Genomic DNA, 144,179 nt, shown 5'->3' with positions numbered 1-144,179 from the left:
CAATGACTTCAAGTTGACTGTCCGAGACAGTTCGCAATACATGATTACCACCGTAATCCATGCAAGTAATTGTCCTTAGCAACCCCCGTGTGAACGGGTGCTGAGTCCAAACTATAGTACTACGTTGCTAAAGCAGGCAGATAGCACTCCACGTGTAAACATAATAAACAGCAATCATTTAGTCAAGTGATACATGCAAGTAGGTTAGCGTTCAAATAGTTTGCGTTGTTTGTGAATTTGATAGATTACGTATGTAACACCCAAAAGTGCTGAAAGCAAAAAGGGATCGAGTATACTCACAGTGGTTGGTTGTGGATTGAGAGGAGCACTGAGAATAGGTTAGCCTGAATAGTTCGATAACACAACGATGAGTAACGCGGAAAAAGTAAACAATGTACTTGGATCGAGTAGGCCATTCGATCGGACAGCAGTTCGATCGAGTGGGCTGTTCGATTGGTTTGAAAGTCCGTTCGAACATCCATTCGATCGGCCGGCTGGCTCGATCGGCTGGTTCCTTCAAGTGGATTGTTTCTTCCTTTGATGTGAAGGATGTGTTTGTGTATGATGGTTTGTACTACCTTTCAAGTTGGCCGATCGAACAGCTGTTCGATCGGTTAGCCCAACCGATCGGCTAGCACTTCATTGTTTTCAAATATGTCACTCGATCGGTTGGCATGCTCGATCGGGTGACATTCCACTGTTTCGAAAAGTCTAAGTGTTTTGAAGTATAGTATCTCATGATTCGAGCAGTAATGTTTACAATCGAGTGGCTCGATCGATCGAACAGAACCCTTGTCAATACTACACTTCATGAGTTTGTGGGACTAAGTGCTAGTCGATCGGTTAGCCTAGCCGATCGGCTGGCGTAGTCGTTCGGTTGGGCTGTTCGATCGAACAGCCTAGCCGTTCGGCCAGCTTCTCGATTCGGTTAACCTATCACTTAACACTTGGTTATTCCCGTTAATTGTTGATGTTTTAGAGATATTTTGACTACGAGTTGAACCACAAAGCTGAAGTCCCTACTTAGTCTACTGACTCGAGCAGGAATCACCCAAGCTCGGCCAGAGGCGGTTTGGAACTTAAGTTTAACGTTTATCCCGAAATCGGTATATCTCTCGGTAGAACCCGAATCTTGAACCATGTGTTTGTTTAGATTGATTTGTAAATCGGCTCAAGTCTCGTTTTCACCTTTTTGAGTGTAAAAGGGTTGAAAGATAGATGAAAACCCATCTTCCAATCCTTTTCCACCGTGAAATGTTAAGATCTTTGGTAGATTTTAAGTTATTGATGTGGAAATCGGTTAGATCTAGCTTATTCATGGTTGAATGAAGTCAAGAACATGAAGTTCTTGATGAACACCAAGAACACCATGATGACATCACTCAAGAACACCTAGATCTTGGTGATTTCATGGTTGAAATTCAAGTTTTGAAAGATAGAAAGATGTAGAATCGATTAATGAACAAAAACGTACAAGGATTAGAGCAAAATACTTACTGGTTTGAGAGAAATCTGAGATTTAGTGAGAAGAAGAGGCTTGTCGGTCAGAGCTTTTCCAAAAGTGGAAAGTTTGACAAGGACAGCCCTATTTATAGGCTTCCAAAAGAGGAAAGGGTCAGCTGATCGAACAGCATCCCTGATCGAGCAGCTGCCCGATCGAACAGCCTGTTCGATCGGCTAGCCTGTTCGATCAGGTCGCCCTGTTCGATCGGCTAGCCTGTTCGATCAGGTTGCCCTGTTCGATCGGCTAGCCTGTTCGATCAGGTTGCCCTGTTCGATCGGCTTGCCTGGTTTGGAGTGTTTCGCGACGATTTTTGATATTTCGACTTCGATGAACGATGATTTGAGAATGATAGAATTCCTAATCAAATTACTTTTAGTCTCAACTACTATATCTAACATACGAGCATCCTTACAACCATTTCGGGTTCGATTTCCATTGAGTTTGATTCACCTTTGAGTCTTGATTGATTTGATTGATTCACCACACACTTTAACACAAAAGTAAACATGCACAAGTAACACATAAGGCACACACACGCGTATAAAAAGTACTAAAATCCCCACACTAGAGTTTGATGATTGATTTGATTAGCTTGATTATTGATTGACTAGCTTTATTGCATTGTTACTTCCTATCATTCGCAGTCGGTCGTTGATTCACAGTTCGATTATCGGTCGATTAGTTTGATTACACAACACTTACTCCAAATAATATGAAAATCAAAATGAAACTAAAATGAAATTAATCTTTATTGATCTTTAATTCCAATAACAGTCAACTCTTGACTTTGACTTTGACTTTTTGGAAAACACGGGGTGTTACAGTCTCCCTTCCTTTAGGGAATTTCGTCCCGAAATTAGGCCGAGAACCGTACATCGCCGTGTGATTTTTACCAATTTGATGCTTCAGATCTATCTGAACAACTGCGGGTACTTGGCCTTCATGTCACTTTCGAGTTCCCAAGTGAACTCCGCGCCTCGTTTGCCTTCCCATCGTACTTTTACAATAGGAATGCGAGAGCGTCTGAGTTGCTTGGTCTGTCGATCCATGATCTCGACAGGCTTTTCCACGAAGTGTAGCGTCTCATTGACCTGAAGATCGTCGAGTGGTACTATTGCGTCGTGGTCGGCAACGCATTTTCGAAGGTTTGAAATATGGAAAGTCGGGTGGACATTGCTGAGTTCCTCCGGTAATTCGAGTTTGTAGGCAACTTTACCGATCCTTTCCAGAATCTTAAAAGGTCCAACAAATCGAGGCGCAAGTTTCCCTCTTTTGCCGAATCGGACTACTCCCTTCCAAGGCGATACCTTTAGGAGCACGTAGTCGCCAACTGCAAATTCGCGGGGCCTGCGTCGTTTATCGGCGTACATCTTTTGTCTGTCCCGGGCCTTCACCAAATTTTCCCTTATCTGGTGGATCTTGTCAGTCGTTTCTTGCAGAATCTCGGGCCCAGTCAATTGTGAATGACCGACCTCGTGCCATACAATAGGCGAGCGACATCTCCTACCATACAAGGCTTCGAAAGGTGCCATTTCGATGCTGGAGTGATAGCTATTATTGTACGAGAATTCGACTAATGGTAGGTGTTTGCTCCAACTACCACCAAAATCGATAACACACGCACGGAGCATGTCTTCAATAGTACGAATCGTTCTTTCAGTCTGCCCGTCGGTTTGCGGGTGGAATGCGGTACTCAAATTCAGCGTCGTACCAAGAGCTGCTTGAAAAGTTTCCCACAATCTCGATGTAAACCGAGCATCGCGATCAGAAATGATGTCTCGAGGCGTACCATGATTCTTAATGATCTCGTCGGTGTAGATTTGGGCTAGCTTGGCCACCTTATAGTCTTCTCGTATTGGCAGAAAGTGGGCTGATTTGGTTAGACGGTCGACTATAACCCAAATACTGTCGTGACCTGATGGCGTGGTCGGAAGCTTAGTTATGAAATCCATAGCTATGCTTTCCCACTTCCATACGGGTATCGGCGGTTGTTCGAGTAAGCCTGAAGGTCTTTGGTGTTCAGCCTTGACTCTTGCACAAGTTAAACAGCTACCAACATATAGAGCAATATCCCTTTTCATCCCAGGCCACCAGTACTTGTAGCGAAGGTCCTGGTACATTTTGTCCGCACCGGGATGAATGGAATATCGGGATTTGTGGGCTTCGTTCATGATGATCTTTCGCAAATCTGTCCTCCTCGGAACCCAGATTCGGTCCAGATAGTAGAATATCCCGTTGGCTTTGCTCACGAGCTGAGTTCCATCGTGATAGATTCGTTCTTTCTTCAACGTACGCTCGTTAAAGCAAGCGTGTTGTGCTTCGCGGATGAGAGCTTCGAGGTTATACTGAGCCTGGATGTTTCGAACACCTATCACGTAATTCTTTCTGCTGAGGGCGTCTGCAACTACATTCGCCTTGCCTGGGTGATAACGGATCTCACAATCGTAATCGTTGAGAAGTTCTACCCATCGGCGTTGACGCATATTGAGTTCTCTCTGGTTAAAGATATGTTGTAGGCTCTTGTGATCGGTGAAGATCGTACACTTTGTACCATACAGGTAGTGTCGCCAAATCTTTAAGGCAAAGACAACTGCGCCTAGCTCAAGGTCATGGGTTGTATAGTTCTTCTCGTGAATTTTGAGCTGTCGAGATGCGTAAGCTATAACCTTGTCTCGTTGCATGAGAACACAGCCAAGTCCAAGGTTTGAAGCATCACAATAGACAACGAAGTCATCGCTTCCGTCTGGCAGTGTAAGAACTGGTGCATGGCACAGCATGTGTTTGAGGGTTTGGAAAGCAGTCTCCTGCGCGGTTCCCCACACAAAAGGCTTGTCTTTATGAGTAAGGGAGGTAAGTGGTACAGCAATCTTTGAGAACCCTTCGATGAATCGCCGGTAGTAACCAGCTAATCCGAGAAAAGAGCGAACTTCTGACGGATTCTTTGGCGTAACCCATCCCTTGACTGCCTCAATCTTTGCAGGATCAACGTGTATACCCCGACTATTCACAATGTGACCCAGAAATTGAACTTCCTCCAACCAGAACTCACACTTGGAGAACTTGGCGTAGAGTTGGTTTCCCTGAAGCAACTCGAGAACCAATCGCAAATGCTGCGCATGTTCGGCCCTCGATCTGGAATAGATCAGGACATCGTCGATAAATACAATGACGAAACGGTCTAAGAACGGTTTACACACGCGATTCATCAGATCCATGAAGACCGCGGGTGCGTTGGTCAAACCAAAAGGCATGACAACAAATTCGTAGTGGCCGTATCGGGTTCGAAAAGCGGTTTTGGGTATGTCTTCCTCTTGAATCCGCAACTGATGGTAGCCTGAACGTAGATCAATCTTGGAGAAACACTGAGCACCTTGTAATTGGTCAAACAGATCATCGATTCTTGGTAAGGGGTATCGGTTCTTGATGGTCAGCTTGTTCAATTCCCGGTAATCGATGCACATTCGGAACGACCCGTCCTTCTTTTTGACGAAAAGGACTGGTGCGCCCCATGGAGAAGTGCTCGGGCGAATGAAGCCTTTTTCAAGTAACTCTTGGAGTTGGTTTGAGAGTTCTCGCATCTCAGATGGAGCGAGTCGATACGGAGCTTTGGCCACTGGGTTGGCTCCTGGAATAAGGTCGATTCGAAAGTCGATATCACGACTTGGAGGTAATCCAGGAAGATCATCAGGGAACACCTGAGGAAATTCTCGGACAACAGGAACATCCTTGACTTCAACTTTCTTTTTCTTGTCCGTCTCTGCTACAACAATGTTGGCCAAGAAGGCTCGATATTCCTTGCGGAGATATTTGCGAGCTTGAAGACAGGACATGAGCTTGAGATCTTTTGCAGTAGTTTCACCATAAACACATAGAATATCACCACTAGCTAGCACAAAACGAATTATCTTATCGGAACACACAACTTCAGCATGGTTTTCACGAAGAAAGTCCATGCCTACTATGACATCGAAACTTCCGAGCTGCATTGGAATGAGATTAATCGGGAATATATGATTGTTGAGCTCGAGAGTACAATCACGGAGCACAGAATTGACAGCAATGGTTCTTCCGGTAGCGATTTCTACTTCGAAGGGTGACGAAAGATAAGAGCGCTTACGTCTAAGAAGTTTCTCAAACTCAAATGACACAAAGCAGTTATCGGCTCCAGTATCAAACAAACATGATGCATATATACCATTCACAAGGAACGTACCATTGACCACGTTGTTATCAGCTTGAGCCTGGCGTGCATTGATGTTGAAAGTTCTGGCATGAGCGGCTTGTTGTTGAGGCTGCTGTTGTTGTTGCTCGGGTTGTTGAGCTTCTTGTTTCACCACTCTGTTCGGGCACCGGTTTGCGAAGTGGTTAGGGTCACCACATGCAAAGCAGGTCCGAACATTGTTTGCCGGGGCCTGTGCAGCTTGATGAGCTTGAGGAGCTTGAGGAGCAGGTAGCAAGGCTTGGTTAACAGCGGCTTGAGCTTGCGTTTGACGAGGACCATAGCGGCAATTCGCAGTGAAATGCCCGTAAACGTTGCAGTGGACACAGAAACGGCAGGCCACACCCACCGGGTGATGATAAGAACACGTAGCACAGAGTGGGTGGGGGCCGGTGTACGCACGCTTAGCCGGCGGCGCATTGATCACTGGCGCAGTGCGCTGTGGTTGTTGCTGTTGTGGCGGTACTGACTGAAGAGGAGCAGCATTGGTTGCGGCGGCGCAATTCTTGTTCTTCTTTCTTCTTCTCGAGGACTTGGAGGCTTGAGCAGTAGGGTTGTCGGTTGATGCGGCAGTAACTTGATGCAACGACTTGGATGGCTTATCCCAGACACCAGCCTTAACTCGCTTGTCGTTAATCTCGGCAGCGAGTAGGTAGGTTTCCTCGATTGATGCGGGTTTGGCGGCGAACACATAATCTGCAACACAATCCGGAAGAGCACGGATGTATTTCTTGATGGTCATCTCGGGAGTCTTGACCTGGTCTGGACAGATAATGCTCAGTTGTTTGAAACGGGCGGTGAGACCAGCATTGTCGCCCTCCTTCTGCTTGATGGTCCAGAACTCATCCTCCAACTTTTGGCGTTCGTGGGGAGGACAGAACTCGTCCAGCATGATAGCCTTCAGTTCCTCCCACGTCAGCTCGTAGGCAGCGTCGTTCCCGCGCTTATTCCTTTCGGCTGTCCACCAGTCCAATGCCCGCGACTGGAAGACACCGGTAGCATTGAGAGTTCGAAGATGATCCGGGCATCCGCTTTGTCGAAGGGTAACTTCCACTGAGTCAAACCAGTGAAATAAGCCTGTAGGGCCTTCTTCACCGGTGAACTCCTTCGGTCCACATGCCTTAAATTGCTTGAAACTGAACGAAGCTTTGCTGGGTTCAGTGAGGGTTCGGGATTCTTCCGACGACTTGCTGGTGTTTTCGTACACCTCACTGACAGCTTTTGCTACAGACCTCGAGATGAGCTTGGCGAGACGTCGGTCTCTCTTTTCCTGACGGGAAAGGTTTTGGCGAATTCTTGCTGATGACGACATGGTCTGCAATAGACATCGCCATAGGGCTCAACACAACGAATTCGAATCTCGCACGTCTTAGTTTACTAAAGCTTAGAATCACGTCGCATCTCACGTCACGTAACACATATAAACACATAAGCACATAATCATAGAGGCACATAAGCACAGAAGCAATTAGGGCACATAAGCAACTAAGCAAATAGAGCACTTAATTCCCTAAACACGTACGAAATTTTATCACAGAGGCAATTAATGTCACGTAATTCCTCCTAACAGTACGTAGTAGCACACTTAGTTTCCTAACCGCCTCTAAGTTTTGAATATAGCGGTCACGTTCAATACGTCGAGCAGCATAGTATGGTGTAGTGTAGCATAGTATATTGGTTTCGTTTAGATCACATCAACAGGGATTCGAATCGCAGTAGGATAACGACAAAGGTCACGCAGATTGATAACAAATGGAGTAACCAACAATTCTTAAAATACGTAAACAGGTAAATCATATAAAATCAACAAAGCAACACTCAAAATCGGAAAATGGATTGTCTGCGGCTACTAGACTTTGACTAACCATGGCAATTTAACTATTCACAGTTGACTTGTCGTCACTTTCGACTCTAGGGGACATGTTTCTGCCTCGATTCTTGGGCATTATGCATGCGCATTCTAGGCCATACTCGTGAGTTCAGGTCGTTGGAGTCCGTCAATTGCCTTGGCGAGATGAAATAAAGTTGGAATAACTGCCAAGGTTAGGGTTTCACCCCTAGCTCAGCAATTTCTTCCTTGTTTTAAGAAAATTTAGAGGAAAATTTTCATCAAATTGCGGGTTTCAGCCCTGATTTGGTATAATTCTCCCCCGTTTGTTGTTAGAAAATCGCACAAAATATTTGGCAAAAATTTGTAATTTAGGCAGGAATTCGCGGGTTTCACTCCTAATCCCGTCCAAATTACAAAATTTGGCTCGGAGTTCGGATGTAATGATAGGATAGAAGGAAACAACATAAAATAAGCACATAAACTTGGTCTCTTGGTTCCTAACTATAGTCTAGGTCTCTAAGACAGCGATCCGGACTAGATCGTGTCTAACCTAATTCCCTATAGTTATGGCTCTGATACCAATCTGTCACACCCCAACCGATGGCGGAATCATCGGGGCGCGGCACTGAGCGAAACAGATTGTTCAGAAGTTTCCACAACAACTATCATACAATTCAGTTATATAACACGTCCCATACCGTGTCCCAAATAATAACAAGTTATCATAGAAATCAACTAAACAATATGGGAACTGTTCCGACAACTCAAGTTCTTAATTATTACAGACCGAATTTAAATATTGTTTTAAGACTTCTAGACGGCTAACTATAGATCTTACTGACTACAGGTGCCAGTACAAGATCTACAGATAATTATGGCCCTGGAGCAGGTATATGGACACTGTCCTAAGGTCACTGGCTCCTAGAAGCTTATTATTGCCTCGCTTCCCTAGCACGCTAGTAGCTTAAACACCTGTCACATACGTTAAAATAAAAGTCAATACATATAATGTAAAGGTGAGTACACAAGTTTGATATAGCATATAAGGTTCGAAAAGTTTACGCATAACCAAGCACGTACACAAGGGCAAACGATGCATGTAAATTATCAACATGGGACCATCGATACCAATGACTTCAAGTTGACTGTCCGAGACAGTTCGCAATACATGATTACCACCGTAATCCATGCAAGTAATTGTCCTTAGCAACCCCCGTGTGAACGGGTGCTGAGTCCAAACTATAGTACTACGTTGCTAAAGCAGGCAGATAGCACTCCACGTGTAAACATAATAAACAGCAATCATTTAGTCAAGTGATACATGCAAGTAGGTTAGCGTTCAAATAGTTTGCGTTGTTTGTGAATTTGATAGATTACGTATGTAACACCCAAAAGTGCTGAAAGCAAAAAGGGATCGAGTATACTCACAGTGGTTGGTTGTGGATTGAGAGGAGCACTGAGAATAGGTTAGCCTGAATAGTTCGATAACACAACGATGAGTAACGCGGAAAAAGTAAACAATGTACTTGGATCGAGTAGGCCATTCGATCGGACAGCAGTTCGATCGAGTGGGCTGTTCGATTGGTTTGAAAGTCCGTTCGAACATCCATTCGATCGGCCGGCTGGCTCGATCGGCTGGTTCCTTCAAGTGGATTGTTTCTTCCTTTGATGTGAAGGATGTGTTTGTGTATGATGGTTTGTACTACCTTTCAAGTTGGCCGATCGAACAGCTGTTCGATCGGTTAGCCCAACCGATCGGCTAGCACTTCATTGTTTTCAAATATGTCACTCGATCGGTTGGCATGCTCGATCGGGTGACATTCCACTGTTTCGAAAAGTCTAAGTGTTTTGAAGTATAGTATCTCATGATTCGAGCAGTAATGTTTACAATCGAGTGGCTCGATCGATCGAACAGAACCCTTGTCAATACTACACTTCATGAGTTTGTGGGACTAAGTGCTAGTCGATCGGTTAGCCTAGCCGATCGGCTGGCGTAGTCGTTCGGTTGGGCTGTTCGATCGAACAGCCTAGCCGTTCGGCCAGCTTCTCGATTCGGTTAACCTATCACTTAACACTTGGTTATTCCCGTTAATTGTTGATGTTTTAGAGATATTTTGACTACGAGTTGAACCACAAAGCTGAAGTCCCTACTTAGTCTACTGACTCGAGCAGGAATCACCCAAGCTCGGCCAGAGGCGGTTTGGAACTTAAGTTTAACGTTTATCCCGAAATCGGTATATCTCTCGGTAGAACCCGAATCTTGAACCATGTGTTTGTTTAGATTGATTTGTAAATCGGCTCAAGTCTCGTTTTCACCTTTTTGAGTGTAAAAGGGTTGAAAGATAGATGAAAACCCATCTTCCAATCCTTTTCCACCGTGAAATGTTAAGATCTTTGGTAGATTTTAAGTTATTGATGTGGAAATCGGTTAGATCTAGCTTATTCATGGTTGAATGAAGTCAAGAACATGAAGTTCTTGATGAACACCAAGAACACCATGATGACATCACTCAAGAACACCTAGATCTTGGTGATTTCATGGTTGAAATTCAAGTTTTGAAAGATAGAAAGATGTAGAATCGATTAATGAACAAAAACGTACAAGGATTAGAGCAAAATACTTACTGGTTTGAGAGAAATCTGAGATTTAGTGAGAAGAAGAGGCTGGTCGGTCAGAGCTTTTCCAAAAGTGGAAAGTTTGACAAGGACAGCCCTATTTATAGGCTTCCAAAAGAGGAAAGGGTCAGCTGATCGAACAGCATCCCTGATCGAGCAGCTGCCCGATCGAACAGCCTGTTCGATCGGCTAGCCTGTTCGATCAGGTCGCCCTGTTCGATCGGCTAGCCTGTTCGATCAGGTTGCCCTGTTCGATCGGCTAGCCTGTTCGATCAGGTTGCCCTGTTCGATCGGCTTGCCTGGTTTGGAGTGTTTCGCGACGATTTTTGATATTTCGACTTCGATGAACGATGATTTGAGAATGATAGAATTCCTAATCAAATTACTTTTAGTCTCAACTACTATATCTAACATACGAGCATCCTTACAACCATTTCGGGTTCGATTTCCATTGAGTTTGATTCACCTTTGAGTCTTGATTGATTTGATTGATTCACCACACACTTTAACACAAAAGTAAACATGCACAAGTAACACATAAGGCACACACACGCGTATAAAAAGTACTAAAATCCCCACACTAGAGTTTGATGATTGATTTGATTAGCTTGATTATTGATTGACTAGCTTTATTGCATTGTTACTTCCTATCATTCGCAGTCGGTCGTTGATTCACAGTTCGATTATCGGTCGATTAGTTTGATTACACAACACTTACTCCAAATAATATGAAAATCAAAATGAAACTAAAATGAAATTAATCTTTATTGATCTTTAATTCCAATAACAGTCAACTCTTGACTTTGACTTTGACTTTTTGGAAAACACGGGGTGTTACACCGTGGGTTTTAACCCACTAGGACCCGAAGATCGTTTTTCGGGTAATGACGACATGGATGAAGATACGGATCCCGTGGAGCTTGCAACCGGGACCCCGAACCACCCAATCAAAATCTCCGATGGGTCATCTTTTCATGGTTCACCTTACCGTGGTCCTGACAGCTAACAGGCGAGGTTCAACCAGTGGGACTGGTATTTTACCCCATCCGAACACTCGTCCCCATACCAGCAGCAGCAGCAGCAGTAGCAACAGCAGCAGGATCCTTCCGGGGATTCCTGATCTGTGGCAGTCACTCTGCCACCACCACCACCAGTGGAACAACAACCGCCTCCGGAGCCACCGAGGCGGAGAAGGTCAAACGCGCGGATGTCCGTGCGAGGAGGAGTCCGCATCAGCACTCCTCAGCCCTCAGTGGCAGCCACTATCCGCCACTTCAAGAAGAAGAACCGCAAATGGGAGGGCCATCAAACCCCGTCCCAGAGATCAAATCTGCGCCTATGGCGCCACCATTGGGTTTTGATAACCCAATCCCTGCCTACGCCGGTTCAGCGGCGTATAACCCTTTTGAGCAGTCGGCCCATACCCATTACGATTATGCCAATGTGGACCCATACCAGGAGGCATGGGACTACAATGCTCGTCACCCAGAGGGACCCTATGGTGGTCTTTGGACTACTGGTTACCTAACTTATGGGTACCAGCGTCTGCCACCTCCTCAACCTCTGTATCAGCCGCCGCAACCGCAACTGATCCCGCCGGAGCGCCAACAAGAAGTCCTTGAAAGATTGGACCGATGTGAACAGGAAATTCAAACGGAGCGCAGTAACACTCGAGGCTTCTTCAAGGGGTTGTCAGACCTGATCAAAGGGAAGTCCAAGAGAAGGGGTCATTGAAGACCTTTTGTTATTTATTTTATTTAGTTGTAATCAAGTCCCTGCGTGGACTTTTGCTTCAGTACTCAGCCCCTGCGTGGGCTTGTCTTTTTGTACTCTGCCCCTGCGTGGGCATGTCGTTTGTTAACCCCTGCGTGGGTTTGTTGTTTGTTTCGCCCCTGCGTGGGCATGTTATTTGGTAGAAGTCCCGTTTAGAGCAAAAGATGTACTTGTTTAATTTATTAATGAGATGTTTTAATTAAAATTTTCATTTTGTTGTTATCTATTATGTGAATGAATCATAAAATAAATGAAAATAAAATTTCCTATTAAAGATCTACCATTATATTAAAATGGCAAAATCTAAAAAGGGACAAGACCTAGCCATGTGTTATCATAAGATAGGGCCAAGATGGTAGTTCCATAATTAGGTTCAGATCCATATTAACATCTCAATTTAGGACTGTTCTGCGTTAATTATTAAAATAATCTTAAAGGTAAAACCTAGTCTATATATCATTGCAGACGTAGGCCAAGATAGTAGAACCTACACAAAAGATTCCAATTCTTGTTAACATCTGAAAGCATGTTAACATTCATGACAAACTGTGATGCGATAAAATCACATAGGTCATCTTTTATTTGGGTTATTTAAATCCCTTTAATTATAAAACCATCCCTTAAGGATGAAGTGCCTACGGGCTATAACTGATGTCCTTTTTGGACTAAAGACAGTAGTAGCTTATAACTCCCTGTCTAGAATCAGGCAATAAACTTTGATTAAAGCCTTAATACCTTGACTCCGTAAAAGTCTTGGTTTATATATTAAATTTGTCTCTGTGACTATGCCCTTTTATGCTATTATTAAATTAAAATATAGGATTGTTATAAAAGTCCTGAACATATAATTAATTAACAAATTAACCAAAAATGGCTATTAAAACCATGGTTAATAAATCATAAAATATTGTAAAAATTTCTAAATAAAACCTTGCCTATTATTTTCTATATGTAGCAATTGAAGCTACATGGCTGGGTCGGATGAAGTGAATAGTCAGCCGGTAGAAAACCACGATAATGCTAGGATACAGCTGACTGGTGCAGAGCTGCAAGCACTGGTTGATAATGTTGTTACAAGGGCTTTGGATCGGCAAAACAGTGAGTCTTCTGGGACTCGAAGTAGGACCCTATCTACACCCCATTCTAAACCCAAGACTCATTCTGAGGCTCACAGCAAGCCACCCTCTATCCAACCTAAGCCTAAGAAAGAGTTCCCTAAGAAAGATGATGATCGACATTCCTCAAACGAAAACAATATTCCATCCAAAAAGATTGTATTTGATGATAAGCCTCGTGCCAAGGGTTGCACATACAAGTACTTTGTTTCATGTAAGCCCCGAGATTTCACTAGGGAGAAAGGGGCTGTGGATTGCATGACTTGGTTGGATGAGATGGACACTGTGGTAGATATAAGTGGATGTGCTGAAAGGGATATCATGAAGTTTGTATCCCAGTCTTTCAAGGGTAAGGCCCTAGCCTGGTGGAGATCGTTGATTCAAGCTACCGGGAAGATTCCACTGTACAATATGACATGGGATCAACTTGTCGCTCTTATCAAGGAGAACTACTGCCCTCAGCATGAGGTGGAAAAGATCGAGTCTGATTTTCTGTCATTGGTGATGAAGAACCTGGATTGCCAAGCTTACCTCACGAGCTTTAATACTATGTCAAGGTTGGTTCCTTACCTTGTGACCCCGGAACCCAAAAGAATAGCTCGTTTCATAGGGGGTTTAGCCCCGGAGATTAAGGCAAGTGTAAAGGCCTCTCGGCCAACTACATTCAGGTCTGTAGCTGATATATCTCTGTCCCTCACTTTGGACGCGGTCCGGCAGAGATCGCTGAGGAACACGGATGCCGAGAAGAGAAAGCGTGATGATGACAATTCACGTCGGTCAAACAAAAAGCACAAGGGAAACCATGACCACAAGAAGGGGTCTGAATCTTGGAAGGATGGGCATCAATCTGGCGATAAGCCCAAGTGTAAGGTTTGTAAGAAGCATCATTTTGGGAAGTGCAGGTTTGAGTCAAAATCCCAATCTCAGCCAAAGATATGTGGGATTTGCAAGTCTTCGGAGCACAAGACCCTAGATTGTAAGAAGATCAAAGATGCAACATGCTACAGTTGCAATGAAAAAGGGCATATTAAGACGAATTGCCTAAAATTTGCAAAGAAAGCTGAGGAAGGAAAGAAGACCAATGCAAGGGTCTTCCGCATGGATGCGAAGGAAGTCGTTCAGGACGACAATGTGATAACAGGTACCTTCCTAATTAATGACGTCTACGCAAAAGTACTTTTTGATTCAGGAGCTGATAAATCGTTTGTAGATAATGAGTTTTGTGAGTTGTTGAAAATGCCTGTTAAAGCCTTAAGTGTGAAGTATGAAGTGGAATTAGCTGATGGAACCATAGAAACCGCTTCGACTGTTTTAGATGGATGTGTCATATCCATTAGGAACCACTCTTTTCCTTTGTCCTTACTTCCGTTTAAGTTAGCTGGTTTCAATATAGTGATACGCATGGATTGGTTAATAACCAAGTCTAGATCGTCTGCAACAAGAAGCAAGTGGTGATCAAGACTCCGTCTGGTGAGTCACTTACCATCCAAGGAGACACCCAGTACGGGTTACCCGAGCAGGTGTCTATGCTCAAAGCATCTAAATGCTTAAAGAAGGGTTGTGTCATTTATATGGCACAAGTGACTATCGATGAGCAGAAGCCCAAGCTTGAAGATATCCCAGTCATCTTTGAATACCCTGAAGTTTTCCCGAAAGAACTACCTGGTTTGCCACCAGATAGACAAGTAGAGTTCAGAATCGACATCATTCCAGGAGCAGCACTGCAAGAGCACCTTATAGGTTGGCACCAACAGAGATGAAGGAATTGAGGACGCAGTTAGATGATTTGCTAGCCAAAGGTTTCATTAGACCTAGCTCGTCTCCATGGGGAGCACCAATCTTGTTTGTCAAAAAGAAAGATGGGTCGATGCGTTTGTGCATCGATTACCATGAGCTTAATAAGGTCACTATCAAGAATAGGTATCATTTGCCCAGGATCGACGATATGTTCGATCAGCTTCAAGGAGCAAGCTACTTTTCCAAGATTGATCTGAGGTCAGGCTATCATCAGTTAAAGGTTAAAGATGAAGATGTACACAAGACTGCATTTAGGAATCGTTATGGTCATTACGAGTTCCTAGTGATGCCTTTTGGGCTCACTAATGCACCTGCCGCATTCATGGATCTCATGAATCGTGTCTGCAAGCCTTATCTGGATAAATTTGTCATCGTCTTTATTGACGACATTCTCATCTACTCGAAGAACCAAGCTGACCACGAGAAGCATCTCCGTTGCATTATGAAACTGCTTCATCAAGAAAAGCTCTACGCCAAGTTTTCGAAATGTGAATTCTGGCTTCGTGAAGTCCAATTCCTTGGACATGTTGTTAGCGAGCGTGGTATCCAAGTAGATCCCGCTAAGGTTGAAGCTGTCATGAATTGGCAGGAGCCAAAGACGCCTACGGAGATCCGCAGTTTCTTAGGACTAGCAGGATACTACAGGCGATTCATCGAAAACTTCTCAAGAATTGCAGCACCCCTGACTCTTCTCACTCGCAAGAATAGCAAGTTCAATTGGGGGCCTAAGCAGCAAGAATCCTTCGATATTTTGAAGCAGAAGCTGAGCAACGCTCCAGTGCTGACGTTACCTGAGGGAATTGATGAGTTTGTGGTTTATTGTGATGCATCACACACCGGTATGGGATGTGTGCTTATGCAGAAAGGCAAAGTCATTGCCTACGCTTCACGCCAGTTAAAAGTGCATGAAAAGAATTACACCACCCATGAGTTGGAGTTGGGTGCCGTTGTATTTGCACTAAAACTATGGAGGCATTACTTGTATGGAACCAAGTGTGTGATCTATTCTGATCACAAAAGCCTTCAGCATCTGTTCAATAAGAAGGATTTAAATATGAGACAGCGACGTTGGATGGAAACTTTGAATGATTATGATTGTGAGATAAGATACCATCCAGGCAAGGCGAATGTAGTCGCAGATGCCTTGAGTAGAAAAGAAAGAGTGAAGCCGATAAGAATCAATGCCAAAAGCATTGAAATCAAGAATAGTTTGAATGAAAGGTTGTTAGCTGCACAGAATGAAGCTGTGTTGGAAGCTAACTATCCTGATGAAAAGCTAGGAGTGACTGAAGAACAGTTATCCTATGGCAAGGACGGAATCCTAAGATTCAATGGAAGAATATGGGTTCCTGTTTATGGAGGACTTCGGGACGTCATCCTTCAGGAAGCCCACAGTTCCAAATATTCCGTTCATCCTGGAGCTGATAAGATGTACCAGGATTTGAGGGCAAACTATTGGTGGATAAGCTTAAAGAAGTCTACAGCTGCCTATGTAGCTAAATGTTTGACGTGCGCACAAGTCAAAGCTGAACATCAAAAGCCGTCAGGTTTACTACAACTGCCTGAAATTCCCACTTGGAAATGGGAAATGGTGACGATGGATTTCATCACCAAATTGCCAAAGACAAAGAAAGGAAATGATACTATATGGGTGATAGTAGATAGACTGACTAAGTCAGCACATTTCCTACCCATTAAGGAAATTTACAATTTTGATATGTTAGCCCAATTATACGTTGATAAGATTGTATCTCTGCATGGAGTACCAGTGGCTATTATCTCTGACAGGGATACCAGATACACCTCGCACTTTTGGAAAAGTTTCCAACAGTCTTTGGGCACACGCTTAAATTTCAACACGGCTTACCATCCTCAGACGGACGGGCAGAGTGAGCGTACCATTCAAACCCTGGAAGACATGCTTCGTGCATGTGTGATTGATTTAGGTGGTAGTTGGGATAAACATCTACCCTTGGTCGAGTTCTCCTATAATAATAGCTATCATACCAGCATTCAGGCTGCGCCTTTTGAGGCATTATATGGTAGGAAGTGCAGGACGCCTATTTGTTGGGCAGAAGTAGGAGAAGCTCAGTTATCAGGTCCTGACCTAGTCTTCGAAACGACGGGCAAGGTTGTCCAAATTCACGACCGCCTGAAAGCTGTCAGGGATAGGCAGAAGAGCTATGCTGATAAAAGGCGAAAACCTCTCATGTTTGAGGTTGGTGATAAAGTTCTGCTTAAAGTATCACCCTGGAAGGGGGTGATGCGATTTGGTAAGAAAGGTAAGTTAAGCCCGAGATATATAGGACCATTCGAGATCATCGAATGTGTAGGGTCAGTGGCTTATAAGTTGAACTTACCAGAAGAGCTCAGTGGTATTCACAACGTATTCCACATCTGCAATCTGAAGAAATGTCTAGCTGATGAATCACTAGTCATACCACACACAGATGTGCACATAGATGAGAGCTTGAAATTTGTGGAAAAACCTGTATCGATTGAGGATCGACAGGTAAAGAAGCTTCAAAGGAAGCATGTGTCTATTGTGAAGATCAAATGGGATGCCCGCAGAGGTCCCGAATATACGTGGGAGTTAGAGTCCACTATGAAAGAAAAGTACCCTCAATTGTTTCAGTAAATCTCGAGGTCGAGATTTCTTTTAAGGTGGTGAGGATGTAACACCTCGAAAATTTATGTCCAATAATGTATTGACACGTGTCATAAGCTTTGAACGTGTGAAAGAATACTTTAAGAGGGACTAAAGTTGACAAACAAGGAAACTATGTGAATATAAGGGTTCAAGTGTCAACAATGGATATATATATTTTAAAATAGCCCTACAAGATGTTTATACCTTCAAACGAATAAATCATGGATCATACGAAGCTATAAATGAAAGAGAGTGAGAGATTACAAACTACAGGGGTTAAATGTGTCAACATGTTTAAAGTGTACCTCTGAGTGACCTTTTAGCAAACCCGAAGCTTTGTAATGATTAATCATGCTCACTAGAATGTGTGATAAAAATTTCATAAAGTTTCGTTATCGTATGAGAAAGTTATGATGAAATTCGTATACAAGGGATTAAAAGCGTCAACGTTGGAATTTATGACCTTAGGGGTGACCACAAAGTTAACCGATGACTTAACGATGTTTGGTTATGTCTTGAAGCCCTTAAAAGTTATCTATAGGGGGCCAAAATGCAATAAATGAAAGTTAAATAAAGGTTTTATGGACCAGGGACCAAAACAGCAAACATTAAAAGTTGAAAATCCGGTCAGTAGGGGCGTCGTGCTACGCGTGGGCTCCTTAGGAGACCTACACGTGACGCGAGGGGTCATCTGACGCAGAAAAGCATGCACAGCTGCCAGTTCAGGTCTGTAACCGACTTAAAATGGTTGTTTTCTGATACCAGAGATCTCTCCAATGGTTTTTCATGCAATAGGGGCACTTGGACTTATCTTATAACATTTGTAGACTATGTTGGCACCATCTTGTGCAATCAAAATTGATATATATATATAGAGCTTCAAGGTTGCAACATTAAGCATTCATTTTGCAAACCTTCACAAGTTTACTTCTGGAGCTCTCTGTTCATCAAGCAAGCTTCCTAGTGATCCCTAGTCGTAATTAGGATGTAAGTACCCTTAACCCTTCCTAATCCAGTTCAGCTTAGTTAATTAGCTAAAAGTCAAACCGTCGTAATTAAAGTTTGACTTCGAGATTACTCATAATTTATTCTGTCAAATCTCGAATTAAAAATACCTATGAGTGGGTAATTATGTGGGTAATTAACCCTTAAAAGGGTACTCTCAGATTCCCACTCCAACTATGTCAATTGTCGGGTCAAAGCTTACTTTAAAAAGTCAACAGAATGCTTATTTTCAAATTAATACATAATTAGCAATGTAGGATCCATGCAACCTGTTTTATCATTAATATAACATGGTAAATAATGTAAGAACATGTCTAAACATATTCACCCCGACAATTTTTAGTTTAGGCTCGGTTCGGGACCGAAAGTCGCATAGTTTGACTTTTGCTTTGACTTTCAGTTCTGACCCGTTTAAGCCAAGTTTAGGATTGCCTTAGAGCTTCTTTTGGACCTAGTTACATGTTAGTATAACCCTCTGTGGTTATACGGCTTGGTTCACTAGTTGTCTAATTATCATGCAAGTTTCCGCTAAATGCTCGTATGTTGACCATTATGCCCAAATGACCTTAAAATGTGATTTTTGAAAATGTAAAAGAGTAGACATCTTAGTTACTGATTTATAAACTTGTATTTAAAATTTTACATCAGTTTGAGGTCTAGATTTAGAGTTAAGCTCATTAGCGTAATTAGAAGCATTCTTAGTAATTAATTGGCATAATTAGCATATAGCATATCTAAACCCAAATTTTTATACAAAACTTATTACCTACGGATATAAAATAATATTTTGGGATTTTTGGAGATTTTTATTTATTTTTAGGCTGAGCATAACTTAGAGTTGTAAGCTTAATTCGGTTATTGTCGGTTTTGCCCTTTTGGGCTATAAAATGAGTTTTATAAATCCTTTTGACCTCAAACCTTTTTCTACTGATTTATTATGTTAAATAAATTATTTTGAGCCTTTTGGAATATTAAAAATATCAACTTTCTATACAAAACCCAGAAATGGCTCCAAATCGCCTTTTTAAGCATTTTTACGACATAGTATGTATCAAAACTAGTTTATATATAAAAGGTTTGATACCTACTGATATATTCAATAAATTTTTATATTATAGCAGAAAACAAAGGTTTTAAACTCAGATTTCCAGTTTTGACCTTTTAGGCTTATGTGAAATTACCAAAATGCCCCTTTGGTGCATAGTATGGTTATAATTAATAAATTTCACATATATATGATACCCTACTGTTATAACTTATTAAATTAAGTATATTTACTAAATAAATCAGACCTGTAACTCAGATTACAAATTAATCTCTTTTATACCCTTTAAAATGACCAAAATGCCCTTATGAGGCATAGTTTGAGTTTAAAATTATTTTGGGCATAATAGGAGATATCTTAGTGATAGCACAACATATTTAGTGCATATTAACTTGGGGAACTTGTATATGATTCATATGGTTACTCGTTACGCACTTTACGCGTTCGGATCGGCTTATGTAACTAGTTTGCATATATTAGCCGAAACGGGCCAAACCATATCATTATTGTCTCAAAATCCAGAATGTGTTTAGTTTACCCATGTTATGAAAGTCTCCAAACTTGTCGGGTCAAAAATCACATTCTAATCCGGTCTTCGCCTTCCATGCGATTGAACCGTATTCTTTCTTTAAAACTAACCGGTCTAAGCTTAGGCTAAATTAAAGACCCGTTAGGATTCTAATAGGTTATTATAACCCTTCGTTCCAGAATAGGAGATCCAGTAAAAGATATTTGCACTTGCTTATTGTGACTGTACTTGCTCAGGTAAATACTTTTAACTTATTTTCCCTATACGGGCTTGGGGTACGGTATATAAAAATACCGCTTGGTCGGGCATTTGACCTTAATCGATTAGTGGTTAAGTATTATCAAGATGACCCGTTTAAAAATTTGTTTTGTTTGCTTAATGCCTTTGGGAGTTTAATGACCATGTCCCGGATATCCTTGGCATCATTCAAAGTATGGCCACGACCTTAGCACACGGGTGTAGGCATACACCCGTCAGTGCATTTAAAATTATCAAGGTATAACCGCTGGTTTCCCGCCGCGGGACTATACTATGTGGTGTGTCTATTAATCTTTAACCCGACATGAAACTGGCTACTAAACGCAAAATAAACATGTAATTCTTTACAAGTATTATATTCAAATAATTATCCCAAGTTATAAAAATCTTTTGTGCCATGTGCATTCAAATCAATTTTCAAACCTTTTCAAAATGAGTCAGTTAAATTGTATTTACCAGTGTAAACTGACGTTTTTTTCCAAAAAGATTAAGTGCAGGTACTACGCGTAATAGGCTGGCCTCTCCTTAGCATCGCTTAGAGTCTCGCAAGCTTGGATGCAAATAAATCTGTTGAACATGTTTCCTTTTTCTTTTGATCCGCCTGTGGATCTATTTCAACTGTTTGTGATACTTAATATTACAATAATTATTCGGTTGAAATAAATCTATCTTTTGCTTCCGTTGTGCATATTAAATTTGTGTTGTTTGACTATGATGATATCAACTACGTCACGATACTCCCCACCGGGCCCACCGGTAACACGTGGAAATTAGGGGTGTGACTGTAGTTCTGGTATGTTCTCCCTTTTCTTAAACTCTTGTTTACTAAAGATTGGTTCTCATCCTTTGCCTTTGTTACAGATCGCCAACTCGATCTTAAATGCTGGAGAACTGGATGGCGCTGTTGCTACTCTCATAGATGCCTCACGCGCGGTAGGTCATCGTGGAGGCTATCTTGAGTGTGCGCAACATGCTGAAGAGGTGTTTGGGCAAGAGTTTGACACTAGTCACTGCTCAGCGATTGATCAGGCTGACGCTGAGTTAGCCCAGGCGGAAAAGGCTTATGACCACCTATCACTACCTGTGATGGATCTGGTCGCAGATGCGCTGAAGCATGATGATTGGTGTCTCCGGCTAAAGTCCCTCCTTGACCCACCAGAAATATCGAGCTATCCGATGAAGAAGAGCCAGCAGGTGATGACGATGGTGGTGATAAACATGATGGTGATGATGATGATGGTGGTGATGAGTAGGTAGTATTGATAGGCTTTGTGCCTTGTAATTTTATTTTTGGATGTTACATACAGCTGTTTGCACGGTCGCGCTTGTTTTGTTTTGGCCCGATGATATTATGTTAATTTTGCCATGTAATCGTTGCGCGGTTGTGCTTGTTTAATATAATCTTTATGTTTGCTTTTCCTTTGTCCAGTTACAATTATTGCATTGTTGTTAGAAACTTTGGTTTAGTTAGCGTGAATAAATGTAAGTGTGGTGTCACACCCCGATTTCCACGTGTCTCACCGGTGGGCCTGGTGGGGGATTACCGTGACGATGTTGGCAACAATATAGTCAAACCACACAATTATGTAATGCACAGCGGAAGCTTAAAGATAAATATATAAACTTCAACCTCTGGTTGTAATATCAAATGTATTACAGAAGTTGAATATATCCACAGCGGATTAAAAGTAATAAATATTGTTCATTCAGATGCAGCATCGAGTTTGCGAGACTATGTACGATGCTTAGGACGCCTATACCAGCCCATTACGTATAGTACCTGCATTTAATCTTTTTGGGGAAAATACGTCAGTTTACACTGGTAAATACATTCAACTAACACATTTGAAAATGTTTATTTAAAATTGATTTGAATGCACAAGGCACAAACTCTTTTATAACTTGGGAAAATTATAATAAAATCTTGTGAACGTTTTACATGTTCTTTTATGCGTTCAGTAGCCCGGGTCGTGCCGGGTTAAAGATTTATAGACACACCACATTGCGTAAAACCGTAGTATAAAAACCAACGGCTACGTCTTTTAATTTAATGTCGACAATATATATCGGGTGTACGCCTACACCGGGATGTCGATGGTCGTGGCCATTTCGTAAAATGATGCCAAGGATATCCGGGACAACGGTCATTAAACCCCCAAAGGCTTTTAAGCAACAAAACTGTTTAAATGAGCCGATCATATTATTTAATTAACCACCTAAGCGATGGAAGAATATAATGCTCAATCAAGCGGTATTAATATACCGTAACCCAAGCCCATATAGGGGAAATAAGTTAAAGTATTTACCTTTGCAAGTATATTTCCTTAATTTGGATTAAATCACCGATAGCTTTTACTGGGGCTCCTAATCTGGAACGAAGGTTTTAATTAACCTCTTAGAATCCTAACGAGTCGTTATAATGGCCGTAGCCTAGACCGGTTGGTTCCGATATATATATAGATATGGTTTAATTGCGCGAAAAGGCGAAAACCGAGAATGGAGTGCGATTCTGACCCAACAAGTTCAGAGACTTGTTTTATATGGGTTTATGGTTCACACTCTGGATTTTGGGGTTCAAATAATATAATTTGACCCGTATCGGCTAATTTATGAAAACTAGTTTCATAAGCCGAACCGTGCGCGCAATAGGCGAAACGGTTAACCATGAGAGTCGTACGCTTATTTCCTAAGTCAATATGCCTTAAATAGGTTGTGGTATCGGTATGATACCTTCCGTGACGCCCGTAACGAGTTTAAGTTAATATTATGCCCCGTAGGGGCTTTTCGGTCATTTTAAAGACTTTTTAAAGAGCTTTTCGAGTTTCTACAGGAAATCTGAGTTTCCCGAACAGCTTATAAAGCTTAAAATACTTTATTTATTATTAAAAATCAGTAGTAACTGGAATCGGGTCAAAAGACCTTGTAGAACTCATGTTTTGGCCGAAAAGGGCATATTCGGTATTTACCGAACCGTAGCCATAACCGCAGGTTATGAGCGAGGTAAAAATTATTAAAAATCTTTAAAATTCCCAAAATATTATTTTAACACAGTGGGTAAAAGTTTTGGTGACGAAATCTTGGTTTAGATAGGTGTTATGCTAATTGCGCCGTTAATTACTAAAGTTTACTTTAAATGCGCCATTTAGCATAACTCTCATTCTAGACCTCGGATTGACGTGAAACTTTAAGGACATGCTTATAATTTAATAAGCAAGGTTCTGGTCCGTTCACGCGTCCGAATTACTCGTTTTAATTTCAAAAGGACGTTACGGTCAACTTTTAGGCGAATGACGGAAATGCGCAAAAGACTCGGATAACTCATGAACCGATCACAGAGGTTTATACCGACATGTGACCTGGTCCTAAGAGAGTCCTAAGGCATATCTATACCTCACTAAAACGGGTCAGAACCGAAGTTAAAGCAAAAGTCAAACTTTTGCGACTTTCGGCTCCGAACCGGTTCATTATAGCAAATGGTCGATTCAAACGAGCGCAAACAAGTTTATATACTTATTATTATGTTTTATGATCATCAAAACAGGTTCCATAACATATACATTACAGATTATGCATAACTCGCTAAAATAGCTTTCTGTTGACTTTTTATCCGCACGTTTGACTCGACATTTTACATAGTTCGAGTGGTGATCAGGGGGAACCCTTTTAGAGGTTTATTACCCACATAAATACCAACTCAAAACTACTTTTGATCCGACAATTCACTGGATCATTTGTGAGTTATCGCTATAACAACCGTTAGTTACGACGGTTGAGTTTATAAGCTATAACTATGGAAATGTAGGACCAAAATGAGTATGAACGACTTACAGGAGTGGTATCTTGCTTAGAGAGCAGAAGAGAATGTTAGAGAGCTTCTTAGAATGATCAGATAGTGTGTTTTGTGTTGTGTGAATGTTATGAGCTCAAGGTGGCTATTTATAGTGAAGTAAAGCTCTCTAGATCACTACACAACAACCTACACTGATCATGATGATGGGTAGATGTCTCCTGAGTGATATGGGTCGAGTAGGGGGCGCCCATGCCTCATTTATTGGAGATTGATCGTTCATAATGCTCAAAAGTCAAGAAAACACCAACTTTCTGCATCTGGGCGTCTCACGCGACCCGCATGGGAGTTCCCATGCACTTTTACGCGGGTCGCCTGAGTTTAAGAAATCAGACGCGTAATTGAGGTGGCTCGCGGCCCGCCTCAACTTAAGCTTAAACTTCACGCGGGTCGCGAGAGGTTTGTTTTTCATATTTTTAAAATCTTTTGTAATGATTATCAGAATCCGGTAATTAATAACGAAATCTTTCGTAATGATTTACCTGACCTTTCGGGTTTGAAGGGGTAACTTTGCGGTTTGGCCCTCGGTTATTTACCGACAGGGGCCTCGTGTTATTTACCCGCATTATAAAGTCCCTGGTTAGTTTATTAATTATTTGGAAAGCCTTAACTTTCACTGTTGACGCTTTTAACCCTTCTCATACGAATTCGAGTATAACTTTCTCGTTTTAAGACGGAACTTCGCGGAATTTATACAGTATATTCTAGTGAGCGTATAATACTGTTACGAAGCCTTGGGAACGTTAAAGGGTCACTCAGAGGTATAATTAAACATGTTGACACAGTTAACCCCTGTAGTTCGTAATCTCTCACTTTCTTCCGTGTTTCGCTTCCGTACGATCTATGATTTATTCGTTTGAAGGTACAAGCATTATTTAGGGTTACTATACAGTATATTTACCTTTGTTGACATTTATAACCCTCGAATTTATATACTTTCGAGGTTTGTCAAAATTAGTCCTTTATTTAATATCAATGCCACGTGTAAACAAATGACACGTGTTAACACATTATTGGACACAAAAATTCGAGGTGTTACATGTGGCTCTTGTGCGAGTGTAACTGCCCGGTCTCGCGCTGTGTTCGCGGAGGACCTTGGAGGCGTGACTCAAGAGCTCGTAATTTACTGAAGTGTTTTCGTGCTAATCAAAAGTTTAACATGCATTTGTAACGTAGAAGTCATCATGATAAAAGAAAACATAAGGCATATGCTTTCATTCATTCAGAAAATAGGCGCTTAGGCCGACATACATTGCGTACAAGTAGGGCGTTTAGCCAACATAGGAAAATAAAAAAGGCGCGTGGCCAATCATGAGAAAGTAAGGGCGCAAGGCCAAGAGTAGTCACATATAGCATTTGCGCAGTTGTTGCGCGTTCCATGTGCGTGGGATGATGTATCCGTCTAGGTTGCGCAACTTGTAAGCCCCCTTCCCCAGCACCTCGTGTATTAAGGATGGGCCTTCCCATTTCGGTGCTAGCTTTCCTGGGCGTTCAGCGTTCAAAGCTTCATTGCTCTGAAGACATATTCTCCTAGAGTGAAGATACAAATGCACTCTACCCAGCCTCTTCTCTTAGTGCCCAGGCGGGCTTTTATCCCCTCAACGATACTCTTGTTCACACTTTCGACTTGTCCGTTGCCTTGAGGGTGCGCAACAGATGAGAAAGTGTGTTCGATATTCATTTCTTTCATCTACTCTTGGAGGTCTTCAGAAGCAAAGTTGGTGCCGTTGTCAGTTACAATTTTGAGTGGGAGGCCAAACCTGCAAATGATGTGTTCCCAGATGAACTTGTGCACCATCATTGCAGTAGTTGAGGCTAGAGCTTTGGCCTCCACCCATTTTGTGAAATAATCGACGGCAACGATTATGAACTTAATAGCTCCAGGAGCATCCGGGAAGGGTCCCACCATATCGATTCCCCACTGCTGGAAAGGCCAGGCAATGGATACTGGGATAAGATCGTTTTTTGGGCGCAGGGTTTTTGGAGAATGTCACTGACAGGAGTCACATTTGCGCAGCTCCTTCAGGGCATCGACGTGCATCCCTGGCCAATAGTACCCAGCGTTCATAATCTTCGCGACAACCATGCGTGGGCCTGCATGGATGCCACAGATTCCTTCATGGATCTCCCTAATCAGGTAGCTCGCGTCTTGGGGGTCCACGTAACGCAACAATGGCCCCAAGAAGGACTTTCGGTATAAGATATCACCATTCATTTCATAATGCAGGGCCTTGTTTTGAATCTTCCTTGCCTCTGCTTTGCTTTCCGGGAGTACTCCTTCTTGCAGATATTGAATTATAGGGGTCATCCAAGATGGCTGCCCTACTTCGATCACATTTACCTGGCGCAACAGAACTGATGGATTTTTGAGTACTTCAATCCTTACATCTTTGGCGAGATGTTGAAAGGAAGTTGAAGCAAGCTTGCTTAAAGTGTCTGCTGGTTTGTTCTCGGAGCGATTGATGTGAATTACCTTGTAAGATTTGAACTGTTGAAGCAACTCTTTTGCTTGATCTAAATACAGGGCCATAACTTCACCCTTTTCATCGTATAGACCGTTGATTTGGCTGGCGATCAAGAGTGAATCAACAGGCGCTTGCAGATTTTTAGCTCCCATTTTTATGGCGAGGCGCAAACCTGCCAAGAATGCCTCGTACTTTGCCTCATTGTTGGTGTTCTTGAAAATCCAACTTGATGGCGTAAGTAAATTCATGCTTCTCGGGACTCACGAGGCGCAACCCAGCTCCTGCGCCATCCTCGTTTGAGGCCCCATCCGTGTACAGCAACCATAACTCATTAGCCGTGTCCTTCACGGGCGTCTCAACAATCTCGCAATCCTTGATTTTTTCCACTGGGACTTCTGTGATAAAGTCCGCAAGGACTTGACCCTTAATGGTTGGGTGCGGCCTGTCAAGATGTTGTGGCCCCCCAACTCGATCGCCCACTTCGCTAACCGCCCTGATGTTTCTGGCTTCTGTAAAATAGTGCCGATGTGAAAGTTGGTGAGTACTGTTATCACATGCCCTGTAAAGTATCTGCGCAGTCTTCTAGAGGCATGTAGCAGTGCAAGTACCAATTTTTCCATTGTTGAATTTCTCGTTTCTAGATCGGTAAGCACCCTACTGACATAATAAATATGAGTCAGTACTCCGTTTCTCTCCACAAGTAATACCGACCCTACCGCCTTATCCGAAGAAGATAAGTATAGTATGAGTGGTTCTTTTTCGAACGACGCGGTCAGAGTAGGGAGCTTTATGAAACATTCTTTCATCTGCTGGAATGCGGTCTCTGCTTTGGGCGTCCATTTGAATTCTTGTTTCTTTGCGCAGTTGCGCAAGGTGCTGATAAAAGGATATAACTTTACAACGTGGTTTGATAGGAAACGGTTGAGCGCAGCTAAACGGCCGGCCAATCGTTGCATTTCTTTGATTGTTCGAGGTGACGACATCCGCTCTATGGCTTGAACTTTTCTGGATTAACCTTAAAGCCGCCATTTGTGACTATGAAGCCCAAGAATTTCCCTTCTTCCATACCAAAAGAACATTTGGCAGGATTCAACTTCATGTTCACACTTCTCAATGAGTTGAACGTTTTCTCAATGTCTTTTAACATTTGGTCCTCCTCGGGACTCTTGATTACCAGATCATCGATGTAAACCTCGATGTGTCTTCCGATATCTTCAACGAAGATTTTATCCATCAGGCGCTGATATGTTGCGCCGGCATTCTTGAGGCCGAACGACATCTTTGTGTAACAGAAGATGTCGAGATCAGTTCTGAAAGCTGTCTTGTCTTCGTCCTCGAGCTTCATTTGAACCTGATGATAACCCTTGTAACAATCTAAGAAGCATTTCCATCTGTATGGTGCGAGAGAATCTATCTTTTTGTCGATCTCGGGCAAAGAGTAACAGTTTTTAGGGCATGCCTTGTTGAGATCAGTATAATCGACGCACATTCTCCATCCTCCATTTGACTTCTCCACCATTACGGGGTTTGCCACCCAACTCTGATAGCGCACCTTTCTCAAGATTCCTGCTTTTAGCAGTTCACACACTTGCTCATTCATCGCTTTAGTCTTATCCGCCCCTAAGCTGCGTCTTCTTTGCACTTTTGGTTCGACGGAGGGATAAGTGTTCAAACAATGTTCAGTGACATCGCGCGGGACACCGGTCATGTCTGCCGGAGTCCAGGCGAAAACGTCCATGTTCCTGAACAAGAGTTGTTTGAGATGCGTTCTGATGTTTGGTGAGATTGCGTGGCCTATCGTCACCGTTTGCTCTGGGTACTTTCGGTTTAAAACCCACTTTTCTGGTTCAGTTGTTGAAACCTTCACCGCTTTTGTTGGGCGTATCTCTTCTGCAGACATTATTTCCTTCTTTGCATAGATAATTGCCACCCCCGTCTCAGTTGGGAACCCGATGGTTGAGTGGGGTGTGGAAGTTACCATGTTTAATTTTCCTTGGGTTTCTCTCCCAATCAACACATCATGCCTTGATTTGACAGGCATTACCATGAAATTCACATTTGTTGTTCTTGAATGCTTTCCGTCAGAGAATGTGACGGGCAAGCTGATTTGCCTAGTGGGAAGACCATTTCGTTACAGAAGCCTCACAGAGGGTAGTCGACTGGCTCGAGTATCGCTTTATCTTCATCGTCGAACTGGTTAAAGCATTGCTCATAGATGATGTCTGCTGTACTTCCTGGATCAATAAAAATGTACTCTGTTTCATAATGACCAACAACACCGGTAATAACAACGGAGCGTGTTGCGCGAGGGCCCCCGCGTACTACCGGGAAAATGACTTGCTGTTCTTGCCAGGATGGCTCATACAGGCGCTTGCCTTTTTCTCTCGCGCTATATCTCGGTCCGTTGACCATATGTGTATCCAGGTACCGGACTTTCTTGTGATTCCCATCGTCATGGCGCTGGATCTGGCGCGTTTCTTTGCGCACGTTTTTCACCAGGTGGCCTAACTTTCCACTTTTTAGCGCTTTCTCGATTTCTTGACGTAAGCTGATACAGTCATCTGTGAGATGGCCTGTATCCTTGTGGAAGTCGCAGTACAGGTTCGGGTCTTGCCCTTTCTTGTTCGTCATAGGCCTTGGAGCCTTGAAGTCATGGTTCTCCGTCATTAGCACCTCTGTTGGTGTTTTTATGAGCGGAGTCCAGTGTTTTTCTCGGTTATCATCCTTGACTGCTTTTCGATACCCAACTCTGTCAATTGTCTCTCGCACGTCTTCTCTGTAGCGCGGTCTATCGTCGTAACCTCTTGCTTTTCCGGATTTCCAATCTTGACTTTTGTTTTTGTTGCGCTTGTTGTTGTCTCGTGAGCTTCCTTTGGAGAAGCAATCTTCAGTGTAAGAGTTCTTATTACCGGCCAACGACTCTTCAGTTTGCGCAACTATTTTCGCAGCTTCCATGAGCTTATCCCATTCTTTGGGCATTCCATCTTTTCTGGTGATAGTTCTGATGAGACTATCACAGCAGATGGCCTTCTTAAAATGAGCGCGCATGAGTTGCTCACTTACACCGCCAATCTCCAAACATTCTTTGTTAAAGCGAGTGATGAAGTCTTCCAATCCCTCGTTCTCTCTTCGCCAGATGTCTGTTACCTCGGCTGTGTCGTGCTGGTAACGTCTTTGTTGGCATCAACCCATGAGCTGATTTTTCCAGGCGGAAGGCTGTCGAACCAGGCGCGAGCAGCCCCCATAAACGTCTGGATAAACAAGTGACACCACATTGGCATATTCCAACCTCCCATAACGCCAACACTTGTGAATACTCTAACGTGATCGTCTGGATCAGTTAGGCCGTTGAATTTCCCGACTGTTGGAGGCAACTTTTCTTTTGTCAATGGTGCTAGAGCGATCTTCAGAATGAACTTTGAGTGTTCTGCACCTTCAGCCGGCCTGTAGGTGAGGATGAAGTCTCGTTCTGCTTCTTCGCTGTATGCGATGCGCTGTCTTGGCTTGTAATACTCATGATTCCTCTGTAAACAATTGAAAACTGAGGAACCTTCGTCGTCTTGCCATGTTGGGTCGTATGGGTCTGTGTCGTCCCATTCATTGTTCAAGTTGCGCGCTCCAAGTCTGGTGTGAACTGGTCCTCTTTGGACGTTTGATGGGTAGTCATAATAGCTTTCTGTCTCTCCCCGTGTATCGCGCGTGTCGTGCACGCTTGGTCTTTGTAGGGGAGGAGGCCTGGTCATTCTTCCTTGTAGGATTTGCTGCGGGGGTATCTGGCGCGCCCCCTGACTTGGACCCGTGGGTGTAACCAAAGATGGCTCTGCTTGTAAAACTGCTTGCTGTGCGCTCAAAGATTGATACGCGGCATTGATGGTTGCAATTTGTTTGGCGTACCAAGAGGCTGGAGTTTCGCCTTCAGGTAGCCCTAATAGCGCCGAGATGTTCTAAGGTGGAGCTGGATTTGAGGGTCCAGCACCATTGTTTCCCGGGGTTACCGTTTGGGTGATGCGAGTGATGCTCGCGTGGGGTCCCCCGTTGTTGGTTACTTCGATTTCACCATTTTCTTCTACATGTTGGACTTGGACGTTTTGATTGTCCTCCCCCAACACTGCATTAGAGTTTGTTCCAAAGCCAAAATCAGGAACGATTCCTTGACCAGCCATGATCGAAGGAACAACAAGTTAAGAAACTCAGAAAAAGAAGATGAGAGTGATTTGCAAAAAACCGGTGGGCGCCAATGAAGAAACACGTAACTAATTTTTAATGTGGATTAGTTGGGTTTATGTTCCTACCATAAGGGTTAATCTTCTTTGGATTTATAAGCTCCTTAATGATCGGCTAATCCTGCAAAACAGAACACCGTTAGCTCGTTAATAGGGGAATATGAGGGTTTCCCTCTTAACCAGACTCCGACGTGAGAATAAGAGACTGCTTTGAGGAGATAATTAAGTATTAAGAGTGGGAGTAGAGGGAATAGAATGTTTAACCTGTGAACCAAGGTCTCTATTTATAGCCGGAGAGGTGTAACACCTCGAAATTTTGAGTCCAATAATGTATTGACACGTGTCTTGAGTTTACACGTGGCATTTAATATTTAATAAAAGACTAATATTGACAAACCTTGAAAGTATGTAAATTCGAGGGTTATAAATGTCAAACAAGGGTAAGTATATTGTATAGTAACCCTAAAAGATGCTCGCACCTTAAAACGAATAAATCACGGATCGTACGGAAGCGAAACGCGGAAGAAAGTGAGAGATTACAAGCTGCGGGGGTTAACTGTGTCAACATGTTTAATTATACCTCTGAGTGACCCTTTGACGTACCCGAAGCCTTGTAATAGTATAATACGCTCACTAGAATATAATATATAAATTCCGCGAAGTTCCGTTTTAAAACGAGAAACTTATGACCAAATTCGTACGAGGGGGGGGGGGTTAAAAGCGTCAACTATATAAATTAAGGCTTCTCGGATAATAAGTAAACTATCCGGGGGCTTAACAACACAGGTAAATAACGCGAGGTCCTTATTTGTAATTAACCGAGGGCCATATCGCAAAGTTGCCCCTTCAAACCTGAAAGGTCAGGTTATTAATTACCAAGATTTTGGTAATCATTGTAAAAAGATTTAAAAAGATTGGTTCTTAACCCCTTACGGACCGTAAAGGTCATGCCTTACGGACCGTAAGGGAGTGAATGATTAACTGAGATCCGCCACAGGCTTACGGACCGCAAGGCCTAAGCCATACGGTCCGTAAGCGATGCCCAGCGACAGGAAGTTGGCTGTTGGCTGTTTAAAGCGGTAAAACAATTAAGGATGGGTTTCCCAGAGGCATGGGCGCCCCCTACTCGACCCATAACACCTAGAGACACATGCCATGCATCCATGATCACTTGTAGGCTATTGTGTAATGATCTAAGAGCCATTTGAACACTATAAATAGACACATTGTGTGCATATGTTCACCACACCTCAAACACACTCTTCTGATCATACTTGGAGCTCTCAAAGATTTCTCTTAGCATCCTATTCGTGTCAAGCTTCTGTAAGTCATTCAAATCCTTTGTGGTTAAGTTTTTCCTAGTTTAATAGCTAAAAATCAAACCGTCGTAACTACGGTTTGACTTCAAGATAAATCCTTAATGGCTCAGTCGCTTGTCGAATCAAAAGTGGTTATGTGTTGGTATTTATGTGGGTAATAAACCTCTGAAAGGGTTCCCCATGATCACCACTCTAACTAGTTCAAATGTCGAGTCAAACGTGTACTTAAAAAGTCAACAGAAAGCTATTTTTGCGATTTATGCATAATCTGTAATATAAACAATATGCAACCTGTTTAGACACTCATAAAACATGATAATAAGTATATAAACTTGTTTACGCTCGTTTGATTCGGCCATTTGCTATATAGACCCGGTTCGGAACCGAATATCGCAAATGTTTGAATTTTGCTTTGACTTCAGTTCTGACCCGTTTTAGTGCAATATAGATATGCCTTAGGACTCTCTTAGGACCAGGTTACATGATGGCATAAGCCTCTGTGACCGGTTCGATGTTGTCCGAGTCTTTTACGCGTTTCCGTTAATTACTTAAAAAGTTGACCGTAACGCCCTTTTTAAAATAAAACGAGTATTTCGGACACGTGAAGGGACCATAACCTTGCTTACTAAATTCTAAGCATGTCCCGAAGGTTTCACGCTAATCCGAGGTCTAGAATGGGAGTTATGCTAAATAGCGCATTTATAAGAAACTTTTATAATAAGCGGCGCAATTAGCATAACGCCTACCTAAACCAAGATTCCATCACCAAACCTTTTACCCACTGTATTAAAATAATATTTTGGAATTTTTAAAGATTTTAATTAAATTTTAACCTGCTCATAACCTGCGGTTATGGCTACGGTTCGGTAAATACCGAATAGGCCCTTTTCGGCCAAAACTTGAGTTCTAAAAGGTCTTTTGACCCGATTCCAATTGCTACTGATTTTAAATGATAAATAAGATATTTTAGACTTATTAAACTGATCGGGAAACTCAGGTTTCCTGTAGAACTCAGAAATCCCTTTAAAAGTCTTTAAAATGACCGGAAAACCCCTACGGGGCGTATAATGAACTAAAACTCGTTACGGGCATTATGGAAAGTATCCTACTGATACCACAACCTCTTTAAAGTATATTGACTTAGGAAAACAGTGTAGGACTCCTACGGTTACCCGTTGCGCCTATTGCGCGCACGGTTCGGCTTATGTAACTAGTTTACATAAATTAGCCGATACGGGTCAAACCATATCATTTTGACCCCAAGATCCAGAGTGTGAATATTAAACCCATATAAAACAAGTCTCCGAACTTGTTGGGTCAGAATCACATTCCATTCTCGGTTTTCGCCTTTCACGCGATTAAACCGTATCTATCCCTCGAAACTAACCGGTCTAGGCTACGGCTAATATAAAGACCCGTTAGGATTCTAATAGGTTATTTTAACCTTCGTTCCAGAATAGGAGCCCATGTAAAAGATATCGGTGATTTAATTGATTAAGGAATATACATTGCAAAGGTAAATACTTTTAACTTATTTTCCCTTATACGGGCTTGGGATACGGTATATAAAATACCGCTTGATTGAGCATCAAATAATTCCATCGCTTAGGTGGTTAATTGAATAGTTTGATCGGCTCATTTAAACAGTCTTGTTACTTAAAAGCCTTTGGGGGGTTAATGACCATGTCCCGGATATCCTTGGCATCATTCGAAGAAATGGCCACGACCTCGACACCCGGGAGTAGGCGTACACCCGGTTGATGTCTATACTATTAAAAGACGTAGCCGATGGTTACCCGCCTCGGTTTTACGCAAATGTGGTGTGTCTATTGATCTTTAACCCGGACATGATCCCGGCTACTGAACGCAAAGAAGGAACATGTAATTCGTTCACAAGATTATATTATTAAATAATTTTCCCAAGTTAAACAAACATGTTTATGCCTCGTGCATCTAAACCAATTTTCAATCATTTACAAAATGAGTCAGTTGAATGTATTTACCAGTGTAAACTGACGTATTTTCCCAAAAAGATTAAGTGCAGGTACTACACGTAATTGGCTGGCATTAGCTCCATAGCATCGTTAAGAAGTCTCGCAAGCTTGATGTCTTATCTGTTGAACAATATTTTTATTTTTGATCCATCCTGTGGGTATTATTCAACTACTTGTGATACATTTGATATTACAGTAAATGGTTGAATTATATTTATTGCTTCCGCTGTGCATTTATATATTGTGGTTTGACTATATTATTGCCAACTACGTCACGGTAATTCCCCCACCGGGCCCACCGGTGATACACGTGGAAATCGGGGTGTGACAGGTTGGTATCAGAGCCAACATTGAGTGAATTAAACACTATCCTAATGTGTTTAATCTCAGTGACACAACTGCACATACTTGAGTCTAGACAAGAACATAGGACAAATTCGAATTGTTATTCCAATTTTGTCTTTTCCTTTATTATTGGTATTTAAAGTTTTATAAAGCAGGAAATATGCCGCCAGTGATTTTCCGAGGAAGAGGAAGGGGAAGAAGAGGCAGAGGAGAGATCGTTACTCATCACGATCACGAAGCCGGGCCTTCAGGTACGCGAGCTCCTTCGACTACAAGGAGTGAAGAACCGCAAAGGAGAAGAGACCTTTATGAACCTGCGAGGCATTCTACCTCGCACAGCTCGACGCCATCATACCGGCACTCATTCGGGCCAAATTCAGAAAATGATCCCAACAACCCACAACCTTCCTTCATACCTCTACAACGTTCGGTATCACACCGAAATTTTGACGACCCTACTCCATACTTCAGAGGTCAGTATAATCCAGCTGACTACATCCAGGAACCTTCAGGTTTTGTTCAGGGCCACAAGATCATTTCTCCGAAGATCATATGGACGAGGATACTGATCCTACAGAACCTGCTCGTGGTACGCCCACGCATCCGATAGAAGTCTCTAATGGGTCATCCTTCCATGGCACACCCTATCAGGGACCATATAGTTTCCAAGCGTTGTTCGACCGACATGAGTGGTACTACACACCACCTCAGCAGACATCACAACAACCGCGACATCCGCAAGATCCCTCCGAGGATTCACGCTTCGTGGCAGTTACGCCACCACCTCCGCCACCGGTACAGCCAGTAATGCCTGATCCGCCAAGGCGTAGGAGGACAAATGCTCGTATGTCCACATGAGGAGGAGGGGATTTCCACTTCAGCACCCCTCGACACTCTAGTAGTAGCCACTACCCGCCGCTACAAGAAGAAGGACCTTCAAGTCCTGTACAGGAGGCGAACTCCGCACCAGCTGCACAAAATTCGCCACCATTTGGGTATGACCAACCCATACCTGCTTACACGGGTCCAACGGCTTACAACCCGTTCGAACCGTCATCACAAGCGCATTACAACTACAATTATGAGCGTGACCCATATGTGGTGTCGGCTAGGTATAATGCACGCTATCCTGACGGAGCTCATGGGAACATGGGAGCACCGGACTACTCAGTACATGGGTATCCAGCACCTCCCAGACCTCCAGTTCCGCAACAGGCGCCACAACCACGTTTCTCTCCTCCTGAACAAGAAGAAATACTCCACCGTTTAAGCCGAGTGGAAAGAGACTTCGAGGAAGAACGTAAGAGCCACCGAGGATTCCTCAAGGGCTTAGCAAACCTACTAAAGGGCAAGAAGAAGAAACGTGATCATTAGTCCTTATGTATGTTCTAATGTAATGTTTATTTAAAAGAAGTCCCTGCATGGACATTTATCTAGTATTAGTTCCTGGGTGGACTTGTCACTTATTTTAAAACCTCTATGTAGGTATGTACTATTTAAAAGTCCCGTTTAGGGCAATGTGTAATCGTATTAAGATTTTGGAATGTTATATTATGAATTTCATTTTGTTATCACTATATATGAAACAAATCAAAACCATTCCTTTTAAATTTGATCTGCCAAAATAAAGAATCTTAGAGTGAAACCTAGCCAGGTGTCTTTTAAGATCCGGCTAAGATGGTAAGACCTAATTAAAAGATTCTGATTCCCTGTTAACCTCTATAAGCATGTTAACAAATCATGACAGATGTGATTCGTTAAAGTCACACGCGTCATTCTTATACAAGAATCCTTTAAAGGATTCCAAAACCCAAATAAATGATATAATAAATCATGGGTTAAATCATCAATAAAGATGATCATCTGTTAAACATCCATTAGAGATGTAGTGCCTAAGGGCCGAATTATCAAACATCCGTTAGTGATGTAGTGCCTATGGGCCATAATTGTTGTCATAATAAGACAAAAGACAGTGGTGGTTTAGGACTCCCTGTCAGAAGGAGTAAAAGAACTACGGTTCAAACCTTCATACCTGGATTCTCTGTAATCCCGACTAATATTAACAATAACGTCCTTGTGACTAGGCTTTTATGCCACTAACAATATTAATTGTAATTAGGATAAGTATGTTCAAATCCTAAATATAAAGTGAGTGACAAATTAACCAGATATGGTCTTCAATACCATGGTTAATGAATTGCCATAAAAGACAATTCAATGATAAACTCCTAAATAGAATTTTCATTATCTTCTGCAGCAAATACAAGCTACTATGGCAAATCCTAATGAAGGAAGTAATCATACCAATGAAGAAGATTATGATAATGCCCAGATAAATCTAACGGGCGCTCAACTCAAGGCTCTTGTCGACAATGCTGTGCAAGCAGCTCTGGATCGACAATATACAGAGTCCCGAAGCAGAACAGTTTCCAAACCACCATCAAAGCCAAAGACACACTCGAAAAACCACAGCAAACCACTATCCAAACCTAAGAAGGATGACGATAACCACTCGTCTAAGCCCAAGAAAGACGACGACAACCACTCGTCAAACGAGAATAGTGTTCGTCGCGAGAGGGAGTATACCGATGCTTCCAGGGCCAGGGGCTGCACATACAAGTACTTCGTATCTTGTAAACCCCGAGACTTTACGGGGGAGAAGGGTGCTGTCGAATGTATGACATGGTTGGACGAGATGGACACAGTGGTGGACATCAGTGGCTGCGCTGAAAGGGATGTTGTGAAGTTTGTGTCACAGTCATTTAAGGGCGAGGCCCTAGCATGGTGGAGGGCGCTGGTTCAGGCCTCAGGAAAAGCTGTACTTTACAGCATGACGTGGGAGGAATTCGTTTCTCTCATCAGGGAGAACTACTGCCCTCAGCATGAGGTGGAGAAGATAGAGTCCGATTTCGTGTCATTGGTGATGACCAATCTGGACTGCCAGGCCTATTTGACGAGCTTCAATACGATGTCTCGCTTGGTTCCTTATCTAGTCACCCTGGAACCAAGGAGGATTGCTCGTTTTATCGGGGGGTTAGAACCCGCGATAAAGGCTAGTGTAAAGGCCTCTCGGCCAATGACCTTCAGGTTAGCGACTGACCTCTCTTTGTCCCTCACGATGGACGCGGTCCGACTGAGATCGCAGAGGAACAAGGAGGCTGAAAAGAGGAAGCGTGAGGATGATACCTCGCGAAGGCCAGGAAAGAAACACCGTGGAAACGGTGATGGCAAGAAAGGGGGCGAGACAAGAAAGGATGGGCAACAATCGGGAGAGAAGCCCAAATGCAAGAACTGCCAGAAATTCCACTTCGGGAAGTGCAGACTTGGGTCGAACTCACAGTCGCAGTCAAAGACGTATGGTTGTGGACTGTGCAAGTCCAAAGACCACAAAACTGTGGACTGTAAGAAGATCAGGGACGCAACCTGCTACAACTGTAGTGAGAAGGGGCACATCAGGAGCAACTGCCCCAAGCTTGCCAAGAAGACCGAGGAAACCAAAAAGAATAACGCCAGAGTCTTCAAAATGGATGTGAAGGAAGCCCTGCATGACGACAACGTAATAACAGGTACTTTCCTCGTAAATGATATTTTTGCAAGAGTACTGTTCGATTCAGGTGCTGATAAATCCTTCATAGACCAAAAATTTTGCAAACTATTGGATATGCCTGTCAAAACCCTAAATGTAAAATACGAGGTAGAGCTAGCAGACGGCACTGTAGAAACCGTCTCCACTATATTAGATGGATGTATTATATCCATTAAGGACCATTCTTTTCCGCTATCTCTACTTCCCTTTAATCTAGCTGGTTTTGACATTGTTCTGGGCATGGACTGGTTGTCACACAACCAGGCTCAAATCGTCTGCAATAGAAAACAAATTGTGCTAAGGACCCCGACTGGTGAATCGCTCACCATTCGAGGGGATACGCAGTATGGACTGCCCGAGAACGTATCTATGCTCAAAGCTTCAAGATGCTTAAAAAGAGGCTATGTCATCTATATGGCACAAGTGATTATTGAAGAACCCAAACAAAGGATAGAGGACATTCCTGTCATTTCGGAGTATCCAGAAGTTTTCCCTGAAGACCTGCCTGAGTTGCCACCAGATAGACAGGTGGAATTCAGAATAGATATCATTCCTGGAGCAGCTCCCATTGCTAGAGCACCCTACAGACTAGCACCGACCGAAATGAAGGAATTGAGAACCCAGCTAGATGAACTACTAGCAAAAGGTTTCATCAAGCCTAGTTCGTCTCCTTGGGGAGCACCCGTCCTGTTTGTGAAGAAAAAGGACGGATCGATGCGTCTGTGCATCGATTATCGTGAACTCAATAAAGTCACGATAAAGAATAGGTACCCATTGCCAAGGATCGACGACTTGTTTGATCAATTGCAAGGGGCTAGCTATTTCTCAAAGATCGACTTGAGGTCGGGCTACCATCAGTTGAAGGTCAGAGATGAAGACGTACACAAAACAGCATTTAGGACTCGTTACGGTCACTACGGGTTCCTAGTGATGCCTTTTGGGCTCACAAATGCACCGGCTGCGTTCATGGACCTCATGAATCGCGTCTGTAAGCCGTATTTAGACAAATTCGTCATCGTATTCATCGACGACATCCTTATCTATTCAAGGAATAAAGCCGACCATGAGAAACACCTACGATGTATTCTCGAATTACTGCATCGCGAGAAACTCTATGCCAAATTCTCTAAATGTGAATTCTGGCTACGAGAAGTCCAATTTCTTGGACATGTCGTAAGTGAAAGTGGTATCCAGGTGGATCCCGCTAAGGTAGAGGCGGTCATGAATTGGCAAGAGCCAAAGACGCCCACAGAGATCCGTAATTTCCTGGGATTGGCAGGATACTACCGGAGGTTCATTGAAAACTTCTCAAGAATTGTTGCGCCATTAACTTCTCTAACCAAGAAGAAGGAAAAGTTTATTTGGGGCCCTAAGCAGCAAGAATCCTTTGATATTTTGAAACAAAGGCTGAGCAACGCTCCTGTGTTGACGCTACCGGAAGGTACTGAAGAGTTCGTAGTCTACTGCGACGCGTCACACACTGGCATGGGGTGTGTGCTCATGCAGAAAGGCAAAGTGATTGCCTATGCTTCACGACAGTTAAAGGTGCACGAAAAGAATTACACCACTCATGATTTGGAGCTGGGTGTCGTTGTATTCGCACTAAAACTGTGGAGGCATTATTTATATGGAATCAAGTTTGTGACCTATTCAGATCACAAAAGCCTTCAACATTTGTTCAATCAGAAGGAGCTAAACATGAGGCAACGCCGTTGGATGGAGACCTTGAATGATTATGATTGTGAGATCAGGTACCATCCCGGCAAGGCGAATGTAGTCGCTGATGCCCTGAGCCGGAAAGAAAGGATGAAACCCATCCGCATCAATGCGAGGAGGATGGAAGTAAAGAATAACTTGATTGAAAGGATATTAGCTGCACAGCGAGAGGCTGTGTTGGAAGCTAATTATCCTAAGGAAAAGTTGGGAATAACTGAGGAGCAGTTAACTCTTCACAAGGATGGACTTTTGAGATTGAATGGGCGGATATGGGTTCCTGTCTATGGGGGACTACGGGATGTCATCCTCCAGGAAGCCCATAGTTCCAAATATTCTGTCCATCCTGGAGCAGACAAAATGTATCAGGATTTAAAGGCAAATTATTGGTGGATAGGCTTGAAAAAGTCTGTAGCCGCCTATGTAGCCAAATGCTTGACTTGTGCGCAAGTCAAAGCTGAGCATCAAAAGCCATCTGGCTTGCTACAACAGCCTGAACTTCCTGAATGGAAATGGGCGTGTGTAACTATGGATTTCATCACCAAGTTACCAAAAACGAGCAAAGGAAACGACACAATATGGGTTATAGTCGACCGACTGACTAAGTCAGCTCATTTCCTACCCATCAAGGAGACTTATAGCTCCGATACCTTGGCCCAGCTATATGTTGATAAGATTGTCGCCCTACATGGCATACCTGTGTCTATTATCTCCGACAGGGATACTAGGTACACGTCTAATTTCTGGAAGAGTTTCCAGCAATCTCTGGGCACGCGTTTGAACTTCAGTACGGCTTACCATCCACAAACGGACGGTCAGAGTGAGCGTACCATTCAAACGTTAGAAGACATGCTGCGAGCATGTGCTATCGATTTAGGTGGTAGTTGGGATAAGAACTTACCCCTAATCGAATTCTCCTACAACAATAGCTACCATACCAGCATAAAGGCTGCGCCTTTCGAGGCATTATACGGTAGGAAGTGTAGATCGCCTGTTTGTTGGGCGGAAGTGGGAGAGGTCCAATTATCGGGACCGGAGATAGTTTTCGAGACAACAGACAAGATTGTCCAGATCCAGGAACGTCTCAAAGCTGCCCGTGATAGGCAGAAAAGTTACGCTGATCCGAAGCGTAAGGATTTTCACTTTGAGGTAGGTGAAAAAGTGTTACTAAAGGTATCACCCTGGAAGGGGGTGATGCGTTTCGGTAAGAAGGGTAAACTGGGCCCGCGATACATAGGACCTTTCGAGGTTATCGAACGTGTCGGGTCAGTTGCCTATAAATTAAACCTACCAGAAGAGCTCAATGGAATTCATAATGTGTTCCACATCTGCAATCTAAAGAAGTGCTTCGCTGACGAATCGTTAGTGATCCCACACACGGATGTGCATATAGATAAGAGCTTGAAGTTTGTGGAGAAGCCATTGTCGATTGAAGACCGACAGGTGAAAAAGCTCCGAAGAAAACACGTGCCAATAGTTAAAGTTAAATGGGATGCCCGTAGAGGTCCCGAATTCACGTGGGAAGTTGAATCCACGATGAAGGAGAAATATCCCTATTTGTTCGAGTAAATCTCGGGCCGAGATTTATTTTAAGGGGGTGAGGATGTAACACCTCGAAATTTTGAGTCCAATAATGTATTGACACGTGTCTTGAGCTGATGAAACAATGGTTAACCGGGCAGGGTTAACACACTGGTCTCGTCAAGAAGGGTTAATCCCTTCCTCTCGAGGATCGCTGGCTGGATCACCGGTGGTTGATCTCCTGCACAAGGAAACAAGCCGTGACTCGTAACAAGGAGGATGGGGTGGGGGGTGCTCCTTGTTACCACTCTCCGGCGTGAGAATCAGTAGTTTGCTTGGGAAGCAAAGTAAGATAGTAGTAGTAGTGAGAGAGTTGTGTAGAGATACCTCAAACCTGGTTTGGGTTTGGTATTTATAGCCGAGGAGTGAAGGAGGATGATGATGGATGGACTGACGACGTGCTGCACCTTTGCAGGTGTGTCAGGCTTGTCGGTTGTGGAGGTTACGCCACGTCAGTCCATTGCTTACGTAGCTCTGACAGGTAACTGCCATTGGTGCCACTTGCACTGTGGTGTCAGTCCCACTTGTTTGAGTGCATAGGATGCGGTGCAAGCCGCATCGCTACGTGCGGTAACATCTGAAGTTACCGCGTCTCCTACTTGTGATCAAGGAATACGCGAGATGCGGTGCTAGCCGCATCGTCGTCTTGCCTGCATCCCTTGTGGTGACGAAAATGCCCGTATGGTGCGGTGTCAGCCGCACCGTTACGTTCATCTTCTTCTATGCCTAAGGTAAGGCTTTCTTGTATTGATAGAAGTGTTCACTGGATGCGGTGCGATGCCGCATCGCTGTGAATACTTCCGTTTTCATACACCAGATGTGATGCTATGTCGCATCACTCTACCGTTCTCATGTTCCATGTAAGTCCTCCTTCGTTACTAGATAGATTGGATTCAACCCTTGTGCCGACGCGTTCCCGCATGGGCACAAGTAGGTTGTTAGCTAGTGGGGGTTTTGATAAGGGTAATGGTCACTCGCGGTCGATGCTGACGCGAGATCTGGGACCATACCCCTTCATGAGCTTACACGTGGCATTTAATATTTAATAAAAGACTAATATTGACAAACCTTGAAAGTATGTAAATTCGAGGGTTATAAATGTCAAACAAGGGTAAGTATATTGTATAGTAACCCTAAAAGATGCTCGCACCTTAAAACGAATAAATCACGGATCGTACGGAAGCGAAACGCGGAAGAAAGTGAGAGATTACAAGCTGCGGGGGTTAACTGTGTCAACATGTTTAATTATACCTCTGAGTGACCCTTTGACGTACCCGAAGCCTTGTAATAGTATAATACGCTCACTAGAATATAATATATAAATTCCGCGAAGTTCCGTTTTAAAACGAGAAACTTATGACCAAATTCGTACGAGGGGGGGTTAAAAGCGTCAACTATATAAATTAAGGCTTCTCGGATAATAAGTAAACTATCCGGGGGCTTAACAACACGGGTAAATAACGCGAGGTCCTTATTTGTAATTAACCGAGGGCCATATCGCAAAGTTACCCCTTCAAACCTGAAAGGTCAGGTTATTAATTACCAAGATTTTGGTAATCATTGTAAAAAGATTTAAAAAGATTGGTTCTTAACCCCTTACGGACCGTAAAGGTCATGCCATACGGACCGTAAGGGAGTGAATGATTAACTGAGATCCGCCACAGGCTTACGGACCGCAAGGCCTAAGCCATACGGTCCGTAAGCGATGCCCAGCGACAGGAAGTTGGCTGTTGGCTGTTTAAAGCGGTAAAACAATTAAGGATGGGTTTCCCAGAGGCATGGGCGCCCCCTACTCGACCCATAACACCTAGAGACACATGCCATCCATCCATGATCACTTGTAGGCTATTGTGTAATGATCTAAGAGCCATTTGAACACTATAAATAGACACATTGTGTGCATATGTTCACCACACCTCAAACACACTCTTCTGATCATACTTGGAGCTCTCAAAGATTTCTCTTAGCATCCTATTCGTGTCAAGCTTCTGTAAGTCATTCAAATCCTTTGTGGTTAAGTTTTTCCTAGTTTAATAGCTAAAAATCAAACCGTCGTAACTACGGTTTGACTTCAAGATAAATCCTTAATGGCTCAGTCGCTTGTCGAATCAAAAGTGGTTATGTGTTGGTATTTATGTGGGTAATAAACCTCTGAAAGGGTTCCCCATGATCACCACTCTAACTAGTTCAAATGTCGAGTCAAACGTGTACTTAAAAAGTCAACAGAAAGCTATTTTTGCGATTTATGCATAATCTGTAATATAAACGATATGCAACCTGTTTAGACACTCATAAAACATGATAATAAATATATAAACTTGTTTACGCTCGTTTGATTCGGCCATTTGCTATATAGACCCGGTTCGGAACCGAATATCGCAAAAGTTTGACTTTTGCTTTGACTTCAGTTCTGACCCGTTTTAGTGCAATATAGATATGCCTTAGGACTCTCTTAGGACCAGGTTACATGATGGCATAAGCCTCTGTGACCGGTTCGATGTTGTCCGAGTCTTTTACGCGTTTCCGTTAATTACTTAAAAAGTTGACCGTAACGCCCTTTTTAAAATAAAACGAGTATTTCGGACACGTGAAGGGACCATAACCTTTCTTACTAAATTCTAAGCATGTCCCGAATGTTTCACGCCAATCCGAGGTCTAGAATGGGAGTTATGCTAAATAGCGCATTTATAATAAACTTTTATAATAAGCGGCGCAATTAGCATAACGCCTACCTAAACCAAGATTCCGTCACCAAAACTTTTCACTGTATTAAAATAATATTTTGGAATTTTTAAAGATTTTAATTAAATTTTAACCTGCTCATAACCTGCGGTTATGGCTACGGTTCGGTAAATACCGAATAGGCCCTTTTCGGCCAAAACTTGAGTTCTACAAGGTCTTTTGACCCGATTCCAATTGCTACTGATTTTAAATGATAAATAAGATATTTTAGACTTATTAAACTGATCGGGAAACTCAGGTTTCCTGTAGAACTCAGAAATCCCTTTAAAAGTCTTTAAAATGACCGGAAAACCCCTACGGGGCGTATAATGAACTAAAACTCGTTACGGGCATTATGGAAAGTATCCTACTGATACCACAACCTCTTTAAAGTATATTGACTTAGGAAAACAGTGTAGGACTCCTACGGTTACCCGTTGCGCCTATTGCGCGCACGGTTCGGCTTATGTAACTAGTTTACATAAATTAGCCGATACGGGTCAAACCATATCATTTTGACCCCAAGATCCAGAGTGTGAATATTAAACCCATATAAAACAAGTCTCCGAACTTGTTGGGTCAGAATCACATTCCATTCTCGGTTTTCGCCTTTCACGCGATTAAACCGTATCTATCCCTCGAAACTAACCGGTCTAGGCTACGGCTAATATAAAGACCCGTTAGGATTCTAATAGGTTATTTTAACCTTCGTTCCAGAATAGGAGCCCCAGTAAAAGATATCGGTGATTTAATTGATTAAGGAATATACATTGCAAAGGTAAATACTTTTAACTTATTTTCCCTTATACGGGCTTGGGTTACGATATATAAAATACCGCTTGATTGAGCATCAAATAATTCCATCGCTTAGGTGGTTAATTGAATAGTTTGATCGGCTCATTTAAACAGTCTTGTTACTTAAAAGCCTTTGGGGGGTTAATGACCATGTCCCGGATATCCTTGGCATCATTCGAAGAAATGGCCACGACCTCGACACCCGGGAGTAGGCGTACACCCGGTTGATGTCTATACTATTAAAAGACGTAGCCGATGGTTACCCGCCTCGGTTTTACGCAAATGTGGTGTGTCTATTGATCTTTAACCCGGGCATGATCCGGGCTACTGAACGCAAAGAAGGAACATGTAATTCGTTCACAAGATTATATTATTAAATAATTTTCCCAAGTTAAACAAACATGTTTATGCCTCGTGCATCTAAACCAATTTTCAATCATTTACAAAATGAGTCAGTTGAATGTATTTACCAGTGTAAACTGACGTATTTTCCCAAAAAGATTAAGTGCAGGTACTACACGTAATTGGCTGGCATTAGCTCCATAGCATCGTTAAGAAGTCTCGCAAGCTTGATGTCTTATCTGTTGAACAATATTTTTATTTTTGATCCATCCTGTGGGTATTATTCAACTACTTGTGATACATTTGATATTACAGTAAATGGTTGAATTATATTTATTGCTTCCACTGTGCATTTATATATTGGGGTTTGACTATATTATTGCCAACTACGTCACGGTAATTCCCCCACCGGGCCCACCGGTGATACACGTGGAAATCGGGGTGTGACAAGAGGTGTAGAGGATGTGGGCTGATGGGCCTTGGGCCGGAAGGCGACAACATAGCGGATATGCTCCTTGTCTCACTGGTGTCGACCGTTAGTGGCTTCTAGAAGTTCTCCTGTGCTGGCGTACCGTGAATGGAGCCACGTGTCACTGTTGTCGGCCTTGTTGTCCCTCTGCCATCAGCAGGCAAGTGGAGATCGTGGGGCAGGTGTCTCTGCCCTGTGATTGGTGCCACGTAGGCGTCCTTACGTACTTTTTACCTTCTGCACGTCAGACGATCGTGGAGCACGATTGAGCAGAGCCTGGAGGATGCGGATTGGATCTTTTCATCTGCCACTTGTACCTTTGTACCTTCTGAAGTGGTCATGTGCTATAGATCCTGCGCGACCTTTACTAAGCACGTTATTAGCCCGCGCAGGATTATATGTGTTGGAGACTCATCCAGAATGCTAAGTGTCGAAATCAATGCTCTTTTCTGTTTAGACCTCACGCGACGTCCGTCCTTACTGAAGCAACCCGCGCGAGGTTGGGAGTTGAACATCTTGTTGATTAAGGAGTATGGTCCTGCGCGCGACCAGGAGAAGGTCTGTGCAGCTTTTTAGGACCATACCCCTTCAGCGACGAACGTACCATCGGTCGAGAGTTGTTGTCACTCTTGTGATGAGTCAAAGCCAAGATAAAACCAGTGACCCACACAAAGAGTGAGATAGATTGGCTTATCCCATGGGAAATGGGAATGCCACACTAGGATCGAAAGATAACTCTGTGACAATGTGGTATCAAAGTAGGTCGATTCTCAGATACGTTGGAACTGACTCTTAATCAAAATATGCTTAAAATTTAGAGTATGGTTATGCAATGGTGGTAGGTGAATACCAAATATGGGGCACATTGGTGAAGGTATTTATACGCTGCGAGTATGCTATCGTGAGCGCCGCCTAGCATGGCATCAATGAAGTCCTCCTTGTTTGTGTTCAAAAACTACGGTACAAGCAAGGCCGTAACAAGATGAAGGATGAAAGCTGCTACATTCTTCAGGGCCACATATTCCTGAAACTACCGTTGGGACCTTGACGCCAACTCTAAAAACCAACTAAGGAAAAACTTAAAACAGACACGATAGAAGATCATTGTTGTTGTGCTACTGGGTGTTCGAAGATCGTTATGCTATATAGATTGTACTTGAACGCTTGGGTTTATTGGCTAGTCTGAAACTTTAACAAGGACGGTCTCAGTGGATTAAGAAGGTGTAGGTGCCCAGTCGTGTCTATGCGCCGAACGTACCGCTGGTCAAGAGTTGTTGTCGCTCTCCTAATGAGTACAAGGCAAGACAAAACTAGTGACTCACATAAAAAGCATGATGGATTGGCTTATCCCGGGACTTAAGGATGCCACACGGAGATCAAAAGATAACTTCGTGACATTAGCATCCCTTGATAACCACTGATTTTGCACTTCAAATGAAATGGATAAATTTTTATATGGCATTAATTTAACGTAATTTTAATATCTTTAATGATATGGATAAACACGTTCCACTTTTACAAGCAACGGTGTTCGAATCCTTAATTTTTGAAACAAAAAAATATCAAATCCATAAAACATGCATACCACAAGTATCATTCATGTAATTAACTCTCGAAATAACGCGTTCACAAATAGTTTCTTCAATGTTTCGTGCTCCTTAAACAGAGAGTGGATCTTATAATTCTACAATTCAACAATAAGGGTAACTCAATGGTAACTTGATAGATTAATAAGGATAATAACTCAAAGATGAATTTATAATTCAAAAGCATATTTGTCCAACTTAGTTGAGGTCAAAAATAACTATACACACGTGTGTAGCATTAAATTATAGTTATTACAACATAAAAATAAACTAGAATGCTACTAATTTCATTAACTTTTTACCTGTTATAAAATAGTCTAAACAATTTCACTGGTAATACCATCTAAAACCTCGACCTCTATAACGACAACGACTTTAGTCACACACTCAACTTCGTATTACCTTCAAATTTTCCACGATACAAATCACGCGATAGATAAAACTAAAAGAAAACGATACCGTGACAAACAAACCCAAAAAGGACTAGAAACACATACCCTACAATAATAAAATAAAGATTCCGAAAATTTTGAAAGTTTATAAAGTTGCAACCCGGGGCTCCCTTCCTCTAGACGGTAGAGTATGTACGGTACCATTGGGGTCTCTTTTCATCGTTTCTATTGTCCCTTGTGTTTAACTACACCTCTATTCTCACCTAACATTTTAGCCTTATCCCATACTCCCTTGCTAAAGTGCGCACACACTCTCCTCTTTCACCTTATCTTTCACTCACCACTCTTCTTCTTCCTCCTGTCATCCTCTCTATGGATCCGTAATATTAACCGCCTGGAATCTTATTCTTACTAAAAATATCTCCTCGAAATGTGATGATGCTTACTTCGAAACTCTGAATCATATACGTAATACGTCACCGTTAGCTTAGGGTTTTTGTTCTACGTGATACGTATCGTACGGTTTGAATTTCTTCAGAGTGAGTGTTGATGGCGGGAAGCGATCAAATCAACGTCTGTGAATCGAAGGTAATTGTGTGCAGTTTTTGTGGATATTTGTTTGTGATTTTCGGTTTTTTTTTTGTGACTAGTTAGTTTGTGTTGATCGGGCTCTGTTTTTTTTGGTTTTAGATCCGTAAGTAGGATTCGTGTGGAAATCATGTTACGTGTGATGTGTTTTTGATGAATTGGAGTTGTTTGAACTGGTTTAGGTTTGAATTAGGTGATTGAAGTGGTTGTTCGTTCGATTTTCATGTAGAAATTACGTTAACGAGTGATGTTTGTATATCAAGTTATTTGAAGATTGAAGTTGTTATTTGTTCGATTTTCATGTGGAAATCACGTTCTGTGTGCTGTTTGTTTGATGAAATGAAGTTATCTGAAGATTGAAGTTGTTATTTGTTCGATTTTCATGTGGAAATCACGTTACGTGTGATGTGTGTTGATGAATTAAAGTTATGTGAACTGGCTTAGGTTATTGAAGTTGTTATTTGTTCGATTTTCATGTAGAAATCACGTTACGTGTGATGTGTGTTTGATGAATTGAAGTTATTTGAACTGGTTTAGGTTTATATAAGGTGATTGAAGTTGTTATTCATTCGATTTTGATGTAGAAATCACGTTACGCATGCTGTGTGTTAAATGAAATGTAACAATGAAGTTATGTGAAGTTGTGAACTGGTTTAGGTTATGAATTAGGTTATTTAAGTTGTTATTTGTTCGATTTTCATGTAGAAATCACGTAACGTGTGATGTGTGTTTGATGAACTGGAGAGCTATTTGAACATGTTTAGGTTATGAATTTGGTGATTGAAGGTCTTATTTATTCGAATTTCATGTAGTCACATGTGATGTGTGTTTGATGAATTAAAGTTATTTGAACTGGTTTAGGTTACGAAATAGGTGATTGAAGTTGCTATTCGTTCGATTTTGACGGAAACATTAGGGATTTAGCCTTTAGGGTTTATGTTCTGAAAATTTTCATTTGTTTTTGTGCGTAGAAAGTGGTTCCACTGAATACATGGATCCTCATGTCGAATTTCAAGCTAGCTTACAATCTTCTCAGGCGACCAGACGGCACGTTTAACCGGCACCTGGCTGAATTCCTTGACCGGAAAGTCCCAGCCAATGTGAACCCTGTGGATGGGGTATTCTCCTTCGATATTGTGATTGACCGGTCAACTAATCTTCTATCTAGAATCTACAGACCGGCTGCACCGGAGACCGAAGGCGGGGTACCATTATCGACAAGTTTCAATCTTCTTGAGAAGCCTGTATCGAAATCCGACTTTGTTCCTGTTATAATATTCTTCCACGGTGGTAGCTTTGCACATTCATCTGCAAATAGTGCAATCTACGACATTCTTTGCCGCCGGCTTGCGGGTCTTTGTAAGGCGGTGGTGGTGTCTGTAAACTACCGGCGAGCCCCTGAACACCCTTATCCCAGTGCCTATGATGATGGCTGGACCGCCCTTGAATGGGTCAACTCAAGGCCGTGGCTGCAGAGTAAAGACTCAAAAGCTCATATTTTCTTGGCTGGAGATAGCTCTGGTGGTAACATAGTACATCAGGTCGCTTTACGAGCTGTTAAATCTCAAATCTGTATTTTGGGAAACATACTGTTGAATCCAATGTTTGGTGGGCAGACACGAACCGAATCCGAGACACGTTTGGATACTAAATATTTTGTAACGATTCAAGACAGAGATTGGTATTGGAAGGCTTTTCTTCCCGAAGGTGAAGATCGGGACCATCCGGCTTGTAACCCTTTTGGGCCAAGGGGTATAAGTCTTGAAGGGGTTAAGTTCCCGAAGAGTCTTGTGGTGGTTGCGGGTTTGGACCTGATTCAAGACTGGCAATTGGCATATGCGGATGGGCTTAAACGGGCTGGCCAAGACGTCAAACTTCTATTCCTAGAGAAAGCAACCATCGGGTTCTACCTGTTGCCCAATAACGACCACTTTCATATCGTGATGGATGAGATAAGCAACTTTGTGAGACCGATACCAGACTGTGAATAAATGTTCTACTTCTACTAGTTTCATTAGATTTGACTTACCCTTTTGAGGTTTCCGTTTGCAGCTTGTAAGATCGCGTGCCACTACTACTATTACTACTGCTACTACTAATTACTGTTGTTTTGGATCTATGTGTTTTTGGATTGCAAGAAAATGCAAGAAGATGAAGTTGGTGTTTTGTTGTTAACTCTGTTTCATCCTCAAGCTCAAGATCCAGACTTTCCAACTTCTGGATCCAAATTCCTCAAGGTTTTTAGCATATATTGTGACTGTAGCTTTGTTATTTTACTTGCTTTTTTTAGCATATGTGGTGTTGAGAACTCTATATTATGTGTATACGTGTTTTAAGACCCATATATATATGTATATATATGTTTGGTAAGTGCCGAATTTACTCCCTTATCGTCATTTTATATAAAGCATTTTGGGTTTTAATAAGATATAAGATATGATTCTTACTTTTTTTGGTAGCACGTTGTTCCACTACTACCAGTAAATGGAACCTTGCATGTTTTCCCACTTGCAATGAGGCCAATAATGCATTAATGCTTCATTAATGTTATTAAGACCCGATAGAGACTTATTGACGAGTTGATGTGGAGTAGGTCTAGCCGTCTAGGCAAACATTCAAAATTATTACAAACGAGTCATCTCACCGAGCTGGCTTGACTCAATATGGGCTCGGTTTTTCCAGTTCGAACTGAAGTTTACAAGCTTGGCCTGCTTGACTCGAGATGTTTTGAGCTCGATCTTAAGTTGATGTTTATTCAGTTAAGCTCGCTCGTTAAACAACCCTATATCCTACCTTAGAGCCCAAATAGTTTTCATTGGTAAGATTTGTACATAAGACTGAATTTGTTTATTTATTCTTTTAAATAATAATATATTTTCCTTTTGAGGCAATGAAATACCAACCATGTTCATCTAAAGACAGATATGTACGACATGTACCTATGAACTCTTTTGGATGTAGACAAGACATTTGCTTTGAATCCCCATTTATTATTTCAATTAATTAGGGGTACACTTCTAATAATGACACACTTATGGAATTTGATATGAAAGAGCAAAGCAGGGTCCTAGTTTGTTAAAAGGGTATTTGGTAACAACATGGAAAATACATTAGCATTGAATATTATTTGGTAACAACATGGAACTTGCAATGTAAGGATAGTAAGTTTCACTCATTGACCGTAAGACACAACTCCAACGGAGAAATTTCCAAACGAAATAATCATATCTATAAACTTAAACCACTCTCTAACACGTTAGTTAACTCAAACTTGACTAATTATGATGTCAATGACTGGGATGGTTTTATTGAGTTTGCTAATGGTGTACCATCACCACCTTGCGTTGGCTGCTTCCGGTGGACGGATCAGCGGGACTTCTTTTCGTTCTTCGAGTTCTAGCAGAACCGCCACATCCTCATATTCTAAAAGTTGTAACATCCCAAGATCCTCTTATTCTAGACGTTATAACACTAAGACCGGTGGCAGCCCAGAATCATCTTCTTCTAAGAGTTATAGCACTCATATCAATAGCCCAGCCCGGCAAGTGTTTGCAGTTGAATTTAGTCTCCGTGATTGTTGTATTATCATTGTTACTGTTTTTGCAATTTACTTGCGATTAAGACGGTATGCTGATGAAAATCGTGTCGAAATAAGTGTTCTTAAGCTTCAGGTATTCTGCTTTTCAAGAATCTGTATAGTACAATTTGTGGTAACTACTACTAACTTTGTATATTGTTAAGGTTGGATTGTCGGGTATCGCTAGATCACTGCAAAAGGATCTTAATCAAATAGCGGAGACAGCTGATACCTCCACCCCTAAGGGCTTCGGGCATATATTACAAGGTAAAATAATAACCGCTAATGATGTGTCACAATAACCACCGTTTTGTCATGGAGTTATCTTTTTATCTGGAACATTCCAGAACTCGTGCATAACGATTAAAATTTAGGCAGGTCGTGACACTTTGCTACCGCTCGTTGATGTTTTAACTGATTTCTGTTTGGTTACAGAGACAACACTATCCATGCTTCAACATCTTGATTATTGTATTTCTGGTTATTCTTCGGTAAGTCCTTAAAGTTACCCGTCTTGTTTCTGCTTGATAATTTGTCAAATGGTTGATATTTGACACAAACTTAAAGATCATTAAACCTTTTGTTATGTGAACCTTAAAAGTCAAATCTTTGTTTATTAACATGTTGCAGGTGGAAGTGAAAAGGGGAGAAGACGAATGCGAGAAAAGATTTAATGAACTTTCTAAAGAAGAAAGGGATAAATTTGACGAGGAGACTCTGGTCAACTCCAACAACATCAGAAAGCAAAGTGTAACAAGTCATGAGGTGGTATCCGATGCAGTCTGTAACAAATATATTGTGGTGAGTACGTACGTTTTATTACAACTGCTTATCTGATTCTAATTATTCGGTATCACATAATCTGTCAAACATTCCTTGACTAAAAAGTATATATTCTGGTTAAAAGGTTACGATTATTGTGGCTGCTAGCGGCGCACATGAACTGCCACCGATCAAAACGAGGGAACTTGTGAAGATAGCTTTGCAAAAGCTTGCATCTATCCCTTCAAACAATATACTGGTGAGACCTGTTTTCTTTGCTAATTCACAAATCATGATTTTTTATGTTTGTTTGCCAACATTTTACAGGCAGTTGAGGTGTTATGGACCCCACAGAAGGAAAATGATACTCTTACAGAGCAGAATATGCTTCAAGATTATCCACTGTTGCAACCTCTTTAGGCGAAGAACAGAAGCAGAAAATAGAATCTTAAACTAACTTATTGATGTCTGAAATGGGTCTTTTTAAGCTATAAATATTCGTTATATAAAAAAGTTGTATTTTACAGTATGTTTTACCATTACATGTTATTAAATATTTTACCTTTCTAATTAAATTGTTCATACTTATCAATAAATAATCGTAAAATATCAACAGATTTATCATATCAACAAAATCTTTTTAAAAAAGGAAGAACCTAAGCCAAGGAGCATTCATAAATACCACAAACCAGTATAACAGAAAATCATCAGAACTAAAGTTTGTAGGGCCTTACCCTCGAGAGGGAGCCCTTCCAGAAATTCTCGACGGCCAAGGGAGACCCAAACCGAGGAGGGGGTTTGGAAATAGTTTTCAACCAACAATTGACGCGCCTCGGTTATTACCTCATTAGCCGCGTCATTGCCCCAAGCGCAAAGATACTTTAACATTTACCCCCAACCCCTCTTTTATATCCCTTTCAACGGACGATATATCTGTGGACTATCATTTTCGTTTTTGGATGACAAGTAAATTACTAAGCCGTTATCTAAGTCCAAAATATGCAAAACAAATATTTGCTCATTCTGATATTAAAGTTTATGTTTAAAGAAAGTACCATTTCTATCCCACATCGACTGACGAAAAATAGTTCCTCTTATTTATAAAACACATTTGCGGACCATTTGTCACCGGGCTTGGTAGCGCTTGCCTGTAACTCAAGTGTGGGTATTAAAGATGGTTGGACAGTGATTCAGCCCAGCCAGGTTGGCTCCATTGGTGCACAAACTGGCTTGCCCGTTCCAAGTTGTGAGTTGGACCATGTGGCTCGAGCGAAGGCTTGGGTCACGTGGTTCCTAAAGCAGGGGGCACTGCGTAAGGCTGGCTTCACAGAGCTGCGAAAACCCCTCGCTCACGACAGTGGAAGGATAACGAGTCGGGGCTCTATGGGTCCATAATAATCTGCTTGGTTGTCTCAAATGAACAACCATCTTTTTTGGAAAACTGTTCGCTAAAACTAATTACAAGTTCAACATCAGAAAGCAAAGTGCCTCAAGTCATGAGGAGACCTATTTGCACTTGTTTTTCTTTGCTAGCTTTTAAATCATGAATTTTTATTGTTTACCTGACATGTTACAGAACACGAAATGCTTCAAGATTATCCGCAGCTGCATCCTGTATAGGCCATGTACAGATGCAGGAAACTGCATTCCCTCCTAACCTTTTGTTGATATGGGCCTTTTATGCGATTTAGATATGTTACTATCCGACCATTTTTATACATTCTGATGTCATATGGGCATGTTTTACCTGTGTTCCTTATTCAAACTTTACTTGAACGACCCAATATTTGTACCAAATTGAAATGGAATAACAAATTCTGGTTTCGAATTAACCGAATCTATCTGTTCGATATGAATACATGATTTTAACCCTACTAAATTGCGGTATCTTTATACTAATATACTCCATCACAGACAAATAAGAAACAAAACAGACAAATAAGAAACAAAATAAACGCCAGTCTTTGATTTTTTTTATGTAGAGCCATCAGCAAAACATTAAACTTCAATGAGCTTTGATCAAAAAAACAACTGAAATACAATGAACAAAAAACTTTTACAATTTATTTAAGAAAATAGTAGCAAACTTCTAAGAAAAAGAAATATTAGAACCAGAGATTGTAGGGCTTTACCCTCAAAAGGGAGCCCTTCCAGAAATTCTCGACGGCCAAGGGAGACCCAAAGCCGAGGAGGGGGTTTGGAAATAGTTTTCAACCAGCAATTGACGCGCCTCGGTTATTACCTCATTAGCTGCGTCATTGCCCCAAGCGCAAAGATACTTTTTTTCATTTCCACAACCCCCGTCTTTTATATCCCAACACCCCTCCCCCTTTCATACCCTCCTCCGATGTGGGATCAATCACAAACTCAAAACTTCTTTCACAGCCATTCAATTTGCTTTTGAATCACTTGTGTGCTAATTGCTAGTTGAGTTTACCTCATCATCTTTTTCAATCTTCATGCAGTTATAACCTAATTTATAATTTGTGCTTGTCAGTTATAACCTCGTTCTGGTGATGATTCTTTAGTAAATCTGCTGCGATTTTTTAGAATTAGATCTTTTAATTGTTACTTAATTTAATCAGTGGGTTAGTGAGCAGACCATGTTCTTCTTTTGTATAATTTACTTTGATTGTAGCCTATAAAAGAAGGCTTTTGTTATAAAACAATAACCCAGATACAAAGTTCAATCAAATAACCATTTTTCAATAGTTAACATCATGTAAAAACTAACCTGTTGGAAGATAAAACAATAATTAATAAATAATACACTGGGTATGTCATCTATCCGGCATCCATCTTATGTATATGGAGTTTATATGTCATGAGACTGATATGTGCTTTTGGCATCTTTTCATTCTTCTGTTTTTCCTGAATTTAGCATCAAGTCCAATACGCGACTCCATCTTCTGCAGCCGGTGTGAAGTAGTGCACCTACGGTAAACTGTCCGGCTGTTATTTTACTCTAATATAAACAAAACAAAGATTTTGTCACTTTGGCAAGTTGATCTTCAGGAAGAAAAGCTACTATGAGTGTAAATTATAATTGCTCATTCAGATTCAAAAAGTACCATTTCTATCCCACATCGACTGAAGAACAATCTTCCCTCCTATTTGTAAAACACATTTGCAGACCTTGTATCACCGGGCTTGGTAGCGCTTGCCTGTAACTCAAGTGAGGGTATTAAAGATGGTTGGACAGTGACTCAGTCCAGTCAGGTTGGCTCCATTGGTGCACAAGCTGGCTTGCCCGTTCCAAGTTGTGAGTTGGTCCATGTGTCTTGAGCGAAGGCTTGGGTCACGTGGTTCCTAAAGCAGGGGGCACTGCGTAAGGCTGGCTTCACAGAGCTGCGAAAACCCCTCGCTCACGACAGTGGAAGGATAACGAGCCGGGGCTCCATGGGTCTGTAATAATCTGTTGGGCTGTCTCAAATGAACAACCATCTTTTTTGGCTCACCATTTCTGTTACAGCTGCAAAGCAAGTAAGAAGAAGTTGTTGAAGTCAAATATACTCACATCTCTGCTTCATTTGACAAATTCTATATCATACATATTTGATGTTGAGTGACTGTTGATTGTCTACAAGTTTATCTGAATGTGTATTTTGACTTCAAACTAATCGAATTTGTTAATTATGAACGAATTTGACACTATTGACTATTGTTGTTTTAAGTTTTTATGAATTTGTTTAAAATTTGTTTTTAAGTGTAATGAGTTGTTTTGGTTTCTTTGTTGAATTTATGAGCTGCTAGTGATCAATCTCATGAAAGTAAACCCTAAGTCTTAATTAATAATATGTTATTTAAGGTTACTGATGGATGAATATTGCATTTCTTGTCTAAGGTGTAATATTCATCTTGCTTATGATCAAAGAGATTCTTACTAAAGAAATATTTGAACAAGACAGCATTGTGTGCTAAAATGGTAAGAAAGAAAGAATGAAAAAAGTACCTGTTATGCTACATTACTTTTCCTTTAAGCAAAGCGAGTATTAAGCGCTTTGTAGGTGTGTTACTTTATTATATCGCTATTAATTTTTATAATTATATACGTTTTCGACCCCCCGGTTTTATAATTTTTTTAAGGTATATACGTTTTCGACCCCCGGTCGGAAATCTCAAGCTTCGCCAGTCGCCACTGGAAACATTCATGTTCTTTCAAGACAAGCTTGTGGCAGACAAAATACAGATAGACACTAGAAGTGAGTATGTAACACATTTAGGATTGTTGGTTATGCCTTGTGGTTTTTCAATACTTTCCAACTGATAGTTAAGTTATATTATGGGTGCTGACTTGATCTGAATAGGCATGCATTATCTAAAAGCTACAACTTTGTGAATAGGCATGATTAATGACACATATATATGCATGTGTGTATATGTATATGTACATGTACACAACTAGGTGACAATTTCAGCCGTCCACAGCAAATAAGCACACCACCACCTTCAAAACAATACCACGGTTGTTGAGTAAAGGTATCAAGATGGTTGGATCGGGTAATGGGTCAAAACGGGTCAGGCTGGGTTGGGTTGACTTGCTAACACTTTTTATTGGTGTTTTAATTTTTTTTTTTTTTTTTTTTGTAAATAAATGATTATGAGGTTTGTATGCATCTAAATTTGAACTTTTGTGATTGAACTAGTGTTTTGTTGTAAAACTGTATGCTAAATGTCTGATGATATACGCAGGTTAGAGAAAATGAAATAAAGGAGACAAGAACAAGCACAAGTGAAGTAGTTCAAAGAGCAAAGAAACCGAATGCTCGACAAAGGGCAGAACCGTCCACAACAAATGAGGGGAGTGCCGAACATTCTCACCACCCGTGTCATATCTTTGGTCTTGCAAAACATGCTTTTCTCAAGTGTGTAGGCATAGACTCCACCCCTGACAGACACCACGATAAAAAAGATCGACGATTATGCCCTTGCTCTTTTGGTCACACCTTGTGAATGTACAGTATGTTTTCCTTCATACCTTTTAGATCAGTTAGTTTTGATTCTCCATGTAACATTAACATTGTAATTTGTAGCATGTAATAAAAGTTTCCGTGGTTCAAATAAATGTTGAAATGAATTCGACAGAATGTTTGTTTAACAAATAAACGAACATGAACAAGATATAACGTCCGTTTAGTTAAATGAAGAATATGTTCGACAGAATGTTTGTTTGTTTGTTTGTTTAACAAATAAACAAACATGAACAAGATATAATGTCCGTTTAGTCAAATGAAGAACATGAACAAACTTGTCGCTTGTGAACTTTTTAGTTAGTTGACTAAAATGGCAAGTGGAGTGTTCTTTTACAGAATACAATAGCCATAAATCTTATCAATTACAAATAAGTGGATTTGAATTTTAACGAGTTTGGATAAAATAAAAAATAATTAAAATTAGATATTGATATATTTTTGTAAAAAGAATTTAAGATAATTTGAAAATAGATACTAAAGAACAAGTAAGCTGATTTGAAATAAAAGAACTAGTACATAATAAAAGATTGTTTATCGGCTTCCCTCCATCAGACTGCACGAAATAAAAGAAATAGTACATAATAAGAAAGGGATAAACATACACTTCGATCCAAACAAAATAATAGATGGATAGTCTATGACATTAAATTGGTTCATACAGCTTCAAACAAAACTGAATAAAAGTAATAACAATAGATAAGAAAACACAAACCGAATCTGGATGAAATCGGAGATGAACACCGCTTCAATTCGATCACTTATGTGTGAAACTTAAAGATAAGAACACATGATCCTGTAGTTAGGAACTCGATGTTATCAACATACACTTGCAATGAAGAAAAGATAAACCTACATACTAACCGGGATGAACAAGAACCGAACCAGATTTTGAAATCTGGAATCTGCTTGTTTGTGAAAACTGAAAAGTTTAGATTTTGATTAACAAAACAAGATTCGTGTTGAAACTGACGCAGTTAAAGAAGTTAAATTTAGTGTAAATTAGAGATGTTTCGTAAGAACAAGTTGAACCCGCGATATTGGAATAAGTGGAAAGACTATAATAGCCAATGGGTCTTGGACCACACTGGCCTGGAACCGATGAATATGAAATATGATGACCACACCACATTAGGTGTACACGAGTGCTAACAGCTCTATCCGGTTTTCCCGGCTTGGCCCGTAGAGTACTCGCCCCTACCAAAGAGAATGATAACCACTACAAAATAATCCAAATTCAGATGATATTATTATGAATCTCAAAATTTCCTATTGACACACCTGTTGGATCACATTGCCAATATGATACATCAGATGCAAACTCTATTTACAAAATCAAGCCCCCCTCTTTCATATCCAGAAAATTAAAACTGTAGAGATTCACTTATTTGTAGTACCTCAGCAGCAGCAAATTGTCACACATGAATTGTTCTGAACTTAATAAAAAACAATAATCGCCCTCGGCCCCCTCTACAAAATTCATACGCAGCCGAGTACAGTGCCAACGGTACAGCACTTATAATACCACTAACATATTCCATGTATTTGACTATTTACACTATCTATAACTAACCAGTCTTTTTAAGTTTATCCATTTCTTTTTGTCCAAGTAAACTAAATTAGAGCTTAAGTTATATTTCACAATCGTTCTGAACGACTTCAAGTACCGTCGCATTGCAAAAGAAGCACCTCTCGCAATTGATGAGATGGCGATTTATGCAGCCAAAACATGAAACATGTGTGCATGGTAAGAATTTGGCATCTGCTTCACACCTGTAGCAGATGCAGCACACATTATCATCACTTTCGGTTTCTTCTTTGTGGGCCACCCTCTTGTACTCTGTTCTCGAGATAAGATGGCTGGATAAATCTTCTAACTGCCGGAGTTTTGTGAAATGAACATCCCCCTTAAAGGTGCCAGCCTGGCAAAGTGATGCAAGATTATGTGAGAAGATTACTTCAGAACAGGCAACTAATGAGTCAAATATGATCTAAGATTTTATATCATCAAAAAAAGAGTTAAGTGCCATTTACGTCCCTGTGGTTTGTCCACTTTTGCCATTTTTAGGCTAAATTTCAAAATTGTACCATTTTCCTCCTTGACATTCTCGAAACTTGCTGAGTCCAAAAAACTAACCCTAGGTAAAAATGATCATTCTATATTTTTATTTTATTTTTAAATTTTCTTCAACTCTTTTAAAAAATGAAGCAGCAGAATTTAAAAAAAATATATATGTATAAAGAAATTCTGTTGTTTTATTTTTTAGAAGAATTGAAAAAAAAAATAAAAAATAAAATAAAAATATAGAATGACCATTTTACCCCTGAGCTATCTGAGATTTTTAACTGGGGTTAGTTTTTTGGACTGAAATGGCACGTATCGAGAATGCCCGGGAGGAAAATAATACAATTCTGAAAATTGGCCTGAAATGGAAAAAGTGGACAAACCACAGGGACGTAAATGACACTTAACTCTCTAAAAAATGATCTAAATTTCTGAATAAACGTATATCGAAAGTGATGGGGACTAACCCAATTGAACTCTAATAGGTACTGGAATCCCGAAATAAGAGTATCAGCACAGTCCATGCTAGCAAAAATGTCGACAATATCGTTCTGCTCGCCGGCGTCTGTTACAAGGCTCGCATCCAACAGATTCAAGATGATACCTACTAAAGGTGCCAAAATCATGCCTTTGTTGACTTTTTCTGGAGTTTGACTAGGCCTTCTAATTATCCTGTAGAAGCAATGAAACTAGTTAATATATTTGAATAAATCTAAGAGTCAATAAAAAGAAGAAACTTACAAGTCAAAGAACTCCGGGTCAGCAATGGAAGTCAAATGATTGAGAACAAAAACAACCATCTCGACTAATCTGCGCAAGTTCGTATCTGCCCCTGACAAAAAAGCCTGAGGAATCTCACAAGTACAAAACTCTAGTACCCTTGCGAGATTGCTTGAAAGATCAAATATAACACCGCATTTCCTCTGCTGAAACTCAATCATCTGCAAAAGAGAATGTTCATTCTTAAGAAAAAATGTATCACCAGACAAAACACAATTAGTTCGAGAAAGATGATTGTCCGTGTACCTGGCCTTTTTCTTGCATTTCTCGTATGGAAACCGAGAATTCCGTCATTGCCCAGCTTAGATTATTAAAAAGGCGATTGAGAAACGCTGAAAACAATTCTTCATCTTTCAGACAAACCTCACGTAATAATTTCTGTTTTGACAATAAACATCAGGAATTTTATATATAACAATTAACAAACATTGCTACAGTAGAATAATAATATTATATTGCTACAATTTACAAAATGCCCTTGGTTTTTGTCTCTTAGTTTTATTTTTTCCTTTGTATTTTTGTTTACCTCGACCTCTCAATTTTCAGCCTTGGCACTTACACCCCTTTACTTTTCTAAACACTTTGTAAAATGTCATTTTGAACACCCCCCCCCCCCCCTCAAGTTTTACGTGCTTATTTTTGTGTACGTTGGTCAGATATAATACGTTTCCGGTCTTATTTCTATGTACGTTTTCGGTTGGCCTACGTTTTGGCATAAATTTTGTTTGGAAACGAGTTGGGTCAAGTAATACGTCTTCACTAGGCGGTATAAATTCGAGTTATTATACGTTTCAAAGCTGTGCAACGTGTGAGACCATTCTGTAACTTAAAAAAAACACTATCTTCTTACGTGCTTATTTTTTAAGTACAATTCGGTATAAATCCAAGTTGGTTTGCATTTCGACGTAAATTTTTATCGGTAATGAGTCAGGTCAAATATAATACGTTTTTTCATGCTTTTGTTTGTGCGTGTTTTCAGTTGGTTTACGTTTTGACGTAAATTTTGTTCGGAAACAAGTTGGGTCAAATATTTGACGGTATAAATTTGAGTTACTTTAAGTTTCGACGCCGTCGCAACGCGCGGCGGGTCAAAATACTAGTTGTTTCACAAGAAACAAGAATCAACCTGCCTGACCTGCTCCACTAAAAGCAATGTGGTAAACTCTCACCTGAAACACGCTAGAAACCGATGAAGACTCTCCGTGCTTTGAATATCCAAACCCGCAACCTTTGCATAATCTTACTAGTATATTCGTTACAGGAATCCAGGATCGGTTATCAAACGCTGATAAAAGTGATGTTGGGAGGCTACGAGTTGCTGCTCGGTTGCTCTCAAAAGCAGCCAAAAACTCCTTGTACTGAACTAATACAGAAATTGATTGAAGAAGTAGATCTCTTAGTTCTGCGCTTGATATTCTCGGGTCGCTGAAATGGGTAACCACAAAAGTAACCTGAATAAAAAAAACATCGAAAACATTAGTTTATATGTAAATAGTTTATATCCGTAGTTATAAACTTACAAACATGGAAAAAGAGGAACGTACAAATGAACCAAGTCCTTGTTTTATAAACATTCCTGCAGGGACAAAAGGAGGATCGCTCTTTCGCAAAACATGAAAACAATCAACCTGCAAAGCAAGATCAAGAGGGTTTAATAACCTCAAAATATTTTTGGGTAACGCAAAAAAGTGAAAGTTTATATTATGAGGGTTCAATGGCGTACCAGAGTTTCTAAATAAAATTCAGGCACATAACTGAAAACCAAATCCATTTTGCTAAGAACCAGAAGCAACTGAGAAATCCAAATACATGCTGCATACATTCCCCTCTGTTTCCAACTGGCAAAAAGAGAGACACGGTACCTACAATACAAACATGGATACAAATTTAATAAATAAAAGAGTAAAATGCTATTTTCGTCCCTGAGGTTTGGCAAATTTTGCGACTTTCGTCCAAAGGCTTGTTTTTCCGCATCTGGATCCAAAGGTTTGAAATCTTGTCATTTTCATCCAGCTCGTTAACTCCATCCATTTTTGTCCGTTAAGTCAGGGGTATTTCTGTCTTTTTTGTTAACTTAAAGAGCAATTCAGTCTTTTTCACTTTATGTAAAAAGACTGAATACCCCTGGTAAAGACCAAATTGCCCTTTAAGTTAACAAAAAAGACAGAAATACCCCTGACTTAACGAATCAAAATGGAGTTAACGAGCCGGATGTAAACGGCAAGATTTCAAACCTTTTGGATCCAGATGCGGAAAAACAAACATTTGGACGAAAGTCGAAAAATTGGCCAAACCTCAAAGAAGAAAATGGCATTTTACTCTAAATAAAATGTTTCACAGTCGTTTAATATTTTTTCCCTTGGGACTTCATATTTGTATTTCAGGCTTATATTTTAAGGTCAAATAGAAGTATATTAAAGGTCAAACATGGATCGCACCAGTGCAGAACACATACAATGGAAATTTCCAAACAATAAAAAAAATTAAAAAGAAATATTTACCAAGCACAATGGCGCACACAATCTATAACCTCTTCACGGTAGACACTTCGGGCCTCTTTCAGCTGCCTTAATTGTTCACCACCGCCTCGTTCTCTTATTTGTCTGTCTGTTTCTTCCAGCTGGGATATTGAATGTGACTGAAGAGTCATGTAACCTGACACCTGCAGTCAAAAGTCAAAACCACCCATGTTAGACAAATAACTTTGTCTTACAAGCAAGCATTACAATATTAAAAAAGATGATATATATATATATACATAACCTGTTTGAAATTTGGCGCAAGGCCCAAATGGTACAACAAGAGCATGGCATCCAAAAGCTCCTCTTCTTTTAACGTTGACGAAGATGAAGTACTCTCTAACGCTACAACCCTCATTTGCTGCACCAGGAGATAACCAAACTCAGAATCCGACTGGTCACTCGTGCTAGGTTTATCCGCCATGTCATCATTCAAATTGCCAGAACTGCACTCAGCCGCCACCTGAGCGGATCTCTCCGGAATGGAACCGCAATGGCTCTGAGAAGCTTTAGCCGTATATCTAAAAGGATTCTTAGAAATCCGTGAAAAATTAGCGTCCAAACTTAAGCAACAACACGGCTTCTGAATCCCTGCATGTGTTATTCTGGTTTCTGGGTCCACATCATCTACACACCCTTCCTCCCACTGAACCACTTCAGCTTCAGGGTCCACATTCACAGGGTGGAAATTAGCTAGATGACTGTAGGACCCACCGAGCCTCGAGATCTCAACTCGGTGAGGGTCGTGTTTAAGAATTAGTGGAAGTGGAAAACTTTGTTGACCACCTCTGTGAAGAAACCCGACAGTGGGCCCACCACTAGTTCCAGAACCCAACATCCAACCACACCCTCTTACTGCAAATCCTTCTGATAAGAAATGAAGTATAACGGTGAACAAAGAAACAAGAACGGAATTGCTTGATACACCGTGTGGCAGTATGTTGCGATCTGCTCCCCTGTTTCTTAATATAATGTTCTGTAAAAATGTTCTGAAAACGGAGCCTGGTAACTGAGGAGGCGTTACGGGTGGAATGAATTGCATGACTAGACAACATAGGTCCCGATGTTTCTCCTCAATCTGCAAAACGGGTGCGTAAGTACTGAATTCATGATGCTTTTTATTAACTGAAAACATAATACAAGTTTTTTTATTAACTTTTTTAAGCCTGTAGTTAAATGCTAAGGCTCTTTTCGTTGTGCTGCTCTAGTAGAAAACAATAAATAATACAAAACTAGTATTTTGACCCGCCACGCGTTGCGGCGGCGTCAAAACTTAAAGTAACTCGAACGTATACCATCAAATATTTGACCTGATTCGTTTTCGAACAAAATTTACTTCAAAACGAAGACCAACTGAAAACGCACATGAAAATAAGCACGAAAATGTATTATATTTGACCCGACTCATTACCGAGAAAATTTACGTCGAAACGTAAACCAACTTGGATTTATAACACAACGTACTTAAAACTAAGCACTTAAGAAAATAGTTTTTTTTACGTTAAAGAATGATACCACGCGTTGCAGAGGAGTCGAAACGTAAAGTAACTCGAATTTATACCGCCTAGTGAAAACGTATTATATTTGACCCGACTCGTTTCCGAACAAAACGTAGACCAACCAAAAACGTACATAAAAATAAGCACGAAAGTGTATTATACTTGACCCACGTACATTAAAATAAGCACGTAAAACTTGAGGGGTGTCAAAATGACATTTTACAAAGTTTTTAGAAAGTTGAAGGGATGTAAGTGGCAATGTTAAAAGTTGAAGGGTTAAAACACAAAAAGAAAAAGAAAAAAACATGTGTTGGATGGCATTATTGTAAACTTTATTTAGAAAAATAATATAAAAATAGAGGTTGTGTCTCCTCTTTTGTTATATAATATCAAAATGAACTTACAGTTCACAACTTCACACGATAGAATATAGGTCTAGATGAGATGGATCATAGAAAAACTATACCTTATTAATTGCTTCAGTCAACGTTTTAGTGGTCAACATCATACTACTTTCATGAGAAACATCTTCACATGAACCAGGCCACCATACAGCAGGTATCATATGCTGAAGATCTTGTTTATTTGGACATCTCTGAGATAAAAATCCTTCAAATAAAAACTCAAAATCAGACATCTTCCACCAAACCACCATCAAATCTTCACGTCTTAACATGTGACATGCCAACGCAAGATATGGATATGAACCCGAATATGGACTCTCTCGTAACACAATAGATGCAGTCTTACAATGGTAAGAAAGGGCAGAGATGAGGTGTTCAAACATCAATGTGGACCCCGGGAAATCAAGTAAAACATCAAGTACTTTATCCAAACTTTCATAATCATGAGGTGCTTGATCCCGGAAAACGTCCATGAGAAAAGAAAGAAGTGGGCCCCAGCTTATGTATTCCACACTCTCTGCATTTGCGTTAAGAATTGAGAATAACTCCATACAAATTCCACGAGAAACGGGATTATATAACTCGTTAACAGGCATAAACCGTTTTAAACTTCTTAGCTTTTCCATAGAGCTATAACTGTTGTTCTCCCCTCGCCACATATTCAACAACTTTGAAAAGCAATGAAGCAAACCAACAGCTAATGGATTTGTCGATGGTGGGATTTGAATCAGTTGGAAACCTTGAATAGGATATCTAAATGGACGGGCCCCAAAATTCAAATGACACCGTTCGCCTTGAGAAAGAGAAATTGCGGGATAATACCCTAGCCCAGGAACCATTTTCTTTATTCCATTAAACGCTACACCAAGAGAAACACCGTTTCTATAATATGAAATTTCATCAGCTTCTAAATCTATGCAGCATCCAATGACATCGCCAACAACCCATGTCTGGCCATACGGTTGAGGATTTAGGTTCCACTTGATGACCCGTTTTCCATCAAATGCATATGAATCATCCGCATCACCTACACCTGTGTGTTCTGTAAAAGGGCTAGAAATAGTAGCCCATCCAAGCTGTTGTAAACCAGCGGTTTCTAGAGTTACTTCATACATCCATTTACCTTTCCATACACATGCATTTGCTCGCGCACTACTGAATACCGCGTGGCTTTCAATTAACAAAGGCGGTTTTATAAGTTGAAATTCACCGCACACGCTCGATTCTTCAATTTTAACAATGTAAGGTCCAGAACCGTCAACACTGGCAGACGCTCCTTCTCTTGAAGTGTCAACAGTCAATAACGTTTTATGATATCTCAAGTAATCATTTTTTATAATAGAGCAAATTACATTAGCATCAACTTGACATGTCAGCAAATTAATCGTTTTCGACGGGAGGTCGAACACATGTTCAAGTGTCCGTTCAAGTGACTGTTCACCAAAATCATCACAGTACGAGAGAAGATGGCTTTTCTGACTACTCTCCTTCTTATCTTCACCGTCCAATATTACAGCCAAACCAGAAGCAAGCCAACTTGTATGCTGGCTGTCATCAGCCATTAGTCAAATAAGAAAAACAAAGCCACCCAAAGTGACTTAAAAACTACAACCAACAGCACCAACGCCTCGAGCCTCAAGTATAGATACGCCAACCATCAACAAACAACAGCATTTTTATAACTTAGGATCAAATGATTCAAATCTCACCCTGAAAATTAAAAAATAATAATCAGCAAATAGAATCCAATTCTACAGATAGACAAACAAATTCATGGAGTTCATATTAATTATAACTAAATAAGATCCAAAACACGAACATCTAGATTAGGAATTTGACTTGACTCACACAGTGAAACTGTTAAACTTGTTTTGCTTCAATCTAAAACACAAACAACTGAATTACTATTAGTGAGTAGTAGTATATGTATAGTCTGTGTATGTAGCTTATATCGATTGTGAGAGAGACGGTTAAAAAGCATCTAGTTAGTTGAGGTAATAGAGGATGTATACATCCTCTGTATATAGAGGTAACAACCATAACCACCTCAACTAACTAGATGCTCCCATAACCGCCTCTCTCTCTCTCTCTCTCTCTCTCTCTCTCTCTCTCTCTCTCTCTCGCTCTCTCTCTCTCGATCAATATAAGTTTCATACACAGACTATACATATACTACTACTCACTAACAATTACTGAAATGAAGCTCGCTAGCAAGCCCTAAAGTAAATCATCATTTCAGTTTTTGACAACAAACACCAGACAACGCTACAACTACAAGTTTCGATCAGCAGCTGGAATTCAGAATAAACTTAAACAAAGAGATACAGCAAACAAATAGCCTATGAATATATGCGAAATAACTCTTAACTCATGCGTAACAGATCACAAACTCATATCTACTTCAAAATTCATCTATCTATCATCCTACAATAAACACCTAAAAATCAAATTACTTACAAATCATGAGATCATGAAGCGACTGTTACTCCGTACGAAACTTGTGGCGCGTTAATCGTAGCGAGTGAAGCAAAATTTGAAAAATCAGAACAAGTTGTTGAAGAAGAGAAGAGAGAAATTAGGGTTTTTGGATTATGAGTGCCAGAAATTTGGGAAGTCACGAGGAAAGGAATGAATGAGGTGGTGGAGGCTGACTGAAATGCAACCCTATTTCATCACTCACCGACACGTGGCGGCTTCATTTACCAGATCCAGCGGCGGCTTCATCCACAGTTCTAACTTCCCCACCAAAATTATTGGATATTTATATATTAACTCTGCTTCAAACCTATGGTTAACATTTTTTAACTGTTGTTAGCAAAAAATTATAATCTAGATGTTATAAAAAGATTATAACAAAAGTCTATGCCTATAAGGTGATGATTCAACTGCCTTGATAAAAAATGATCTACCATCCATTAGATATTTCAGGTTTATCCATTAGATTCGGATTCGATTGTCATTCGTAAGTTTTTATGTAATTACGTTATCAATTACATGTATAGACATAGTTTCATATCCAATTGTGAACCATTATGTAATTACGTTGTTAGTTACATGTGTAGACATAGTTTCGTAACCAATTGTAAACCATGTCTCATATAGTTATACCGCTAATATTCATCGAATACATGATTACTAATTGCTTGTCGGGTATCAAATATACTCATTAGTTTGTTCAAAATTATCCATTATTCTCACACACAACTTCAAATGTCATTTTTTTTTTTAAATTCGTTGTGTTATTTGTTTCACTCTGTTAAGACATCAACACTAACACAAAATGAAAATAATTAGTTATTTGATAAGATTTTGATATTAGAAAAGGTAATTCAAAACACATATTTCTTAGTGTTATGGCTTAAGAAAGCGAATTAAATAGCACAACCACGTTTTTGAAGTTTTTTCTTATATTTTTTATATTTTAATATCTTATATACTAGTTAAACCTTATAATACTAACCATGTTACCCTCCTTGAACACTATACAAGTTACACTAGTAAAACGAGGTTAAGTAAACACTAACTTGGCTCTTTATCTAAAATCTATCAATAATCCAACAAACTAGAAACAAAAGTAACCGATATGTAACATATCTAACAAAACATGCATCAATTAACATAAAAGAATGTTAACAATCAAAGTGCAAGAATCAACCAAAGTGTCACTAGGTTACTATTTGCTCTCCACCCACACATGAATTAACAGTGGAGGCACATGTATTGGCTTGTATTGCCTTCAAGAAGTGCATGCCACATGTGGAGGCTATAAAAAGCACAAAAGTATGCCCACTTTAACACAAGTGTTGGTTCTTTGGCTCTGGCCACAACAATGCAAGCCAAGGTTCGCTCAAAGTGCCTCATGTGCAATCTTGTTAGTCCCCACCAGTCCACCACCACCACCACACAAAAAGTAGTTTGGGGGAATATATTCTAGGGTTTATTTGGGCCAAACATAATCTTATCACTTAAGAAATTGCTTGTTTGGGATGAAAAAAACTAAAGGGTTCATACTTTGTCATTCTAATTTCATAAGTTTTTTTTTATTAATAGGTGTCTAGGAGATGCACTAAAATAAATTATACCGGTTAAAAGGTCTTCTTAATAATATAAAAATCTATAAAAGATGGATAAAGTAATAAGACCACACACAGTGGGACATGAAAATGTAACATGGAAGCCCCTCCACGTTGGGTACACCATCCCGCGTATGGCGTGGAGAGCGGTGTTGTGGGTGGGGCTTGAGGATCTTCACCAGCGTAGAGGGCAATTTTGTTGGTGATGTGGCACGAGTTAATTGGCGGGTTGTGATAGAAGATTAGTGATTGATGAGTTTTTTTAAACAAAATGTGGGGCCCTTTCCACGTCCAACACCATCCCGTGTTTTTCTTACCACGCCCCTTTGCCGACGTGGATACCACATCATGTCCTCCCACTCATAGTTAGGGATGGCAATGGGTCGGGTTTGGGACGGGTTTAGGTAATCCCAAACCCAAACCCGGTTAGATAAGCTTGTCCCAAACCCGTCCCAAAACCCGTCGGGTTTCTAGCGGGTAAATACCTATCGGGTATCGGGTAAACCCGCGGGTTTCGGGTAAACCCATTAATTTACAAAGATTACTTATTGGGTATACTCATCTCAAAACCTATTGGATATCTATCTGGTAACTACTAACCCGTTACATTCTGTATTGTCATTATAAAAATATATATCAAATAACTACAATGTATACGGAATAGATTACCTATATGTGTATTGGGTATACAATCGGGTAAACGGGTACACTTTATCGGGTAATTGGGTCGGGTAAACGGGTATATCACTAAATCCCAAACCCGTCCCAAACCCGCGAAAAAAATGAAAACTATTCCCAAACCCGTTCCAAACCCGATTAACCGACCTTAAACCCGTCCCAAATATGTCGGGTTTCGGGTTTACCCAACAGGTTCGGGTTTGATTGCCATCCCTACTCATAGTCTAAAACTTTAAACGAGACAAGTTAAAACTAACCTCTCTAAACTAAAAGAGTTGAGCTTGAATAGAAGATGCTAGTACTCATTGTAAATATTTTATTAAATGGGCCATTCAGTGTGTGAAATATAAAATTAGGGATGGGCAAGAACAATTATTAACCAGATAACATCTAAAATTTTTATATGTATGTATAGAAAAAAAGAAAAAAAAGAAACTTTGATTAGTCTCTCAAAATCTGGAAGGAAGTTCTTATTTTTATAGAACGTAATTTTATATTTTGTTTACTATATATACTTTAAAAGGAAAAAAGAGTAGAACCAGATTTAAACCTTTATCAAAACCAAACTATATGCATACTACAACATTTTTCCATAGAACATATTTTTGAGTTAATTACTGTTTTCGTCCTTTTAGTTTGTCAAAAATCCCTATTTCAGTCCATTAGTTTAAAATTTGTGATTTCAGTCCCTCTAGTTTCACTTTCGTAACCATTTCAGTCCCTGTGGTTTCACTTTCATAAACATTTCAATCCATTTATTCTATTAGTATAGGGACTGAAATGGTTACGAAAGTAAAACCACATGGACCGAAATCACACTTTTTAAACTTATGGACTGAAATAATGATTTTTGACAAACCACGTTGACCTTACAACCGATAATTTTTTTTATTTTTCACTTATTTACTATGTTTAAAGAGTTGTTTTTACCTATGGAATTATAGTTAGTATAATAGCTGATATAAAGAAAAAGATTATTATATGATCTCCAATTTAAAAATTACGTTTTTCATCAACGTATGTTATGGCTCTGATGTAATACTTGAATAATTGTAAATGAAAATTAATAGTAAAAGAAATGATTCCTACGAATACGGAATACGAGTATCTTATTAGGCTGAAAAGGGTATGTGTTAACTTTACGCAACTAAATTTAGAAAGTGACATATTAATTATTCTAGAAAAGATAACTTTGAATCAAGATATTAAAATATGGGTGGAGATATAATAGGAAGTTTATTTCGCTAGGAAGGATAGGAAGTAATCATAACCGTCCAATTGCACAATATACGGTCAAGATCAAAATCAAATTAAAAACTGTCATTTAAACACGCTCTCCGGAGTTTCAGGGGTATTATCGTCAAATTTCAAAATAACCGCCGTTGATTATACACAGAAACGCTTCGAAACAAAGTGCATTACGTTTTACACTTCCATTGAACGATCAAACACATACAGAAATTTGAGAAAATCATACTCCATTGAAGTTCATGGCGTCGTCGAGAGATAATTTGAAGGTTTACATTCGAGTTACTCAAAACAAATCAGTCTCTGAAAACCCTAAATCATCAAAGAAGCTAAAAACATCAACAGCTGAAGAGAACATTGATGAACAAGAAAATATTAGCCGAAAATCAACAATCAAACAACAAAGAACTAGAAAACGCAAAGATATTTCAGACAATGGTATATTTATCTATTTTTTGCTCTTTAACTGAATTCATGTTACGTTTTATGAAGTACAATAGACCTAATATATCATATCCGTTCCGAAAAATAGTTAATGAGTAATATTATCCCCTATCTTTACATTTTTGTTACCACAGACTATATTGCGTTTTATGTTAAAACTATGATCTAAGATACTAATGCTTCTTACGGGATTTATATATTGTGAATTAATGCGTTTTACCTAAATAAATTTGCAGAAACAATGAGATTATTATTATGATAATTGTAATCGAATTTTACTACATTGCGTTTTATCTTTGAATTTGCTGAGATACATGTGTTGTTAACTATTGCGTTTTATATTAATATAAATAAAAAAACAAAATGAGATTATGTAATGTTAATTTGGTGTGTTAAATAATATGATGTAAAGTATTGCGTTTTATCTTAAACCTGTGAATTACTGCTTTTTATCTTTATAGTGTTAGCTAATGCGTTTTATCATTAATTTCTTAATTGACATTGTTGACTAATGCGTTTTACATTAATAAATCATAAAAAACAAAATGAGATTATTTAATGTTAATTTGGTGTGTTAAATAATATGATGTAAAGTATTGCGTTTTATCTTAAACCTGTGTGAATCACTGCTTTTTATCTTTATGGTGTTAGCTAGAGAGTTTTATCATAAATTTGTTAATTGACATTGTTGACTAATGCGTTTTACATTAATAAATCATAAAAAACAAATGAGATTATGTAATGTTAATTTGGTTTGTTAAATAATATGATGTAAAGTATTGCGTTTTATCTTAAACCTGTGAATCACTGCTTTTAACTTTATGGTGTTAGCTAATGCGTTTTATCATAAATTTGTTAATTGACATTGTTTCATTATTCTATTTAAAGTTAAAAAACAAGAGGAAAAACAACAACAGGAAAAACAAAAAAGGCGAAGAAAGAAAGTGGTGATAGAATCATCAGAAGAAACAGTTTCTGATTCAATGGATGAAAAATCTAGTCGAGCAATTGTTCTGCATACTTCCAATCAACAACAAGTAAATTCAGGTAACATAAAACGCATTTAACATATTTCATGAAAAAAATATATGTTTTTAACACAATTCATTGTATCAGATGATGATTTTGTTGATCCACAACCAAGAGTTAACCTGACAAAAAATCAAAAGAAGGAAAAGGCAGAATCAAAACCAAAGAGATCACAGAGGAAAGATAAAACAAAAGAACAACCAGAACAACAACCATATTATGATTACGACGGAAAAAAAATTAACATTAGATGTGCAGTCAATAATCTAAAAGATTATATTGAAGGTTTGTCAAAAGAGCAAAGGAATGTTGTTAGAGAAATAGGGTTTGAGAGCATACTAAAATTCAAGCTGCATTCAGTTCCACGGAAATTCGGTTATTGGCTGGTAAAAAACTTTGATGCTGAAAATGATGAGATAAATATTGGAGATGAAAAGATTAAGATCACAGCTGAATTCATCCAAAAGGTATTTCAAATACCAAATGGAAAAACAGAGATTGTGGAAAAACTGAGACCAAAAGACACTGATCTTATAATTAAATTCTGGCGCGGTCAATTCCCCAAAGATATTTTGCAAAGAATGTATGCGCACAACTTGATTACTTATTTAAAATCAAGAAATGAGCTTGGAAGATTGTTCAAACTGAATTTCTTGGTTATTTTTTTTACGATCATGGCGGAGGCAATGCAGAGTAGTAATGTTAATCAAAGATTCCTGCCATCAATGAAAAGTGACAAAAAAACCCAGAATTTTAATTGGTGTGAATATATGCTGACCGTTTTAAAGCGTACAAGAAGACAATGGCCTGGAAATGAGAAGCTCTTCAATGGACCTATTGCATTGTTAGCGGTATGAAATCTGATCTTTCATTATTGCTACATATTTGCTGAATGCTTGTTTAGGCTGCTTGTTTATATTATTTGTTTGTTTAAAACTAGACTTTATAAAACGCAATGTATATTTTAAAACGCAATTATCTTTCATTTTTGTTTATTTAAGTTATTTGTTTCTTTAAAACTCTTCTTTGCTTGAGTAAAACGCAATGTTTTTGTAAAACGCAATATATTTAAAGTTACAAAACAATAGTTTTTTAATTTGTTTACAATGATTTATATTTTAAAACGCAACAAATTATGAATTTATTATTTATCTAAAACGCAATGAATCATACAGATACTATATGCATACAAAAAACAAGGATTTGATGATACTGAAAACACTGAAGAGTTCTCACTTGATAAAATTGATTCTACAACATTACAAGAATTTGAAGATGAATTGGAAATTGCTGCACAAAATGACGGCAGATGTCTTGTAAATGATAAAGTTAAAAAAGTCAGAAAGACTAAACAAAAAAAGAAAGATGAAAAGAATGAATTTTATGTTTATCCAAGTGAATCCGAGAATGAAAACGAAGAAATTTTTGAAGATGAATCTGAAGAAAAACATGAAGACGATGCTGAAGAACAACCAATCTCCTTACTTAAAGCTGCAACAGACTGGATTGATCAAGAGAATCAAGAGAATGTTCAAAACAGCCAAATTATAACAAATGAAACTGAGAAAACAAATACAGAAAGTGGAGGATCATGGGGGCAATTCTTCATTAAACCATCAGTAGGAAATAAAGATAAAATGTGGGTAGACAGTCAAAGCCGACTGCGTAATTTCATACCATCACAAAATCAAAGTGAAGGTCTTTCTGACATTCATTCAACAAAAAGTGGCGATGAAAATATGAAGAACATTAAAGATAAAAAATCACATGAAGAATATCTTGTGACTGCTTTGGATCAACATTTTAAAGGAATTGAAGAAGTTTTCGAAAGCATTCAATCACGCATAGATGAGATTGTGGAGGAAAATCCAACGAGTGAAGCTCTTCATAACAAAGTTAACGAATGGGTGTCATTGATTGAAAAATTCCACCATCAAGCAAAAAAGCACCAGAAAGTTAATATTGATTCAACTATGATTGAAACACCATCAAGATTTCTAAATTTGAGCCAAAATGAAGACACTGAAAATCAAATCATTTCAACACCATTGATTGTAAAACGCAATGATGATGATACAAAACACAATGAGGATAGCTCACCTCTAGTTCAATCATCCAATCCAGAAACAATCAGTGAGAATGAACCTGCATCTGTTCTGCAAACACACATTGAAAAACCTTCAATGGTACAATCATCATTTAGCGAAGAAACTCCATCATTAATGTTGGAGATTATCAAAAAGACAGATGAAGAAGAAAAAAAATCAAATCTAAAGAAAATTTCTCAGTTGTCTTCAAATGTTGATGAAAATGAAGTTGAAGTTGATGCTACTGGACACGGTGAACAAACCGAAATTCAAGCGGAATCTGAAAAAAAAAAACAATCGAACAAGATGTTCAAATTACTGGAATACAAACAATGTTTGATAGAATTGAAGAACAGGATACTGAAAAGGAAATCAGTGATCTACTTCAAAACACATCATTCCTACACCCACAAGAAGATCAGTATAAAACACCTGCAAAATCAGTTCATCAAGAACAACCAACAACTGATATAAGCAAAACAGAAGAAATAATCACAAAGATGGTACGACCAGATCGAGAGAAAAATGTTCCTGAAGTATTTTGTTCACCATATTATCTAAGACAAGTAGCAATGAAGGAATCAAGAACAGCACACGAAAACAACATATCGGGATATGCGTTCCATGCAAAAGGAGAAATGATGTAAAAATTCATTTATATACACTAAAACAAAAAAACAAAAATCAAAATATTATAATTTAATTATTATTATTATATTTTTTTGCAGGGATATTCTCTTTGAAATTAAAGAACATGCATTTCTATATAGATATGCTGCTGAAACAATGAGGCCAGGATTGGAAATCACCGGAGAAGTAATCAATTGTTGGTCTTATATTTTGAATGAAGAAGAAAAAAGAAGATCAAAAGACAACAAATCTCCACGATTTTTCTGTACTATTCGAATGCTGGTATGATATTTAAAACGCAATTTTTCTTATTCGTATAATGAAGAATTTTGAAGTTTGATTGAATTATGTTTTATAAAACGCAATAGAATTTTTATTTCTTTAATAAAACGCAATGATTTCTTTGTTTGAATGATGTTTTATAAAACGCAGCTGTATGTTTTATTAACTTCATAAAACGCAGCTCTATGTTTATTTACCTTCATAAAACGCAATAATATGTTAATTTGTTCTATTTTATACAGGCTTTACCAAATTGTGACAAGGAAGAATCTGAAAATAAAGGAAAGATGATAAAAGCATTCACAATGAACATAGAAAATATTCTTAAAGGTGCAAAGCTAAAAAGCATAAAGGATTTTAAAATTATCCTTGTCCCGATTCTCCATATACAGCATTTCTTTGTTATATCTTTCAATCTTGAAGAGAAACAAATATTCATCATTGACAACAGTGCGAAAGAAGAAACAAATGAATCTAAATATGGAAATGTCCCTGAAAATACAGTAAGTATTCTTAATTATCCTTTTAAAACACAAATATAAACCACCTAATCTTTTTGTTTTGTTTTTTGTTTTTTTTTTTCTATAGAGGGATGCTTTGGCAGCTTACCTTAAATCTGTTGGACATGAAAAAGCAGATGATATAAAGGGAATAATCCCTGTTAGAATGCAGATGAAATGGAGGACACAACATAATGGCATTGATTGTGGTATATTCACAATGCGTCATATGGAATGTTATAAAGGAGAACCGGTCGAAAAATGGGATTGTGGGTTTAACGTGGAATATGAAGTACCTGCAAATATCAAGAAGGTTAAAAACAAAAAACCAGTCAACAAGCAGACCGCACAACTTGAAGATTTAAGAAGAAAGTTCATCGCAAAGATATTATTGCACGAAATCAACGAACAAAGAGATTATGTTATTGAAGACTCAAAGACGTTTCGAGACCTCAGTGCGAAACTTAAAAAACAATCTTATGAAACTAGTTTAGATAGGATTAAAGACAGGCTTGCTCTTGCTGGTTTACTTTGATTTTGAAATGATACTTATTATAAAACGCAATGTTTTTTCATTTATCTTGGTTTTTATATAAATCATTATTTTCTTGATCATGCTAGTTACTTTGAGTTAAAAATGCTACTTACTATAAAACGCAATGTTTTTTATTTTAAAATATCAGTTATTTTTTTGTTATCTTAAAACGCAATATGTATCATTTAAAAATATTAAATCATTATTTTGTAAACAATTTATACAATTATATAAAATTTATAAAACGCAACATTTTAATATATGCTATTGTCTTTTTAAATTATTACAATGTATTAAAATGCTAAAAACTATAAAACGCAATATTTTTTCTAATTATTCTTTTCCAAACATATAACGCAATATATTTATAACGCATTGATTTTTTTTTTTAAATTTATAAAATACAAAAAACAAATAAAATAAACTGATATCTTAATGACAAGAAATGATTAGACCAAAAGCCTTAAAAAGCCTTTTAGATTCCTGATATAAATACTGTATATATGATGGAAATATCAATTAAAAGAAAAAAATAAAAAATAATCATTATTATTATTAAGACAAATTGATTCAAATTCCTCTACCAGTAGATTATATAAGAACAGAAACCCTAAACTATTTTCACATTTCTCTCATCATACACCAAAAAACACCAAAATACCCAACACACACAAACCCTAAAATGGATAATCAACAACTATCAGTTTGGTGGGTTAAAAGAGGCAATTTCTTTCTTCAATTCCTTGATGGAAAAAAAATAAAATACCATTCCGTTGCTTCTGTCCTTCAAAACTGCAATGAAAATGTTTTGAAAAGGATGAACGAAATAGGTATACCACCTTCTTGTTACACAGATCAAACAGCCGCACTGTTCAGAATTCTACACAAAAGATATGGTAATCCGAATCAAACAGAAACTGAAGATGCCCAGGTTACATCTTGGGAGTTCATTGAAGAAACTTTCAAAGTTTCAGTGACTTGGGACGATGGTGAGGTGGAGATGTATGACCCAAAGGACATATCTACCAGTGAGGATATAAGTTTTTTGAAGCAGTTATCCGAAATACCAATCATCAACAACTCTGCTAGCAAATTTGCAGAGAAGCTTCAAAACGCAGTACTCTCACAGGTTGAACTTTGGGTTGAATCTGAAAGTGATGAAGAAATCCCTGATGGAAGCTTAGGGTTTTCATCCGATGAAGAAACAAACTTTGATCCATGAAGCTGATCATGCTAGTTATTTTTGTTATTTTTGTTGCTTGAAAAAATCATCTTTGTTTAGAACTATCATTATCTATATAACGCAATGTTTATTATATCTACTTGAATTTCTTGTTTAATTTTATGTTTAATATGTGTTACAATAAAACGCAATAAAAAAAAAAACATATTAAAGTATATTGTTCTATCTATAAAACGGAATAACAATATACTGTTATCATAAAACGCAACTTTCCAAAAAAAGCTGTCATGTGATTTTGAAATCCCTTTTGGAATCTTAGTGTTGTCATCATTTCGTGTTTAATTTGTTCTATGATCTATGTTACAATAAAACGCATTAATCAAAAAATACAATTTAAATTATATTGTTCATGTATAAAACGCAATTACAATATATTGTTGGTATGATAAAACGCAATTAACCAAAACATACTGATAAATATGATGGATATTATAAAACTCAGTAATAAAATGAGATGAAACATATACATCATAAAACGCAATGACAAATTTTTTTTTACTTATTGATATCTGATTTTGTCAGAATTTCTATACATAATTACATTGCATTGCTAGAACCTATAGCATTAGAAGAAACCTTATCTTTACATGTGCGACTGTTATGTCCTTTTTCACCACATACACGGCACGATTTCTGGATCTTTGATGATTTCTGAATTGCAATCTCACGATTTGACTTGATCCTTTTTTGTACACCGCATCCTTTGGTCCTTGTTTTGATCGGCACACGAATAATAGAATCTGATTTTTCTATGTTCCCTCCAATTTCAGCAAATCTTTCTTTGCGACTAGGAGGCGGCGCAGCAACCATAACCTCATCCGCTTTATCAATATAACTTTTAATATGATCCCTGTAACGACACAACTCATCTATATCGCCAACCAGCCTATTAACCACATACTCATTTGCAACAACGATTTCTCTATAAACTTTATCAATTTCACTATTCCTACCAATTTCATCAAACCGAATATTTGAATGATTTGATCCAACAGAAACAACATCTCTCATCCATCTTCTATGAACATATCTTCTAGGAAACTCATTTATATCATCATACCGTAAAACGTAAAATATATGCCGGCATAATATACCAAATTGTTCAAACCGTTTGCAAGAACAACTTATTGTTAATCCATCTTCTTGTTTGCTGTATTGCACCTGTAAATAAGATTAAAAAGCTATATAAAATTAGTGAAATTAAATATAAAACGCAATGAATCTTAATTATAATACAGATAAAACTATATTTTCATATAATGATAAAACGCAATGAATGATGGAATAATAAAACGCAATAGATATTTAAAAATATATAAATTTAAAAAATACCTTCAAAAAAGATGTGCATGGCTGTCTGAAATCCTTTATTTCAAAATATTGAACATCACCCACAATATCAAGAGACTTTGACATACACTTTGTAATGGCAGCATCAATTTCAATCTGAATATCCTTAAAAATTGTTTTGGTGTATATTTCTGATGCTTGTTTCTCCAATACAAAGTCACTCCAGGGCTTAGACTCAATATACCTTGTATCATGATCATTCCTCCTATGCTCATGCCTTTGAATATCCATTGCAGTCTCAAAATGAGTGAAAAATTCAACAAGTGTACATCTTGGATTGCAAATCTGACCAAAGAAGTAATTCTCGCTTTCACATCTCGAAGTAGTACGCATAAGACCAGCCAAATCCTCTCCATGGTAATAAGCAGGAATCCAGTCAAATCGAAGATCGTACATATCTTTTAACCACTCATGATTTTCCAATCCAAAAGTAGACATTATTGAATGCCACTCAGTTTCAAAATCTTCTGGACTAATAGTATCATTCCAAACAACATGAGTCATTCTTGTATTAAAATCAGTGTTTGCAGACAAAACAGGACCAACCTGAATAAAAAAGTAATAATATTATAAAACATAAAACGCAATAATTTAAAAACAATATATTGAAAATGATAAACATAATGAATTGATGGTAAAACGCAATTGTTTTGTAATTCTATTGATAAAAATATTTGGTGATCTTATTGTATAATACATAAAACGCAATAATAAAACAATTAAAATTTCAGTTTGTTATATCATAAAACGCAGTTAATACCTTTGTCTTCAATTTCTCCCATATGTGCCACATACATAACCTATGCCTACTTCTTGAAAGTACATCCTTAATAGCTCTCTTCATTGCAGCATCTTGATCAGTAACAACAACTTTAGGCTCACTTCCAAAAGCATTAACAAAACACCTTAAAAGCCATCTATAAGAATCTGCAGTCTCCGAACCAAGTAATGCACCACCAAATGTGACATTCCTATAATGATTATCAATACCAGTAAATGGAACAAAAACCAAATCATACCTGCATAAAAAACAAATTAAAAAAGCATTAGAAATTAGAACAGAATGTATAACGCAATAGAATATATAACGCAATAAATGAAAAAAAACTTACTTGTTTGATTTATAAGTAGCATCAAAACCAAATATGTCACCAAAAACTGTATAATTTTTTTTTGATTGCTCATCAGCCCAGAAAAGCCCTTTCAATCTTCTATCTTCACCAATAACATAATCACATGTGAAACCCGGACAGCATTCTTTCTTCCTAATAAGACGCCTAACTACCATTTCTGCATCATACTCTCCGATATAAAGATTCAAATCCCTTCTATAATTCTTACAATCAACTTTACTAGCACCAACTTCACCAAAACCACCATACATTGTTTTCATAATATTGAATGCTTTAACAGGTCCAATATTGATTGCTGACAATCCAGATATAAAACTTTCTTTCACATAATCGATACTTCGTGCAGCCGGCAAGAAATGAATATCTTCATCTTCCACAAAGATATGATTATGTTCTTCTTCAAAGTAGTAGATTTTATACATATTATTGTTCTCTAATATTAATTTCACATGAGCATTGCATCCAACTCTTTTTGAACCTCTATTACGTCTAACAATCTTTTTACTATTCTCAACTGAACCAGAATCTATTTCTTTGCTAACATGAAATCCTTCTTTTGAACAGACAATATATCTTATTTTCACTAAACCATCACCATTTGTCCAAGAGGTATTTTTTCTTGCAGAAAAACCTGCAGCAAGTGCATATCTCTGATAAAACGCAAAAGCCTCATCAAATGACTTAAAAAACATTCCAACAGCAGGTGTAATGGATCCACTGACTTTAGGTTTGAAAAACTTTCTTCCACTGTTTATGCATACACGTTCCTCCCACTTGGAAATGTTATCTGAAACAATTAAAAAAAACTTTAAAACGCAATTCATCTTACATAATAATGTTTTTATTGATAAACCAAAAAATATATTAATAAAAATTTAAAATTCAAACATTTAAAGTTTATATATAGACTAATATGGATAAAAAGCATAAAAAGCAACAGCTTCAGTAAAACGCATCATATGATCTGAAACACTTAACAAATAATCATAAAACGCAATACATCCTATATAATAATGTGTTTAATATTAAATCATAAAAATAAGTTAAAAATAATATATGAAATACAAACCTTTAAGGTTTGTATATGAACTATTATCTAAAAAATCATAAAACGCAATACATTCAGTAAAACGCATAAAATGATGAATAAACAAAACATTGTACAACAATAACAGTTATAGACAGTTAAAGCTTTATATAACATAAAAATAAAAGTTTTATATTCATACAATTTAATTAATATCATAAAACGCAACTCTTCACTAAAACGCAATAAATGATGAAGAAAAAAAACAAACAAATTATGTTTAATTATACAACAATAACTATTAAACTTATGAAAAATCAAATATTACTTACAGAACCACGAATTATAAAACGTAAAACAAAGAAATTCAGAAAAAATAACAAAATTTTACTCCGAATTGAAGCTAAACATACCAGCAGAGTTTGAAGAAGACATTGAAGTTATCGAATTGACGAACGATACAAGATTAATGTTTGAAAAGAGATGAATTTGCAATCGACGGTGATTTAGGGTTACAGAACCTTCAATTATGTTATGAGAGTGATGAACTAAGAAAAGAAGTAACAGAATCTGTAATTGAATTAGAACGAAGATATGATAATGTAAAAAGACGAAAATGCCACCGCGTACAAAAATTTAAAAAAATATGATGAACGGCTAAGATTACTTCCTATACTTCCTAGCCAAAATAAACTTCCTATTTGATCTTTACCCATTAAAATATTTTACTACTATTTTCAATATCAAGCGAAAAGAACTTTTAATAACCTTTTGACGTGGTTTAAAAGGCAAAATGCGCTAACTTGCATCTTGACGTGTGTGCATGTCAAACTAACAAAATTATTTTGATATATGATTAATTTAAAACTTATTTTAATATATATATAACACTTTAAAACATGTCACCTGATAACAATTTTTTATATGTGATTATTTTATAACTGATCATAGGGTAAATTACATTTTCCATCTTTTATATTTGTATCAAATTACAATGTATGTCATTTAACTTCAATAATTACAATCACAATTATTTATTTGAAAAGTTCACTACACTGTACGTCCTTTAGCACTAATCAGGTTAGAAATTTCAGTTAAGCATGACATATGTCTTGCACATGGGGGTAGGTTAGTAATTTTACTAATATATTTAACATTTAAGCAAATAAACCCCCCCCCCTCTCTTTCTCTCCCTCTCTCCAACCAATCCCTACTGTACGTCCTTTAGCACTAATCAGGTTAGAAATTTCAGTTAAGCATGACATATGTCTTGCACATGGGGGTAGGTTAGTAATTTTACTAATATATTTAACATTTAAGCAAATAAACTCCCCCCCCCCTCTCTCTCCCTCTCTCCAACCAATCCCTACCACCACCACCACTTATAAAAACCATTAAAATCCTCCACCACCATCGACGAATCCAACTTCCAATCATCACAATTCCTCTGTTTCCAACCTACAAATTCCTCACTTTCTTCATCAATTGAACCTCAATTTCATCTAGATTTAACAAATCCCAAAACAGAGGGTGAATTCATAAAATTCCCCCCTTTAAGCCATTATTTGGCTATATTACAATGCACAATATAATATATTACATTATATATCCTAACATCAAAAAGAATAAGTAGATAAAAGGGAAAAGGATCTGCTCTACATAAAATAAATTCCATACAAAAAGGTAGTATCTTGCAATGGTCTCCTGCAGACTAACAAAAAAGTCAAAAATAAAAGTCAATATAACATGAAGAAGCTGAATCTATAGGTTCTTGATTACGCTTTAAAAAAAAATCCCCAAATCTTCGTCTCACTATTCTTTGCCTTCTTATATAAACTTCCTATATATGAATCAATACACACCGAACACACATTCGCATTTTCGCATTTTCTTATATAATTTCTTCCTCTTTCTAGATCCGTAACTCATAGAATGAAAATTTGTAGATCTAGAACTTCTGAAACCTGAAGAAACACCAAACTAATCTGGTGATTAGTTTGTGGTATGTGCCTAAACAAATAAGGTTAATCTTCTTATTCTTCTCCAAGCTGTGATGATGAACTTCCTGCAAAACACTAAACACCTCATTAAGCTCGTTAAGAGGAGGGGAATAGGGGGTTCTCCTCTTAACCACTCCCCGGCGTGATAATAAGTATGCTTTTTAAGGAAATAAGTGTGTGATTAGTAGTGAGAGAAGGAACAAAATGGTTAAACCTGTAGATGAAGGCTCCTATTTATAGCCGGAGTAGTGTGGAAGGAGATGGGCTGATGGGCCTTGGGCCTGGAGTCGACCACAAGGAATATCCCTCTTGTCCCCTCTGCAACAACCGTTAGTGCTTCTGGGTGAGGATGGAGTTGTCGCACGTTGAATGGATCCACGTGTCCTGACCATTGTCCTTGTTGTCTCTCTGTCAGCGGCTGAGTGGAGATCGTGGAGCAGATGTCGGCGCACGCTGATTGGTGCCACGTATGCGTCCTTGTGTACCTTCTTGTCTCCTGTACGATTGTTAATCGTGGAGCACGATCGGATACAACTTGTTGGACGCTCATTGGTCCACTGCTCTGCAACTTGTACCTTTGGTACTTGTCCTAGGATGCCCTGCGCTTCTGTCCTCCGCGCGGCCTCTAGGGAAAACCCATGTAGCCAGCGCAAGGTCCAAGAAGTGAGGGCTTTCTTCCAGGAAGCTAAGTGTGAAATCTGGTCTTGTATTTACTTAGACCTCGCGCGCGACCTAGGTTTCACTTGATTGGTCGGCGCAAGGTCTAGAAAGTTGCCAGATTAGTGTAGTATGAGTGTGGTCCCGTGCGTGACCTGATTGGTCGGCGCAGGTTTTTGGGACCGTACCCCTTCAAAACCTAATATGCAACTTGTATATGTATAGGAGTCGTATATGCTTTCTTGGGTAAGTTTCTAACACAACCATCATAGAGTCGTTACGTCATCCTTCGACGATTGAACCGTCACCACAGCCTAGGGTTTCAAATCGGAGCGACGAGATTGCAATCTGGTGGTGGTGTTTCGGTCCGATGCTGATGATGGTTGATGGTTGTGGTTATGATGGTTAATGGTGAATCGATGATGAATGTTGATGGTTATGATTATGATAATGGTGATGAACTGATTATGGGTGTAGAGAGAGACGACGATAGAAAAGAGATAGGAATTTTATGGATTATTATATATAATAAATAGATTAGGGTAAAAAGACATAAATGTCCTCATGTGTAAAGCACATGCCATACTTAATTGGAATTTTTAACCTGGTTAGTGCTAAAGGACGTACACTGTAATGAATTTTCCAAATAAAAGACTGTGACTGTAATTATTAAAGTTAAAGGGCATCCATTGTAATTCAATACAAATATAATGGATGAAAAGTGTAATTTACCCCTTATTATAATAGGGGAAGGTTCATTTGAAAATAAAATTTAATTGAAAAGAAAAAGAACAAAGGGTAATTTTGTAAAACATTAAATAGTTTTTTCACTTATCTCATTTATTATCATTTTAGACTAATTAATTAGTCATAAAGACTATTATCATCCACACTGACTTTTTTTGCCTACACACATCAAAAGTTATCCTACATATTTCGAAATTCATCCTACACGTTGAAATTTATCTTACACAACTCGTAATTTATCTTACACTTTAAATTATTTTATTTTACTTTTTTGAAAAAATATATATTTTGAAGATAAGTTAAAAAAAATTAATATAGTTAGCTATTAAAAAGGAAGACTACAAATTAATGACCTTTGTAGATTTACCAATGTACCCTTATAGAAACATTAAATACTTATATAAATGAATAAAAATAAAGCATTCTTATTGGTTGAAATTTCTTCTTTTTTCTTCTTACAAAAAAATTCTTCTCATTTGAACTCTCCACTATTATAGTATATATATATATATAGGTTTAGGATCTTGTAAAAAGGATGAAATTTGTGAGAAAAATAAGAAAAAACATGATGAGGACACATGTCATTATTTAATTTATTAGGATAAGGGCAATTAAGTAATTTAATAAAAAACCAAATTAATGATAAAATTCAAAAACCCACATGCAATGCACATGCAAGTTCCTCCGTCTTTTTTAAACGTCAATTACTTTTTATACGCAACTTTAAAAAAAAGTAAACCATAATAACGAGTGTTTTTTTTATCTTTAATATAAGCACCATATTGCTATACTTATATAGAGAAAAAAATTACGTTTCAATCGGACCTTTTTAGTCCATGGTGTTTTTTCTATGTTGTTTTCATTGCATAGTGATTCAAGGCGTTGTGTTTTACAGTACAACACCATGAACGTATATAAGACACCATAACATTGCAAATACCATTTTCAGTCTTGTTTTCTATGGTGTTTTATTTAGGAATTCAAAAGATTATGGTGTCTTGTAAAATAAAACACCATAGAAAACAAAATTGAATGTAAATGCTATTTGCAATGTTATGGTGTCTTATACGTTCATGGTGTTTTACTGTAAAACACAAATCACTATACATTTAAAACAACATAGACAAAAAGCCATGGACTAAAACATATGATCGAAACGTAAATTTTTTCTTTCTGTATAAGTATAGCCATATGGTACTTATATTAAAGATAAAAAATACTCGTTATTATGGAGTAATTTTTTTTGAAAAAAAAAAGTTACATATAAAAAGTTATTGACGTTTAAAAAAGACGGGAGAAAATTATGTAATACGTTTTCATTAGATGGTATAAATTCCAGTACTTTACGTTTCAAAGCTGTCACAACACAACATGGGAGAAATTTACTAGTTACTAATATGTTGATTATGTTCCATTTTATTTAGGCTTTCTCTAAGATGGTTGTTGCTTATTGTGGCCCAACCAAGGAATGGCCCAACGACCTAGCCGGCTTCAGTTTCACAAGGCTACACTGGAAATGGATTACTGGAAACTATGAAAGTTTACAACTTGTTACTTTAAACTTTTAGTCAAATTTGTTATATACTTTTCTTTAAACTATGTTGATTTACTAATATAAAATACTAATATTAATATTAATATCTATAACTTATGACGCTTTTAAGGAAGATGCACCAAACAAGAGGTACACTAAAAAAATCGAACCAAGAAGAGACAATAGAAGATACTTGTTTAATGACATGCCGGATTAATCGTATTCTGGGCCGAAGCAATGAATCTATTTGAAGTGGCTTATTTCGTACCAGAAAAGCCTATGTATGAACAAGGATTAATTTTACTCCTCACCTAGCTACTCTAGGTTGGGGCTGGGTCCTGGTAGGGAAGTTATAGGTACTTTTCCATACTTTGTATCTGGAGTACTTCATTTAATTTCCTCTGCAGTATTGGGCTTTGGCGGTATTTATCATTCACTTTTAGGACCTGAGACGCTTGAAGAATCTTTTCCATTCTTCGGTTACTATTGAACAAGATTAAAAAGCTAAGCAAGTTGTGTAATCTTTACTTAGAAAGTCATCTATAAAAGAGAGTTTAAATGAAAGAAAACAGAGATTTGGAAAATAGATTACTATGTTCAAAGATCTAAATTGACCTTGCGTATAAAAGTAAAGATTTTACAAATTTGATGGAAAAAAACAATTGTAATCACATATCTTGAAATTTCAAATTTGAGTATGAAGTTTTACAAAGAATAATTAAACATTTTTCAAAACGAAAAGCAAACATATTTGAATTTGAAAACAGAACTAGTTTCGTTATAGACTTATAGAAAAAAAAAAATATATTTTACAATCAAAACCAAATGTTGGTTTCAATGGGAAGAAACTTTCCAAACTACTATGACTTCTAAAACAAAAGAAATGTTTACACCTCACCTTTGTCTAACAAAAAACAAATTAGATTATTCTAAAATGAAACAGAATTGAGAAAATGATCAAAGGAGTATGTATTTAAGAGATGTACATAAATATGTGACAACCACTGATTTTCATGAATGCATATTTGATGGTTCCTTCTCATAACACATGACAAGTAATTAAGAACTCATCCTCTCACCTCAAGATAAAAAAGAAGATTAAAAAACAAAAGAATAAATGGAAAAGTGCCAAAATCGTCCATAAGAGTAAATGATACTTTTTAACTGAGTTACTGATTTGGATGGAAATGACAACAAAAAAATAAAACATCGCGGGTTTAGTTATAAAAAGTTTCATTTTTGTAAAAGTGACTGAAGGGGTATGGTCCCAGATCTCGCGTCAGCATCGACCGCGAGTGACCATTACCCTTATCAAAACCCCTACTAGCTAAACAACCTACTTATGTCCGTGCGGGAACGCATCGACACAATGGTTGAATCCAATCTGTCCAGTGATGGAGGACTTACCTGGAATATTAGAACGATAGAGTGATGCGGCATAGCATCACATCTGGTGTATGAAAACGGAAGTATTCACAGCGATGCGGCCTAGCACCGCGTCCAGTGAACACTTCTATCAATACAAGGAAGCTGGATAACAGCAACAGTCACCACGGACGACGATGCGGCTTGGCACCGCATCTCGCGTATTTCTTGATCAAAGAGTGAGAAGCCGGAACGTCTACAGTTACCGCAAACAGCGATGCGGCCCGCACCGCATCCTGTACACTCAGCAAGTGGGACTGACACCACAGAGCAAGTAGCACCAATGGCAGCCGCCTGTCAGGGCTACGTAAGCAACGGACTGACGTGGCGTAACATCCATAACCGACAAGCCTGACACACCTGCAAAGGTGCAGCACGTCGTCAGTCCGTCCATCCTCCTCCTCCTCCTCCACTCCTCGGCTATAAATACCAACCCCAAACCAGGTTTGAGGTATCTCTTCACAACTCTCTCACTACTACTACTATCTTACTTTGCTTCCCAAGCAAATTACTGATTCTCACGCCGGAGAGTGGTAACAAGGAGCACCCCCCACTCCATCCTCCTTGTTACGAGTCACGGTTTGTTTCCTTGTGCAGGAGATCAACCCACCGGTGATCCAGCCAGCGATCCTCGAGAGGAAGGGGTTAACCCTTCTTGACGAGACCAGTGAGTTAACCCTGCCCGGTTAACCATTGTTTCATCATTGGCGCCCACCGCTACTCTTAGTACTTTTTCGATCATCCTTTTTCCTCTCTCAAAATCATGACTGATCACCAAAACAATACTACTGGGGATAATCTACTCCCCACCAACACAGGAAATGCGGGGACTGCCCCACCGGACCCAAATCCGGGCCATATCGGCACATCCACGCAAAGGGGTCCATCCCTAACGTTCGGACACGACTTATCACAATACGCATCTGTGATCCCCCCGAACACGGACCCCCACACCTGGTATGACCAGCAGGCCACCCTGCTGGCCGCAACATACAACCGCGCTTGTGCGGAAGCGCAAATACAAGCTGGGCCGACCCCAGCACCGCACACCCCTGCCGATCGTATCCTACAATACGAAGGCAGGGTACATTCACGTCCAGCTTCGAGAAGCAGAAGTGAAGACCGCGGATCATCTTACTGTGAGGTCCGCACAATAAACGAGGACGATTCCTCGTACGAGTCCCGTACCAGAGGACCAGTGCATACCCGCCTAGGTCCTTACAACGAGGACAGGCAACGGTCCGCATCCCGACATAGCTCTGGAATTCAGAGACGCTTAGGCCCGCAACCATATACTGAAGGGTATGATCGTACCGACCCGAACGATCATACATATTACGCGGATTCACACGACACCTGCAGCAGACCGGGAGGACGCAACTTTGTTCCTCCCACTCACCCCCGCAACACATACCTCAGGGATGCAAAACGCCCTGAGAACCAGCCCTATAGGCCGAAAGCTGCGGACGAAAACTCCAAATTCGCCCCGCGAATAGCCCACGCCCATGTCACCACAACAAAGTTCCCATTCAACGTTGGGAAATACAGTGGTTCATCCGACCCGGACGACCACATGAACATTCTCATAGGCGCAGGGTGCAATGGCCAGTGGGATGAACCCACTTGGTGCAATTTTTTCCCCCAGACCCTTACGGGTCTGGCCAGGGCTTGGTTCGATTCTTTGCCAGTGGCATCACTGGCCTCATTCGAGGACTTTCATGCAAAGTTCCTCGCTCATTTCAGCCAGCAACGACGTCACGCGCATGACTCGTTGGACGTCATGAATATCTGGCGCAGAGACAACGAATCCCTAGAAGCATTCGTTGTCCGATACAATAAAGAGTGCCTAGAGATAGGCGACGTGGCAGATCAAATGGCACGGAACCATTTCATCAGGGCCGTGAAGGATAAGCAGATGGTTATGACCATCTCTGGCAAAGAAGGTTTGCCTAAAAAATGGGAAGATGTCATGGCCGCAGTCAAGACATGCCCAGACACAGCGGTCCCTCGAACCGCATATGGCAAAGGCGGAGCCCCAGGCCGAAACTTACAACCAAGGGTCCAAGCGTAACAATAAACGCAACCGGGACGTAGGGAATAGCGATATTTCCAAACCATACATCCCGCGGACCAACCCGTTTGACCCGAGGAAACGCAGTCCTCAACGGGACAACCGGGCACCAAAGAAAGATTCTCGGGACCGAAACTGGACCGAGATCACTGTGTCGCCAAGCGAAGTCTTTCTTACGGACGCACAATTCTTGCGACCGGCCCAACCAATGAAGTTCAAGAAAAACCAAGATCTCTCTCTCTATTGTGAGTATCACAAGGACTCGGGCCACGCTACAAACAACTGCATCAGTCTCCGGCTGGAGATTGAGCGGGCCTTAAAAGAGGGGAAACTGCAACACCTTCTGCCAGGTGGACAAAAACCCACCAAACGCATCACCCCTCATGGCGAAGGCATCTCCTCAGGGAAGAGGACCATTTATGTGGCCTCAACCCACATGATCAACGGAGGTAAAGGTAGGCCGCACAAAGCGGCGAGAAGGCCGAACAATGACTGGAAAGACAAGCAAGTCGTCTTTCCAAAAGTCCGAGGCGGACCGCGCGATAGGCGCGCCGTCGTTATCACAGGCCAACTGGCACACTACCGCACCGAGCGTCTGTTCATCGACCCGGGCAGTACTTCTGACATAATCTACGAACAATGCTTCAACCAGTTTGACCAGGAGGACAAAGACCGATTGCAAGCCGTAGATTACCCATTGGCCGGGTTCGCAGGGGAAACTGTCTTTCCCCTGGGCCAGATCACTTTTCCTGTGCGTCTTACCAGCGGAAGACACACAAGAATAGAAGAGGTAAACTTCATGGTTTTACCTCACACCTCCAGATATGACGTACTCCTTGGGAGAGAATCCCAAGGAGATTTCAATATGATTACATCCGTCCCCCACTCTGCTGTCGGTTTCCCAACCGAATCGGGGGTCGCGATAATCTACGCTCGAAAAGACATCATGATGTCGGACGAGCTACGTCCGACCAAGGTCGCAAGGCCCACCCCCAACAACCAACCAGAAAAATGGGTTCTCAACGCGAGATACCCAGAACAAAAGGTTACATTGGGTCATGCCTTGTCCCCAACCACCAAAGCGCACCTGAAGCAACTTCTCTTCAGGAACCAAGACATTTTCGCGTGGACACCCGCAGACATGACAGGGGTCCCACGTGATATCGCGCAACATCACTTGAATACCTTACCATGTATCAAGCCGGTGATCCAAGGCCAACGCCACCTTGGGTCCGCTAAAAATCAGGCGATGCAAGAGCAGGTCGAAGAACTGCTCTCCGCAGGCATCCTGCGGGAAGTAAAATACCAGACTTGGTTATCCAACCCGGTCATGGTAGAAAAACCATCCGGGGGCTGGCGCATGTGCGTCGATTACAAAGACCTTAACAAAGCCTGCCCCAAGAATTGTTACGCGCTTCCAGAAATCGATGAAAACGTCGATAATCTCGCACCATTCAGATGGAAGTGTTTCCTCGATAGCTACAAAGGGTACCATCAGGTACAAATGGCAATCGCGGATGAAGACAAAACGACATTCCGCACTCCCACCGGGAATTACTGTTATACAAAAATGCCGTTTGGGTTGCGCAACGCGGGCGCGACTTATCAAAAACTGATGAATGACACTTTCCGCGGGCAGATAAGGAAAAGCGTCGAAATCTACATGGACGACCTAGTCGTCATGAGCATGGAAGAAGATACCATGCTCACAGACATTGACAGAACATTCCAGACTCGGCGAAGCGTTAACATAAAGCTCAATCCAGGGAAATGCTCGTTTGGAATGGAAGAAGGCAAATTCCTTGGGTTCATCGTGACTAAAGATGGATTCAAGGTAAACCCGGAGAAAGTTCAGGCGATCGAGCGCATGCCATCGCCTTCAACGATGAAAGATATGCAACGACTGGCCGGCAGGCTAGCAGCACTCAACAGATTCTTAGCCAACCATGCAGCTAAGTCTTATCCTTTCATCAAGACCCTGCGAAAATGTTTAAAGAAAGAACAATTCCAGTGGACCGCCGAGGCTGAAAACGCTTTCCGGGAAATGAAGGAGTGTTTGATACAACTCCCAACTTTAACCGCACCACGCAAGGATGAGCCACTCATATTATACCTATCCGCCGCGGATGTCACACCCCGATTTCCACGTGTCTCACCGGTGGGCCCGGTGGGGGATTACCGTGACGATGTTGGCAACAATATAGTTAAACCACACAATTATATAATGCACAGCGGAAGCATAAGATAAATATATATATATTTCAACCTCTGGTGATAATATCAATGTATTACAGAAGTTGAATATCCACAGTGGATCGTAAATAAAGGTAAAGTATTGTTCCATCAGATACTGCAATCAAGCTTGCGAGGCTTATCCCGACGCTAGGGAGCTAATACCAGCCAATTACGTTTAGGTACCTGCACTTAATCTTTTTGGGGAAAATACGTCAGTTTACACTGGTAAATACATTCAACTGACACATTTGAAAATGTTTATTAAAATTGATTTGAATGCACAAGGCACAAACTCTTTTATAACTTGGGAAAATTCATGATGATCTTGTGAACGTTTTACATGTTCTTTTATGCGTTCAGTAGCCCGGGTCGTGCCGGGTTAAAGATTTATAGACACACCACGTTTGCGTAAAACCGTAGTACAGAAACCAACGGCTACGTCTTTTAGTTTTAATGTCGACACTTTATACCGGGTGTACGCCTACACCGGGATGTCGATGGTCGTGGCCATTTCGTAAAATGATGCCGAGGATATCCGGGACAACGGTCATTAAACCCCCCAAAGGCTTATAAGCAACAAAACTGTTTAAATGAGCCGATCATATTATTTAGTTATCCATCTAAGCGATGGACGAATATAGTGCTCAATCAAGCGGTATTAATATACCGTAACCCAAGCCCATATAGGGGAAATAAGTCAAAAGTATTTACCTTTGCAAGTATTAATCCTTAATTTAGATCAAGTCACCGATAGCTTTTACTGGGGCTCCTAATCTGGAACGAAGGTTTTAATTAACCTCTTAGAATCCTAACGGTCCTTATAGTAGCCGTAGCTTAAACCGGTTGATTCCGATATATAGATATGGTTAATTCGCACGAAGAGGCGAAAACCGAGAATGGAGTATGATCTGGACCCAACAAGTTCAGTGACTTGTTTTATATGGGTTTATAGTTCATACTCTGGATTTTGGGGTTCAAATAATATAATTTGACCCATATCGGCTATTGCACGAAAACTAGTTTCATGAGCCGTACCGTGTGCGTAAATAGGCGAAACGGTTAACCATAAGAGTCGTACGCTTATTCCCTAAGTCAATATGCCTTAAAAGTATTTTGGTATCAGTAGGATACCTTCCGTAATGCCCGTAACAAGTTTAAGTTTATATTATGCCCCGTAGGGGCTTTTCGGTCATTTTAAAGACTTTTAAAGAGCTTTTCGGGTTCTACAGGAAATCTGAGTTTCCCGAACAGTTTATAAAGTTTAAAATACTTTATTTATTATTTAAAATCAGTAGCAACTGGAATCGGGTCAAAAGACCTTGTAGAACTCCCGTTTTGGCCAAAAAGGGCATATTCGGTATTTACCGAACCGTAGCCATAACCGCAGGTTATGAGCAAGGTAAAAATTATTAAAAATCTTTAAAATTCCCAAAATATTATTTTACCACAGTGGGTAAAAGTTTTGGTGACGAAAACTTGGGTTAGATGGGCGTTATGCTAATTGCGCCGTTAATTATAAAACTTTCTTAAAAGTGCGCCTTTTAGCATAACTCTCATTCTAGACCTCGGATTGACGTGAAACTTCAAGGACATGCTTATAATTTAACAAGCAAGGTTTTGGTCCGTTCACGTGTTCGAAATACTCGTTTTAATTTTAAAAGGCCGTTACGGTCAACTTTTAGGCGAATGACGGAAATGCGCTAAAGACTCGGATAACTCATGAACCGACCACAGAGGCTTATACCAACATGTGACCTGGTCCTAAGAGAGTCCTAAGGTATATTTATACCTCACTAAAACGGGTCAGAACTGAAGTCAAAGCAAAAGTCAAACTTTTGCGACATTCGGCTCCGAACCGGTTCTATATAGTAAATGATCGATTCAAACGAGCGCAAACATGTTTATATACTTATTATCATGTTTTATGATTATCAAAACAGGTTCCATAACATATATATTACAGATTATGCATAAATCGCCAAAATAGCTTTCTGTTGACTTTTTAACCGCGCGTTTGACTCGATATTTGACATAGTTAGAGTGGTGATCAGGGGGAACCCTTTTAGAGGTTTATTACCCACATAAATACCAACTCATAACCATTTTTGATTCGTCATAAGACTGAATCATTTGCGAGTTATTGTAATGACAACCGTTAGTTACGACGGTTGCGTTTATGAGCCATAACTAAGGAAATGTGACACCACAAAGGGTTAGATCACTTACAGAGGTTGTGTTCTTGCTTATGGAACTTCAGAGAAGTCTTGAGAGCTTGAGAGATGATTAGTAGAAGTGTTTTTGAGTGTGTGAATGTTATGAGCCAAAGAGGCCTATTTATAGTCACACAAGACCCTCAAGATCAATACACAACATGCTATAACTGATCATGGATCATGGGCAGGTGTCCCTAAGGGGTATGGGTCGTGTAGGGGGCACCCATGTTGCCATAATTGATCAAATGATCGTTCAAGAGCTCAAAAGTCAAGAAAACATCAACTTTCTGCATCTGGGCACTTTACGCGACCCGCATGGATATTCCATGCAACTCTTACGCGGGTCGTCTGGGATCAGAAAATCAGACGCGTAATAGAGGAGGCTCGCGGCCCGCCTCAACTTATGTTTAAACCTTACGCGGGTCGCGTGAGGTTATATTTTCTGAATTTTTCAAATCTTTTTTTAATGATTACAGAATCGGGCCATTAATAACGAAATCTTTCGTAATGATTCGCCTGACCTTTCGGATTTGAAGGGGTAACTTTGCGGTTTGGCCCTCGGTTATTTACCGATAGGGGCCTCGTGTTAATTACCCGCATTATTAAGTCCCCGGTTTATTTATTATTTATATTGGAAAGCCTTAACTTTCACTGTTGACGCTTTTAACCCTTCTTCTACGAATTCGATCGTAACTTTCTCGTTTCATATCGAAACTTCGCGAAATTTATATATATTATTTTAGTGAGGGTATAATACCGTTACAGAGTCTTTGGGACGTTAAAGGGTCACTCAGAGGTATTATTAAACATGTTGACACAGTTAACCCCTGTAGTTTGTAATCTCTCACTTTCTTCCGCGTTTTGTTTTTGTACGATCTATAATTTATTCGTTTGAAGGTTTAAGCATTATTTAGGGATACTATACAGTATATTTACCCTTGTTGACATTTATAACCCTCGAATTTATATACTTTCAAGGTTCGTCAAAATTAGTCCTTTATTTATTATAGATGCCACGTGTAAACAAATGACACGTGTTAACACATCATTGGACACAAAATTTCGAGGTGTTACAGCGGACAACGCGGTGGGTGCGATATTGATAGTGGAGCGGGAGGGGGTTCAAACACCCATCTATTACATCAGCAAGATGCTCAACGACCCAGAAACAAGGTACTCAATAATGGAAAAATTGGTATTAGCACTAGTGCACGCATCAAGACGGTTGCGACGCTACTTCGCGAACCATGTCATCACGGTACTAACCAATTACAGGATCGGCCCGATCCTATCCAAACCTGACATTTCTGGGAGATTAGCAAAATGGGCAATAGAGCTGGGCGCGCACACGCTGAACTATAAACCGCGCCCCGCAATTAAAGGCCAAATCTTAGCTGATTTCGCCGCCGAAGTACCGGCGAATCGCATCCAAGAATGCGAAGAAGCACAAAACCCTGCACCCACACCATCTTCCTCAGAAACATGGGCACTATTTACCGATGGGGCCTCCAACGAAGAAGGTGCAGGCGCAGGTCTGCGACTCGTCAGCCCTGATGGCCAAGAACTTACATATGCAATCCGCCTCGATTTCAATAGCACAAATAACGAGGCCGAATATGAAGCCCTACTGGCAGGACTACGTTTAGCAGTCAAACTCGGCGTGCAACATCTGGAAGCACACATCGACTCTTTGTTAGTTGCAGGACAGATACGCGGCGACTATGCCGCAAAGGGGGATATCATGATCCTCTACCTCGAGCAAGCCCTGCAACTAACATCAAAGTTCACTTCGTTTAATGTCCGACATATTAATAGGAGTGAAAACAAATCCGCGGATGCACTCTCCAAACTTGCATCCACCAGCTTCCAACACCTGGCAAAGGAAATACGTATCGAAATTCTACAAAATCCTTCAGTACCCCTGCGCCAGGTCAACGTCATCCAATACGGGACAACGTCGTGGATGACACCAATTATTGCGTATTTGCAATCAGGTGTGACTCCCGAAAGCAAATCGGAGGCACGCAAGCTACAATACAAAGCATGCCATTATCAAATGGGAGACGGTATCTTATACCGCAAATCATACCTAGGGCCACTACTACGATGCGTCAACCCCCAGGATGCCACATACCTCATCAGAGAGATACACGAGGGTATGTGCGGCATACACGCAGGACCACACATGGTAGTGGCCAAAATCATGAATGCTGGGTATTACTGGCCAGGCATGCACCTGGACGCCGTCAAAGAGCTGCGCAAATGTATCAACTGTCAACGACATGCTCCAAAAACTTTGCGCCCCAAAAACAACCTGGTCCCGGTCACCACCGCATGGCCCTTCCAGAAATGGGCAATCGACGTTGTGGGACCTTTCCCTGACGCACCAGGTGCAGTCAAATTTATCATAGTAGCGGTTGATTACTTCACAAAATGGGTAGAGGCAAAACCGCTCGCCTCAACCACTGCTATAATAATAAGAAAATTCATATGGGAACACATCATCTGCCGTTTCGGTCTACCAATGTGCATCGTTACCGATAATGGCACCAACTTTGCTGCTGACGAATTTCAAAAATGGCTAGAAGAACTACACATTGAACATATATTCTCATCCGTTGCACATCCGTAAGGAAACGACCAAGTTGAGAGTATCAACAAAAGTCTGGTCGAGGGCATCAAAGCAAGGTTGGGAACAGCCAGGCATGGCTGGGTCGATGAACTCCCAAGTATCCTATGGGCTCACCGCACAAGCCCAAAAACGAGCAATGGGGAAACACCCTTCAGCCTAGTCTACGGTTCAGAAGCGGTGATCCCCGCGGAAGTAGGCATCCCTTCTCCCAGAATGCTGGCTATTGAAAAAATAGACAACAGTAGGGAACGCAGGATTGACTTAGACCTCTTGGAGGAGAGGCGCGAAAACGCTGCCATCAATGAGGCTAAGTACAAATCCAAACTGGAAAAGTACTACAACTCGCGTGTCCGCGTTTGTACTTTCAACCCGGGGGACTACGTCCTCCGTGACAATGAAGCATCTAATGCTGAACGCCCAGGAAAACTTGCCCCCAAGTGGGAAGGACCCTACCTCATCAATGAGGTCTTGGGAAAAGGCGCGTACAAGTTGCAAACGTTAGAAGGCGAACCTATCGCACGTACATGGAATGCACAACAGCTTAGACGCTGTTACATGTAAGCCTCGTTTTTACATTTTCATGTAACCTATCGGGCCGCAGGCCATTTGCAATTAAATAAAGAACGATTCAATGCAATATTGTTTGTTACTACTATTACAAATGCGTGTTCCACTTTGCGGTATCCGCAAAAACAGATTGGCAAAATCTTCATTCGCGATACCTACACAAAGTGTCAACCACACACAAATATTGTAATAGGCCAGAGAAGGGCAGAATATTAAGTATCTATCCGGCCGGATAGACAACTTTTTACAAAGCTTACACAATTCCTAAACCCTAAAAAGGTAAACAATGGAATTGACGCATACTCATACGACAAAGGTATGGAGTATACTTGACCCCATTCACAAATGGGTAGAGTTCCGAATATACAAGTTTTTACAAAGCTTACACGATTCTAAAACCCTAACGGGGTAAACAATGAAATTAACGCGTACTCATACGACAAAGGTATGGAGTATACTTGACCCCATTCACAAATGGGTAAAGTTCCGCATATATACGTTCAAACATGCAAGAATTAAAAACACTTGTACAAATTGAACAATAAACTTTATATTCAAAAAATTCAAGCACCCACGCGATGCTTAATGGATTTACATAGAGTTTCCCACATTTACAAAAGGAAAGCAAAAAAAGGGGGCACGCTAGCCAACCTAAACCCTATTTTGTACCACTGGTACCCGCGTCATCTTGGCCGCCGCCAGCGGGATTTTCCTCTTCCGCATCGGCATACAGCATCCGCAACCGGTCAACGTAATCCGCAGCCTCTAAACATTCGTCCAACTTCTCCACACAAGAGAGGGACGTATCATAAAAGGAGGCTACAGCCGCGTTAAGGCGACCTTCGGTGTCCACATCACGAAACCCGGATCGCTCTGCGGTAAAACCGCCTTCAGTCATGACGTTCATATGACTGACACAGCGGCTATAACTAGCTTTAAAACCGGCATCGCGGGCACGTTCCTTGACCAAGTCCAAACCAGTTGCGGTCTCAGGTGCATCCATGATAGCCTGAACAATCTGCAATAACAGGATGATAAGACTCTGATACTAATCCAAGCAAATATAAAGGCAAGGGATACTTACACACGCGATACCGTGACTCCACATCCATTCACGGTCAGCCTCCAGTTGGTTAAACGAAAAGGTCAGAGCATCTCTGGCCTCAACAGCAGCATTAGCTCGTTCTTCCGCTGCAGTCACGAGGGCTGTGAGGTCTGTAACCGCGAGCTCCCGGGTCTGAACTTCAGCCTTTTAAAGAGCAATCAACAGTTCACAAAGTCAGTAAACATTCTCAAAATGCGGAAAGAAAAACACAACAGGAATAACGAATCATACCTGAAGGCTGTTAACAACCTGCTTCAAACGGGCCTGCTCGGCATTCGCCGCTTCAAGAGCCTTAGCAGAGCGACTCTCCCTCTCTTTGGCCTCCTCAAGGGCCTTTGCAGCACGGGCCCCCGCTTCCTTGGCCTCTCATAGCGCCTTAACAGCCCGGGCCTCTGCTTGTTGCGCTTTAACCGCAACCGCCTCAGCTGCAGCCTTCTCTTTGATCAAAGCAGCGTTCGCTGCCTTGGCATTCGTCAGCTCCTGACGAGCACGAAACAGAGTGTCATTCTGCTTAGCCCAAGAATCATTCCACTTCTTGCGCTCATTGGAAAACTTTTTGTTCCAACTCTTGCGTTCGTCAGAAATGAGTTTGGCAAGAGTACGAACCTGTTTCAGCTGCGCAGTGGCAGCCCACTCCGAGGTCTGTTTCTGCTTCTCAAAAGCAGCTCTATCCCTTTCAAGCTGCTCCGCACCCTCACGAGCAGATTTCACCAACTCTTCCGCTTCAGCCCGCAAACAAGCAGCTTCTTCTTCCCTGCGGCCCAATACTTTGTAGTCTTCCAAAATGGCATTCACCACAATGGAACTTCCTACTAGCATTGTAGAAAGTTGGTTGATGCGCAGCTCACGGGGTGCGGCACGGGCATGTTCAACATCAAAAGGGGTGCCCAGACCACCCAAAATCTCCCTGCACGCGGAAGGATCGTTCGAAATATCATCCCCCTGCATAACAGTCCAGGGGGGTCGATGGTAAGCTGTACTTCGATCCTGTGTGTAGGTGCGGTAATAGTACTCCAATTCAGACTCTCCAGGCTGAATCGGAGGTCCTTCATAACCCGCACCCCCGGATGCAGAACCAGAAACCTTCTATGCAGTTGGAGATTTCTGCGGCTCAGCATCCGACTTCTGCTTCCCAGCATCCGAAAACCTAAAGTCCAACCCATCGCCATCAGTTGGGCTGATCAGGTTGTTAGAGGAATCCACAGTATCAAAAATCTGGGAAGCAGTCTTCTCCACCGTCTTCCCCACCTGCACGGTGGGATCGCGAACCGGCCCAACAAAAGGTGCCGCAGGCTCCTTGGGCATCACAGGTTCCTTCGGCACCCCCGCGTCCGCAGCAGCGGTATGCACGTGAGACGAAGGAAAATCAAAAAAGGAAAAACCTGCATCTTGGGATTCTGCAATACAAAGAACAATAACTGTTAATCTAACACATTGTGCATGCAAAACAATGCAAAAAGTTATACTTACCAGCAGCAACCGCAGGTTTGTTTTGCGCCGGAGCAGCCCTCTTAGACTGCAGTTTCCGACGTTTGGGTTCACCACCACCAGCAGCCTTTTGCTCTGGTTCTCTCTTATCACCAACAACGGGGGGACCCGCAGCAGTTCCACCCGCAGCCGCACCACTACCTAGAACACCCAAACCCTCAAGGGTATCAGATACTACCACGTAATCGGTATATCTGTGATAACAGGATCGATAGGTACCTGCGGCCTGAGACACCGAAGGAGGGACAGTTGAGCCTTCAGCCCTCCCCTTACCACGACCCCGCGTGGTTTTCTTCACCTGCTTCTTCTCTGCGTGCCTCTTGGGGATGCGCTTTTCAAACTTCCCCAAGTCCGCAAGAATAGCTGCATTGGAGAAATCAAGCAAACAAATTACAAGGACGAACGGGGAAGACACGTACAACTTAGAAAATACCTTTTGCGCCTTCTGGCACGGGTGCCTGCACCACATCACGTTTGGGTACACGGAAGTTACCAACAATTTCTAAATTGAAACCTTCCCGTAACTCAACCGGAATCAGATCAACTTGGCCCTTGAAATCGGGCTCAAACATCCTCCACAAGCCAACCGCATCCACTGATACAACACATGCATGCATATTACTACAAAGATGACGAAGCAAGAAAAACAATAAAGAGCAACAGGCTTACCACCACTCTTTTCCCGCAGAACTGGTCTTGCCTTCCTGTCCGGCCTCGTAAGCATCATCCGCAACACCCACAACTGGTTGTTGTCTAACTTTTTGAGTTCAATAGGCCGCAGCCTAGAGAACCAATCCACAGTCTTCGTGGTGGCCACGGGAATGTCCTCATCAGTAACACCAATATTGACATCCTGGAAAGTCATATTGGCATATACCGCACAGGCTTTAACATAGAAGAACTTCATCTTCCAATGGGTCACACCCTTCGGAGGTGTCATCAACTTTAAACTCCCATGCCGTTGAGTAAAAGAGAAAAAACCAGTGTTCACCGTCAACTGTTAGAATCGCCGGAAATTTTCAACAGTAATGGGCAAGCCATGGGCACGGAAAGTATATTCAAAGTTCCTGATTCGGAACATCCCAAAGGGACTAAGTTGGGAGATATGGAGATGGTAGTACTCCAACACCTCCGCAACAAACACCGTCACCGGCAACCTAAGGTTGCCTTCGGTGAAAAAATCAGCCCACAAAGTAATATAACCGGCCGGAGCATCGGCACCGGTATCCCCCTCTTGTGGGTAAGTAGCATCCCCCTCGTCGGCCATTTGAACGGAGGTTATCAGGGTTTTAAAACTACCCTTCGACCACTTCAACACTGGTAACCCACCACCGGGAGCATCAACGTCATCATCTTCATCTTCATCAGCCGCTACTACCGGCTGTTCAGGGTTCTCACCCTCCACATTGTGTGGATTTGATGGTTCAGCCATCAGGAATAAAGAAGATGAACACTACAAACTCAGAAAACCTCACCGGAAACTTCAAACAATTGATCGGAGAAGACAAAGTAACTTCTTTTCTCTCACCGGCAAATTTTTGAAATTTCGAACAAGTGAGGGGAAACCACGAACGGTTTCCCCTTATATACCCATCGCAATTAATGCGGAGGGAGAAAACGAATCATCACGTTCAAAAAGAACGAATTACGCGACACCACGTGTCAAGCGTCGTTTCCGCTGACAGTTATCACGCGCGCGTGGCCGCCCACGCGCCTGACAAGAGAGACCTTTACACTCCTTGCTACAGTGCATTTAATGCCTCGGGCAGTGCAAATGTCCTTTCATTTCAGCACATGCCAGAATGATCTCACCAACTTCCACCAACTCACACGTGAGATCAGCCACGTATGCAACAAAAAGCGACTACCTTATCCAATTACAAGCGGCATGCGGTTTCTCTGGTACCGCACCATAACCCATACCGCATGTCGTTTTTTTTACATACCCCTAAAACTAGGCAAAAATATATATCTCCACACTATAAAGGGGTATAATACCTATCCGCACTACCCACGAGCACACGTGGAATATGCGAAAATGACACACACGAGCCCGTTCAGGTGTGTCAGATACTCAGAACCAGCGTTGTTCTTTGGACTGAACCGCATCTCAGAAACAGGTAAACCGCATTGCCTTCATTCTCTTCAAGCTTCAAATCCCTCCTGTCCGGTTCACAACCACAGAGGGTGCATGAACACCTTCTTTAACAAGAAGAAGGAAGGGAATGTACGCGCGCGCACATCAGCAACCCTGACTCCTGAACCTTCAAGAGCCACATCCGAGCAACACACCCGTTTCGAGCGAATATGGGAATGCAAAACTGCAGACACTCATGAGTCGCTGCAGACATAACCATAGCTTCCGCAAATGGTTGCTACGGAAGAGCCACAACTAACTCCACATCGAGGAACGAAACTACTCCAAGGAAAATTCCTCGGTATTGGAGCGTGAAGGAAGGTGCCTAAGGAAGAGATGCGGACGAGATCCCCAATGATCATACGAGCCCTTGTCGAACAACAAGCGATCGAACAAGCGGTAACAAGTCTGCTTATGAATTTGTTACCCTACTTGTAAGTTGGATAGAATAAACAATGGTAGGCATTACCATGCCTATGACCATGTTTATTTGACCATTATCCAGAATCACATTGTTCGACCAAACATGGCCAACAATGACGCAAGTACCCAACGTTGTTTCCACAACCGTGGCCAACAATGTCAAGCAACGAGGTAACCGCAAAGGACGCGCGGTTACTTGAGAGCTAATGGGAAGAACATGAACACCCCACGAAAGGAATCATCATTAGATATCCAATCATGGGAGCAGCACGCTCTCTTCTTCGTTCACCACCTCAAAGGTTGGTTCGAAGTTTGTGCACACCTTCAACCACCATCTCAGAGATTGGTTCGAAGTTTGTACACTTCCTCCAACTAATTCCCACGCTTGGTTCGGCACACCAACAGGTGGCAACTAGCCAAAGGCTGAGAATTTCGCATCAGACGAAACATTTTCACCGGTACGAAAGAGGCGTCAAATGACCCTTCCAGACATCCAGCTTGATTTACAAACAGAGAAGACCATCCACATGGTCTAGGATCTTCTCCAGACTCCAAACTACCTTCTAAACACCATAGTCCAGTACTCCTCCCACATACAACTTGCATATGGCAGCAACACTAGACTGGGGGGACTTGAAGGGGTATGGTCCCAGATCTCGCGTCAGCATCGACCGCGAGTGACCATTACCCTTATCAAAACCCCCACTAGCTAAACAACCTACTTATGTCCGTGCGGGAACGCATCGACACAATGGTTGAATCCAATCTGTCCAGTGATGGAGGACTTACCTGGAATATTAGAACGATAGAGTGATGCGGCATAGCATCACATCTGGTGTATGAAAACGGAAGTATTCACAGCGATGCGGCCTAGCACCGCGTCCAGTGAACACTTCTATCAATACAAGGAAGCTGGATAACAGCAACAGTCACCACGGACGACGATGCGGCTTGGCACCGCATCTCGCGTATTTCTTGATCAAAGAGTGAGAAGCCGGAACGTCTACAGTTACCGCAAACAGCGATGCGGCCCGCACCGCATCCTGTACACTCAGCAAGTGGGACTGACACCACAGAGCAAGTAGCACCAATGGCAGCCGCCTGTCAGGGCTACGTAAGCAACGGACTGACGTGGCGTAACATCCATAACCGACAAGCCTGACACACCTGCAAAGGTGCAGCACGTCGTCAGTCCGTCCATCATCCTCCTCCTCCACTCCTCGGCTATAAATACCAACCCCAAACCAGGTTTGAGGTATCTCTTCACAACTCTCTCACTACTACTACTATCTTACTTTGCTTCCCAAGCAAATTACTGATTCTCACGCCGGAGAGTGGTAACAAGGAGCACCCCCCACTCCATCCTCCTTGTTACGAGTCACGGTTTGTTTCCTTGTGCAGGAGATCAACCCACCGGTGATCCAGCCAGCGATCCTCGAGAGGAAGGGATTAACCCTTCTTGACGAGACCAGTGAGTTAACCCTGCCCGGTTAACCATTGTTTCATCAGTGACCGAATCTCAGTGACGATTTTGGCATTTTACTCATTTGAAAATTGAAAACCATTTGAAATACTTAAACATACTCGGTTTATCATCAAAAAAAATATATTTGAAATACTTAAACATACAACACATAAACTTAATCTTATTAAAAAGGATACACTTATTCATAGCTAATTAGTAATTACCTATTATAGGTTGGGTTCATTTCAGAACTCTAAATAATTGCAGAACTTTCAGAACTCCTAATAAACAATCATTTTATATATATTTTTTTGTATTTAGGATCCTTTTATCATCTATTATATGTAAGTTTATGATTACATACATATTAAAAGTAGTTTACATATGTCTAATAGCCAAATTATATATATGTGTAATAACTAATTACATATATGTAAAAAAACTAATTTACATATGTGTAATTAAAAATTTATATATAAAAAATGATAAAATTACTCTTAACATGTAGGTAATCATAAAAATACACATAATAAATGATAAAATTATCCTAAACATAAAAATATATAAATAAAAAGATTGTTTATTAGGAGTTCTGCGAGTTCTGTAAATATTTATGGTTCTGAAATGATCCTTACCTTACCTATTATTATTTAAATAATTTCAACTAAAAATAATAATATAATTTAGAGTTTAGTTGTTAATACTTTGAGGGGCCAAGATGTTTGGGGCATTTGTAGATGATTATAAAATTGGAAGCGGCTGGTTAGTTGCAGCATATGCCAAATGGCTACTTTTGAATACATCACGAAAATAAATACATAATGACCCGGTAGCTATCAACTACAATAAAATAAAAGTTACTAGTTGTAAGCTTTGAGTTATAGTCATGAAACACACACACTTATATACAAAAATATACATATACACGCATATATGCCTAAACACATACATAGACACAACTAACTTTTTTTATTTGTCAATAAAATTGATATTCATGTGCAGTCATATTTAGCGGAATAGACATTTAGTGCATTCGTTGTAAATTGGAACAATATATGTTTTATTTTGGTATAATTGTTACCATATTTAGAGAAGCCTAAGAAATGTTGAAGCGTGGTAGGAGGTTTGGGTTTTTTTTCAATAGAGACTCAAGTTCAATTCTCACTTGTGTCATATGGGGTGGATATAGGCAATAAGGAATTGAACTACGCCTTCTGTGAGGTTGTCAATTCGATTCCCAATCCCAACCGAGTTTTCGTCCCACCATGTGTTACGCTAAAGAGTTCTACTCTTGTGGTGGCACAATGACTGTCAAGTGGCAACCGACAATATGGTTATCCGGGAGAACGCCCAAAATCACCTAGACGCTAGACAACCAAACTACTTAAACACAATGTCCGTTAGATATTGTTTTAGAGTTGAGATCTATTGTATTATTTTGTGTCCAACTTTTGCCTAAGCCAACTTTAATATTTTTTTTATACATGTATACAAAGTTTAATCTCTTTATACTAATAAATAAAAATCTTTTTAGGACACATGTCGCTTTCTGGTGCCTTTTCACATTATTTTTTTTTATTTTTCTCACCTGTTAATTAATAATAATAATAATAATAATAATAATAATAATAATAATATTTAACATTACACTTCCGATAAGAATAAAGATTAATAACAATAATATTAAACAATACAATTCCAATAAGAATAAAGATTTGTTTTCAAGAATAAAAGTTTTTTTTTTTAAAATTTCTTTGTAAAACCATAACTAAGATAAATTACATAAATTTGTATTCTTATTTAAATTAGATTTATTTTCAATTTCTCCCTACTATTAAATAATAGGGTAAAGATCAAATAGGAAGTTTATTTTCGCTAGGAAGGATAAGAAGCAATCTCAGCCGTTCATCGTCTATTTTTAAATTTTTGGACGCGTGGGCTTTTTCGTCATTTTACATTATCATATCTTCGTTCTAATTTATAGATTCTGTTACTTCTTTTCTTAGTTCATCGCTCTCATAACAGAATTGAAGATTCCATATCCCTAAATCGCCATCGATCGCAAATTCAACTCTTTTCAAACATTAATCTTCTTTCGTTTGTCAATTCGATAACTTCAATGTCTTCGTCCGACTCTGCTGGTATGTTTAGCTTCAATTTTGAGTTATTTTTTGTAATTTTTGTCCAAATTTCATTGTTTTACGTTTTATAATTCGTGTTTCTGTAATTAATATTTGATATTTCATAAGTTTAATTGTTATTGTTGTATAATTTAACATAATTTGTTTGTTTTGTTTCTTCATCATTTTATTGCGTTTTAGTTAATAGTTGCGTTTTATGATATTAATTAAATTATATGCATACAAACTTGTAGTTTAAGATTTATGTAATATAAAGCTAAATATTAGCTATAACTGTTATTGTTGTACAATTTTTGTTTGTTCATCATTTGATGCGTTTTACTGAATGTATTGCGTTTTATATTCTTTTTAATTGTTTCAGATAACATTTCCAAGTGGGAGGAACGTGTATGCATAAACAGTGGAAGAAAGTTTTACAAACCAAAAGTCAGTGGATCTCTTACACCTGCTGTTGGAATGCTTTTTAAGTCATTTGATGAGGCATTTGCATTTTATCAGAGATATGCACTTGCTGCAGGTTTTCCTGCAAGAAAAAATACCTCTTGGAAAAATGTTGGTGGTTTAGTAAAAATAAGATATATTGTCTGTTCAAAAGAAGGATTTCATGTTCCCAAAGCAATAGATTCTGGTTCAGTTGAGAATAGTAAAAAGATTGTTAGACGTAATAGAGGTTCAAAAAGAGTTGGATGCAATGCTCATGTGAAACTAATATTAGAGGACAATAATATGTTTAAACTCTACTTCTTTGAACAAGAACATAATCATATCTTTGTTGAAGATGAAGATATTCATTTCTTGCCGGCTGCCAGAAGTATCGATTATGTGAAAGAAAGTTTTATATCTGGATTGTCTGCAATCAATATTGGACCTGTTAAAGCATTCAATATTATGAAAACAATTTATGGTGGTTTTGGTGAAGTTGGAGCTAGTAAAGTTGATTGTAAGAATTATAGAAGGGATTTGAATCTTTACATCGGAGAGTATGATGCAGAAATGGTAGTTAGGCGCCTTATTAGGAAGAAAGAATGTTGTCCTGGTTTCACATGTGATTATGTTATTGGTGAAGATAGAAGATTGAGAGGGCTTTTCTGGGATGATGAGGAATCAAAAAAAAATTATACAGTGTTTGGTGACATATTTGGTTTTGATGCTACTTATAAATCAAACAAGTAAGTTTTTTTGATTTATTGCGTTATATATCCTCTTCTAAATATTCTAATGCTTTTTTAATTTTTTTTATTCAGGTATGATTTGGTTTTTGTACCATTTACTGGTATTGATAATCATTTTAGGAATGTCACATTTGGTGGTGCATTACTTGGTTCGGAGACTGCAGATTCGTATAGATGGCTTTTAAGATGCTTTGTTAATGCTTTTGGAAGTGAGCCTAAAGTTGTTGTTACTGATCAAGATGCTGCAATGAAGAGAGCTATTAAGGATGTACTTCCAAGAAGTAGGCATAGGTTATGTATGTGGCATATATGGGAGAAATTGAAGAAAAAGGTATTAACTGCGTTTTATGATATAACAAACTGCAATTTTATAAACTGCGTTTTATGTATTATACAATAAAATCCAACATTTTTAACAATAGAATTACAATTGCGTTTTACAATCAATGCTTTTTATGTTATTGCGTTTTATGTTTAATGATTTTATAACTTTTCATTCAGGTTGGTCCTGTTTTGTCAGCAAACACTGATTTTAATACAAGAATGACTCGTGTTGTTTGGAATGATACTATTATTCCAGAAGATTTTGAAACTGAGTGGCATTCAATAATGTCTACTTTTGGATTGGAAAATCATGAGTGGTTAAAAGACATGTACGATCTTCGATTTGATTGGATTCCTGCTTATTACCATGGAGAGGATTTGGCTGGGCTTATGCGTACTACCTCAAGATGTGAAAGCGAGAATTACTTCTTTGGTCAGATTTGCAATCCAAGATGTACACTTGTTGAATTTTTCACTCATTTTGAGACAGCAATGGATATTCAAAGGCATGAGCATAGGAGGAATGATCATGATACAAGGTATATTGAGTGTAAACCGTGGAGTGACTTTGTATTGGAGAAACAAGCATCAGAAATATACACCCAAACAATTTTTAAGGATATTCAAATTGAAATTGATGCTGCTATTACAAAGTGTATGTCAAAGTCTGTTGATACTGTGGGTGATTTTCAATATTTTGAAATAAAGGATTTCAGACAGCCATGCACATCTTTTTTCAAGGCAATTTTTTAAATTTATATTGTTTAAATATCTATTGCATTTTATATTTCATCTTTAATTGCGTTTTAACATTATATGATCTTATGGTTATATCTGTATTATATTTATTATTCATTGCGTTTTATATTACATTTCATTAATTTTATATATCTTTTTAATCTTTTTTACAGGTGCAATACAACAAAGAAGAAGATGGTTTAAGTATAAATTGTTCTTGCAAACGGTTTGAACAATTTGGTATATTGTGCCGCCATATATTTTACGTATTACGGTATGAGGATATTAGTGAGTTTCCTAGAAGATATGTTCATAGAAGATGGACGAGAGATGTCGTTTCAATGGGATCAAATCATTCCAATATTCGATTTGATGAAATTGGTAGGAATAGCGAGATTGATAAAGTTTATAGAGGGATTGTTCTTGCAAATGAGTATGTGGTTAATAGGCTGGTTGGCGATTTAGATGAATTGTGTCGTTACAGGGATCATATTAAAAGTTATATTGATAAAGCGGATGAGGTTATGGTTGCTGCACCGCCTCCTACTCGCAAAGAAAGATTTGCTGATATTGGAGGGAACATAGAGAAATCTGATTCTATGATTCGTGTCCCCATCAAAATAAGGACGAAAGGATGTGGTGTACAAAAAAGGATCAAGTCTAATCGTGAGATTGCAATTCAGAAATCATCAAAGATCCAGAAATCGTGTCGTATTTGTGGTGGAAAAGGACATAACAGTCGAACGTGTAAAGATAAGGTTTCTTCTAATGCTATAGGTTCTAGCAATGGAGTGTAATTATGTATACAAATTCTTTCGAAATCAGATATCAATAAGTAAAAAATATTTGTCATTGCGTTTTATGATGTTTTAGTTAATTGCATTTTATGATAACAACAATATATTTGATCTTTACCATATACTTGGTATTTCCAAATCACTTATCAGCTTTTTTTGGTTATTCCGTTTTATACATAGAACAATACAATATACTTTAAATGGTATTTGTTGATTTATTGCGTTTTAATATCACACAGATCATACACAAAATTAAACAAGAAATGCAAGTGGATATAATAAACATTGCGTTATATAGATGATGATAGTTTTAAACCCACAAACATGATGTTTTCAAAACACATAATTAGAGAAAAATTACTAGCATTATCAGCTTCATGGATCAAAGTTTGTTTCTTCATCGGATGAGAACCCTAAGCTTCCATCAGGGATTTCCTCATCACTTTCAGATTCAACCCAAAGTTCAACCTGTGAGACTACTGCGTTTTGGAGCTTCTCTGCAAATTTGCTACCAGAGTTGTTGATGATTGGTATTTCAGATAACTGCTTCAAAAACCCTAGATCCTCATTGGTAGATATGTCCTTCGGGTCATACATCTCCACTTCACCATTGTCCCAAGTCACTGAAACTTTGAAAGTTTCCTCAATGAACTCCCAAGATGTAACCTGGGCATCTTCAGGTGCAGTTTGATTCGGATCACCATATCTCTTGTGTAGAATTCTGAACAGTGCGGCTGATTGATTTGTGTAACAAGAAGGTGGTATACCTATTTCGTTCATTTTTTTCAAAACATCTTCATTGCAGTTATGAAGAACAGAAGCAACGGAATGGTATTTTATTTTTTTCCATCAAGGAATTGAAGAACGAAATTGCCTCTTTCAACCCACCAAACTGATAGTTGTGTATGATGAGAGCAATGTGAAAATAGTTTAGGGTTTATGTTCTTATATATTGCTAGAGGAATTTGAATCAACTGTGTTTTTAATAATAAAAATGATTATTTTTTTTCTTTGAATTGAATGTTCAATCATACACAGTATTGGCTATCAGGAATCCAAAAGGCTTTTTAAGGCATTTTAAGGCTTTTGGTCTAATCATCTGTATAAATTTCTATCATACACAGTATTTTTAAGGCTTTTCTTTGTATATTATTTTATTTTTTTATAGCATTTCGTTTAAGAAGATTATAATATATTATTTTTTTATTGTCCTTATTGTAATTATGTTTTTTGTGTTATAAAAATTTTTTTAAAAAAAAGCATTGCGTTATAAATTATATTGCGTTATATGTTTGGTAATGAATAATTAGAAAAAACATTGCGTTTTATAATCAAAACATATTAAAATTAAAATTGACAATGTTGAGTTATAGCATACTTTAAAAATGATTCGTTTTATAAATTGTATATATATTTTATAAATATTTTTTAAATTAATGTTTAAATAATTTTAAAGGATACATATTGCGTTATAAAATAACAAACAAATAAGTGCATTCATCAAAATATTGTGTTATATGAAAACATTGCGTTTTATAATAAGTAGCATTTCTAAATCAAACTAACTAGCAAGATCAAAATCAAAACATTGCGTTTTGAAAATAAGTAGCATCTCAAAATCAAAGTAAACCAGCATTAGAAAGCCTGTCTTTAATCCTATCTAAACTAGTGTCATAGGATTGTTTTTTAAGTTTCGCACTGAGGTCTCGAAACTTCTTTGAGTCCTCAATAACATAATTTCTTTGTTCGTTGATTTCATGCAATAATATCTTCGCGATGAACTTCCTTCTTAAATCTTCAAGTTGTGCGGTCTGCTTGTTGACTTGTTTTTTGTTTTTACCCCTTGCAGGTTCTTCATACTCCACGTTAAACCCACAATCCCATTTTTCGACTGGTTCTCCATGATAACATTCCATATGACGCATGGTGAATATACCACAGTCAATTCCATTGTATTGTGTCCTCCATTTCATCTGCATTCTAACAGGGGTTATTTTCTTTATATCATCTGCTTTTTCATGTCCAACAGATTTAAGGTAAGCTGCCAAAGCATTCCTCTACAGAAAAAAAAACAAAACAAAAAGATTAGGTGGTTTATATATGTATTTTAAAAGTATAAGTAATAATACTTACTGTATTTTCAGGCACATTCCCATATTTAGCTTCATTTGTTTCTTCTTTGGCACTGTTGTCAATGATGAATATTTGATTCTCTTCAAGATTGAAGGAGATCACAAAGAAATGCTGTATATGGAGAATCGGGACAAGGATAATTTTAAAATCCTTTATGTTTTTTAGCTTTGCACCTTGAAGAATTTTTTCTATGTTCATTGTGAATGCTTCTATCATCTTATCTTTATTTGTTTCTTCCTTATCATTCAATGGAAAAGTCTGCGTAAAATTAAACAAATTAACATATTATTGCGTTTTATGAAGTTAATAAATATACAGCTGCGTTTTATGAAGGTAATAAAACATTAAGCTGCGTTCTATAAAACTTCATTCTTTCATTCAATCAAACATTAAGCATTGCGTTTTATTAAAGAAATAAATTATAAAACTTCATTCAATCAAACTTCAAAATACTTCATTATACGAAAACAGAAGAATTGAGTTTTATATATCATACCAGCATTCGAATAGTACAGAAAAATCTTGGAGTTTTGTTGTCTTTTGATCTTCTTTTTTCTTCTTCATTCAAAATATAAGACCAACAATTGATTACTTCTCCGGTGATTTCCAATCCTGGCCTCATTGTTTCAACAGCATATCTATATAGAAATACATGTTCTTTGATTTCGAAGAGAGTATCCCTGCAAAAAAAAAAAATTAATAATAAATTATAATTTTTTTTATTTTTGTTTTAGTCTATATAAATGAATTTTTACATCATTTCTCCTTCTGCATGGAAAGCGTATCCCGATATGTTGTTTTCGTGTGCCGTTCTTGCTTCCTTCATTGCTACTTGTCTTAGATAGTACGGTGAACAAAATACTTCTGGTATATTTTTCTCTCGATCAGGTCGTACCATCTTTGTTATTATTTCTTTTGTTTTGCTTATATCTGTTGTTGTTTGCTCTTGATGAACTGATTTTGCAGGTGTTTTATACGGATCTTCTTGTGGGTTGAGGAATGAAGTGTTTTGAATTAGATAACTGATTTGCTTTTCAGTATTATCCTGTTCTTCAATTCTCTCAAACATTGTTTGTATTCCAGTAATTTGAACTTCTTTTTCGATTGATCTATTTTCAGATTCCGCTTGAATTTCGGTTTGTACCTCATTATCCTGAATTTTCTTTTGATTTGATTTTTTTTCTTCTTCATCTGTCCTTTTGATCATCTCCAACATTAATGATGGAGTTTCTTCGCTAAATGATGATTGTTCCATTGAAGGTTTTTCCATGTGTGTTTGCAGAATAGATGCAGGGTCATTGTTACTGTTTTTTTCTGGAATGGAGGACTGGACTACAGCTGTGTTACACTCATTGCGTTTTGCATCATCATCATCATTGCGTTTTATAATCAATGGAGTTGAAATGATTTGATTTTCAGTTTCATCATTTTGGCTCAAATTTAGGAATCTTGATGGTGTTTCCATTGTATTTGAATCAATATCAACTTTCTTGTGCTTTTTTGCTTGATGGTTTAATTTTTCAATCAATGACACCCATTCGTTTATTTTGTTATGAAGAGCCTCACTGTTTGGATATTCTTCGACAATCTCATCTACACGTGATTGGATTTTTTCAAAAATTTCTTCAAATCCTTTTATATGATCATCCAAAACATTCACAAGATATTCTTCATTTGATTTTTTATCTTAAATGTTCTTCACATTTTCATCGCCAGTTTTTGTTGAATGAATGTCAGAAAGACCTTCACTTTGATTTTGTGATGGCATGAAATTACGCAGTCGGCTTTGACTGTCTACCCACATTTTATCTTTATTTCCTATTGATGGTTTAATGAAGAATTGCCCCCATGAACCTCCACTTTCTGTTGGTGTTTTCTCAGTTTCGTTGGTTTTATTTGGGCTGTTTTGAACAATTTCTTGATTTTCTTGATCAATCCAGTCTGTTGCAGCTTTAAGTAAGGTGATTGGTTGTTCTTCAGCATCGTCTTCATCATTTTCTTCTGATTCATTTTCAAAAATTTCTTCATTTTCATTCTCGGATTCAGTTGGATAAACATAAAATTCATCCTTTTCATCTTTCTTTTTTTGCTTAGTCTTTTTGACTTTTTTCTTTTTTTTCCATCACAAGACATCTCCCCTCATTTTGCGCAGCAATTTCCAATTCATCTTCAAATTCTTGTAATGTTGTAGAGTCAATTTTATCAAGAGAGAACACTTCAGTGTTTTCAGCATCGTCAAATCCTTGTTTTTTGTAAGCATATAGTATCTGTATGAATCATTGCGTTTTAGAAATATAATCAATTCAAATTTTGATGAGTTTTAAAGTATAAATCATTGTAAATAACTTACAAAACTAATGTTTTAGAAATATATTGTGTTTTACAAAAATATTGCGTTTTACAATAGAAAAGAAGTTTTAACAAATAAAGAGTATAAAGAAACAAAAATGAAAGATCATTGGGTTTTATAATATAAATTGCGTTTTATAAAGTAAAATTTTAAACAAACAATGAATATAAACAAGCAGCCTAAACAAGCATTCAGCAAATATGCAGCAATAGTGAAAGATCAGATTTCATACCGCTAACAATGCAATAGGTCCATTGAAGAGCTTCTCATTTCCAGGCCATTGTCTTCTTGTACGCTTTAAAACCGACAGAATATATTCACACCAATTAAAATCCTGGGTTTTTTTTGTCACTTTTCATTGATGGCAAGAATCTTTGATTAACATTACTACTTTGCATTGCCTCTGCCATGATTGTAAAAAATATAACCAAGAAATTTAGTTTGAACAATCTTCCAAGCTCATTTCTTGATTGTAAATAACCAATCAAGTTGTGCGCATACATTCTCTTCAATATATCTTTGCTGAATTGACCGCGCTAGAATTTAATTATAAGATCAGTGTCTTTTGGTCTCAATTTTTCCTTAATCTCTGTTTTTCCATTTGGTATTTGAAGTACCTTTTGGATAAATTCAGCTGTGATCTTAATCTTTTCATCTCCGGTATTTATCTCATCATTTTCAACATCAAAGTTTTTTACCAGCCAATATCCAAATTTGCGTGGAACTGAATGCAGATTGAATTTTAGTATGCTCTCAAACCCTATTTCTCTAACAGTATCCCTTTGCTCTTTTGACAAACTTTCAATATAATCTTTTAGATTATTGACTGCACATCTTATGTTGATTTTTTTTCCGTCGTAATCATAATATGGTTGTTGTTCTGGTTGTTCTTTTGTTTTATATTTCCTCTGTGATCTCTTTGGTTTTGATTCTGCCTTTTCCTTCTTTTGATTTTTTGTCGGGTTAACTCTTGGTTGTGGATCAACAAAATCATCATCTGACACATTGAATTGTGTTAAAAACAAATATTTTTTTCTTGAATTTTTGTTAAATGCGTTTTATGTTACCTGAATTTACTTGTTGTTCGGAAGTATGCAGAACAATAGCTCGACTAGATTTTTTATCATTGGAATCAGAAACTGTCTCTTCTGATGATTCTATCACCACTTTCTTTCTTCTCCTTTTTTGTTTTTCCTCTTGTTTTTTAACTTCAAATAGAATAATGAAAACAATGTCAATTAACAAATTTATGATAAAACACATTAACTAACACTATAAAGATAAAAAGCAGTGATTCCCATGTTTTAGATAAAACGCAATATTTTAAATCATATTAGTTAACACAGCAAATTAACATTACATAATCTCATTTTGTTTTTTATGATAAATTAATATAAAACGCATTAGTTAACAATGTCAATTAACAAATTTATGATAAATCGAATTAGCTAACACTATAAAGATAAAAAGCAGTGATTCCCATGTTTTAGATAAAACACAATACTTTAAATCATATTATTTAACAGGCAATAGTTAACAACATATGTATCTCAACAAATTCAAAGATAAAATGCAATGTTCTAAAATTCGATTACAATTCTCATAATAATAATCTCTTTGTTTCTGCAACTTTATTAAGGTAAAACGCATTAATTCACAATATATAAATCACATAAGAAGCATTAGCATCTTAGATCATAGTGTTAGCATAAAACGCAATGTAATTTCTCCTAACAAAAATGTTAAGATAGGGGAAGATATAACTCATTAACTATTTTTCGGAACGGATATCATATATTAGGTCTACTGTACTTTCATAAAACGTAACTTGAATTCAGTTAAAGAGCAAAAATAGATAAAATTACCATTTTCTGAAATATCTTTTCGTTTTCTAGTTCTTTGTTGTTTCATTGGTGATTTTCGGCTAATATTTTCTTGTTCATCTATGTTCTCTTCTGCTGATGATGTTTTTTGCTTCTTTGATGATTTAGGGTTTTCAGCGACGGATTTCTTTTGAGTAACTCGAATGTAAACCTTCAAATTATCTCTCGACGACGCCATGAAGTTCAAATGGAGTATGATTTTCTCAAATTTCTTTGTGTGTTTGATCGTTCAATGGAAGTGTAAAACGTAATGCACTTTTTTCGAAGGATTTCTGTGTATATTCAACGGCGGTTATTTTGGATTTTGACGATAATACCCCTGAAACCCCGGAGAGCGTGTTTAAATGACAGTTTTTAATTTGATTTTGATCTAGACCGTAGATTGTGCAATTGGACGGTTATGATTGCTTCCTATCCTTCCTAGCGAAATAAACTTCCTATTTTATCTCCACCCTTAAATAATAATATTATTAAACAATATAATTTCATAAGAATAAAGATTTGTTTTCAACTTTGAATTAATAATAACTAGGTTTTAAACGATTGCCGCGTTTCAGCGAACTTCTTTTGTTATTTAGTTTGTGTTTACATGTGTTTTAAAATCACTACAAGCGCGTTGCGCATGAAACCGCTGATAAGAATAAAAAGAAAACATAGAAAAAACACTATCTTGACGATTGTATGTGTTAACCGATCACATTATATTTATTTAACCCGCACAAATACACGGATCGTTTTTTAAGATACAACTTCTTTTATTATTACTTAGTATATAAATATAACTTATATTTATGCAACCCGTGTAATACACGGGGTTCTACCCTAGTATTTTATTATACATTTACGCAAAGTTTTAACATTTTATATACGCTAATCTTTATTTTCTTTACAGAATCAGTACAACGTTTTATAAACTCTCCAACCCAACGTTCATTACTTGCAAGTCAAAGTTTTGCTATCACTCCACCATCATCTAAGACCATCAAACTCCAACAACCTCCCAACTCCAAATGAAATCTAATACCCAAAACCAAGGAAACGACACCTACAGTCAATGAAACAACTTCTAAAATATGAGAAACAAACGCAATCAAAAAAAAAAAAAAAAAAAAAAAAACCAAGTATTCAAACGTTGCTAATGATTGCATGTGGCCACACTAGAACCCTAACAATCAGAAATTGTCACATTCTCAACATATACAACAACAACTTGATTACGTCATCAAGTAATAGGACTTTTAAGTGGTTGGCCCTTTTGTGCGGTCACTTTGAAATTTTTTTTTTTTTTTTCATACAATAGTTATCTATAGGTATAGGTGATGCCAAATTACAATTTTATCCCAGGTGTAAAAATACGATTTCGCCCTCGATTCAAAATAAAATTTTGCTTTTGCCCTTTGCTTAAATTTACGCTTTTGCCATCAATTAAAAAATACAATTTTGCCCCCAGTTCAAAATAAAAATATGCTTTTGCCCTCAGCTAGAGTCCTGCCAAGTTACGTTTTGCTTCCCAGTTTAAAATTAGGATTTTGCCCCCAGCTAAAAATTACGATTTCGCCCGCAGTTAAAATATTACGATTTTGCCCCCATTTCAAAATAAAAAAAATGGTTTTGCCCTCAGTTAAACATATTATTTTACCTCAATTTTAAAATTACGATTTTACCTCCGCTAAAAATTGCAAGCTTGCCATCAGTTTTTTTAGTGTTTTATTTTTCTTTGTTGACTTAATTTTGTTTTTATTCATGCCAAACAGCTGCCTAGCACTCGCTAATTGGGTCTGACAAATTATTGCTTTGCCCCCAACTCTAAGTTACACGCTTGTCATCGTTTTAGTTAATTTTTTTATCATAACTATGGTACTGTTTTCGTTAATTGGTTAACTTGATGTGTCTTTTTTTATATCGTGTTATAGGTATCATGTACAACTAACCGACATAAAGGCGTACATGTTATTAACCTAAGAAATACTTGGTTTAGTGCCCCGCAATGCGGGCGACGCATAACTCTAGCTGCCTAACACTGACTCATTAGTCCTGAAAAATTACAGTTTTGCCCTGAGCCAAAAACTACGGTCTTATCATCGTTTTTTTTCATAGCAAAATTATTGTAGTGTGTTTTTAATTGATTGATAATTATTCGGCCATTGCCCCGCAACGCGGGCGGGGCATCTACTAGTTCTATAACAAAAGAGACGACGATGATCTTAACTTTTTTAAAGGTGTGTATGATTATTCATTTATTTATCATATTTTTGTTAAAAAAATTTACTTTTAAGCTTTTAACCGGTATGTTAGTAAAATATCCAACGGTATACTATGGAACAGTAAAAAAGTGTGGAACCGGTGAACACTCTTAAAAATTCAATTTAACATGTTAAAAATCATTTTTTTTAAATCGACGTTTTTCCTTATAAATACACGTAGAAGCATTTTTAATAAAAAAATCAAAAACTAAAAATATAAAAAAATGCTTAAAAAACTATTAAAATAAAAATATCTTATAAAATTAACTTAACCTGTTAAAAATCATTTTTTTAAAATTTTTTCAACATTGTTCTTATAAAAATGGGTTGAAACTATTCCAATAAAAAAATCATTGTTGTAAAACAAAATATTTTAGCCTTTTTCTAACTGTTTTTTAAACATTTTTTTATAATTTTAGTTTTTGATTTTTTTATTAAAAATGCTTCTACATGTATTTATAAGAAAAAACGTCGAAAAAAAAAGATTTTTAACATGTTACTGTTTTGGTAAAAAAAATCTAATCAAGGATAATGTTAACCAAATTTGTAAAGTGAGGTAGAGTGCTTAGGTGATGAGCGATAATGAAATGAATGTCGAACGTATAAGACAATCAAACACAGAGATTTATACGAGGAAAAACCCTTGATCACTAGTAGATCGCCGACATAAAAACCTCGGGTAGTGAAAACTATCACTACCAACTATATTGCACAATCAAAAGAGATTACACACTACTAGAAAAAAGGACAATTTCCTACACAATTTTTTTCGTCACAGATTACTACACTTTTATGACGAATTTCCTACAAAAAAAATTTCAAGATTTTGTTACAAATTTTCGATGCATCCATGACTAAAAATAAGAAAACCCTAATTAATTGACAGTTGCGTAACAAATCTATCGGAAATAACCTACAAAACAAAAAAAATAAGGGAAAAAGATATCGTTTCCTACACATTTATGACGAAAAATAAGAAAACCCTCATTAATTGACAGTTGCGTCATAAATCTGTAGGAAATAATCTACAAAAGGTTAATTATTATTTTTTATCGAATAAATATTTATATAAGCCAAAAAAATAAGGGAAAATAATATCGTTTCCTACACATTTATGACGAAATATTTATTTTTCTAATTAACTTAAACCATCCGTCGGAATTCCGTCACAACTTGTGACAGGTTTCTGACAAAAAAAATAAGAAAATCCTAATTAATTGACAGTTACGTCATAGATCTGTCACAAATATTCAACAAAAGGTTAAATAATAATAAAACTAGTATATAATAATTATAAAATAAACATATTCCTATACATTTATGACAAAATGCTTATTTTTAAATATAATTGTAACAATGGCGTAGGAAACAATCCATGTATGAATATAATTTCCTACGCATTTATGACAAAATGCTTAAATCCATTGCAAGTTGTGACACATTTCTTACGATATTTAAGGATTTGTCACAAATGTGTAAGAAACAACCTATATAATTATTCTTATTTTAAATATTAAATGTACGTAACTATGTGGGCGTATGGATATGAGTATAATGTGAGTATGTATATATGTATTTGTGTATGTGGGTATGTATGTATGTGTACGTATATGCATGTTTGTATCTATATGTGTATGTGGATGTGATTATATTTGTTATCAAGTGTGCATTTGTATACATGTATGTATGTATGTATGTATGTATGTATGTACGTATGTATGTATGTATGTGATGTGGAAAAAGTAGTTCAGCTAAATAAACTAAAATTACCCTAAATTAAGACTCAAGTAATAAAAATCTAGACTCTCTAACCTGACTAAACTACTCACCGGCAAGTGAACTGGTCGACTCTAGCACAGAAAAGTAAGTCCGGATGTCGAACCCACAAGGACTCTAATGAATTACGTTAACGACTCTATTTAGACTAGACACTGACACGATTAAACAATTGTTGTGTTTTAAGGGGGGTTTTACTAAAATCCTAAAATTGCAATTAAAATGAAATTAAACTAAGACACGAACGAAGACTAGGGTTTTGATTCAGATGAGATTAACGACTACCTAGACTTGAATCCAGTTTAACTATGGATGGACTTCTAACGGTTTTATTGTTGTATGGAGTCGGGATCGTAAAATACTAAACCTTAAGGTATTTCAATGCTAAGACTTCCCGACCCTTCTCAGGAAGAAACCTAGGAAACCCTACAAGGCTGTTGTGTATACCGACTGTTAGACTTCCTCTCGGTCCTCTAACGACTCTGAAAGTGCCCTAATACGACTACCTACCTCTCAGCGCGACAATCTAAGGCAATTCTAGGTTCTGACTTGGTTTACTAGACACAAATGCAATTAGGGAACTGAAGTCGACTTCTCTCAAAATCTAATTTAGCTATATACTGCACCGAGACCTAATAACTAACTCGAGCCTCTCAACGACAAGTTAAGCAGAATATTTACTTCTAATTGTATTTTAATTACTGTTTCTAAGGCTATCGGCCGATTCACCCAAAGATCACCTGTCACGGCCCCCGTGTTCGGTTTGACCCGGTCCAGGAGCCGCGGGACAGAAATCCCGTGGTATTCATTTTCACAGCGGAAGTCTTATCAGGGTCGTTTTAATTTTTGAAAATGCCCGAGTTTTATTTATTTATAATTTGGGATAAACCCCGTAATTTACAGTAGAGAAATTTCATAGTTTCTTTATTTTACAAACATGTTTATTTCTTTATTCGAGCCACTACTTTAAGCTTCGGAGTGCTCCTGAGCACTTGTACTTGATTCAAAGTAGGTCACCTGAAACATGTTGTAAAAAAAATATTTTGTCAGCGGGGAAATACTGAGTGAATCATTCATTTTAACTAAAAAAACACGTTGTTATAATTTACAGTCTTAAGGGAGATTACAATGTTTTTATCAACCAATTATCCACAGTATTTGTTACTCGACCGTATCTGTGACTGTGGTCATACCACTATTGGATCCCGTCGCCCCAATAGTGACGAGTATCACAAATTTTAGGCTCGCCCACCTAAAGTGATAAAAATAGTAATGTGCACAATACCCCACATACCGGCTGTAATTTGGTGACTACATAACTTAATCCCTGTAATTATAACTTTGGAAAATAATTTGGAGTATTGTAAAATAGTTGATAAAAAGAGAATGACTCACATTGCAAGTTTAGACGGGCAGTACTTAGCCTACCGATAAGCCGAATAACCTAGTTTAACAATAACGCACACAACCAGGTTAGTAACTAATACATCAGTTACGATAATTCACGAGATACAACCCTCACAACAAATGACAAAGTGCGATACTTAATATCCAGCGGATTCACAATGAATAACAGAGCATAGCCCAAATATCCTGTTGGAATCACGACGAATAACAAAGTATAAACCCAGATTGAGCAGCACTTAAACACTCGTTGGATAGTTTCAATCTGTCACACCCCGACCACGTAGAACATACCAAACGTGGCGGAAATGTCGGGGAGTGTTGTAACAGAATTAATTGTTTCAAATCCATGGCAATTGAAGTTTCGTTTTATTGATCAAACATGAAAGTTTACATTGTTTAAACAAGAACCAAAGAGTACATAACATAAATTAACTAGTTCTTGTCTCGTTTTAAGTCACTAAGGCACAGGTCCGCCTAAGTATATCTTGATAAATCCTATGCATCATCTCCTGAAAACACATGTGAAAATAGGTACGTCAGCATAAAAATGCCTGTGAGATACATTGGTTTTGTGAAAACGGAATTCATGACTTATGTTGAGAAAATGTTTAGTCATGAACCTTGTAATTTGCTTTGTCTTGTAAATCATTTGAAAAACGATAAGATCAGATGATATGTATAAATAAGAGAACACTGTATGGTTAAATGGATAACCATGTAAAACGAGTTTGTATAAGATAAGTCGTTTGTAAATCAATGTCTCGTGAAAAGTGTGTTATTTGTATAAAATGTTATATGTCTCAAATTGAAATGATTTAAATAACGCTACGATATGTTATACCATACAAGCATTTATATATAGGAAGTACCAGCGGCGTATCCACCATGTTTGTATCATATTACATACGCCACGTTACTCCAACCATTTACCCAAACCAACCACCATGTAAATTGTTCATATATAAATCAATTGTCAAGTGTTATTGTGTAAACCGTATCGAAATGTCTATGTTCAATGTAAACCACCAAGTATGTATATCAATGTCAAAATGTTTATGTTTAATGTAGATCATGTAATGTGTACCCAAAATATATCTTGTATGGTAAGTGAGATGTATCAACTAAACCATATGTAAAATGCACAAAACAAGGTGTTGAAGTAAAACATGGTTTAAATCAACGTTATGTTTTGTGGATCAATGCATGCTCTACTGATATTAACATTTGTGCGGTATTGTAAAATATGCATACATCCAAGCCTTGAGACTGTGGCGATAAACCCTTAAACAAATTAAAGGTTTATCTAAGTTATGTATATCGAATTCGGTCATTCCTTCCAATCCAAACAAACCCAGGATTTCAGGAACGGGAGTTGTCAATTCCTATGGTACCACTACCTACTAACGAACGGCGTAGCTAATGTTAATGAATGTATTGTTCCATGTTAAACAAACCAAATGTTATACCAAAATGAAGGCAGGTGATGTAAACAATTTGTACTAAGTATGCACACAATAGGCATAAATAGCATGAAAATGAAATGAAATCATGTACTATAAATGTACTAATGAACATAGCAAGTATATGAATGTGAAAACGGGAAAGCATGAAAGTAACAAGTAGGCACATGTGTTTCACCCCAACACAGTTTGGAAAACAGTAAAAGAGGGGTTCAATGTACTCACCTGTCACACCCCGATTTCCACGTGTCTCACCGGTGGGCCCGGTGGGGGATTACCGTGACGATGTTGGCAACAATATAGTTAAACCACACAATTATATAATGCACAGCGGAAGCATAAGATAAATATATATATATATATTTCAACCTCTGGTGATAATATCAATGTATTACAGAAGTTGAATATCCACAGTGGATCGTAAATAAAGGTAAAGTATTGTTCCATCAGATACTGCAATCAAGCTTGCGAGGCTTATCCCGACGCTAGGGAGCTAATACCAGCCAATTACGTTTAGGTACCTGCACTTAATCTTTTTGGGGAAAATACGTCAGTTTACACTGGTAAATACATTCAACTGACACATTTGAAAATGTTTATTAAAATTGATTTGAATGCACAAGGCACAAACTCTTTTATAACTTGGGAAAATTCATGATGATCTTGTGAACGTTTTACATGTTCTTTTATGCGTTCAGTAGCCCGGGTCGTGCCGGGTTAAAGATTTATAGACACACCACGTTTGCGTAAAACCGTAGTACAGAAACCAACGGCTACGTCTTTTAGTTTTAATGTCGACACTTTATACCGGGTGTACGCCTACACCGGGATGTCGATGGTCGTGGCCATTTCGTAAAATGATGCCGAGGATATCCGGGACAACGGTCATTAAACCCCCCAAAGGCTTATAAGCAACAAAACTGTTTAAATGAGCCGATCATATTATTTAGTTATCCATCTAAGCGATGGACGAATATAGTGCTCAATCAAGCGGTATTAATATACCGTAACCCAAGCCCATATAGGGGAAATAAGTCAAAAGTATTTACCTTTGCAAGTATTAATCCTTAATTTAGATCAAGTCACCGATAGCTTTTACTGGGGCTCCTAATCTGGAACGAAGGTTTTAATTAACCTCTTAGAATCCTAACGGTCCTTATAGTAGCCGTAGCTTAAACCGGTTGATTCCGATATATAGATATGGTTAATTCGCACGAAGAGGCGAAAACCGAGAATGGAGTATGATCTGGACCCAACAAGTTCAGTGACTTGTTTTATATGGGTTTATAGTTCATACTCTGGATTTTGGGGTTCAAATAATATAATTTGACCCATATCGGCTATTGCACGAAAACTAGTTTCATGAGCCGTACCGTGTGCGTAAATAGGCGAAACGGTTAACCATAAGAGTCGTACGCTTATTCCCTAAGTCAATATGCCTTAAAAGTATTTTGGTATCAGTAGGATACCTTCCGTAATGCCCGTAACAAGTTTAAGTTTATATTATGCCCCGTAGGGGCTTTTCGGTCATTTTAAAGACTTTTAAAGAGCTTTTCGGGTTCTACAGGAAATCTGAGTTTCCCGAACAGTTTATAAAGTTTAAAATACTTTATTTATTATTTAAAATCAGTAGCAACTGGAATCGGGTCAAAAGACCTTGTAGAACTCCCGTTTTGGCCAAAAAGGGCATATTCGGTATTTACCGAACCGTAGCCATAACCGCAGGTTATGAGCAAGGTAAAAATTATTAAAAATCTTTAAAATTCCCAAAATATTATTTTACCACAGTGGGTAAAAGTTTTGGTGACGAAAACTTGGGTTAGATGGGCGTTATGCTAATTGCGCCGTTAATTATAAAACTTTCTTAAAAGTGCGCCTTTTAGCATAACTCTCATTCTAGACCTCGGATTGACGTGAAACTTCAAGGACATGCTTATAATTTAACAAGCAAGGTTTTGGTCCGTTCACGTGTTCGAAATACTCGTTTTAATTTTAAAAGGCCGTTACGGTCAACTTTTAGGCGAATGACGGAAATGCGCTAAAGACTCGGATAACTCATGAACCGACCACAGAGGCTTATACCAACATGTGACCTGGTCCTAAGAGAGTCCTAAGGTATATTTATACCTCACTAAAACGGGTCAGAACTGAAGTCAAAGCAAAAGTCAAACTTTTGCGACATTCGGCTCCGAACCGGTTCTATATAGTAAATGATCGATTCAAACGAGCGCAAACATGTTTATATACTTATTATCATGTTTTATGATTATCAAAACAGGTTCCATAACATATATATTACAGATTATGCATAAATCGCCAAAATAGCTTTCTGTTGACTTTTTAACCGCGCGTTTGACTCGATATTTGACATAGTTAGAGTGGTGATCAGGGGGAACCCTTTTAGAGGTTTATTACCCACATAAATACCAACTCATAACCATTTTTGATTCGTCATAAGACTGAATCATTTGCGAGTTATTGTAATGACAACCGTTAGTTACGACGGTTGCGTTTATGAGCCATAACTAAGGAAATGTGACACCACAAAGGGTTAGATCACTTACAGAGGTTGTGTTCTTGCTTATGGAACTTCAGAGAAGTCTTGAGAGCTTGAGAGATGATTAGTAGAAGTGTTTTTGAGTGTGTGAATGTTATGAGCCAAAGAGGCCTATTTATAGTCACACAAGACCCTCAAGATCAATACACAACATGCTATAACTGATCATGGATCATGGGCAGGTGTCCCTAAGGGGTATGGGTCGTGTAGGGGGCACCCATGTTGCCATAATTGATCAAATGATCGTTCAAGAGCTCAAAAGTCAAGAAAACATCAACTTTCTGCATCTGGGCACTTTACGCGACCCGCATGGATATTCCATGCAACTCTTACGCGGGTCGCCTGGGATCAGAAAATCAGACGCGTAATAGAGGAGGCTCGCGGCCCGCCTCAACTTATGTTTAAACCTTACGCGGGTCGCGTGAGGTTATATTTTCTGAATTTTTCAAATCTTTTTTTAATGATTACAGAATCGGGCCATTAATAACGAAATCTTTCGTAATGATTCGCCTGACCTTTCGGATTTGAAGGGGTAACTTTGCGGTTTGGCCCTCGGTTATTTACCGATAGGGGCCTCGTGTTAATTACCCGCATTATTAAGTCCCCGGTTTATTTATTATTTATATTGGAAAGCCTTAACTTTCACTGTTGACGCTTTTAACCCTTCTTCTACGAATTCGATCGTAACTTTCTCGTTTCATATCGAAACTTCGCGAAATTTATATATATTATTTTAGTGAGGGTATAATACCGTTACAGAGTCTTTGGGACGTTAAAGGGTCACTCAGAGGTATTATTAAACATGTTGACACAGTTAACCCCTGTAGTTTGTAATCTCTCACTTTCTTCCGCGTTTTGTTTTTGTACGATCTATAATTTATTCGTTTGAAAGTTTAAGCATTATTTAGGGATACTATACAGTATATTTACCCTTGTTGACATTTATAACCCTCGAATTTATATACTTTCAAGGTTCGTCAAAATTAGTCCTTTATTTATTATAGATGCCACGTGTAAACAAATGACACGTGTTAACACATCATTGGACACAAAATTTCGAGGTGTTACATCCTCACCCCCTTAAAATAAATCTCGACCCGAGATTTACTCAAATAAATAAGGGTATTTTTCTTTCATTGTAGCTTCGACTTCCCACGTATATTCAGGACCTCTACGAGCATCCCATTTGACTTTTACAATCGGTACGTGCTTTCTGCGAAGCTTCTTCACCTGTCGATCTTCAATCGACAAGGGTTTTTCTATGAACTTTAAGCTCTCATCTATATGCACATCTGTGTGTGGAATTACCAACGACTCGTCGGCGAAGCACTTTTTGAGATTGCAGATGTGGAACACATTGTGAATTCCATTGAGCTCTTCAGGCAAGTTCAGCTTATAGGCAACTGATCCGACTCGTTCAATGACCTCAAAAGGCCCTATGTATCTCGGACTCAGCTTGCCCTTCTTGCCGAAACGCATCACCCCCTTCCAGGGTGACACCTTAAGTAATACTTTTTCACCTACTTCAAAGTGAAAATCCTTACGCTTTGGATCAGCGTAGCTCTTCTGCCTATCGCGGGCAGCCTTGAGACGTTCCCGGATCTGGACAATCTTGTCCGTTGTCTGGAAAACAATCTCTGGTCCCGATAATTGGACCTCTCCTACTTCCGCCCAACAAACAGGCGATCTGCATTTCCTACCATATAACGCCTCAAAAGGCGCAGCCTTTATGCTGGTGTGGTAGCTATTGTTGTAGGAGAACTCGATCAGGGGTAGGTTCTTATCCCAGTTACCGCCTAAATCGATTGCACATGCACGAAGCATGTCTTCTAGCGTTTGGATGGTACGCTCACTTTGACCGTCCGTCTGTGGATGGTAAGCCGTACTAAAATTTAAACGCGTGCCCAAAGATTGCTGGAAACTCTTCCAGAAGTGAGATGTGTATCTAGTATCCCTGTCGGAAATAATAGACACAGGTATGCCGTGTAAGGCTACAATCTTATCAACATATAGTTGGGCTAACATATCGGAGCTATACGTCTCCTTGATGGGTAGAAAATGAGCTGATTTAGTCAGCCTATCGACTATGACCCATATTGTATCGTTTCCTTTCCTGGTCTTGGGTAACTTGGTTATGAAGTCCATAGTTACACATTCCCACTTCCACTCGGGAAGTTCAGGCTGTTGTAGTAAACCAGACGGCTTTTGGTGCTCGGCTTTGACTTGAGCACAAGTCAAGCACTTTGCTACATGGGCGGCTACAGACTTTTTCAAGCCTATCCACCAATAATTTGCCTTTAAGTCTTGGTACATTTTATCAGCACCAGGATGGACTGAGTATTTGGAACTATGGGCTTCCTGGAGAACAACATCTCGTAGTCCCCCATAAATCGGAACCCATATACGTCCATTCAGCCTAAGAATTCCATCCTTGCTAAGAGTCAACTGCTCCTCAGTTACTCCCAGCTTTTCATTTGGATAATTAGCTTCCAACAGAGCCTCACGCTGCGCAGCTAATATTCTTTCCATCAAATTATTTTTAACTTCAATGCTCTTGGCATTGATTCGAATGGGTTTTACCCTTTCTTTCCTGCTCAATGCATCGGCGACTACATTCGCCTTGCCGGGATGGTACCTGATTTCGCAGTCATAATCATTCAGGGTTTCCATCTAACGGCGCTGTCTCATGTTCAATTCCTTCTGGTTGAACAGGTGCTGGAGGCTTTTGTGATCAGAATAAATCACAAATTTAATACCATAAAGGTAGTGCCTCCACAACTTAAGTGCAAATACAACGGCACCCAACTCCAAATCATGGGTGGTGTAATTCTTTTCATGCACCTTTAATTGTCTTGAAGCATAGGCAATCACCTTGCCCTTCTGCATAAGCACACACCCCATGCCCGTGTGTGACGCATCGCAGTAAACTACGAATTCATCTGTACCCTCAGGTAAGGTCAACACAGGTGCGTTGCTTAGCTTCTGCTTCAGTATTTCAAAGGACTCTTGCTGCTTCGGGCCCCAAATGTACTTTTCTTTCTTCTTGGTCAAGGAAGTCAAGGGCGCAGCAATCCTCGAAAAATTTTCAATAAATCTTCGGTAGTATCCTGCTAAACCCAGGAAGCTACGGATTTCAGTAGGCGTCTTTGGCTCTTGCCAGTTCATAACTGCCTCTACCTTAGCGGGATCCACTTGGATACCACGCTCACTCACAACGTGTCCTAAAAACTGGACCTCTCTTAGCCAGAATTCACATTTCGAGAATTTGGCGTAGAGTTTCTCACGTTGTAGTAATTCGAGAATGCAACGGAGGTGCTTCTCGTGGTCATCTTGATTCTTGGAATATATAAGGATATCGTCGATGAAGACTATGACGAATTTGTCCAAGTATGGCTTGCAAACGCGATTCATGAGATCCATGAACGCAGCCGGTGCATTTGTGAGCCCAAAAGGCATCACTAGGAACTCGTAATGACCATAGCGAGTCCTAAATGCAGTCTTGTGTACATCTTCATCTCTGACCCTTAGTTGATGATAACCCGACCTTAAAGCCCTAAAATGATGCCTAAACATTGTGGAGATGAAAACATTCTCAAAAATGTGTCGGATGTTGGTTCGTTTGGCCGTACGAACGCGATGTTCGCTTAATTACGACAGAATGCGCATAAGCGTGAAAAAACGATCCAAATGACGCGACGAATGGATTTTTCTTATGCCAAACACTAAAATAAAATGTTTTAGTGCTTACATAAATTTTTGGATGTCCGGATGTATTCAGAACATAAGTTATGCGCGAAAATGCAAACTTGTGCACTTTTTGACGCTTTTAGTCCCTGAATGACCCAAAAGTTTATTTTAGCACACCGAACACCTCAAAGCCTATTTCTAAGCTATGTAAAGGATTATTTATGGTATGTTTAACTTATGGTCATGTTCCGGAATGTCTGTTACAGTTCAAATTGGCATACTTTCGCAGTTTGTCAACTTTAGTCCTGTAAGCGATTTAACTTGATTTTGCCATACCAAAGCCTTAAAAACTTATTTCTAAGTTATGTAAAGGTTATTTAAGGTATGTTAAGCTATTTCACTATTACGGAGTGTTCGTTGCATTAAACTGATTATATTTACGCATCAGTGCGTGTATAACCTTCCAGAAAGCGACGATTTAGAGCTTGAAATCGAACAAGAGTTGATATGTGCAAACGATACACATATTTATACAAGTCCAAAGTATGAAATACAATATTTCATTGGTTTGGAGTTTGTTTGATGGTTTGAAGTGACACAGGTGTCACAGTCTCCCCTACTTTAGGAAATTTCGTCCCGAAATTTAGTTTAGAGGAAACTTGTGAAGACAGCTGTGACGGTTTCGCTTTCAGACAAATCGATTGAACCCTTAGGTAAAACTCTGGGCCATGTTAGGATCCTTAGCGAAATTTCAACCCACAAAGTGAAGTCCTTGTAGTAACAAAACACGGAGTTTCGAACTACGGGCAGGAGAACGTTTCCCGTGAAGAGTTATCATAGGAAACTTGTGTGTGCTTGAAATCAGAATTGGGGAGTGTAAGGATAAATGACATTGGTCCAAAATCCAAGACTTCTCCCGTATCATTTACTCTTGTCACTGTAGGTCTTAACACATGACAAAACTTCCTGTGGTTTCTGTGCACTGAATTCCATAATTATGTAGGCCTCCATAATTACGTACTTCCTTGCACAGTCCGCACAGTTCATTTCATAATGCGTATGGAAAAAAAATCAAACGAATAATCTCTTCAGCTAAACTACCCAAGAGAAATATTTAACTATATCAACGTAGGATGTCTTTAACTAGATTGTCGAACCAATCTATTTAACTTAGATCGACGTAGGATCTCTTTAACTAGACCACCCGAGGGCCTTTTTAACTATATCAACGCATGATATATTCAACTAGATTGTCGAACCAATCTCTTTAACTTAGATCAACGAATGATCTATTTAACTAAACTACCCACGGGGAATATTTAACTAAACTACCCACGGGGAATATTTAACTACATCGATGTAGGATGTCTTTAACTAGATTGTCGAACCAATCTCTTCAAACTAAATCAACACATATTGTCCTTAAACTTGGAATAGTACTTTATAATCCAAGGGACTTAACTACAACGTAGAAGTCCATTAAGGATTTAAGATAGTACCTTTTTAATATCCTACTACGAATCCCTCATATGAAGGTATGAAAGATTCTACGAGGATTGGATAGCGAATATCCAGAGTATACAAAAACACAAAATGCATAAATGGAAAGACAAGATGCATAAACACATAGTCACATAACCACAAAATTGTTTTATCTAGATCTCTAATTTGTTAATTTGTTTTGTTGATTACATACATGCATTTAAAGCACACTAGGAATCCATTTCATGGATTTCATTCGGTACTTTAAACATTAGCAAGAATCTAACTATGAAGATAGAAAGATCTCCTATAAATTCGATTTCGTTTTCAAGAAAACGCAATTTTCGAATTAAGGTACAATAATTTTTGAATATACGGAAATACCCTTAGGTACCCTATTAAGAATTTATAGTGGTACTTTGGGTATTCGTGGGAAACACAAGATATAATAAAATGGAAGAAATTACGGGGTAGTCTGTTCTTCAAGAAATACGGTTCCTTGATTGTCGGTATTGTAGAGGATACGTTGTTTATACATGACATCACATTTGTACATTGCAATGTAAAATAAAAAGATTTATTTATAAACAACAACAACTGTTTCATGGGCCTTGACTACAAAAAGAAAATAATAAATAAGGCTTGATTATCTCTAAACAACATTGTCTTCTAGTTGGTCCGATGCTCATCCTTGCGCTGGATTCGCATTAATCAATCTTTGGGCAATTTCTCCGGAAATGGCCCATTTCGTTACAGTTGAAGCAAGGACCTAGTGGAAAGACGAGCTGAGCAGGATTACTTGAGGTTGGTTTGGACCACCTTGGTTTGGGGTAAATCGACAAGCATTTGCCAGGTGACCGAGTCGCCCACATGATGCACATAAACGACACTGTAGGTGAGCTAAGTGGTGTGCATTACATTTGTCGCATATCGGTGCAGTACATGCATAAGGTTTCTTTGCAGGAGGTTGAGTTGGTTGTTGCGGGTGTTTTTGGTTGGGTTGAGCAGTAATCGCACAATTCTGCGAAGCCTTACGCTTCTTAGACTTCTCAGGGGATCCAGTCTGTTTCATCCATGGTCTTTGATTCCTCGATTGGCTTCTTGTCACCCTTTCGAAAAAGTTTATGCTTTCTGATCTGCAATTCAGTCAAGGTTGCAGATAGCTCAATGGCTGCCTAACCGTAGTGGGGTTACTACCAGTAACAATGTCCTGAACTGAGTCAGGGAGACCATCAATGTATTTCTTGATCGCCTTATCCAAAGCGTAACCAATGGTAGGACACAACAGGCTCAGCTCCTCATATCGATCAGTGTAGGCTCGATGTTCACCGCTGTCTTGCTTAAGATCATCGAATTCCCTTTCAAAGCCCTAAGTTCATGACGAGGACAGAACTCCTTCATCATCAGAGCTCGAAGCTCTTGCCATGTTTGAGCCAGTGCCACATCGGCACCCCTATCTCTCATCACACCATTCCACCATGTCAAAGCTCGTTTCTCAAAGACGCTAGATGCGAATTCTACCTTTCGCTCGTTTGGACATTGAACATGTCTGAAGGTGTTCTCTAAACTCTCGAACCATTGTAGAAGTGCAGTCGCTCCTTGAGACCCAGAAAACTTTGATGACTTAGCTGAGTTGAACGTCTTGAAGTTGCAGGGGGCATTATGGTTGTTGTTGGCTTGGTTCCATTGAGCAAAGAGGTTTGGGAATTGAGCAGCCATTTGCTGCGCAATGATCTCTGCCAGTTCGGCGGTTGCTATCTGGTTTTCGCGTCGAGGAGGCATTCTAAAAGAGAAACAAGAAAGAAAACAAATGAAATGGTATTGGGTAAGAATGGGATGTTACAATTACCGACCATAATCATGGTTGATGGTCATTTTGTTTGAACCACGAAGCAAACAAACAACACCAAGGCTGAATCAAAGCAAATAGATCCTCATAGTGTATCGCGAAGACATGCTCACCTATAAGTGGACACTCACCCCAAGAGTTCCCAGGTAAGAGTGACTGGTCCGATTATGTGGATTTGTACGAACACTCTAACCTTAGACAGAAAACCCAGGGTACAGGCATTCACTCTTCCAGTTTGCACGTGTTCACACTATTTAGGACCCAAAACTTTGACGAGAGTTTTGAAACTTCAAAGGGGTTCAAAACCTTATAACAGAGGGTTCAAAACCTAGTAATCAATCATCCTAGAACAGATGATTGGTTTTCAAAGCGGTTTTGAAATTTATGTTCTTGTTGTGGTCGTCGCCTAAGGATAGGTGACGGTATTGTTTTGTGATTAAACACAAGTAAACTCGCGTTAGGGTCCTAGGAAGGTTATAGTCTAGGTCAAAGCATTACTAATAACCTAATTCCCTATAACCATTGGCTCTGATACCAACTTTTCTGTCACACCCCGACACGTAGAACATACCAAACGTGGCGGAAATGTCGGGGAGTGTTGTAACAGAATTAATTGTTTCAAATCCATGGCAATTGAAGTTTCGTTTTATTGATCAAACATGAAAGTTTACATTGTTTAAACAAGAACCAAAGAGTACATAACATAAATTAACTAGTTCTTGTCTCGTTTTAAGTCACTAAGGCACAGGTCCGCCTAAGTATATCTTGAATTAAAGTCCGTTTAGGGCAAAGATGTACTAGTTACTTTATTTAAAATTTGAAATGGTTAATTTGAATTTCTCATTTTATTTATGTGCATGAATTAATATTTAAATAATGGAAAATATCAATTTTTATTTGATTTGCCATTTTATAAGAATCTTAGTAAGGTATAACCTAGCTTGAATGCCTTATTAACAGGCCTGGCCATGATGGTAAAACCTGGTTGAAAAGATTCAACTCCCTGTTAACATCTGAAAAATGTTAACATTCCTGGCTAAGCGTGATCTGAAAATCACACAAGCCACCCTTTTTAATAAATTATCTACAGATTATATCTGTACACAAGTCTGTTTATGACTTGATACCTACGGGTTATGACTATGTCATATAGTGGCAGTTGTGGTTTATGACTCCTCTGTCTAGTAAAGGATTATTTGTTTAATTATACAATTTATAATCCTATAAAAATCTAAATTTATAATTTAGTAGTGTCCGTGTGACTAGGCCTATGTGCCAATATATATATTTCATTCCTTGATTGCTAATAAGAGCCTGAATGAAATTTATTAAATTAACTATTAAGGTTCTTGATACCATGGTTAATAAATCGTCTAGAACGATAATACTGTTAGGTTCTAAATAGACCTTGTCCTTTATTGTAGCTTAAAGCTACAATGGCCAAATCGGAGGAACCAACAGTCATTCTGGAGAACACCCAGATAATACCAGGATTCACGTCACTGGTGAAGAATTGCAAGCACTGATAGATAACGCTGTTGCCAAAGCTATGGATAGGCAATTCAGGGAATCTAGCGGTACTCGGAGTAGGACCCGAACAGTAACGCACGTAAAGCCCAAGACTCATTCTGAGGCTCATAGTAAGCCACCTTCTAAAAAGAGTGAGCCGAAGAAAGATGAGGATGATAATCACTCCTCCAACCACAGCAGTATTCCTAAGCAAGAAGTCAAGCTGAAGCATGATACGCACAGCAAGTCCTGTACGTACAAGTATTTCGTATCTTGCAAACCCAGAGATTTTACTGGGGAAAAAGGAGCAGTGATTGCATGACGTGGATTGATGAGATGGATACTGTGGTTGATATCAGCGGGTGTGCTGATAGGGACGTCGTGAAGTACGTGTCCCAGTCGTTCAAGGGAGATGCGTTAGCATGGTGGAAGTCACTCCTACAAGCTGCCGGTAAGGCCACACTGTACGGTTTGTCATGGGAACAGTTTGTGGCCCTGATCAAGGAGAATTTCTGCCCGCAGCATGAGGTCGAAAGAATTGAATCGGATTTCGTATCTGGTTATGAAGAACCTCGATTGTCAAGCGTATCTTACTACGTTCAACACTTTATCTCGGTTAGTGCCTTATCTGGTGACCCCGGAGCCGCGAAGGATTGCTCGATTTATTGGGGGTCTGGCACCGGAGATAAAGGCAAGCGTCAAGGCTTCAAGGCCTACGACATTTAGATCCGTAGCTGATCTATCCCTCTCCCTCACTCAAGATGTAGTCAGATTGAGAGCTATGAAGAGCTCAGAGGAGAAACAAAAGGAAACGTGAGGATGACACCTCACGAAGATCTGAGAAACGACACAGAGGGAAACAACGACCATAGGAAAGGGTCGGGGTTCAAGAAAGGAGATCAGTCGGGTGAAAAACCCAGATGCAAGAACTGCAAAGACACCATTTTGGGAAATGTCGTTTGGAAGCAAATCCCAGTCTTCGAGAAACGTTGTGGATCTGCAAGTCCACAGATCATAAAGCTGTGATTGCAAGAAATGAAGGATGCAACTTGTTTTGGTTGCAACGAGAAAGGGCACATTCGGCCAAACTGCCCAAAGAATGCGAAGAAAGCTGATGATGGGAAGAAGACTAATGCGAGAGTCTTCAGAATGGACGCCAAGGAAGCAGTTCTTGACGACAACGTCATTACAGGTACGTTTCTTGTAAATGATGTTTTTGCTAGAGTCTTGTTTGATTCAGGAGCTGATAAGTCGTTTGTAGATGATAAGTTTTGTAAATTGTTGAACCTTCCTGTTAAAACCTTAAGTGAAATATGAGGTGGAATTAGCCGATGGAACCATAGAAACCGCCTCGACTGTTCTAGATGGATGTGTTATATCCATTAGGAATCATTCTTTCCCGTTATCCTTGCTTCCCTTTAAGCTAGCTGGATTCGACATAGTGATAGGCATGGATTGGTTGTCGAGTAACCAAGCCCAGATTCTGTGCAATAGAAAGCAAGTAATAGTTAAGACTCCGTCTGGTGAGTCACTTACTATTCAAGGAGATACCCAGCATGGATTGCCGAGCAAGTGTCCATGCTCAAGGCATCCAGATGCATGCAGAAAGGATGTGTCATTTATATGGCACAAGTTACCATTGATGAGCCGAAGCCGAAGATTGAGATATCCCTGTTATCTCGGAATATCCTGAAGTATTCCTGAAGAACTACCCGGTTTGCCACCGATAGGCAAGTGGAGTTTCGGATAGACATCATTCCAGGCGCAGCACCTGTAGCAAGAGCACCATACAGATTGGCACCAACGGAGATGAAGGAGTTGAGGACGCAGTTGGATGATTTGTTAGCTAAAGGTTTTATTAGACCTAGCTCGTCTCCTTGGGGAGCGCCAATCTTGTTCGTTAAAAAGAAGGATGGATCGATGCGTCTGTGCATCGATTACCGTGAGCTTAACAAGGTCACTATCAAGAATAGATATCCGTTACCCAGGATCGACGATCTGTTCGATCAGTTGCAAGGAGCAAGCTATTTCTCCAAGATCGACCTGAGGTCAGGTTATCATCAGTTAAAGGTCAAGGATGAAGATGTGCACAAGACAGCGTTTAGGACTCGTTATGGACATTACGAGTTCCTAGTGATGCCTTTGGGCTCACAACGCACCAGCCGCGTTCATGGATCTCATGAATCGCGTCTGCAAGCCTTATTTAGATAAATTCGTCATCGTCTTTATTGACGACATCCTTATCTACTCGAAGAGCCAAGCTGACCATGAGAAACACCTTCGTTGTATTCTCAAACTTCTGCATCAAGAGAAGCTTTATGCCAAATTTTCGAAGTGTGAATTTTGGCTTCGAGAAGTCCAATTCCTTGGACATGTAGTAAGCGAGCGTGGTATCCAAGTAGATCCCGCTAAAGTAGAAGCAGTCATGAACTGGCAGGAGCCGAAGACTCCTACCGAGATTCGCAGTTTCCTCGGATTGGCAGGATATTATAGGCGATTTATCGAGAACTTTTCAAGAATTGCTGCGCCCCTAACTTCGTTGACTCGTAAGAAGATTAAGTTTGATTGGGGCCCTAAGCAGCAGGAATCCTTCGACATTTTGAAGAAGAAGTTGAGCAATGCGCCAGTGTTGACATTGCCCGATGGCATAGAAGATTTTAGTGTATTGCGATGCATCGCATACTGGTATGGGCTGTGTACTCATGCAGAGAGGCAAAGTCATTGCCTACGCTTCTCGACAGCTAAAGGTGCACGAGAAGAACTACACCACCCACGATTTGGAATTGGGTGCAGTTGTATTTGCTTTGAAGCTATGGAGACATTACTTGTATGGAACCAAGTGTATAATTATTCAGATCACAAGAGTCTTCAGCACTTGTTCAATCAGAAGGAATTGAACATGCGTCAAAGGCGATGGATGGAAACTTTAAATGATTATGACTGCGAGATAAGATACCATCCAGGCAAGGCAAATGTAGTTGCCGACGCCTTAAGCAGAAAGGAAAGGGTGAAACCGATCAGAATCAATGCCAAGCGCATTGAAATAAGAAATAATTTGAATGAAAGGGTGTTAGCTGCACAGAAGGAAGCTGTGTGGAAGCTAACTATCCTGCAGAAAAGTTAGGAGTAACTGAGGAGCAGTTATCCTACGACAAAGATGGAATGCTACGACTAAACGGACGAATATGGGTTCCAGTTTATGGAGGACTTCGGGATGTTATCCTCCAGGAAGCCCACAGCTCTAAATATTCCGTTCATCCTGGAGCTGATAAGATGTACCAGGATTTGAAAGCAAACTACTGGTGGATTGGTTTGAAAAAGTCAGTAGCTGAGCATGTAGCTAAATGTTTGACTTGTGCGCAAGTCAAGGCTGAGCATCAGAAGCCGTCAGGTTTGCTTCAACAACCTGAAATTCCCAAGTGGAAATGGGAAATGGTGACAATGGATTTCATCACCAAGTTGCCGAAGACGAAAAAGGGAAATGATACCATATGGGTCATAGTAGATAGACTGACTAAGTCAGCTCATTTTCTACCCATCAAGGAGACGTATAGCTCCGATATGTTAGCTCAATTATACGTCGATAAGATTGTAGCGCTACATGGTATACCTATATCTATTATCTCCGATAGAGATACTAGATATACGTCGCATTTTTGGAAGAGTTTCCAACAATCGTTGGGCACTCGTTTGAATTTTAGTACGGCTTATCATCCTCAGACTGATGGTCAGAGTGAGCGTACTATTCAAACTTTGGAAGACATGCTTCGTGCATGTGCGATCGACTTGGGTGGTAGTTGGGATAAGAACCTACCACTGATTGAATTCTCCTACAACAATAGCTACCATTCCAGCATAAAGGCTGCGCCTTTTGAGGCCCTATACGGTAGAAAGTGTAGATCGCCCATTTGTTGGGCAGAAGTTGGAGATGTCCAACTGTCAGGACCAGATATCGTCTTTGAGACGACAGACAAGATCGTTCAGATTCGCGATCGTTTGAAAGCTGCCAGGGATAGGCAGAAAAGTTATGCGGATCCTAAGCGCAAAGATTTTCACTTCGATGTAGGTGATAAAGTATTGCTTAAAGTATCGCCCTGGAAGGGTGTGATGCGATTTGGAAAGAAAGGCAAGCTAAGCCCGAGATATATAGGACCTTTCGAGATTATCGAACGTGTCGGGTCAGTCGCTTACAAGTTAAACTTGCCTGAAGAGCTTAGTGCTATTCATAATGTGTTCCACATCTGTAATTTGAAGAAGTGTTTCGCTGACGAATCACTGGTTATACCGCATACAGATATACACATAGAGAGAGTCTGAAGTTTGTGGAAAAACCTTTGTCGATTGAGGATCGACAGGTGAAAAGCTTCGAAGGAAGCACGTGCCTATTGTTAAGGTCAAATGGGATGCCCGTAGAGGTCCCGAATACACGTGGGAAGTGGAATCCACGATGCAAGAGAAATATCCTCATTTGTTTCAGTAAATCTCGAGGTCGAGATTTCTTTTAAGGGGGTGAGGATGTAACACCTCGAAAAATTTCGTCCAATAATGTCTTGACACGTGTCATAAGGTTCCGGTATGTGAAAACAACTTTAGAGGGACTAAAAGTGACAAACAGTGAAAACTATGGAACGTAAGGGTCCAAAGTGTCAACAATGGATAAATAGACTCTATGATAACCCTACATAATGTTTATAACCTTAAACGGATGGTTCATGGATCATACGACGCGGAAATTGCACAAAAGTGAGGAATTGCAAACTATAGGGGCCAAAAGTGTCAACATGTTTAATTTATACCTCTGAGTGAACTTTTGGCAGACCCGAAGCTTTAAAGCTAAAATATACTCACTAGAATATGTGGTAAAATTTCGTGAAGTTTCGTCAACGTATGAGAAAGTTATGGCCAAAACCGTACTTGAGGGGTTAAAAGCGTCAACGTCGAATTTCATGGCTTTTCGGTTGAGCGCAAAGTTATCCGAGGACATTACCATGTTGGTAAATGTCCTAAGGTTCTTAAAAACCAAGTTTGGGGGTTTACGAGTCAAAATAAGCAGCCGAAACATCGCGTGCAAGTTCAGGGACCAAAGCTGCAATGAAATTGTTTGGCTGATCAGAGGTCAGGCGACCCGCCTGGACTGACCCAAGCGGGCCGCGTGGGACCAGTAACAAAATTCGCGAATATTTTGGTCCGAATTTAAGTGTAACAGCTGTCACCTCCTTGCTCCAATAAATCTTGCATGCCTAGGAACAGTACTACTCAAACATCTGAATTCAGCTTTAAATCAGATCACATCATTTCTTGGCATTGCATTGAACAAGAAGCTCTCAACTTCAAGAACTCTCAAGACTTCTGGAGCATTTCTGGACATCAAGGCCGATCCTAGTGTTAACTAAGCATCAATAGGACCTTTGTAAGCTTCTAATTCAGTCTCTAATTCGTTCTTGCATTGATTATTGTAAAAGTCAAACTGTTGTTCTTATACTTTGACTTTCTGATTAAACGAGTTTACTCAGTCATTTCTCAAATTGAAACCAGATATATGTTGGTATTTATGTGGGAAACAAACCCTCAAAAGGGTATTCTCTGATTCCCACTTATGCATGCTAATTGTCGAGTCAAACTTTCTAAAAAGTCAACAGAAGTGTTTTTGAAAAATAGCTTAAATGGTAATGTAAATGACATGCAATCTGTTTGATCATCATAAATAGCTTTATAATGAATATAAGAATGTGTTTTACATGATCAACTCGACAATCTTTAGTATAATACGAATCGGAACCGAAAGTCTTGTAAAACGACTTTTCGTAGACTATCGATTCGGATTCGTACATGCATGTTTGAGATCTGTATTGGAGAGTATTTTTGACCATTTTTATTTTGGTAAAACTCTCTGGAATTTTGTTGTTGAGTCTATACTTAGCCGATTCATTTGCATGTTTCCGATTATGCTTAAAAGTTGACTATTTTGCCCTTTTTGATATAAAACGTGATTTTTGGAAAAGTGAAAGAGTAGAAATCTTTATTTCTAATATATAAACTTGCACCGAAAATTTCGGATCAGTTGGTGGTCCAGATTTTGAGTTATGGCCATTAGCGTAAAACTATGTTCTTAAGTTACATAAACGGCCCTTTTCGCGTATAACCCATTTTCAGGCCACGTTTTGATACAAAACTTTTTACCCACTGATGTTATATAATATTTTGGGATTTTTGATGATTTTTATTTAATTTTTGGCTGATCGTATCTTAGATCGCTTAGTTATTTCGGTTTATGTCGGTTTTGACCGTTTAAGCCATAAAATGAGTTTTATGCATTCTTTTGACCCGAAACCTTTTCCTACTGATTTTATATGTTAAATAAATTATTTTAGTATTCTGGAAATATAAAAATCCAGATTTTATTTGAAAACCCGGAAACGGCTCTAAATCGCATTTTAGCGTTTTTAGCGCATAGTAAGCGTTATACTCATTTTAAACATATAAGACTTATACCTACTGATGTAATTAGCATATTTTCATATAATAACAGTAAGTATAAGTATATGAACTCAGATTTCCAGTTTTGGCATTTTAGCCCTTGTGAAATTACTAAAATACCCCTACGGTGCATAGTTTGATTTTAAATGTTAAGTTTGGTATATGGGTCATACCCTACTGTTATAATATGTTAAATGAAGTATATTTACTGTATAAACCAGACCCGAAACTCAGATTTCTAATTTGACTCTTTTATAATCTTTTAAATGACCAAAATGCCCTTCTAAGGCATAAATTGAGTTTAAAATTATTCCGGGCAATATAGAACATAACTTACTGATGTTATATCATATTTAAAGCATATTATCTCAGGGAACTTGCATTTGACTCTTTTGGCTACCCGTAACGCCCTTTTTGCGTTCGGTTCGGTTTACGTAACTAGTTTGCGTAAATTGACCGAAACGGGTCAAACGTTATCATTTTTATCTCAAAATCCAGAATGTATTTAGTATACCCATATTATACAAGTATTCAAACTTGTCGGGTCTAAATCACATTCTATCCGGTCTTTCGCTTAATCGTGCGTACCGTATCGTCCTTAAAACTAACCGGTCAAAGCTTAGGCTTAAATAAAAGACCCGTTAGGAATCTAATAGGTTATTATAAACCTTTGTTCCAGATTAGGAGGCCCAGTAAAAGCTACCACACTTACCGTTTGTGTTACATACTTGCTCAGGTAAATACATTTTGACTTATTTTCCCTATACGGGCTTGGGGTACGGTATTTAAAATACCGCTTGATCGGGCGCACAAGTCCTGCACCTTATGGGTGTACAGTCTTGAATAGCTTGTGCGACTCGTTTAAACAGTCTTGTCTTACTTTAGGCTTTGGGGGGTTATTGACCGTGTCCCGGATATCCTTGGCATTATCTTACGAGATGGCCACGACCAGAGCACGGGGTGTAGGCGTACACTCGGCGTGTATAACTCTTTAATGTGGTGTGTCATTTAATCTTTAGCCCGGACAGCAGATCCCGGGCCACCAAAGATACGAGTGCATGTAAATCGTTCACAAGTTTATATTGCATAATTATCCAAGTTAATAAAAATATTTATGCCTTGTGCATTTAAATCAATTTTCAATCATTTTCAAAATGAGTCAGTCGATTTGTATTTACCAGTGTAAACTGACGTATTTTTCCCAAAAGGTTAAGTGCAGGTACTATACGAAATAGGCTGGCTGTTTCCTAAGAGCGTCCACTATAGTCTCGCAAGCTCGGACGACAAATAACTGTTGAACAATTTTATCTTATTTTTATTTGATCCGCCTGTGGATCCGTTTCAACTACTTATATTTATTATTCATTTTAATTAAAGTTGAAATGTATCTATTCTGCTTCCGCTGTGCATTATTATATTGTGTTGTTGTCTATGACGATGCCAACTACGTCACTGTACCCACACCGGGCCCACCGGTGACACGTGGAAATCGGGGTGTGACAGGTTGGTATCAGAGCCAACGCTGAGTGAATTAAACACTAGTCTTTGTGTTTAATCTCAGTTACACAATTGCACAATCCTCGATTTTCGAGTCTAGACAAAGAACTTAGGAAATGTTCAACATTTCGTTTATTTTTATCTTTATTTTTATTATTAGCTTTGTCTTATATATTTGTTGTGCAACTTGTTTAAATTTTTGACAGGTCATCATGCCGCCACGTATGCGAGGACGAGGAGGATTCGCACATCACACGACATGAGGCAGGACCCTCACACAGGCGAGCCCCATCAGCTTCGCACAACACTGCAGCCAATGATCTTTGGAGATCATTTGCCGAGCCAGCCAGGCACTCGGTATCTGAGCACTTCGCCATCACTACCCCAATCATTTGGGCCCCACTCGGAAATGGGCCCCATGGTTCCCATGGATCTTATATACCTCTTCATCAGTCACCTCACCACTACCCAGCACCAGCTTATCAGGGCCTATACAACCCTGATGCTTTTTGGATAGCCAGTGGGTCATAACCCACTAGGACCGAAGACCACTTCCTCTGGTGGTCACGAGATGGAAGTTGACGAGGACACGGACCCTTCACACCACCGTCAGGTACGCCAACCATTCCCATCGAGATATCGGATGGGTCACCATTTAGGGGATCACCCTACAATGGTGTGACAGCTTTCAGGAGAGGTTTCGGCATGCACGATTGGTATTACACCCCAGCCGCCAAAAATCCCGATGCTCCAGTCTCGCCATGGTTGCCGGTGCACTCGCAGCACCACTCTAGCAGCAGCAGCTTCAGCAGCCGCCTCTTGCAGCAGGACCATCTGAGGCCTCTGGCGCGACGTGATCACTCCGTCGCCACCGCCACCCCAGTTTTGCCTCCTCCGCCTCAGAGGCCAGGAGGAATGCGCGTATGTCTACGCGAGGAGGGATTCGCATTGGTACCCCTCCGCACATTGGTAGCAGCCGCTACTCACCTCTTCATGAGGAGTCCGAGATGGGGAGTCTCCGCATCCCGTTTCGGAGGTCACTTCTGCGCCGATTCCGCCTCTGTCGCCGCAGAACTTCGGAGAGCCGATTCCGGCTTACGCAGCGCAGCGCAGTTCAACCCGTTTGAGCCGACTTTCCCTCCCGGTTATGATTATACGGGAGATCCCTATTGGTTAGCCTCAGGCTACAACCCTCTCAACCAGGAGAGTACATTTGGAGGTCCCTGGGCTACGGGACCATCAGCTTTTGGTTCCCACCGCGGGCTACCAGCAGCCATCGCAGCCACAGCAGTACCAGCCACCACCGCCGGCACCTATGATGTCGCACCGCAGGTTCAGGAAATCCTGCAAGGAATAAACAATGTACGACGTGATTTGCAACATGAGATGCGAGCTGATCGCCGACGCAACGATGGCATGTTCAAGAAGATGTTTGATTTGCTCAAGGGTAAGAGTAAGAAGGATCGTTGAATCCTTGTTAGCTCTTTTACACATGTCCTTGCGTGGACATCTATTCCTGTACTTACCCCTGCGTGGGTATATTTCCTTTATTCTACCCCTGCGTGGGTATGTTGTTCTGTTAACCCTGCGTGGGTTTATTTTATTTTGTTTGTTGTTGTTGTTATTTGTTTAGCCCTGCGCGGGCATGTTATTCATGTTATTTGAATTAAAGTCCCGTTTAGGGCAAAGATGTACTATTACTTTATTTAAAATTTGAAATGGTTAATTTGAATTTCTCATTTATTTATGTGCATGAATTTAAATTTAAATAATGGAAAATATCAATTTTTATTTGATTGCCATTTTATAAGAATCTTAGTAAGGTATAACCTAGCTTGAATGCCTTATTAACAGGCCTGGCCATGATGGTAAAACCTGGTTGAAAAGATTCAACTCCCTGTTAACATCTGAAAACATGTTAACATTCCTGGCTAAGCGTGATCTGAAAAATCACACAAGCCACCCTTTTTAATAAATTATCTACAGATTATATCTGTACACAAGTCTGTTTATGACTTGATACCTACGGGTTATGACTATGTCATATAGTGGCAGTTGTGGTTTATGACCCTCTGTCTAGTAAAGGATTATTTGTTTAATTATACAATTTATAATCCTATAAAAATCTAAATTTACAATTTAGTAGCTGTCCGTAGTGACTAGGCCTATGTGCCAATATATATATTTTCATTCCTTGATTGCTAATAAGAGCCTGAATGAAATTTATTAAATTAACTATTAAGGTTCTTGATACCATGGTTAATAAATCGTCTAGAACGATAATACTGTTAGGTTCTAAATTAGACCTTGTCCTTTATTGTAGCTTAAAGCTACAATGGCCAAATCGGAGGAAACCAACAGTCATTCTGGGAACACCCAGATAATACCAGGATTCACGTCACTGGTGAAGAATTGCAAGCACTGATAGATAACGCTGTTGCCAAAGCTATGGATAGGCAATTCAGGGAATCTAGCGGTACTCGGAGTAACCCGAACAGTAACGCACGTAAAGCCAAGACTCATTCTGAGGCACATAGTAAGCCACCTCTAAAAAGAGTGAGCCGAAGAAAGATGAGGATGATAATCACTCCTCCAACCACAGTAGTATTCCTAAGCAAGAAGTCAAGCTGAAGCATGATACGCACAGCAAGTCCTGTACGTACAAGTATTTCCTTAAACCCAGCTGGGGAAAAAATGATTGCATGACGTGGATTGATGAGATGGATACTGTGGTTGATATCAGCGGGTGCTGATAGGGACGTCGTGAAGTACGTGTCCCAGTCGTTCAAGGGAGATGCGTTAGCATGGTGGAAGTCACTCCTACAAGCTGCCGGTAAGGCCACACTGTACGGTTT

At 39.2% G+C, this 144,179-nt stretch overlaps 7 protein-coding genes and 2 non-coding genes across 9 annotated transcripts; 5 read left to right on the top strand and 4 right to left on the bottom strand.

The window, feature by feature from the left end:
• Nucleotides 1-47,902: 47,902 nt before the first annotated feature.
• LOC110903692 (gibberellin receptor GID1C) lies at nucleotides 47,903-50,718 on the top strand. The gene is made up of 3 exons (XM_022149472.2): nucleotides 47,903-48,308; nucleotides 49,280-50,272; nucleotides 50,361-50,718. The coding sequence occupies exons 1-3, from the start codon at nucleotides 48,270-48,272 to the stop codon at nucleotides 50,481-50,483; spliced, it is 1,155 nt and encodes a 384-aa protein (XP_022005164.1). The 5' UTR covers nucleotides 47,903-48,269; the 3' UTR covers nucleotides 50,484-50,718.
• Nucleotides 50,719-50,861: 143 nt separating this feature from the next.
• On the top strand, nucleotides 50,862-53,201 carry LOC110903693. Its single transcript, XM_022149473.2, has 6 exons — nucleotides 50,862-51,979; nucleotides 52,050-52,152; nucleotides 52,321-52,376; nucleotides 52,516-52,686; nucleotides 52,793-52,906; nucleotides 52,975-53,201. Exons 1-6 carry the CDS (start codon nucleotides 51,590-51,592, stop codon nucleotides 53,065-53,067), a joined length of 927 nt encoding a protein of 308 aa, XP_022005165.1. The 5' UTR covers nucleotides 50,862-51,589; the 3' UTR covers nucleotides 53,068-53,201.
• Nucleotides 53,202-53,373: 172 nt separating this feature from the next.
• LOC118486837 lies at nucleotides 53,374-53,525 on the bottom strand. The gene has a single exon (XR_004880005.1). It is a non-coding gene; the product is annotated as a U4 spliceosomal RNA (small nuclear RNA).
• A 981-nt stretch (nucleotides 53,526-54,506) lies between these two features.
• On the top strand, nucleotides 54,507-55,051 carry LOC110907358. Its single transcript, XM_022152350.1, is given in 3 exon segments — nucleotides 54,507-54,531; nucleotides 54,742-54,782; nucleotides 54,785-55,051. Coding segments are annotated over 3 exon segments (333 nt in total).
• Nucleotides 54,772-54,924, bottom strand: LOC118486829. The gene has a single exon (XR_004879996.1). It is a non-coding gene; the product is annotated as a U4 spliceosomal RNA (small nuclear RNA).
• A 3,892-nt stretch (nucleotides 55,052-58,943) lies between the features above and the next one.
• LOC110903694 (E3 ubiquitin-protein ligase RKP) lies at nucleotides 58,944-67,600 on the bottom strand. The gene is made up of 11 exons (XM_022149474.2): nucleotides 67,342-67,600; nucleotides 64,947-66,594; nucleotides 63,226-64,059; nucleotides 62,964-63,124; nucleotides 62,186-62,324; nucleotides 62,007-62,090; nucleotides 61,632-61,913; nucleotides 60,709-60,840; nucleotides 60,424-60,623; nucleotides 60,150-60,354; nucleotides 58,944-59,539 (listed from the first exon to the last, which is right to left on the bottom strand). Exons 2-11 carry the CDS (start codon nucleotides 66,444-66,446, stop codon nucleotides 59,249-59,251), a joined length of 3,828 nt encoding a protein of 1,275 aa, XP_022005166.1. The 5' UTR covers nucleotides 66,447-66,594; nucleotides 67,342-67,600; the 3' UTR covers nucleotides 58,944-59,248.
• A 3,525-nt stretch (nucleotides 67,601-71,125) lies between these two features.
• On the top strand, nucleotides 71,126-74,917 carry LOC110907359. Its single transcript, XM_022152352.1, has 4 exons — nucleotides 71,126-71,321; nucleotides 72,216-72,374; nucleotides 72,444-73,207; nucleotides 73,532-74,917. Exons 1-4 carry the CDS (start codon nucleotides 71,126-71,128, stop codon nucleotides 74,915-74,917), a joined length of 2,505 nt encoding a protein of 834 aa, XP_022008044.1.
• Nucleotides 74,918-78,104: 3,187 nt separating this feature from the next.
• On the bottom strand, nucleotides 78,105-100,757 carry LOC110907360 (protein FAR1-RELATED SEQUENCE 2-like). The gene is made up of 11 exons (XM_022152353.2): nucleotides 100,609-100,757; nucleotides 100,251-100,438; nucleotides 100,037-100,180; nucleotides 99,422-99,726; nucleotides 98,561-98,686; nucleotides 98,309-98,473; nucleotides 81,557-81,713; nucleotides 80,096-80,903; nucleotides 79,744-80,002; nucleotides 78,966-79,529; nucleotides 78,105-78,794 (listed from the first exon to the last, which is right to left on the bottom strand). Exons 1-11 carry the CDS (start codon nucleotides 100,755-100,757, stop codon nucleotides 78,171-78,173), a joined length of 3,489 nt encoding a protein of 1,162 aa, XP_022008045.2. The 3' UTR covers nucleotides 78,105-78,170.
• A 15-nt stretch (nucleotides 100,758-100,772) lies between these two features.
• On the top strand, nucleotides 100,773-109,014 carry LOC110907361 (protein FAR1-RELATED SEQUENCE 5-like). Its single transcript, XM_022152354.2, has 5 exons — nucleotides 100,773-100,869; nucleotides 106,345-107,152; nucleotides 107,228-107,486; nucleotides 107,657-108,157; nucleotides 108,391-109,014. Exons 1-5 carry the CDS (start codon nucleotides 100,773-100,775, stop codon nucleotides 109,012-109,014), a joined length of 2,289 nt encoding a protein of 762 aa, XP_022008046.2.
• The last annotated feature ends 35,165 nt before the right edge of the window (nucleotides 109,015-144,179 follow it).

This window comes from Helianthus annuus, chromosome 14, assembly GCF_002127325.2.
Source record: "Helianthus annuus cultivar XRQ/B chromosome 14, HanXRQr2.0-SUNRISE, whole genome shotgun sequence".
Taxonomy (NCBI): Eukaryota; Viridiplantae; Streptophyta; class Magnoliopsida; order Asterales; family Asteraceae; genus Helianthus; species Helianthus annuus.
The sequence above is the reverse complement of the archived record's forward strand: the minus strand, read 5'-3'. Positions and strand labels throughout refer to the sequence as shown.

Bases quoted from the DNA above. Each gene is read 5' to 3' on its own strand.
- LOC110903694 (XM_022149474.2), bottom strand. From the start codon at position 66,446: ATGGCTGATGACAGCCAGCATACAAGTTGGCTTGCTTCTGGTTTGGCT. The intron at 60,624-60,708 runs GTACACGGACAA...TCTCTTTTGCAG, and splicing joins AAATGCAAGAAAAAGGCCAG to ATGATTGAGTTTCAGCAGAG. The intron at 60,355-60,423 runs GTAAGTTTCTTC...TTGCTTCTACAG, and splicing joins GACCCGGAGTTCTTTGACTT to GATAATTAGAAGGCCTAGTC.
- LOC110903693 (XM_022149473.2), top strand. From the start codon at position 51,590: ATGATGTCAATGACTGGGATGGTTTTATTGAGTTTGCTAATGGTGTAC. The intron at 52,687-52,792 runs GTGAGTACGTAC...TCTGGTTAAAAG, and splicing joins TCTGTAACAAATATATTGTG to GTTACGATTATTGTGGCTGC. The intron at 52,907-52,974 runs GTGAGACCTGTT...AACATTTTACAG, and splicing joins TCCCTTCAAACAATATACTG to GCAGTTGAGGTGTTATGGAC.
- LOC110903692 (XM_022149472.2), top strand. From the start codon at position 48,270: ATGGCGGGAAGCGATCAAATCAACGTCTGTGAATCGAAG. The intron at 48,309-49,279 runs GTAATTGTGTGC...TTTTGTGCGTAG, and splicing joins TCAACGTCTGTGAATCGAAG to AAAGTGGTTCCACTGAATAC. The intron at 50,273-50,360 runs GTGAGACCGATA...TTCCGTTTGCAG, and splicing joins TGGATGAGATAAGCAACTTT to CTTGTAAGATCGCGTGCCAC.
- LOC110907359 (XM_022152352.1), top strand. From the start codon at position 71,126: ATGGCGTCGTCGAGAGATAATTTGAAGGTTTACATTCGAGTTACTCAA. The intron at 72,375-72,443 runs GTAACATAAAAC...TCATTGTATCAG, and splicing joins TCAACAACAAGTAAATTCAG to ATGATGATTTTGTTGATCCA. The intron at 73,208-73,531 runs GTATGAAATCTG...TGAATCATACAG, and splicing joins GACCTATTGCATTGTTAGCG to ATACTATATGCATACAAAAA.
- LOC110907360 (XM_022152353.2), bottom strand. From the start codon at position 100,757: ATGACACCTCCGAAGGGTGTGACCCATTGGAAGATGAAGTTCTTCTAT. The intron at 100,439-100,608 runs GTTCTCTAGGCT...TCATCTTTGTAG, and splicing joins ACCACGAAGACTGTGGATTG to TAATATGCATGCATGTGTTG. The intron at 78,795-78,965 runs GTATTTTTTAAA...TCTTATTTACAG, and splicing joins CATGCACATCTTTTTTGAAG to GTGCAATACAGCAAACAAGA.
- LOC110907361 (XM_022152354.2), top strand. From the start codon at position 100,773: ATGCCGTTGAGTAAAAGAGAAAAAACCAGTGTTCACCGTCAACTGTTA. The intron at 100,870-106,344 runs GTATATTCAAAG...TAATTGTTTCAG, and splicing joins GCAAGCCATGGGCACGGAAA to ATAACATTTCCAAGTGGGAG. The intron at 107,487-107,656 runs GTATTAACTGCG...CTTTTCATTCAG, and splicing joins GGGAGAAATTGAAGAAAAAG to GTTGGTCCTGTTTTGTCAGC.